Source organism: Ovis canadensis, chromosome 5, assembly GCF_042477335.2.
Source record: "Ovis canadensis isolate MfBH-ARS-UI-01 breed Bighorn chromosome 5, ARS-UI_OviCan_v2, whole genome shotgun sequence".
NCBI classification, from domain to species: domain Eukaryota; kingdom Metazoa; phylum Chordata; class Mammalia; order Artiodactyla; family Bovidae; genus Ovis; species Ovis canadensis.
Genome location: NC_091249.1, coordinates 33,484,318 through 33,596,326, shown reverse-complemented (window position 1 = coordinate 33,596,326; position 112,009 = coordinate 33,484,318). Strand labels below are relative to the sequence as shown.

The following is a 112,009-nucleotide window of genomic DNA, read 5'->3' as shown; positions in this document are numbered from 1 at the left end:
GTTCTTGAGAAGAGGAAGATGCATGAAGTCTGGAGCTGGAGTGAGGAAGCCATGGTTCTCAGCTCTTCTGTACCCTCAGGAGACAGAGCTGCAGGGCAGCCTGGTGGCCTGAGCTCCAGCACTGCTTTCTCACTTCTGGCTCTGCCTGTGTGGAACAGCCTGAGTCAGACACATGTTTGATGTTAGTTACCTGCTGGGCAGTAGTGTGGACTGTGCTCAGCAGTGTGGACAAGGCCCCTCATCGTGGGTCCTCTTTGGTTTTCAGGTTCACACAGTTCCCTGCATGTTCCTGTGGCTCTTTGGGGCCCATCAGGCCACTTCTTCAGGCTTCCGAAGATCCCTCAGTAATTTTCTCATATCATGTGGCCCTCTTCATGTCCAAGGATTCTCCTAATTACATGATTTCTGTGGGAAGCATCTTGTTCCTCTAACAGTGGATGTTTCCTACCTCTACCCATTGTAGATGTAATATGTCAGCCACAGATGTAGGAAACCTACTTCCCTAGTTGCATTATGAGAGGCTGTAATGACCCTGCATTTCTTGCTCCTCAATACTTCCAAGACTGAGATAAGCTCCTGTGAATATATGTAGCAGTTTGTGGTGTTTTCTCTTACAGGGGTCTGCTCTCTAAATGATTAGACTAGTATGTTTAATTAGCCCATTTTTATATGTGATTTCCCATTGCTTTGTATGTGGTCACCCAGGGTGTGATTTAAAACAATGTGCACTGAAAATTCAAGTTCAGGAACTTCTCTGGTGGGCCAGTGGCTGAGATTCTGAGCTCCCAGTGCAGGGGGCCTGGGTTCGATCCCTAGTCAGGAATCTAGATCCCACATGTCACAATTAAAGATCCTGTGTGCTGAACTAAGACTTGACACAGCCAAATAAATAATTTTTAAAAAAATAATCTGATTTAAAGTGTTAGAGGGGTACCTACTGAATGCTTATTTGGAGGCTGTTAATCTGTACCTGCTTGTTTGGAGGCTGTGAATCTGTACCTGTCTTGTGTGCTTTTAGGGGCTGGCCATGTGTGGCCACAAGAAGGGGATCCTGGAAGGCCCAGGAAAATCTTACTGTATTCAGGGCCTAGTGACATAATCACTGTGCAACAAGACAGGGGTGTCACTCGGGGAGCACCAAGACAGCTATCTCACTTGAGCCACAGAGGAGCAGAGCATACAAGGACCCAAGGGCAAACATCTGTATTCGTCAGGGGCGTAATTGTTTGTTTGAGCCTAAAGTGCATGGCATAGGAGGGATATTCAATATCTAGCATCAAATTATGATTGTGGGAAATAAAGGCTTAATTGGAGTCAGGACCGTTAGAAAATGGAAGAGAAAAAGGTGTTTGCTTTGAGGACTTGCTTGATTGACCTGCCTAGTGATCACAAGCTCCTCACTGGTTGCCCAACAAGCCCCTCTGCACTGGCCCGTCTGTGTGTGATGGCTCCAGACCCTGAGAGTAATTTGTTTCTTCACTCACTAGTACCTTCCAAACATCATACAAGTTAGGCTGTTGGTGAATTCTAGCCTGAAATCATAGAGACGGGGATTCTGAGAAATATACCTCCCAGTCACATGCACAATGAAAAAAACAATCCAGCACAAACATATCTACCTACCGGTTTCATTGACCTTTCACAATTGTACCAAGAAATGTAGCACAGTGATGGGGTGAGAGGACTTCCCTGGTGGCTCAGACAGTAAAGAATCTGCCTGCAATGCAGAGTTCGATCCCTGAGTCAGGAAGATCCCCTGGAGAAGGAAATGGCAACCCACTCCAGTATGCTTGTCTGGAGAATCCCATGGACAGAGGAACCTGGTGGGCTACAGTCTGTGGGGTCACAAAGAGTTGGACATGACTGAGCAACTCAGCATGCACTCATGAGGGGGTGAGAGGGATATGTAGAAGATTTCACTGATTCATTCATTCAATCTCTCCAGTGAATATTATAACAGAAGAGTAAACTATTTCAGCTAACACTGGCAGTTGATACCTAAATAGATTATTAAACTATATACAAGGACGTGTGTGTACTGTGGCCAGCACAGCTGGTAGGGATCAAAAGTGGTCGACACAGTTTGGAAAAAAGAAACTAGAGACAGAATTAGAGTTTTGAAGATGGGAGCGGTGGACTCGAGACCTCTAGGATCAAGAGCCTTGTTCCTCAGAGCCACATCCCTTTTATTTAGTGTTTGGCAAGCAGGAAATATCTGTTGTGCCATGGTAAAAATCAGCTTCCTGTGTCCCTGGTCACATCTCCCGTTTTATTGATTACTTTGAACTACCTTTGTTATTTTTTTGTATGAAGGGTATCACCCAGCTGGAGGTCATAGACCCACATATGCTTTGGGAAAGCATCTTGGTATGTGCACAAGCAGCGTTCTGAACTTGTGCTGACCCAGCATTCCAAGCTCCATACTGTTTTTCCTTAGCTTAGCAGGGCATGATGACTCCAAGTAATCAACCCGATGTACTTTTGTTTGGATTATACTTAATTGTTGTATCTTGCTTTTATTCTTTTCCCATAGTGATTTTCTCATGGCTTAGCCAGAGCAACAGTGGCTGACTATTAACCCCTGCATGTATGCATATATACTGAATTCAGTAATGTCTCCTCTCCCCCCTCATCACTACCAATTTCATGTCCACCTGGAATCTCTCATACAACCTGTGGATTTAAAAGATATTCACAACCTAAAAGTTGTGAGTTATGTTTTACCCAGAGGGAATTTTAGGGACTTAAGCCCTGGAGGCAGCATCTCAAGGAAGCCTGAGAGAACTGCTCCAAGGAAGTGGGAGGAGGAGCCAGGTTATATAGAAGTGTTGTAACAAAGGGCAGGTAGTCAGAACATCAAAAACTGGCTGTTAATTGAAGAAAATAAAATATCCCAAGTTAAGAAATTTAGCACTTTTCTATCTACGGGAATATGCAAAAGTCTGGGCTCACTGAAATCATTCCTTTGATATGCATGTCAGCTACCTGGTGCCAGTATCCTGTGTTTTCACATCCTGAGTTCCTCAGGGCTCACCGTGGGGAGTGGATGCAGTCTGATGGCTGATAGATGGCAGATACTCTTCTTCCTGATTTCCTTCAGGTTCAGTGGCTCTCATTGGTGGGCTGCAATCACTGATGACTGACACCCTTGTTTACTGATACGATAGGAAATATTCCTTTTCTCAAACCTGATTTGGAAATAAGATCTGTGCAGATGTAATCAGGGTGTGGCCATAATGGATTGGAGTACATCATAATCCAATGATGTGTATTGGGACACAGACACCTGCCCAGGAGACAGACATGTCTTAGCCATGTAAAATCAGAGCAGAGGTTGATGTGATCTTCCTTTTATTTATTTATTTATTTTTGGCAGCACTGGATCTTTGTTTCTTTTTGCACAGGCTTTCTCTAGTTGAGGTGAGCTGGGTCTGCTCTTCATTGTGGTGCTTGGGCTTCTCATTGCAGTGGCTTTTACTGTTCTGGAGAACACGCTTTAGGACCACAGGCTCTAGGTACATGGGCCTCAGTAGTTGCAGCACATGGTCTCGGTAGTTACAGCTCTCAGGCTGTAGAGCATGGGCTCAGTAGCTGTGGCACTCTGGCTTAGTTACTCCAAGCCATGTGGGATCTTCCCAGACCAAGGATCGAACCCATGTCCCCTGCATTGGCAGGTGGATTCTTATACACTGCACCACCAGGGAAGTCCCCGGTGTGATCTCTCTACAAGCCAAGGCATGCAAAGGATTGTTGGCAGTCTCCAGAAACCTGGAGATATGCCTGGAACAGGTTCCTCCTCAGAGCCTCCAGAAGATCCAGCCCTGCTGACAACTTCATTGGGTAGGTCCAGCCTCCCAAACCATGAGAAAATAAATTATTGTTGATTTCAGCCCTGCTGTTTTGGGCGGCCTAGGGAGACTAATGCAGTTCCTAAGGCGGGAGTGGGCCTTGGGTACTTGAGGGACAGGGAGATGCCAGTGTTTCTAGAGGAGAGTGAAGTGGAGGCAAGAACAGCAGAGGCAAGAAGAGAGCACTGTGTGTGGGCAGGCTCATGTCCTGATGCCTGGGACTGAAGGCACTAGCAACGCAAGACAAAATAGATAAATTGGACTCCATGAAAATTAAAATGTTTTGTGCATCAAAGGGCACTATCAAGAGAGTGAAAAGATACCCTACAGAATGAGATAACCCATTTTTGAATCATATATGTGACAAGGTTTTATTATCCAGAATACCTGAAACAGCTTTGTATAACAAAATGCCAGTGATTCAGTTAAAAAAAAAAAAAAAGGGAAAAGAACTTGAATGTACTTTTCTCCAAGGGTAAGTGAAAGTGAAAGTCGCTCAGTCATGTCTGACTCTTTGCAACCACATGGACTGTAGCCCACCAGGTTGCTCTGACCATGGGATTCTCCAGGCAAGAATACTGGAGTGGGTTGCCATGCCCTCCTCCAGAGGATCTTCCTGACCCAGGGATCAAACCTACGTCTCTCATGTCTCCTGCATTGGCAGGAGGGTTCTTTACCACTAGTGCCACCTGGGAAGTCCCCTAATCATTATACTACCAGGGAATTCCCAGACAATATATTTTAGTGGTGACCAGATGGTAGGATTGCCAAGGCTATACTGGTCTTATCATTTGTTTTTAAATGAATATACAATTCACATTCTGTAGCAGTTACCCTCTTAAGAGTGAAAGTCAGTGGCTTTTTGTACATGGCATAGCTGTACATCCATTGCTATACAGTCTTAGAAAGGTAATGGAGCTGTTCACATTTCAAAATTTGCAGACTGACTAAAAGCTGATATGATATGGATTTCCCTGCAGTATAACACGCATACCTGAGGATTGTGATATCTCAGTGACACAAGGTTGGTAACCTTACACTGGACATACAGCAATTAAAAGCCAAAATTATTAGCATGCAACATGCATCTTTAAGCTGTAACCCCAAACCAAAACCTTACAAGGTATAACTGATGGACTAAACGCACTGAATCCTTTGGACTGGATAAAAGGCATAGGTGGCGGGCTTATAGGCACTCATATCTTTTTGCTGCTTTTAAATAATCTTGTGTTTAGTCTTCAGATGCACAAGAAAAGCCCTCAGAAAATTAATGAAGAAAGAAGTGGCCCAGTCAGCCTACCTACTGTTACAAAAACAAAAAGGGGGAAATGTGGGAAACATCCAGATGTCTTTACAAATGAGAAAAAATAACAGGAAACAGCAACAAAAAATAACCAGAGTACATGCTCTGATTGGCTGGGGTCAGAGTGACCTGAGCAGATGGAGAGAGAGGAGTGCAGACTTAGCAATGCCCGGTCAGCACAAGTCAGAAAGCTGCTTGCACACGCACTGATTGTTTCTCTGATGTTCCTGCGGGGATCTTTGCTCCCAGCCATATGGTGCCCTTTGTACAGAAAATAACATCGAAGTTCAAAAGAAAAACATTAACTGGGGACATGACTGGGAACACGGGAAACATATTATCTTTAAAAAACAGATACTTTCTGCAAACCAGGAAGCTCGGTAAAAGTGATGCGGCACTGAATTTCGGGGCTCTTGATCCTCGAGGTCTTGAGTTCCCCAGTACCATCTTTCCTTCTAGTCTGTCTTTGTGTTTTCTTATGTTCTGTGGCACCCGTCTCTCGCCCTATGTTGCTAAGCTGAACTCAGCAATGATGACCTTAGTCCACGCTGTGTCCTGACATTGAAGGTCGCCAAATTGATGAAACAGATTTTCACCTATTGAGGTCTGGGGAAGTCATTCTGATGCATACCTGATTCAAATTGAAAGTGAAAGTGTTAATCACTCAGTCCTGTCCAACTCCCTGTGACCCCATGGACTATAGTCCACCAGGCTCCTGTCTCTGGAATTCTGGATTGGGTAGCCTTTCCCTGCTCCAGGGATCTTCCCAATCCAGGGATTGAACTCTGATCTCTGGCTTTGCAGGTGGATTCTTTACCATCTGAGCCACCAGGGAAGTCCGATTTAAGTCGAATTTTATGCTAAAACAATCTGTTTGTGGCCTATTGAACATGCATTGTCCATCTGCTTTAAATTATTAAAGCACCTACTGACCAAAAGTAAAATGTGTTTTAAAAATAAAGATTAGGGGCTTCCCTGGTGGTCCAGTGGTTAAGAATCTGCCTTGTAATGCAGAGGACACAGGTTCAGATCCCGCATGCCCAGGGGCAACTAAGCCCAGGGGCCACAATTAGTAAGCCGGGAGTGCCCTAGAATCCACGCTAAACAAGAGATGCCACTGCAATGAGAAGCCCTCGAACTGCAACTCGAGAGTAGACTCCACTTGCGGCAACTAGAGAAAACCCGCAAACTCCAAGGAAGACATAGCACAAAAATAAAAATACAACAATACTTTGGTTTTTTTTTCAATGAAGATTAGCTGCATCCCTTCCTGGGGCATCAGTGCTGGTCCTCCTTCAATGATAGGACTGTTTGCTTTTTGAAATCTTGGAAGAATGTTTCCCTGACTTGTTTGATGTACTATGTTCTGACAAGAGAGGAAACTGCTAAAAACCGTGCTTCTCCTGAGCAGTTCCTCTGAGTTATCTGAGAGGCTGTCTTAAGTGCTATGGTTTTCAGTTTGGCCTAAATAAATGTGTTTATTCGTTTAATTTTATTTCCATCATCAAAGCGCTAGGACCCGTATTTTCTCGTCCACATTCCGTGAACGGAGCAATCTGCAGGGAACCTGAGTCTGGACTTCCAGATGCAGGAGAAGGACACAGGGGAACCGCGGAGCGGACACCATGGAGTCCGCCGCCGCGCAGAACTGGCTGTGCGAGCAGCCCAAGTCCCAGGTGAGCAGATCAGCCAAGCCTGTCTCTGTGGCCTGTCACTCGGGGCAAGGGAGGGGTCTGGTTAAACTGTCCAATTAGCAGCGGCTGGGAGGAGTCCAGACAACCAGAATCGGGATAGGATGGGACCAGGAGAACAGTCGTCCATCAAGGCGGGGAGGAAGAATTAACGTCCAATCAGAGCGCGGGCCCCAGAAAGCCGTCCAATCAGGGCACGCTACGGGTGCGCTTCCAGCCCCGGGAAGTTTCTCTCATCCTCCGCGGCACTGGTGTGAACTAGTCCCGGCGTTATCTGGTGTCCTGTCCCAGTCGCTCTCACTAACCGAGGTCGCAGGGCACGCTTTGGAGAACCCGGAACGAGGAGAAGATGGTGAGTGCATGGGTCAGGGCCCTAAGAGAGAAAAGTTCCGGTTTGGACAGACCGGAACTTACCGAAGATGACGGCTGGCCAGGGTCTACCCGCGACCCACCCACGGGGTTCCAGCCCGAGTTCCCTCCTCGGCCGCGGGGTGGGGACCCAGAGTCCTGTCCCGGGGTCTCGACCCGAGTCTCCCGAGTCCTGACGTCCTGTTGCGCGTCCCGACACAAGTTCTCCCTCGGTTGCGGGGTGGGGACCCAGCATCTTGTCCCGGGGTCCCGCAAGGAAGGGACCCGACGTCCTGTTCTGGGTCCCGACCCATTTCCCCCCTCGAGGTGGGCGGCGGCGGGGACCCGGCGTCTTATCCCGGGGTCCCGACCAGAGTTCCCCATCTCGACCGTGGGATGGGGACATGGCGCTTTGTCCTGTTATTGCGCGCGGTCCAGGGCGTCAGGACACAGCCTGTGGTCCCGTGGGCGTCGGAGGGAGGACAGGACGGCTCCCAACGGGCCGTTAGGCTCAAAGGGAGGCGGGGGCGGGGGTGCTCCTCCCTGAACCTCACAGATAAGTCCGGACTAGTGGAGGAGACTGTATGATAAAGAAACACTGTTGCAATAGGGCAGAGGCTCCAACCACACCGCAAAGGACTTTCGTCTTCAATGAGAGGAGGGGGACCAGGAGGGAAGTTGGGCGAGTGAGGCGCACGGATTCCGAGACCAGCGTGGCTGTGTTGAGTCCAGCTCAGCAACGTAGAGCGAGAGACGGGTGCCCGCAGGGCATAAGGAAACACAGAATAGAAGGAAAGATGGGACCGGGGAACTCAAGACCTCGAGGATCAAGAGCCCCGACATTCAGTGCCGCATCACTTTTATTATTTTATTGAGCTTCTTGGTTTGCAGAAAGTATCTGTTTTTTAAGATAACATAAGTTTCCCATGTCCCCAGTTAATGTTTTTCTTTTGAACTTCGATGTTATTTTCTGTACAAAGGGCACCATATGGCTGGGAGCAAAGATCCCCGCAGGAACATCAGAGAAACAATCAGTGCGTGTGCAAGCAGCTTTCTGACTTGTGCTGACCGGGCATTGCTAAGTCTGCACTCCTCTCTCTCCATTTGCTCAAGCAGGTCACTCTGACCCCAGCCAATCAGCGCATGTACTCTGGTTATTTTTTGTTGCTGTTTCCTGTTATTTTTTCTCATGGTTTTGCAAAGACATCTGGAAAATGTTTTCCCACATGGCTGGACTGGATAGGGCTCCTGTTCTCTGAAGAAGCTGACTAGGGGTTTGTTCTGAACCTCAGTGTTGCTCAGACATGGGGGCGACCGAATTTTCAGGAAGGAACCTGTGGGGAAGAGTGTCCTAATGTGGGGTAAGAAATGGGACATAGAGAACTTGGTCAAGCCCAAATTTGTGGGACCACGGACTTCCTGGTGCCAAAGGTAAAATGTCAAAGTGGGGCTGGCCTCTACATACCTGCAGGGAGCATCACAGAGTATCTTGTACTTTAGGAACTGACCCACAGTGACTTTCCCCACAAGTTGATTTCTGCCTCAGGAGGTCCCAATGCCCTCCTGTCTCGTGTAGAACAGCAATCAGTATTGAGTCTGCAAAGAAAAAAGTTTTATTTGGGGTCTTAAGAATTGCAGTTCGGGGGGACATGCATTTGAGTTGATGGAATACTATTTATGTTTTTGAGGCATGACAAGAAAATGTAAGCATATTGGGCTCTTCTAGTGTTGATTTGTGTGGCTCCATTAACCAGCAGACCTTCTCAAAGGGAGGAGTGTCTGCTCCACAAGAAAGATTTTTAAAAAGTATTCCTCCTCCCACCAGCAGTGTAACTCCAAGATAATATTCCTTTCCTAATCCTGTCAAGGGTCATGCTCATCTCCTGCAGATTTAGACTGTGTATTTTTGGTGAACTTTATGAGAAATGTCATTGTGTCATTTTGATGTATGTTCCTTTGTCTCAGAAATGTATATGACTTAGTGTTCTTGCCTGGACAATCCCAGGGACGGGAGAGCCTGGTGGGCTGCCGTCTACGGGGTTGCACAGAGTTGGACACAACTGAAGTGACTTAGCAGCAGCAGTAGCAGTAGGCCTTCCTTGGAAGTCCAGTGGTTAATACTCCATCTTTTAATGCAGGGCATTCAGGTTCACCCCTGGTTTAGGGAACCTAAGATCCCACAAGCAGCAGAGAGCGACCAAAAAAAAAAAAAAGGTATATGACTGCCTTAGACTTCTAGTAAGTGGAACAGTCCTCAGAGTTTTATAAGAAACTATCTCCTGGGTTATAATCCTTAGGTTGGCTTAAATAAAATTCTCTTATCTTCACTATTCGATTCACTGTTAATTTTTCATCAACAGCGTAAAACTGAATATCAGGCTTATTAAAGGAAAAGCCATAGGGCTGTTAAAGTTGCCTGGAATGAATTATGGTAGACACTGACACAGGGAACCAAATATTTGTCCTTGAGAGAGAGGCTGTCGTGAGTTATTTAGGGGAAGGGTCCATTTAAGTATCTTGACTTTCTGAACCACTGGGCAAATGTTCTGGATGCCTGCATTAAGGCAGTAAGTAGTGAAAAGTTCAGATTCCTGCCTAAACCCCAGTTCTTCAGTGGCCTCCTGGCTCCAGTTTATAGCGCTCCCTTAGAAATACTGACTCCATTTTATTTTTCCTTTCACACCTGTCTCGTCCTGTCCTGGCTCCCGGACTTTGGGGGTAGCCCTGAACAGGGTGCACTGAAAGGAACTGAGTGGCACTTTTATGTTCGGGAAAGTGAAAGTGAAGTGAAGTCGCTCAGTCGTGTCCGACTCTTTGCGACCCCACGGACTGTAGCCTACCAGGCTCCTCTGTCCATGGGATTTTCCAGGCAAGAGTACTGGAGTGGATTGCCATTTCCTTCTCCAGGGGATCTTCCCGACCCAGGAATTGAACCGAGGTCTCCCGCATTGTAGACGGACGCTTTACCATCTGAGCCACCAGGGAAGTCAGAAAAAGGGGACTGCAACCTGTGAAGTGATGCTGTGTCCGGCTGGCCAAGGGTAGATTCGGCTCGGAGTTCACCGGCGCAGCCAAGTCTCCTGAAACATAATAAGCCAGGCAGTAAAGGGCTGAAGCCGACTACCCGTACTTCCGCCCTGCTTGGCCACGTGGCCTCCAGCCGGCCTGTCCCTCACAATCTAGTCCTTCACCAGTTGTCAATCAAGGCCCGGGAGGGGGTGCTTCCAGAGGCACATCCAATCAGGGACGGGGGTGGGCACGCTCGCCGACGTGATGACGTCGCTGTCCGCTGCCAGGGCGTCCCATCGCACCTACCTCGCGGGAAACTTGGTGTCCGCTTGCTGTCGCTCTGACCTGCCTGAGCCATTGGGCTGCAGGGCCACGGAGAGAGCCACCTGAATGCGCGGGGAGGGACTGAAATGGTGAGTGCATGGAGCTGGCGCTGAGACTGGCTGGGGCTGGTTCGAACTGGCCGGACGGTAGTCTCCACCGTCCACCTCGTTTCGCGTGCTGGCCTCCTATCCGGTCCTCGCGGGGCTCCCGGGTCCCAATTCGGGTCTCCGGCCCCCGACAGCGATGTGGGGTCTCGTGAGTTCCGACTGGGTCCTTGGCCTGTTGGATGTCTGGCTGAGGACGAGGCAACGTCCGGAGCGGGTGGTCGGGTTCTGGGGTCCTTCCCGGGACCTGACAGATGAACTCAAGTCCACAGTTGGTCGGAGAGACTCTATTGCAAATGCTGTTGCCAGAGCGCCGAGGCTCGGATCTCAGGGATGTGCCAGCCGCCAACCACACGGAAAAGTACTTTTCTGTGTGAGGAAGGCTCATTGACAGAATCAGAGGTCCTGTGGTCAGGGCATCCTCGGCCCAGTTCAAGGCGGGCTTGTTCTACCGCTCAGTGATCCTCAGTTTGGGAGTTGTAGGGGAAAGTGACCCAGAGTCAGGGGCATTTGGGAAGAGAAGCTTGGAGTAAAGTTTGGGATAAAAAAATAGAAGTTGATTTTTAAAATAACACTAGGAAAAATGGATTTATTGGGGAACAACAAAAAATTGCAATTAGGGACAGACGAGGTATAGCAAAAGCTATAAACAAGTCCAACAAACTTATGTATTGGGGAGAAAGGAGGGAATTGGGAGGGGTTGTATTGGTGTAATAAAATCCATGGAGAAAATGGAAAATTCAATTTTTCTCATTGGCTAGTTGCTGGGGTAGCCAGTGTCTTGAGAAGATGCAGTGTATGTACATGTTTTTCTGTTGGGTGCTGTAATTGATGATTCTTTCTTGTTTTCCATTTTTCTCTTCAAATCTGCAATCCACAGTTCTTCCTCCAATTGATGTCAAGTGGTACTGGGTGAGACTCTTCCTTCTGGCTCCACCCTTGATTTTTTTTAGGTAGTTTTCACTTTCTTAATTTTCACATGGGCCGTTGAGAACACTTGGTCAAGACTGTGGCACTGAAACAACCCAAACCTTTTAACAAGAGACTTTTATTCCAATGAGTTATTCCAGAGGGAGAAGGGTCTGTTCCACCAGACACAGGGGGCCCTCTGCAGGAGGGAGGACCTGTGACCCTAAGATCTGCAAGTGTCTCAAGAGCTGGGCAAGGAGAGTTTTCCTTTTACAGAGAGGAGTGACCAGAACCAGGAAGGGCCAGGTGTGGTGCTTGGATGGTAGATCCCTGAGGCCAGCCTGTCGTTAGGGGTCTGTGTGCTGGCTGGGATGAGCAGGCCAAAGTTCAGGGGGAAGTCAAGGGGCTGAACCAGTTTGGCCAACAAGCACTTGTTCTGCGTGGTCACTGGGGCAGGCAGGTCCCCTAATCACAATAAGGCGGAAGTGGGGCTTTGGGGTTGGGGGGCAGTATCTCGCCTTGCCCTAAATAAACAAAGGGTCTCCGTGTGAGTCTTTTCTGAATCAAGTGGGGCAGTTTCTTGCAGCTTCCCATTTTCCAGAACACCAAAGTGTGAGGGGTCCTTTCACCTTCCATACGTGTTTCCAGGAGCACAGAGCTCACAGAGGGTTCAGCGTTGTCCCCTGACATGGGGGAGCAGCCTCCTCTGGTCCAGCTCAGCATGAATAACTTCCCTTCCTCCAGCTTCCGGTTTCAGCAGGTATAAAATACTGGATTCTTCTTGCCTGGCTTCTCCTCAGTGAGGGTGGTAACATCTCAGGTCTCTGCTCTTTCCTGAAGGCTCGGGTTCTCCTGGGTTTTTGGGACTTAACCAGAGATGCCTCTGGGGAGAAGGGAATGTTCTGTCTTCCATTAGAATTGCCGGAAATGCAATGTGAAGTGGGTGGAGATGTGAGTGAAAAAAATTATTAGGAATCTTAGCAACTCTTCCATGAAGGGTGTCTGGTGCTGGTCCACTTCCTGTTATTAGTCAGTTAGCAGACACAGAAATTCTGGGAACAGTGACCTGTGCTATGGAGACTTGCTCACTTCTTTTTAGATGAGTCACAGCTTGTTGTTACGAGGAGTTAGTGAACTGATCCCTGTCTTCTCAAAGGGATGAGCAGTAACCAGTTTCTCGAACCAGAAACTTGCCCTAAAATTTCCCTCCCCTGCGTTATCCAGGAACACAGGAGGAAGCAGCAGTTTTGCAGATCCTCATTCACACACGGAGATGGGGCATCATGTCTCCTGTAAATGACCCAAAGCCAGTGCATCCCCTGGGGTTGGGGACAAGCTGAGCCTGGGAACGAGGGGAAGGTGCATGCCCTGGGGTCTTGCTGGTGCCCTTCCGCACATGGGTGGCCTCAGACCATAGAACCACCAGAGAAGGAGCTGTTAATGGCAGGAGGGTGGGGGGGGGGATCTACCTGCAGAAGTGCTGGGGGGTGATTTGTCCCCTAAGGCTGGCTGTTTCCTGACCTTTGCTTTGGGCCTCATCCAGGGAGTTGGTGGATTGTGAGGTGTGCGCCCTGAGTGAGTGTGAAGTGTGAGTGACATGGTGAAGTCTCCTTAGGTTCAACTGCTGCTGAGAGGGTGGATGAACTTGAGCGTTTCCTCCTGGTGAAAATTGAAGCTCAGAGGAGGGGCCTTTTTTTACCACCATGGGGAAGCTCAGTCCCTCCCCCTGCCCTGGGGCACCCCTTCGCCCCCAGTTCACACAGCTTTGACCTTCTGACTTGGGGTCTCCTGTGCACCATGGGCATGTGCATCAGGCTGCTGATCTGAGCGGCTCACGCTTGGCTGCTCTTCCCTTTTATTTCCTTGATGAGTCTGCCCTGTGTGTACAAGTGTGTAAGATATTTTTCTTCCATAACATGAAGGTGTAGGGTTTTGTTTTTTCAGATACACTTACTTATGTGTGTGTACAGTTTTCTAAAGAATTATTTACTTATTTTGGAGCTGTGCTGGGTCTTCATTGCTGACGTTTGGGCTTTCTCTAGTTGCAGTGAGCAGAGGCTTCTCTTGTGGTTCCCAGGCTCTAGAGTGCAGGCTCAGTTGTTGTGGCTCACAGGTGTAGTTGCCCCTCGGCTTGTGGGATCTTCCCAGACCAGGGATCAAACCCATGTCCCCTTCATTGGCAAGTGGATTCTTAACCTCTGGACCACCAAGGCAAGTCCTTTAAATCTATTGTTAATTTCCTATTGTGTCCTCTTTTTCTTTCTTTCTGGGACTCCAGTGATACTAATGTTTTGTGTTTGTCCCATGGGTCTCTTTATTTATTTTTTGTCTATTTTCTCTCTGTTGTTCAGATTGTTGTTGTTGTTCAGGCGCTCAGTCACGTCCGACTCTTTATGACCCCATGGACTGCAACACACCAGGGTTCCCTGTCCTTCACCATCTCCTGGAGTTTGCTCAAACTCATGACTATTGAGTAGGTGATGCCATCCAACCATCTCATCCTCTGTCATCCCCTTCTTCTCCTGCCTTCAATCTTTCCCAGCATCAGGGTCTTTTCCAGTGAGTCAACTCTTTGCATGAGGTGGCCAAAGTATTGGAATTTCAGCTTTAGCATCAGTCCTTCCAATGGATATTCAGATTTGATTTCCTTTAGGATTGACTGGTTTGATCTCCTTGCAGCCCAAGGGGACTCTCAGAAGCCTTCTCCAACGCCACAGTTCAAAAGCATCTGTTCTTTGGTGTTCAGCCTTCTTTATGGTCCAACTCACATCTGTACATGACTACTGGGAAAACCTTAGCTTTGACTAGAAGGACTTTTGTTGGCAAAGTAATGTCTCTGCTTTTTAATATGCTGTATAGGTTTGTTGTAGCTTTTCTTCCAAGGAGCAAGGGTCTTTTAATTTCGTGGTGCCAGTCACCACCTGCAGTGATTTTGGAGCCCAAGAAAATAAAGTCTGTCACTGTTTCCATTGTTTTCCCATCTATTTGCTATGAAGAGATGGGACCAGATGCCATGATCTTAGTTTTTTGAATATTAAGTTTTAGGTCAGCTTTTTCACTTTCCTCTTTCATCTTCATCAAGGGGCTCTTTAGTTCCTCTTCACTTCCTGCCGTAAGGGTGGTGTCATCTGCATATCTGAAGTTATTGATATTTCTCCCGGCAATCTTGATTCCAGCTTGTGCTTCATGCAGCCCGGCACTTGGTGTGATGTACTCTGTATGTAAGTTAAATAAAAGGGTGACAGTACACAGCTTTTGACATACTCCTTTCCCAATTTTGAACCAGTCTATTGTTCCATGTCTGGTTCTGTTGCTTCTTGACCTGTATACAGGTTTCTCAGGAGGCAGGTAAGGTGGTCTGGTATTCCCATCTCCTTAAGAATTTTCCAGTTTGTTGTGATCCACACAATCAAAGGCTTTGGTGTAGTCAGTGAAACAGAAGTAGATGTGTTTTTGGAACTCTCTTGTTTTTCTGTGATCCAGAGGATATTGGCAATTTGATCTCTGGTTCTTCTGCCTTTTTTCTAAATCCAGCTTATATATCTGGAGGTTCTTGGTTCACATACTGTTGAAGCCAGCCTAGCTTAAAGGATTTTGAGCATGACTTTGCTAGCTTGTGAAATGAGTACAACTGTGCAGTAGTTTGAGCATTCTTTGGCATTCCCTCCTTTGGGATTGGAATGAAAACTGACCTTCTCCAGTCCTGTGGCCCCTATTGAGTTTTCCAAATATGCTGGCATATTGAGTTCAGCACTTTAACAGCATTATCTTTTAGGGTTTGAAATAGCTCACTTGGAATACCATCACCTCCACTAGCTTTGTTTGTAGTGATGCTTTCTAAGGCCCACTTGACTTTGCATTCCAGGATGTCTGGCTCTAGGTGAGTAATCACACCATCGTGATTATCTGGGTCATTAGGATCTTTTTTGTATAGTTCTTCTGTGTATTCTTGGCTCCTCTTCTTAATATCTTCTGCTTCTGTTAGGTCTGTACCATTTCTGTCCTTAATGGTGCCCATCTTTGCATGAAATGTTCTTTGGTATCTCTGTTTTTCTTGAAGAGATCTCTAGTCTTTCCCATTCTTTTGTTTTCCTCTGTTTCTTTGCATTGTTCACTTAGGAAGACTTTCTCCTTGCTATTCTTTGGTACTCTGCATCAGATGGGTATATCTTTTCTTTTCTTTGCCTTTCGCTTCTCTTTTCTCAGCTATTTGTAAGGCCTCCTAAGACAACCATGCTGCCTCTTTGCCTTTCTTTTTCTTGGGGATGGCTTTGATCACTGCGTCCAGTACAGTGTTATCCATAGTTCTTCGGGCACTCTATCAGATTTAATCCCTTAAATCAGGTTGGTTAAATTCTGATGTCCTACCTTCAAGTTAATTGATTCTTTTCTCTATCATACTCATGCTGTATTTTAAACCATCCAGTTTTTTAGTTCAGTTACTATATTTCAGTTCTAAGTTTTCCATTTGGTTCTTCTTTGTAGCTTTTATTTCTTTGCTGAGACTTTCAATTTTTTATTTGTTTCAAGTGTGTTTGTAATTACTCATTGAAGTATTTTCTGTAACTTTAAAATCCTTGCCAGATAATTCCCTGTGTAATTTTGGTGTTGGTGTCTGTTGGTTGTCTTTGAGGTGTAGGTTTTTATTCATTGGTTGATTGATAGCACCTCCCAGCAGTCAGCCCCCTAGATGACGATTGTCCTGATCTTTTTTTATTCTTTGCAGCTTTGCAGTGTCCCTCATCACCAGCAGTGTTTTATTAGGTTTTGCTTCTGCTGCATTTGTAGTAAGTGAAGGTGACCAGTTCCACACCAGTAGCAGCATACAGAAGGCTTCTCTGTGGTTCTCAGTCCGTCTGTTTCAAACGTCATGTCAGAAGAAGGGCTCCCCCAGTTAACTCCTCCATCCAGTCCTCGTGGGGCTTGGGTTGTCTCACATTTAAAAAAAAATTTATTTGGCAGCTCATGGGGTCTTCAGTTGCAGCATGTGAACTCCCAGTTGCAGTATGTGGGACCTAGTTCCCTGACCAGGGATCAAACCCAGGTCCCCTGCATTGGGAGCATGGAGTCTTAGCCACTACACCACCAGGCAAGTCCCTCACATTTATTTTTTATTTGTCAGCAGTGCTGTTATTCTCCTTTTTGTCTCCCAACTCTAAGTGCAAGGTATAAATATTTTATATCTAAGAGAAAAATTGTGGGATTGTAGATTATGGATAAGTTAGAAATACTAGGAAGTGTAGAGGGGTGACTGGAATTGAGTGTTTATGCCATGCCATTTCTAGCACTTGGAGAATCCAGCTTAATTTTGTTCCTCTTTTGTGTCCATTTGTGTGAAATGGGGTCTGCTTGTGATTATAAATTGGTTTTTACTGATAACCATTGGTGGTGAGCGTTTCTTTCAATGGGTAATTCATCTTCTGTGAAATAGTTTCCTCACCTTGAACTCATTTGTATGTCTACTGATTTCTTATGTCTTATTTACATACTGTGGACATTCATCTTTTTTTCATTTCTAGGTATGGCAAATATGTTTTCCTAGATTGTGAGTTATCGTTTCTCTCAATTTTTTACTTTTTAAAATTCATTGTTGGGACTTCCCTGGTGGTCAAGTGGCTAAGACTCTGAGCTCCCAATGCAGGCGAGCCAAGTTCTATCCCTGGTCAGGGAACTAGACCCCACATGCCCCAGCCAAGACCCAACACAGCCAAATAAATAAATAAAAATAAATATTAAAAAAATAAATAAAATTCATTGTTAATTGGAGAATAATTGCTTTACAATGTTGTGTTGCTTTCTGCCTTACAAGAAAGTAAATCAGCCATAAATATACATATATTCCCTCCCTATTGAGCCTCCCTCCCACCCCCACCCCAATTCTGGGTAATTCTTAACTTTAATAGACTTGGATTGAATTTATCCATCTCTTCCTTTGTAGCTTACTCTTTTTTCCATATATAAGAAAACTCATCCTACACTCAAGTGTTTCCCTGTAGTGTCTCATAAAGTGTCCTGCTTTCTTCTTTCACAGTTAAGTCCACAGTGAATTGGTTATTGTACATGTAGTTATAAGAGAAAAGATTTCTTACTCCCCTGGAGATAGCCAGTGGCTGCTGCCCCATGTGTCAGTAGCCCCTCCCAGCAGCACGTGCCCTGGCATAGACCCTTCTGTGCATTGTGATTTTTTCCACGGGTGTATCTAGCCATCCTGTTAACGCCATCCTGTCATAATCACTGTAGTTTAAAACATTTCAATGTACATTAGGAAACATCCCACCACCTTACTCCATAGAAAATCCTGGTTGTTTTTAGAAATTCGTTTTTTATTTCAGTTTTTAGAAGTGGTTTTTAAGTCAAACAAAGCAGAACAAACCAACCCTAAAAGAAACCTTGTTGTGCACTGGAATGGTACTTTCATAATTCTTAAATGTTTGGGAGAAGGTGACATCATGGTCTCTTCTGTGGATATGGCTCACCTCTCCATTTCTTTCTTTTTACTATTGTCATTAAATGTTTTGGAATTTATCCACTAAAACATTTTTACAGACATAATTGAGAAAGAAAACTAGTATTAGTAACAATCAGTTTTTACTTTTAATTTAAAAAAAATGTTTTTTTACTGTGGCATGAGTCTAGCCCTGTTGTTTTGGTTATTACCCCAGTGCCCTTTTGACTGTCTCAAACCTTCTACCCATTACACTGCCAGTGGTAGCCCTGATGCAGTGCTGGGTGGAGTAAGGAGGGGACCAAATGAAACAGAGATGTGAGGAAGGCAAGGGTCTGGGCTGGGTGGCATTGAGAGAATGGGCTGGATGGCTCATGCTGGGACTCTCACTCATTTGGGGAGCTCATGGGGCAGTGGGGAGGGCTGCCTGGGATGGAGGAGCCAAGTAGGGCACATAGATGTGGGGGGAACACTTGGGCTGAGGGCCAGATGACAGCCTTCTGCTCCTGGGACACACACACACTCAGACACCACTCTCAGAAGAACACTTCGACACACATACCAATACGCTTCTTCACCTGCACCCTGCCCCCAGCTCCCTGTCTCTCACCCTGCTCTCCTTTTCTATCCCACTTATTCAGCATCTTTCAGGATTTGAAATAGCTCAACTGGAATTTCATCACCTCCACTAGCTTTGTTCGTAGTGATGCTTTCTAAGGCCCACTTGACTTCACATTTCAGGATGTCTGGCTCTAGATGAGTGATCACACCATCGTGATTATCTGGGTCGTGAAGATCTTTTTTGTACAGTTCTTCTGTGTATTCTTGCCACCTCTTAATATCTTCTGCTTCTGTTAGGTCCATACCATTTCTGTCCTTTATTGAGCCCATCTTTGCATGAAATGTTCCCTTGGTATGTCTAATTTTCTTGAAGAGATCTCTAGTCTTTCCCATTCTGTTGTTTTCCTCTATTTCTTTGCATTGATCACTGAAGAAAGCGATGGAATTCCAGTTGAGCTATTTCAAATCCTGAAAGATGATGCTGTGAAAGTGCTGCACTCAATATGCCAGCAAGTTTGGAAAACTCAGCAGTGGCCAAAGGACTGGAAAAGGTCAGTTTTCATTCCAATCCCAAAGAAAGGCAATGCCAAAGAATGCTCAAATTACTGCACAGTTGCACTCATCTCACATGCTAGTAAAGTAATGTTCAAAATTCTCCAAGCCAGGCTTTAGCAATACGTGAACCGAGAACTTCCTGATGTTCAAGCTGGTTTTAGAAAAGGCAGAGGAACTAGAGATCAAATTGCCGACATCTGCTGGATCATGGAAAAAGCAAGGGAGTTCCAGAAAAACATCTACTTCTGCCTTATTGACTATGCCAAAGCCTTTGACTGTGTGGATCACAATAAACTGTGGAAAATTCTTCAAGAGATGGGAATACCAGACCACCTGACCTGCCTCTTGAGAAATCTGTATGCAGGTCAGGAAGCAACAGTTAGAACTGGACATGGAACAACAGACTGGTTCCAGATAGAAAAAGGAGTACATCAAGGCTGTATATTGTCACCCTGCTTATTTAACTTCTATGCAGAGTACATCATGAGAAACGTTGGACTGGAAGAAACACAAGCTGGAATCAAGATTGCCGGGAGAAATATCAATAACCTCAGATAGGCAGATGACACCACCCTTATGGCAGAAAGTGAAGAGGAACTAAAAAGCCTCTTGATGAAAGTGAAAGAGGAGAGTGAAAAAGTTGGGTTAAAGCTCAACATTCAGAAAACGAAGATCATGGCATCTGGTCCCATCACTTCATGGGAAATAGATGGGGAAGCAGTGGAAACAGTGTCAGACTTTATTTTTTTCGGCTCCAAAATCACTGCAGATGGTGACTGCAGCCATGAAATTAAAAGATGCTTACTCCTTGGAAGGAAAGTTATGACCAACCTAGATAGCATAGTCAAAAGCAGACACATTACTTTGCCGACTAAGGTCCGTCTAGTCAAGGCTATGCTTTTTCCAGTAGTCATGTATGGATGTGAGAGTTGGACTGTGAAGAAGGCTGAGCGCTGAAGAATTGATGCTTTTGAACTGTGGTGTTGGAGAATACTCTTGAGAGACCCTTGGACTGCAAGGAGATCCAACCAGTCCATTCTGAAGGAGATCAGCCCTGGAATGTCTTTGGAAGGAATGATGTTAAAGCTGAAACTCCAGTACTTTGGCCACCTCATGCATTGACTCATTGGAAAAGACTCTGATTCTGGGAGGGATTGGGGCAGGAGAAGAAGGGGACGACAGAGGATGAGATGGCTGGATGGCATCACGGACTCGATGGACGTGAGTCTGAGTGAACTCCGGGAGTTGGTGATGGACAGGGAGGCCTGGCGTGCTGTGATTCACGGGGTCACAAAGAGTCGGACATGACTGAGCGACTGAACTATCCAGCATAGCCAGATAACATTTATAGTGTTGTTTATGGTCTATCTTCCTGCCGGAAGGCAAGCTCCAGGAAGGCAGGGTGGTTGGCCTGCCTTGTCCACTGCTATGTGTCCACCTCCTTAGGCTTAAGTGCTCAGTAGGTAAGAACCTGGTGGCTCAGGTGGTAAAGAATCTGTTTGCAATGCAGGAGAATTGGGTTTGATTCCTGGGTCAGGAAGATTCCTTGGAGAAAGGAATGGCAACCCGCTCCAGTATTCTTGCCTGGAGAATTCCATGGGCAGGGGAGTCTGGCGGGCTACAGTCCATGGAGTTGCAAAGAATGGAACACCACTGAGCACAGATGCACGCAGATAAGAACTGAGCGAACAAGTGATCCCTGCAAATCACAGTCAGGTGTGTGCCACCTGGTGCCTACGCAAACATGCCCAGTGGCCCACAATACTGCCACAGATGTTCTCAGACACTGATGTTCTCAGTCACATGCATGCAGGCGCTTGCTCACCCCCAGACCCACATATCCATGCAACACAGAGGTACACGGGACCTTGCTGCCACTCACAGGTTCTTTCAGATTCACGCCCAACTGTCCAGGTTCCAAGGCTTGTCCTCCTGCAGACACACACCAACATGTCCCTCCTCCCCACCCTCTCAGCTTTTAAAAGTTGATTATATTTTTAAAAGATCTGTTTAAACATTTACATTTCATCTGCTTGTTTTGCTTGATCAAAATACATTGAGATTTGTTTTTGTGAGTTTGCAGTCTGCAGTATGATACTGCCAGTGGGCATTTGTGAGTTCTGATAATGTTTTTAAAGTTCATTGATTATTTTTTGCTACCGATCAGTACTTCCTTCCTCTTGTTGCCAGTAATATTCCATTGTGAGGTTAGACTGAATTTGTTTCTGAGTTGTTCCCATGTTTTAGCTGTCACAACTCATGTGTGTGTGTGTGTCTGTGTGTATTCGTTTCTGTGTTGCTGTTTTACTTTCACCTCTCTTGGGTAGATAGCTAGCTAGAGTGGAATTGCTGTTATATGGTGCTGTGTTAATAATCTTCAGGATTTGCTGGACTGTTTTCCAAAGTGGCTTCACTATTTTACCTTCTCTCCAGCAGTGGTTGAGGGTTCCAAGTTCCTCACATCCTTGCCAACACTTGCTTGTCTGTCTTACAGCTCTCCTGGTGGGTATGAAGAAGTATCTGTGGTTTTCATTTGCATTTCCTTGATGACTATTGTCCCCCTTTTTTTGTTTCCTTTGGCCACACCTCACAGCTTGAGGGATCTTAGTTTCCTGACTAGGAAGCCAACTGAGCAATCAGGCAGTGAAAGCGCTGAGTCCTAACCCCAGGACCGCTAGCAAACTCCCTAATATTCCACATTTTCAGGAGTTTGATTAGCAAACCCCAGTTGCAGCCCAAGGTGAGGTAGCCTTGTCTTTGTAGCTGATATAGTAAAAATTTTATCATTTAGATTTCCAGAATATATCTTTGATTAAGATTCTAATTTATAAAAATGATCATTTGCTTTGTATTTCAGAGGTGTGGTGTCAGCCTATATTGTCCTAAAGATAATAATTAGGTGGGTTTGTTTTTCTCTCTGTTCAAGTTACCTTCGACTCTGTTGCCATCAGATCTTCTGCAGCTCTTCTTTGTGGGGCATCTTCCTTGTACTCTGGGCACTTGGTTATTTATCTGAGAGACCCTGCTGGCTCGACCAATCCCTCAGGAGCCAGGCCTCCTCTTAACCCGTCATTAACTCCATGGTTGTCCCAGGCCCTGGACCCTGACCTGTGTCTGTGCCCTTGGTGTCCACTTGATCTTGATAGAGAGTTGTGTGTATGTTTCTGTCAGATATGAGGGGACCAGACCAGGCTTTTATACGCTGTTTCAGTCAAAGTGAAAGTTGTTCAGATGCAGCAGTCCTGGAAAATCTGTGTCTACAACCTCCTGACAGTATGCTCCCATTCTTGGAGAATCAAGAAAATGATTTGCAAGCAGGCCACATATCCATTTCCAAGTCATCTGAATGATGATTTCATTTTCAGTACTTGTCCAGCCTTATGATCTGCTCTGTTTCATTAAAAACAGTTCTTTTTTATTATATGTTTATCAGTTATTGCTGTTACACTTTGCTTCAGTGTCCAGCACTCACCATCACTGAGGAACCTGCATTAGGTTTGCTGGCATGTGATCATTTCCTGCAAGAGTGTGAGCTCACGAGTCCTAGGAACTGAGTCCAGTTCCTGCCTGTTGGCCTCCCCATCCTTCCACACTCGGGGGTGAAGGAGGAGCCTTGCTGACACAGAACATGTGGCTGTTTCAGGACTCAGTGGTCTTTGAAGACGTGGCTGTGAACTTCACCCTGGAGGAGTGGGAACTGTTGGACCCTGCTCAGAGGAAGCTCTACAGAGACGTGATGCTGGAGACCTGCAGGAACCTGGCCACTGTGGGTGAGGACGGCTTCCTCCCTGCACTAAGTCTTTAGCGAACAGTTACTCCTTTCTTATGAGTGATGAGGATGGGAATATTTTGAAAAAAATGGCAAACATGGTCCCCACCTTTTTAGAACCTACCTAGAATAGATGGCTTTTCCATGACAGTGTTACTATACTGAATTGATTTTTATTACTCTTGATCAGAATCGTGAGGCTCCCTAATTTCACAACTGTGAGCACGGTCTCCATTGTCACCTTGGGGCAGTGAGAGCAGCATAATGGTTTTCACCCTGTGAAAGTTATCCTGTGATCAGTACACATTTGAGATGATCTCGCTGCAGTTAAACCTACACTTAACCTGTCCTCCACCCTCCCCATGAGGAGCATTCTCTAGGAGCATTTTGGCAGCTGCACTCTGTCCCACCTCCCTGGGGCAGCTGGGTCCATGGACTTCATCCAGGGCCTCTGTACCTGCGATCACCAGGGACCACACCTGCTCAGGAGGAGCATGTTCTGGGTCAGGGAGGGATATTTGGATGTACCCGTTAGGAGCACAACTCAGGTCTCTGAGAAGGTGATAGGTGTCATTAACTTGGCTTCCCTCTTGGAGTTTTCATCCATTCTTGTCCACTTGAAGTCTTTTTGGAGCTCCTCTGATAAAGGGATCATTTGGGAAAGTGCGTTTTGCCCAGTTCCTTTCTACTTTACTTCTGTGAGGTACTTATTAGTGAAGAGACTGCCATTTTGACTCATTTTCCCTATGATGGCCATCACTCTCTCCTTGGGTTCAGTGTATATATTAATATAGCTTACAGAACTCAGAGAAACATGCTTCTTACTAGATCACAGGTTCATTATTAAAGGATATAATTCAGGAATAGCTAGATGTAAGAAATGCATCTAGATTAGAAAAGGAGTTTCCGTGCTTCTCCACGTGCCAGTCTCACCACATCTCTATGTGTTCACCAACCCAGAAGCTCTCCAAACCTCTTTTTCATACCTTCATTACATAAGCATGGTTGATGAAGTCACCGGCCATTGCCAGTTGATTTGATCTCTAGCTGCTCCCCCACCCCTAGAGGTTTTGGAGGTGCTGGGGGATATGGGTGGGACTGAAAGTTTCAACCCTTTAATCACGTGGTTGTCTTTATTGGCAATTAGTCCTATATTTAAGTTCTTTGCAACAGTTTCTTTCATTAATATAAACTCAATTGGGATGGAAAAGGCTTGTTATGAATCATAGGAAACCTATTTCACCTTTCTGATCCTGAAGCATTTTCTGGAAATGAGCACAAGAGACTACATATTATTCTGTTGCTTTTATTGCTCAGGAAATTCCAAGGGTTTTGAGATCCCTGAGCAGGAAACTGTGGATAAGGACCCAGTTTGAGAAGTACATGTTGGTCATCTCAGTGACCAAATATGTGTGTGTGTGTGTGTGTGTGTGTGTGTGTGTGTGTGTCTGATAGATCACAATATCACACATCGCCTTTCTTCCTTTATAAAATTATTTTATGTTTTTGAATGAGTCTATGGAGAGAAATCTAGATATGATCTCTCTTTCCTTTCCCCCACCATTTCTTTCTCAATGATTTAATTGTGCTTCCAATTATTGCAGGTTCTTGCCCTCAAGTTAAGGTCAGTGTATCAAGTCCTCAGTGGGATATTTTGGAGACTGAACTATGCATTGAACGGGAAGTTGTAAGATTCACAAGAAATGATTCTAGATCTGATTTGGGAGAAAACTGGGCATTTCATAACCTACAAGATCAGCATCTAACTCAGGAGAGGCGTGTGAGGTGAGTGGCACTCCCACAGGGAGAAGGGGGATGAGGGATCTCAGCAGAGTGTTAGACTCATGTGATGGTAAAGAAAGGTGTAAACTTAGCTAAACAATTGTAAAGTTAGCTAATAAACAATTGTGTACTCAGAAATTTTACAAACAATACTTTTATAAGTGTGCTATAGATACTGAGCATCAGAAACTTAATTCAGTAGGAAACAATGATTAGAAAACCTCATGTAAAGAACACTGAAAGTTATGGCTCTCTTTGAGCCCTCAGCCAGAGCATTAACCTTTGTTGCACGTTGTCACATTGCAGAGTGCTGAAAACATGCCCATTCATTGAAAATCACAAATATATAGTCAGAATAATAATGAATAACCATATCATTAATCCCTAATAATTCACTTTCTGTTTTGACCAGAAATCATTTGGTGGAAAGTCTCTGTGAAGGTAAAGATCATCAATCTCTAAAAACGCCAAACAGGATTATAGATCTTACTGTGCATGGGAGTTATCAGACTAAAATTCAGCCTCATCAATGCATTACATGTGGAAAAGCCTTCACGGATCATTCTTTCAAGAAGAATCAGCAAAAGTCTCACATTGGGCCAAAACCTTATACATGTGAGGAATGTGGACAAACCTGCAACTGTGTTTTGTGCCTCAGCCCTGCTGGGGAAACAGACTTTATGGAGAAACCTGATAAATGTCAAGATGCTGGGAGAGCATCTAAGAGATGCATGAAGAGTCACAGTAGTAAACAATCTTTAGACTGTAAAAAATCTGGAAAAGCTCTCACTTTTCAGGGACATAAGAGAGGTCAGTATGGCCAGAAAATCTATGTGTGTGATGTGTGTGGGAAATCTTTCAGTTATTATTGCCAACTTAAACGGCACGTGAGAACTCACACTGGAGAGAAACCCTATAAGTGCAAAGAATGTGGGAAAGCTTTTACTGGCATCTCACACTTCCGAGAACATGTCCGAATGCACACTGGAGAGAAGCCCTATGAGTGTAAGCAGTGTGGCAAGGCTTTCAGCTGGTGCACTTATCTTCGGGAACACATGCGAACACACAGTGGAGAAAAGCCCTATGAATGTAAGCAGTGTGGGAAAGCTTTCCCTTATCTCAAATCCTTGCAAGGACATGTGAGGATACACACAGGAGAGAAGCCTTATGTGTGTAATGATTGTGGGAAATCCTACAGTTGTCCTAAGTACTTCAGAAAACACGTGAAAACACACAGTGGAGTAAAACCCTATGAATGTACAGAATGCAGGAAAGCATTCATCACTTCTTCATCCCTTCGAGAACACATGAAAACACACAGTGAAGAGAAGCCTTACCAGTGCCAGCAGTGTGGGAAAGCCTTCAGGTATCCGAGATCTTTGCAAGGACACATGATAACTCACAGTGAAGAGAAACCGTACGAATGTCAGCAGTGTGAAAAAGCCTACAGGTGTCTCATATCCCTGCAGAGACACATGAAGATGCACACTGGCGAAAAATTCTGAATACGAAGACTGGTGGGAAAGACTTCTCCCTTAAAACCTTATAAATGAAGCAGTCAAGGGGGAGAGACATTATGAATGGAAAGAATGCAGGGAAAGCCTTCAGCACTTCGTTTATTTTGTACTTGAAAACTCAGGGTAGGATGAATTTTTTTAATGGAAATAAATATAGTTTTTCCTTATAAGTGCCTCATCCTGAATAGGGATCCCAGTGTGTTAATTTCTAGTTCATGTTGCTGATCTGAACACTTAAGATAGTAATCATCGCTCTATGTTCCCATCATCTTTACTACTTGTGTTTTGTTACCTTGGACATTAAATAGACAATTATATACTACATGTCTCAGTGTCATTACAATGCCTTTTGAACCCAGAGTGAAAGTATGTGTGTGTGTGTGTGTTTCATGTGGTATCAGTTTAGATGAAAATATTTTTGATCTTTACTTTGCCAGATGTTCATAGTATGTGATCATAATATTGTTGAAAAGTCTTTTCTCATCCACTGTTATAGATACTGGAATTTCCTGACTCAGTATTTACCTTCCGCTGGAGTCTTTATACTGAAAGGCATATCTTCCATGTTTCTTTTTTGCTAGTAGATACTGTATCTGTGTTCCTCACAGTAGTCAGTAATTTTGGAAGTTCTTGAAAGACCTTCTGTCTTGCCTGGTAATGTTTGTAATTTGGCCTCTGCTCATTGTCCTTGACCTTAGTTAGAAATTGGACACAAAACACTGAGTTAAGAAGAATGACTTGTTGGCAGGGAGATGAAAGCTGCTCTCTAGATGATTCTACTGAACTGTGTTGTCATCTTGGGTAAGGTGGGAAACTGTATATCCAGAGTGCTTCTGTTAGTGATTGTGAGTTAAAGTTCTTGAGAAGAGGAAGATGCATGAAGTCTGGAGCTGGAGTGAGGAAGCCATGGTTCTCAGCTCTTCTGTACCCTCAGGAGACAGAGCTGCAGGGCAGCCTGGTGGCCTGAACTCCAGCACTGCTTTCTCACTTCTGGCTCTGCCTGTGTGGAACAGCCTGAGTCAGACACATGTTTGATGTTAGTTACCTGCTGGGCAGTAGTGTGGACTGTGCTCAGCAGTGTGGACAAGGCCCCTCATCGTGGGTCCTCTTTGGTTTTCAGGTTCACACAGTTCCCTGCATGTTCCTGTGGCTCTTTGGGGCCCATCAGGCCACTTCTTCAGGCTTCCGAAGATCCCTCAGTAATTTTCTCATATCATGTGGCCCTCTTCATGTCCAAGGATTCTTCTAATTACATGATTTCTGTGGGAAGAATCTTGTTCCTCTAATAGGGGATGTTTCCTTCCTCCACCATGGCAGATGTAATACAGCAGCCACAGATGTGGGAAACCTCTTCCCTGGCTGCATTGTTGAGAGGCTGTAATGACACTGCATTTGTTGTTTTGAATACTTCCATAATTGAGATAAGCACTTTTGCATATATTTAGCCCCTGTAAACATCTTCTCTTATAGCTGGCTGCTCTAAATTATAAACCTACTATGTTTAATAGTTTTACATTTTTATATGAACTCTGCTATTTTCTGTCGTCAGATGTTTTCTTCACGTGTATCCGGCTGAGAAACTGACTCACTAGTTTTAGCCATGTCTCAATTTGAAACAAATGAAAAGGGGAATTTATTCCCAATTATAGATTGAGACTGGTTTGACCTGGGCCCCTTTGCTGCAGTGCTTTCAGCTCAACAGACAGCTCCCTGGAACAACAGGATACAGAGAAACTATATGGGAAACTAAAAATAACTGCACATATGAGCAGTTGGGGCAAATTACCAACAAGATACAAAATGAACAAAAACCCAGCTGCCACTTCTGAGGTGTTGGGGTCAAAAGCAAGGTCCTATGCATGATCCCTCCCCAGCACCCACAGGGGGAGAGACCCACTGAGCCACTCTTAGGGCTGACCCCTAAGAGTGACCCACCCTGACCCCTTTTAAGGGACCAGCACACCACCCCTCCAAGATCCAGCAAGGGCACCTGTTACTTGTTTTCACTCCCTGCTTCTGCAGCTGGAGTGCCAGTAATTCAGTCTCTTGCCTGAATTCTTCATCTGGCCTAGCAACTTCTGTTGAAGAGTCCAAGGACCTGAATCAGTAACAAAAATAAAAACATTGAGAAAATTGAATAAAATATGGTCAGAAAGAAAATGGTTAAATATGGCACATACAAAGCAAATGTCAGCAACTAATTACATATTCAAGTATAAACTGGTTCTCCACCAGGAGTAATTCTGCCCCTGGGGGGATGGGGGGGACTTTGGTGGTGTCTATTGTCACCCTGCTTATTTAACTTATATGCAGAGTACATCATGAGAAATGCTGGACTGGAAGAAACAAGCTGGAATCAAGATTGCCGGGAGAAATATCAATAACCTCAGATAGGCAGATGACACCACCCTTACGGCAGAAACTGAAGAGGAACTAAAAAGCCTGTTGATGAAAGTGAAAGAGGAGAGTGAAAAAGTTGGCTTAAAGCTCAACATTCAGAAAACGAAGATCATGGCATCCAGTCCCATCACTTCATGGGAAATAGATGGGGAAACAGTGGAAACAGTGTCAGACTTTATTTTTTTCGGCTCCAAAATCACTGCAGATGATGACTGCAGCCATGAAATTAAAAGACGCTTACTCCTTGGAAGGAAAGTTATGACCAACCTAGATAGCATATTGAAAAGCAGAGACATTACTTTGCTGACTAAGGTCCATCTAGTCAAGGCTATGGTTTTTCCTGTGGTCATGTATGGATGTGAGAGTTGGACTGAAAAAGGCTGAATGCCGAAGAATTGATGCTTTTGAACTGTGGTGTTGGAGAAGACTCTTGAGTCCCTTGGACTGCAAGGAGATCCAACCAGTCCATTGTGAAGGAGATCAGTCCTGGGATTTCTTTGGAAGGAATGATGCTAAAGGTGAAACTCCAGTACTTTGGCCACCTCATGCGAAGAGTTGACTCATTGGAAAAGACTCTGATGCTGGGAGGGATTGGGGGCAGGAGGAGAAGGGGACGACAGAGGATGAGATGGCTGGATGGCATCACAGACTCGATGGACGTGAGTCTGAGTGAACTCCGGGAGTTGGTGATGGACAGGGAGGCCTGGCGTGCTGCGATTCATGGGGTCGCAGAGTCAGACACGACTGAGCGACTGAACTGAACTGAGAGTTTTGAACATCATGACTGACTGGGCAGGGGCTGCTACTGGAGCGTGCCTAGGGGCTGGGATTGCTGCTCCACACCCTACAGTGCACAGGACATTCCCACCAAAAAGCCATCTGGTACCAAATGTTGAATCTAAGAAACCCTGTTGTATAAAAACTGAATCTTAAAAATAACATTGCAGATACTTCCTTGGCAGTCCAGTGGTTAAGACTCCCCACTTACAGCACTTCCAGTGCAGGGGCATGGGTTTGATAACCTGGTCCAGGAACTAAGATCCCACATCCCCCATGTTGCAGATGAATTTAAAAAATAACATTGCAGGAAGAGTGGGGAAGGGGAAAGCTGGAAGTGAATATGCACAATAGGACTGTTAACAGTTTTTCAACACATTTAAAAAGAAATCCTATGTACACACAGACTACAAAACAACATGTCAAATTAGAAATGGCCACCTCTAGGCAGGGAGGAGGAGGAATTATCTGTACTGTTTTACAAATGCATATGACAAATATGGCTGAAAGATAAAATGTGTAATACTTCTCTACACTTCTTTGAGTTGTCTCATTAAAAAGCAAATATGTAAATGGTGATTCATTTAGATTAAAGAATTACTTTGGATCTGAAAGAAAATCATTTCTCTTTGAAAATTCACAATAATAAGAGGACTCTCCTGGCAGTCCAACTCCACCCTTCCACTGCAGGTGGCACAAGCTCGATCGCTGGTATGGGAAATAAGATCCCACGTGCTGTCGGGTGTGACCACAGGAGAAAATAATATGATACCTAATGAATATCTGGGGTTTTTCTAGCAGGTTAATGGTAAAGAATCCGCTTGCCAACACAGGAGATCTGGATTCCATCCCTGGCTTGGGAAGATGCCCTAGAGAAGGAAATGGCAACCCACTCCAGTAGTCTTGCCTGGAGTATCCCGTGGAGAGAGGAGTCTGGCGGGCTACAGTCCAAGAGGTCTCAAAGGAGAGGGACACGACTTACTGACCAAACAATGAATGTCTGCTCCACATCGTGCATTACTTAAACAGGGTTTCTTGGTATCTGCTGTATTAAGCACTGGGGATAATTCTGAGTGGTAAGTGCAGCCCCATTCAGTATAGGGTGTTAAGAAGCACCCCTGGCTTCCACCCACTAGATGCCAGTAACCCCACCCCCACCTGTCATGTGGGAGAAAATGTCTCCAGATAGTGTCAAGCCTGATGGGACAAAATTGCCCCAGGGATGAGAAGTCACTGATCTAGACCATTCATTTGATACTAGTCTTTTCTCTCAAATCCATGGTCAAAACTGCTGTCCTGCTACCTGCACTTAAGGGGGGGTCTAAGACTTTAGTGATATTTAACTTCTATGCAGAGTACATCATGAGAAATGCTGGGCTGGAAGAAACACAAGCTGGAATCAAGATTGCTGGAAGAAATATCAATAACCTCAGATATGCAGATGACACCACCCTTATGGCAGAAAGTGAAGAGGAACTAAAAAGCCTCTTGATGAGAGTGAAAGAGGGGAGTGAAAAAGTTGGCTTAAAGCTCAACATTCAGAAAATGAAGATCATGGCATCTGGTCCCATCACTTCATGGGAAATAGATGGGGAAACAGTGGAAACAGTGTCAAACTTCATTTTTTGGGCTCCAAAATCACTGCAGATGGTGACTGCAGCCATGAAATTAAAAGACGCTTACTCCTTGGAAGGAAAGTTATGACCAACCTAGATAGCATATTCAAAAGCAGAGACATGACTTTGCCAACAAAAATCCATCTAGTCAAGGCTATGGTTTTTCCAGTGGTCAGGTATGGATGTGAGAGATGGACTGTGAAGAAAGCTGAGCACCGAAGAATTGATGCTTTTGAACTGTGGTATTGGAGAAGACTCTTGAGAGTCCCTTGGACTGCAAGGAGATCCAACCAGTCCATTCTAAAAGAGATCAGCCCTGGGTGTTCCTTGGAAGGAATGATGCTAAAGCTGAAACGCCAGTACTTTGGCCACCTCATGCAGAGTTGACTCATTGGAAAAGACTCCTGATGCTGGGGGGGATTGGGGGCAGGAGGAGAAGGGGACGACAAAGGATGAGATGGCTGGATGGCATCACCGACTCGATGGACGTGAGTTTGAGTGAACTCGGAGAGATGGTGATGGGCAGGGAGGCGTGGCGTGCTGCGATTCATGAGGTCGCAAAGAGTCGGACACAATTGAGCAACTGAACTGAACTGAAGACTTTAGTATGAGGATGACCACCACGATGACGAACTGACCCTATATAACACTTTACTGAGTACTTCCTAAATGCTGGTACTGTTATGTACGCTCGACATATTCAAACTACAGGCATCTTATCTTTGTGGTTCCCAAGGAAATAGGACCTGAGTCCACGATGCCCTCCAGAGCCGAAGTTAACACATTTGCACGTGGCCTGCTTTGCTCTGAGCCAATGGAAACTACGCTGTATCTGCATCTCATCTACACGCACACCTCCGAAACCCTAAAGTGGGTCTGATCTGGGTCCTACAGAGGGTCAAACAGTCTCGCGCCCCCAACCAAAGCCACGGGAGTTCACTCCCGTGCCACCAGCCTCCAACTGACCGGCAATTCGAACTTCTAACAGTTCTGCCCTTTGAACTGTGTCCCGCCCTTTGATGCATTCCCGGCGCCGCCTGCCATTCCTCCAGACTCGGCCGGAGCAGACACAGGGCCAGCCTTGAGGTGGAGACAGGAAAATCCTCCCTCAGAGGAGGCAGCCTGGCGGGTGAAATTAAACGCAGTGCCGCCGCCGCCGACTCCCAGAACACCGCTCCTGCTTCCGGCTCCGGGGCTGCTGATAGCGGAAAAAAGGGCAGGCCCAGGGCTTGGGATTGGTGGAGCCTCAAGGATGGCCGGGCCAACCGTATCCTCCAATCGCCGAGCAGAGAAACTTGACTTGTGGGCAGTTCCTGACTGAGCTGTCATCTCAAATCACAGCTCACTGGGACGCGATAGGGCCCCGTGCCCGGCCTCGCCCCTCTCCGCCGCTGTGGGCGTGGTTATTACCGGAAAGGTGCCGGGCATCTGGCATTATCCCTGAGCGCACTGGTTACACTGATAAGCAATGGCCACTAACAAAAGCAATAACTGTGTATTTCTCCGAACACTTTCTTCATGCTAACACACCCCTATAGAAAACATTCCCACTGTTGGAATGTTTCTTCCCCGAAAATCTATTTCTTCCAGACATGGGGTCATATTTTATTTGTTTCTCTACGTTTTACTTTTGTTAATAACAACGTTGGTTGTAATAGGCCATCGTGGTCAGTGGATGGCAACCTAGCTCGTGTTTTCACATTTGTGGCTATTTTGTCTTTTGCACTGGGTGTACGCCGGAAAAAAATAAAGCGTGTGGATTCCTTAAAAAAAAAAAAAAAAGTGCTTGGAGAAGGAAATGGCAACCCACTCCAGTATTCTTGCCTGGAAAAGTCCATGGACAGAGGAGCCTGGAGGGCTGCAGTCCATGGGGTTATATGACTGAGTACACCGGCATGAGGGTGGAGGGAGATGGGCTGGTAGCAATAAACTGGTAGAACTAAAAAAAAAGTTTTTTTAAAATTGTTCATTAAGCATTTCTGTATTCCAATCTCTGTTCTCTGCATAAGGGAAGAAGAGTAAACAAAAAAAATCCTTGCCCTCATCCTTCTTAGATTCCAGTGGGGAGGGGCAAAAAAATTAACCATATTGCTAAACAGCATATATATAATAGATATATCTCAGTGTCGACAGGAGAGTGGCAGTGAGCACTTGTCTCTTCTGCCTCCCCAGACCCTGCACAGATCTTTGATTCTCATCACACACAAAGAAGCCTCTACTCTGCCCTAACCACCCCTTCTGAGGACCCAACCCTAGCCTTGTTCCATGTTCTAGGCAGAATGCTTCTGGTACTGGAGGGCTGCCAGAATGACTGAGGTGAGGCTGGGATAGGCCTGGGGACTCTATGGGTAGTTCCTAGCTGTAAGCTTGTCATCTCAGGCACTTAGAGAACCTCAGATGTGTGGTGAATGGTGGCCAGTACATGCTGTGGTTGGTTCAATTTACATTAAATTAACAGGCCCCCAAGTCTCCCTCCCACCACACAAAAAAAGTAAATTAACAAGCTCAATTTTGGAAGAATTGGAAATTCTTAAAGGTCTTCCTTTTAAGAGCATATCAGTCTATTCAGAAACAATAACTTCATCATAATATAGCATATACATGTCAGTTCAGAGTGAATCATGGACCTGAATGTAATAGACAAAACACTTAAACATCTAGAAATATAGGAGACATCTTTATGACTTTGGGTTAGGCAAATATTTCTTAGGTAGGATACAAAATGTGGCATACCTGCAAAACGGGAGACCTGGGTTCGATCCCTGGGTAGGGAAGATCCCCTGGAAAGGGGAATGGCAACCCATTCCAGTGTTCTTGCCGGGAGAATCCCGTCGATGGAGGAGCCTGGCAGGCTACAGTCCATGGGGTCGCAGAGTCAGAGACAGAGCAACTTCACTTTATACGAATATTTTCAATGGAGAAAAACTGTGACCACAAGAGGGCGCCCTTTCACTAGCAAAACCTCGAAGTACTTTAGGATGAAAGCCTGTTATCCAACCAAATTGGGTCTGCTCAGCTGCTGGCAGTAAAGCCAACTTACTGACCCAGGTTATAATAAAAGAAAGGGCATCATTTATTGCAGGCACCAAGCAAGGCATCCAGGCAACTAGTGCTGAAAGACCTGAACTCACTCCCCAACGATTTTCAGGGAAATATTTTCGGAGACAGGATGAGAGGGGATTTGTGGATATGTGTGATCATCTGGTGGACATTCTTCTGATTGGTTGGTGATGTAATCAGGAGTCAATATCATCAGCCTTCTGATTCCAGCCAATCTGGGTTCTACCCGCTTGTGAATAGAAGCAGTTAACTTCTTCCACCTGGTAGGGGTTTCAGTCTGAGCAAAACAACTCAAAGGACCTGCCTTAGAATAATAACTATAGCCTTTGAGGAACTTGACTTTTTTTAAGTCCTTGACTTTGTTTAATGACTAAATCGTTGTTATTTTGTCTTGCTTGACTGTTTTCCTTTCTTTCTGCATTCTCTCACTTCTCTGATTGAATTTATTCTTGGAATTCAAGGAAACCCTAGGAGGTTAAAGGTTTTTTGTTTTGTTTTTTAACAAGAGGCAGGTGGAGGACCTGGGTGGGGAGTGCAGTTGTCCTGGAAGGGTCCCCTCGGGTCCTGCTCTGTTCCAGAAGCACAGAATATACCTCCTGAGTTAAGGGGGGAAATATGCATAATTTTTATATATGTCTGTATATATACATAGGCTTCTGAGGTGGCGCTAGAGGTAAAGAACTTGCCTGCAATACAGGAGATCTGGGTTCGATCCTTGGATTGGGAAGATCCCCTGGAGAAGAGAATGGCAACCCCTTCCAGTATTTGTGCCTGGAGAATCCCATGGACAGAGGAGCCTAGCAGGCAACAGTCTGTGGGGTCCCAAGAGACAGACACGACTGAGCAACTAACACACACACATATATACACAGAGAAAATGATAAAGCAAAAGGGGCAAGCTATTAACATTGGGGAAAGTGGGTGAAGGGAATATTCAGAGTTCTTCATCTGATCCTGTAACTTTTTCATAAGCTTGAAATTATACCAAAATAAAAAGTTACCAAGTTATGCCCTAGTTCATACTAGAAAGCATAGATAGCCAACCAGTGATCAAAGAACATAAGTGATGAATTTTAATTGAGACCATTAGCTTTCATTCATTTTCCTGTATCTCTGGTTTGATTGCTGTGTTTTCCAAGAATACAACTGGTGATATAATCTCTTTAAGGAATTTTATTTTTTAAAGATTTATTTTATTTTTGGCTGTGCTGGGTCTTCGTTGCTGCTAGTACGCGGGCTTACTATAGTTGCAGGGGGCAGGGGCTACTCTCTAGTTGTGGTGCACAGGCTTCTCATTGCAGTGGTGTCTCCTGCTGCGGAGCACGGGCTCTAGGGGTTCAGGTTTCAGTAGTTGCGGCCCATTGGCTCAGTAGCTGTGGTTAGGGGGCTCTACAGCGCAGACTTAGTTGCTCTTAGTTGTGGTGCACAGGCTTAGTTGCTGTGGGATCCTCCTGCACCAGGGGTCAAACCACTGTTCCTGCATTACAAGACAGATTCTTAACCACAGGACCACCAGGGAAGCCCCCTTTAAGGAATTTTATAATAGCTTACTTGCGTTGAAAACAGTGGGTCCCAGATGAAGCTGCTACCCCAAGTCACGTGAAAGCTTTTTGTTTTTTTTCATCCCAAATTTTCTTCTAATGTTTATTTCCATAAAGGATAAATTGACACACAGATTGGGTCAGTGACAGGGGACATTCTCCATCATCACGTGGAATTGTCATGTCCCTCACTGCGAACTCCTGGAGAACACAGGCTCTTGCAATGGGATGACCAGACCAGCTGCATCAGCCCCACCCCCACCCCTGGTCTGGCTAGAAGTGCAGATTCTCCAGCTCTACACCAGAACTTCTCACCAGACTCTTCAATGCTGGAGGCCAGCCATCTGTGTTTTAACAACTCTCCCTGGTGAAAAAAGAGAATCACTGACTCAAAGATATGAAGGTAAGTACTCTAAGAAAAGAAAAATAACACAACAGATTCCAAGGAACCCCACTGAGGACCCAGTAGAAGATGTTCATTTGTCATTTGAGATCTTTGGGTTCTCTTTGTTTTGTTTTGTGTGTATATTTAATTGAAATCTGGTTGATTTACAATATTATATCAATGTCAGGTTACAGCATCATGTGTGATTTAGTGTTATTGCAGACAACACACCATTAAAAGTTATTACAGAAGAATGGATTTATTTCCTATTTAGAAGCAATGCATCAGCGTACTTCTTTGTGGAACTTTTTTTTTTTCAGTATCCTAGATGCTAAATAATAGAAAGATGGATAAACAAATGAACTGAAGGGTCAGGGGTCCACCCACCACAAGGACCCAGACCCATTTGACTCTGTGATTCTGGTGTCCAGCATCAGAAGATGGGCAGAAATGAGCTTCAACATCAAGGCTGGAGCTGGACAGCCTGGCGGCTGATGAGGACAAGCTGGCATCTGGCCACCAGGAGAATCTTTCTGAGAAGAACAAAATTCCTGCCACCAGGAATCCCCTAATGTAAGAGTTTTTCCCACTGTGAGGATGTGCAGCAACTGGGCCCTCAGGCTCTGCTGGTGGGGAAAGAAGATGGGGCACCCACCTTGGAAGGAGCCTGGTAGCTTCTGAAAAAGTTAAGCAGACACTGATCCTACCATTCCTAGATCATAGGCATCCCCCAGAGACAGATGAAAGCAAATTCCAACACACATACCTGCACACAGATGCTCATAACAGCTTTACTCATGATCACCCCAAACTGGAAACAATGTCCATCTGCAGGTGATTGAATAATCAAAGCAGTCCATTCATGCAGTAGAATAAATAGCATTAGGCCATAAAGAGGAATCAAGTATGGACCCATGCAAAAACATAGATGAACCTTAAAAAAACATGCTCAGGGAAAGAAGCCAGACACAAAAGATCACAACCTTATGACTACATTTAGATGATATTTCCAGAAAAGGAGATATCTACAGGGACAGAAAGCTATGGACGGGAGCGAAGGAGAGAGCAATTCAAGAGGGAGGACTTTTTGGTGGTGCAGTGGTTAAGGCGCTGCACTTCCAATGCAAGGGGCTCTGTTTTGATTCCTGGTCAGGAGACAAAGACCCCCACATTGCTGTACGGTGCAGCCAAAAAAAAATTTTTTTTAATTAAAAAAAAAAAAACGACAAGAGGGAAATTTCTGAGGTGACAGAAATTTTCTGAAATTGGGTCGTGGTGATGGTTGTCCAATTGGACCAATTTACTAAAAACCATCGTGGAACCCTATGCTGAAAAACTGGTCAACGCACGTTTTCTAAATTACACTTCAATGAAGTTGTAATAAAAAGTTTTGCCAGGAGAGGGTACCAGAGACCAAAAATTCAACTCAGAACCGGCCTGGGGAGGGGGGGTCTCCTTTACTGGCTGCCTTCTTTTACCACCTCATAGAGGGAGTGAGCTGGACTCCCGGGGAGATGTTCTGCAGCCTCTCCATGCTGTGGGGTCTCGCTGGAATAAAGTCACCCCCTGCCTTTAGATGACGCCGTGGCAATGAACAACTGACCCTCTGGGGGGTTGCCAGGAAGCCCTCAGCAGTCCACCAGCCTTGATCTGGATGAGCCCTAAATTACACCAGGTGGAAGGATGCCCAAGTCTCTTAAGCACGAGTTGGGGGAAGGAGGTGATGTTGAGACATCCCATGGATCACACCCCTTCACTAAGTCCCAGAGTTAGGGTCCTTACAGGACAAAATATGAATTGGAATGAACTGACACTCTCCTGTTGGCTTCCCTGGTGGCTCAGTGGTAAAGAACCTGCCTGCCCATGCAGGAGATGCTGGTTTGATCACTGGGTGGGGAAGATCCTCTGAAGGAAGAAATGGCAACCCACTCTAGTATTCTTCCCTGGAGAATCCCATGGACAGAGGAGCCTGGTGGGCTATAGTCCATGGGGTCACAAAGAGTTGGACACAACTGAGCATGCAGGCACTATGACAGATTTTAGTCATAACCTGCCCTCCCCCTACCCCCACCGTCCCACCACCACACACACAGACACACACACAGACACACACACACAGACACACACACACACATGGGAATGGGACTGTGTTTGGAAATAGCATCTTAGCAGATGAAGTTAGTTCAGATGAGGTCCTACTAGAGGGGGACACTAAATCCAGTGACTGGTGTCCTCATAAGAAGAGGGAAATTTGGGGACTTCCCTGGTGGCTGCTGCTGCTGCTAAGTCACTTCAGTCGTGTCCGACTCTGTGGCTAAGACTCCACATTCCCAGTGCAGGGGGCCCAGGTTCTATCCCTGGTCAGGGAACGAGATCCCACGCGCTACAATTAAGATTGAAGATCCTATGTGACGCAACTAAGACCTGATGCAGTGAAATAAATAAATACTTAAGAAGAAGAGTGAAATTTGCACACTGATGCTGTGTGAAGACAGAGGCAAAGCTCTAGGGGTGATGCTTCTACAAACCAAGGACACTGAGGAGGCCGGTAAAGCCAGAGGCTGGAGGAAGCAGGAAGGACCCTCTCCAGCAGCCTGCAGAAGGAGCAGGACCCCAGGCTGCCAAAGCCTTGATTTTGGACTTCCGGCCTCAAGAATGCAAGAGAATACATTTCTGTTGTTTTAAGCCACCCAGTTTGTGGTTATTGGTGACAGCAGCTCCAGGAAACAAATACAAACCTCCTTCCACCAGGTGGCACAAAGCAAACCTGTCAATTCTTAGTAATTTGATCAATTCACTTTTCCTGGGGCCAGGCTAAGATTAAGGGGATTCTTACAGCAGCTGAGAGTGGGGCCAGCTGGGCACATGGGGCTGTGAGCAGACCCTAGCCCAGCCAGTGACCCGGCCGTTCTGCTGTTCAGTCACTGTTCTGCTGCTTCTTGGTCCTTCGTCTGTTGCCTGGAGGCGAAGGCCGTCTACCTGCTCCGGTTGGTCACTTGGCCATTGTCTCTGGCCCACAGGGCCCTCTGGAAGGTTCTGGGGATAGCAGAGAGAACATTCGGGGACTGGGGGTTGAAACTTGTCACCACCTCCCTCTGGTCACTCCACCCTGGCCTCTCTCTAGAGACTTCTGTTGGGTCCGCACCCAACCCAGGTGACCCTGGGGCCTCTGGGCAGCCAGGTTGGAGATCTCCAAGGCGCAGGGAATTCCAAAGCTTTGGAAATGCAAACCCACTTTCTCTCAAATGTTCATCAGACCTTGGTTTTCCAAAGAAAATCATAGCAACTCAAGAGCCAAGAAGGAAATCTTTGCTTCCTTCCCTCCTCACTGCTGTGTCATCTGTCCCTTTCCTGAGGGCTCAAGGAGGTTGCGTGCCTGTCAGACAGGCTGGAGCAAGAGGGAACAGTAAAAGGAAGATGCAGAGGTGAGACCACACCAGCCAAAGGGCCCACCATGACCCCAGCCACGGGTGCAGGGGGCTTTCCATGGGTGAGAATAGAAGTGCTGCTATGAAATGCCTCCCATTTCTACATGGACCTAGGAACTTCTCTCTCTCTCTTTTAAAAAATATTTCTTGGGTTGCGCTGGGTCTTAGTTGTGGCACTCGGGATTTTATTAGTTGTGGCAGGCAATCTCTTAGTTGCAGCATGTAGGATCTAGTTCCCTGACCAGGGATCAGACCCGGGCCCTCTGCATCAGGAGTGTGGAGTCTTAACCAATGGACCACCAGAGAAGTCCCAGGAATTTCTCTTTTGTTTTTTTAAGAATTTCAGATCTATGAAACTAACACAAAATTTAGTAAATTAAATGTTTAGTAAGGAACTAAAGAGCCTCTTGATGAAAGTGAAAGAGGAGAGTGAAAAAGCTGGCTTAAAACTCAACATTCAGAAAACTAAGATCATGGCATCCGGTCCCATCACTTCATGGCAAATAGATGGGGAAACAATGGAAACAGTGACAGACTTTATTTTCTTGGGCTCCAAAATCACTGCAGATGGTGACTGCAGCCATGAAATTAAGACACTTGCTCCTTGGAAGAAAAACTTTGGCCAACCTAGACAGTATATTAAAAAACAAAGACATTACTTTGCCGACAAAGGTCCATCTATCTAGTCAAAGCTGTAGTCATGTATGGATGTGAGAGTTGTACCATGAAGAAAGCTGAGTGCTGAAGAATTAATACTTTTGAACTGTGGTGTTGGAGAAGACTCTTGAGAGTCCCCTGGACCTCAAGAGGATCAAACCAGTCAATCCTAAAGGAAATCAATCCTGACTATTCATTGGAAGGATTGATGCTGAAGCTGAAGCTCTAATACTTTGGCCACCTGATGCGAAGAACTGACTCATTGGAAAAGACCCTGATGCTGGGAAAGACTGAAGGCGGGAGAAGGGGATGACAGAGGATGAGATGGCTGGATGGCATCACCGACTCAATGGACATGGGTTTGAGTAAGCTCTGGGAGTTGGTGATGGACAGGGAAGCCTGGTGTGCTGCAGTCCATGGGGTCGCAAAGAGTCGGACACAACTGAGCAACTGAACTGAACACAACACTGTAAATCAGTATGTGCCTAGTCATTTAGTCACGACCAACTCTTTGCAACCCCATGGACTGTAGCCCACGAGGCTCCTCTGTCCGTAGGTTTTGCCAAGTAAGAATACTGGAGTGCATTGCCATTTCCTTCTCCAGAGGATCTTCCCCACCCAGGACTGAACTCATGTCTTCTGAATTGGCAGGCAGGTTCCTAAGCACTAGTGCCACCTGGCAAGCCCCAATACTGGAGATTTTCTATACTCCAATACAAAATCAAAATTAAAGAGAATCTCAGACCTGCACTAAAAAGTGGAACTTTCTAAGACGATGGGAATGTTATAGATCTGCAGAGCAGCCAGTCGTCCCCAGCCAGGTGCGGCTACTGAGCGGTTGACATTGATTCAGCCTGTGGCCCCAGAGGAACCGAGTTTGAAATTTTATCTTGTTTTAATTCATTTTCATTTAAATAACCGCAGGTAACCAGTGGATATCGTGGGAGACAAGACAGCCCCGGATAATAAACTGGTGTGTCCGGCTGACCCTCTACAACCGCGGAGAGGAGTGGAGCACGCAGAGGGAGGCAATTAGCAGGCTGGACCATAAATAAAATACATTTCAATTATGGGCCAGTGGAGGGATGGTGGGCAAAAACCTGTATTTGAGGCTTATACATGGCAGCTCTCACTTTGTCCTCCACAAACAAGCCACAGAACCCAATTTGTGTGTTTACATCTTAACCGCTGGGGGCTACACATCCTAGGATCCGAACCCTCAGTCACCCGTTTCCCTCCCACGTCTACCCCCTCTCCACGACAAAGCTCGGACTTTGGTGGGGAAGGAGATTTCTCTGGTTTGTGTGAATCCCAAGCCTGCCTACCCCCGCGCCCCTTCACCACCACTCCCCTGGACCCCCCCTTCCCCACCCCAGTGCCTGTGGCCAGGTGCAAACACATGGGAGAATCAGCATTGTGTGAGTTTTGAACACAGCAGGGTTTAGGGCTACGGAGATTACAAGATTAGCTTCAATATAAACCAGATTTGGAGAAAAAATAAGAACTGTGTCGGGGGGATGGATGCCTTCCTGAACTGGTGACCTCTGAGCTAGAGTTGAAGGTGAAGTATCCAGCGGGGGGAACAGCCCAGGAGGGAACAGCCAGGGCGAAGGTTCTGGGGAGGGTACAAATTTTACCTCTCACTCCCACACTCTGCACTGGCCACTTCCCATCTCAAGCAGGCCATTTCACACCAAAAACAGGACTCCTGAACCTCTCCACACACATCCCACCCTTATCTCTGAGGTCACCCTCAAACCTAGAGTAGAACTAGGCTTCCCTCCTTGGCCTTGAACCTGGAAAAGTGTACCAGTTCCAAGGCCTTCGCAGTTCCTGCCTTTGGTTCTCAGATTTCTCAGAGCCTCAGTCCCCGGGCTTGGAGGGCTGCTGGGAAATTTCGTTGATAAAATGCACAGCCCCAGGCTTGCCTCCTAGGAGGCTGGATAAAAGGGAGCCTTTGAATTTTCCCCAAGAAAGCGGACCGAAGCTTCGTTTGCATTACACGTTATTTAATACTGAGGAGAAGGTGTTTAGCCCGTATCTAAGGATCGAGTGAGAGTGCTTCCCTTCCCCGCCTCTCCCTCAGCCAGGAGCCGCTCCAGGGCAGGACGAAAAATTGACGTGGCTTCTCACAAAACAAGAATACACACCTCCCAGTCTCTCCTCAAGCTGCACCTTGTGACCCCAAGCCCCTTGCCTTAACTAAATATTCTCATCCCTGCCGGGACCCCAAATTGCTTACAACTCAGCACGCTGCCCTTCCCCACCTCGGGACCGCAAGGGTTAAGCGCAGGCGCCGGGCCCGCTGATTGACAGTCCTTCCGGCGGCTGAGGAGAGCCGACCAATCAGAGGCGGGAGTTGAGGCCCACGTGGGTAAGCGCCCTTACGATTGGTCAGCGCCGCCGGCGGCCGCCTGCGGAGCCCGATCCCACGTGCAGCTGCTGCTAGTTCATTGACCGGCTTCGTGGTGCAGGTGGCGGCGGGGTGGGGCCGGGGCGGGCAGGGGCGGGGGCGGGGCGGGGCGGGGCGGGGCGGGGCCGGTCCCGATGGGTCAATTGGCCTCCGGGGAGGGGGGGTGCTTCCTGTCCGCCTGAACTTGGCTGACCCTGGCGGCTTCCTTCTGGGCCACCATCCTAAAAGAGGTGGATAGGCCTTTAGATCTCTTGGCAGACCCCAGAGTCCCTGGGCTGGGGAGGAGGCGGGAAGGGTGCTGAGGGGCAGAAGTAAAGGAGTTTAGTGCCGCAGAACTGATTAGGTCTCTTTCTTCTGAGAAATTTCTAATTCACCTAGCCAACTCTTATTCATCCTTCAAAACCCCTTTCCAAATGATGTTCTCTGGTGCTTTAGGAAATTGTCTCAAAACTAAATTTGAGCTTTGATATCTTTCTCTGGGGTTCCTCCAGCCCTGGCTGCTCCTAGAAGGAAGTGTATATGTTTGGCACCATACCCTGCGCCCCACCTCATAGAGTGAAGTCCTAGGGGGCTCCCCACCAGGAATCAGCACATCTGGAAGCCCCAGAGAGAGGTGAATGAATGAACATCGGATGTAGAGAATGCAGTCGGGTGCTGGCAGTTAGGAGATTGGAGGCCCAGGACTCAGTCCTAGAGGGAAGATCAAGGTGGGCTAAGGGTGGGGTGGGGCTGGTTGTGTCTCTGTTCCTGATCAGCCTTCTGCGCTCAGGATCTGTCATCTCCTTGTTAATTTTAGAGTCCCTGGCTAAAGTCCTTGTTACTGCAGCCTGAAGAGTGACCTCTTGGGGTCATCTCAGCCCCCACGGGCACCCTCAAAACATGGTGAGGCATTACCCCTAGGGGAGGGGCGAGAAGGCAGCAGCTGGGCTCAAATCTCTCTCTCCTGCTCCTAAGGGAGAGACATGGGCTGGCTGGCCAGGCCTTTAAGCTGGGGATACTAAGCCATCATACTTTAAGGCACTTTCGTTTTAAAATTAAACATTTTATCACCCAGGTGATAAACACCTGGCTACATCATCTATTCAGTTAATATTTTACAAGTCCCTTCCCCTTTCCTGCCCCTGACCCCATTACTTCCCAGAGAAAACCACTTCTAACAGTTTAGGCCAGGGGCCGGCAAGCTTCCATAACAGGCCGGAAAGTAAATATTTTCAACTTTATGCCAAGAATCAAGATGGAAGATACTGTGTGGGTACTTAAGTAATAACAGAGAGAGAGCAAATGACCTTCAGGTCTCAGGAGGTCCCACCCTGCCCTCTCTGGGGCTGATGACCTGACAGCAAGTATGCTGGCAGTCTGTGGGTTTCATTCATCCCCCACTTTGACTTCTCCAGGCACATCCTGAGGCCAACCTTCCAGCCCGGAACTATCAGGACATCCTGGATCAGCTCAAGCAGCATTTCCCCAGGTGAGGACAATCCCCAGGGGCTAGAGGCACCACTGTGGCCTGAAGTCTCATAGAGGGAAAGAACCGAAGCTTTGTCTCCATGGCCCAAAATGCAGGACCAGTGTGGGCAGCGACCATGTTGGAGGGTGAAGCAGAAGGAAAGGAAAGCCAGTAATACCAATCCTGGCTTTCATTTCAGTTTTTGACTGTGTATGGTTCAGTGTGAATTTGCTCACATTCAATTATATTTTATAAAATACTGCATTATTCGTTCGTCTTGACACTGCCTTCAGTGTGGCACGTGGAAGGGACTAGCTCCCTTAATGGAACTGCCCTGCTGGGGGACTGAGGGCAGGGTTCATTCTGGGGAAGGGTCTTGAGGCCTCCACTTCCAGCAGGTCTGTCTTCCCCACCAGGTTCCCCACTCACTTGACGACGCAGGTGGACCTCGCTTACGGCTTGGTGAGCCCCGCCCCCACCTGTCAGCCCGTCTGGAGCCACCTGGAAAGGCTGTTGTGTTTAGTCTCATAATCCGGGTTAGGGGACACCGCCTCTACTTTGCTTGCTTTAGGCAATGCAAAGAACCCACTGAGCCCCATCTTCGTGTGTTTTTCTTCTTTTAAATGGAATTCAGTCATAGACACTTTTATTTTTTATTTTTGGCTATGCTGGGTCTTTGTTGCTGCTCTCAGGCTTTCTTTAGTTGTGGCCAGTGGGGGCTACTCTTTGCAGAGCACAGGACTCGGTAGTTGTGGCTTTCAGGCTCAGAGCTGTGGCACCTGGGCTCAGATGCTCTGAGGCATGTGGGATCTTCCCTGGCCAGGAACTGAACCCATGTCTCCTGCACTGAACCACCACTGAACCACAAGGGAAGCCCATGTGAGTTTTTCTTAATTAATAAAAACCTTGCTGTGAAAACAAGCAATTCCATATTTAAATTAAGGGGATGTTTCTTCAGGCCACAGTTGGTCAGTTCAGCAGTTTATGTTCCAGTGTGTGCTGTCTTCTGGAACTTTCCATGATGTTAGGAATGTTCTCTATCAACAGGGTCTAGTATGGCACCCACCAGCCCCACGTGGCTACTGTGCTCCTATAAGGAACTGAATTTTTATTGATTTAAAGTTAAAGAGTCTTATTTGACTGGTGGCATCCTCATTGGACAAAGCAGCTCTAGGGGGAGGAGGGAGACAATATGTAACTAGAGAAGCAAGATTTCACAAAAATGTAAGTGCTTAAAAGAAAATAGAAGGGGTGAAATGAGTCACTGTTTTGAGCCCAGGTAGTCAGGAAGGGCTTCTTGGAGGAAGTGACGTGCTCAGCGAGACATCAAAGATAAGGAGTTTCTGTCACCCTAGAGAGAACAGGGAAGGTTGTTTCAGGCAGCAAGCATAGCATGTGCAGAGGCCCTGGGGAAGGACTGTGCCTGGTGTTGGAGAAACAGTGAGGAGGCCCATGTGGCTAGAGCAGTGAGTGAGGGGGAAAGAGGGAGGCGGAGAGGGCAGGGAGGGGGCAGGGCAGGTCACAGCCCCCTTTGGCCTTCTCTTCACATCTAGAATGACAGTCAGTTGTTGTTCAGTCGCTCAGTCGTGTCCGACTCTTTGCGACACCATGGACTGCAGCATGCCAGGCTTCCCTTGTTTTCCACTATCTCTGGAGCTTGCTCAAACTCATGTCCACTAAGTGGTGATGCCATCCAACCATCTCATCCTCTGTTGCCCACTTCTCCTCCTGCCCTCGATCTTTCCTGGTATCAAAGTCTTTTCCAATGAGTTGGCTCGTCGCATCAGGTGGCCAAAGTATTGTAGCTTCCGTTTCAGCATCAGTCCTTCCAACGAATATTCAGGGTTGATTTCCTTTGGTGTTGATTGGTTTGATCTCCTTGCAGTCCAAGGGACTCTCAAGAGTCTTCTTCAGAACCACAGTTTGAAAGCATAACAGCCAGGGGTCTCCCTAATTACCTCCCACTCTGAGTATGCTTGGCCGTATCCCATTTGATGAGAGCAGAGACCAGAGAGGTATCACAACTTGTCCAGGGTCACACAGCTGGGGAGAGGGTCACACAGCTGGGGAGAGGGCCGCACAGCATTAAGTCTTGCACTCTTGCTCGTGTCCGTCGACTGCCTCCTCATATGATTGCTGGTGTTCTTTGCAGGTCCTGAAAATCCAGCAGGGGATCCAGGAGCATCTCAAACAGGTGAATGAGTGACGGGAGCTTGGGTGGCGAGGGAGGGCTGCCCTCCTTGCATGGCAGGAGAAAGGGGGAGAGAGGGAAGAGGAGAGGCCAGAGAGGGACATGGCAGGTGGTGCAGGCCCTAGCAGGCTGCAGGGGAAGACTTGGGCTTCCTCCTGCCCCCCGGGAGGTGGGAGGGCTGCAGATAGAGGGGGTGAGGCCTTAAGTGGAACCCCAGGATATGAGGTAGCCCCACATCTCAGGAGTGCATCTCCAGTCCTGTGCCTCTCCTTCTGGGCCTGCTCCCAATCCTCATGGGGCTGGAGAAGGCCAGGGGCCTGTCAGCACTTCGCAGGTCAGTTACTTCTGCTAGGAAGGGGCTGTTATGTGCCAGGTACGGCCGAATGCAATCTCCATGTATCTGAGGTTCTCAACGGCCTGGCTCACATTGGCAGGGGAGAGCAGGCCTGAACCAGGCCTCCCCTCCTCCCACATGGGGCGCCTTGCCCAGGCTGAAGCGCAGCTTCCACCCCGCCTGTCCTCCCGCCACCTGGCTCCTTTCTCCTGGGCACTGGCAGGACTTTTCCGCCTGTGCCACATGTGACTGGCGGAGGGCCAGGGCCATGTCTGCGACTTAGCAGAGCCTGGGGTGAGAAGCTCAGGGAACAGGGAAAGACAGATCCAGACTAGAGCAGAGTGGAGGAGGAGGGGCCAGGAAGCAAGCAGAACACGGTTATTCATTCAACAGATATTTATCCATCACCTCCTTGCCAAGTACGGTTGTAGGCGCCAGGGAAATAGCAAAAGAGAACACAGACAAACCGCTGCCCTTGGGGTGAGAGGAACTTGGTAAACAGAAGTGTCAGATGGTGAGGACTGGGCATGGTGGGAGGTGGAATTGAGCAGCCCCAAGGAGAAAGCAATGGCACCCCACTCCAGTACTCTTGCCTGGAAAATCCCATGGATGGAGGAGCCTGGTAGGCTGCAGTCCATGGGGTCGCTAAGAGTCGGACACGACTGAGAGACTTCACTTTCACTTTTCACTTTCATGCATTGGAGAAGGAAAAGGCAACCCACTCCAGTGTTCTTGCCTGGAGAATCCCAGGGACGGGGGAGCCTGGTGGGCTGCCGTCTGTGAGGTCACACAGAGTCAGACACGACTGAAATGACTTTAAAAAAAAAAGGGGGATGTGGAGGGAGGGGGGTACCAAGGTGGCAGTGGGTTACAATTCAGGGCGGTCAGGGAAGACTCTGTGGCATTTGTGCAAATTCTTGAAGGAGATCAGAGGAGGAGGGAGGATAGGTGTCTGAATGAGGAGGAGCCCTGGCAGAGGCACAGTCTGTGCAAAGGCCCTGCGGCAGGACTGTGCCTGGCCCTCGCGTGTTGGGGGAACAACCAGAAGGGCCCTGTGGCTGGAGCAGAGTGAGCCAGGGGGAAAGAGGAAGGAGAGGAGCGAGGGAGGGGATGGGGCAGGTCGTGCAGGCCCTTGTGGGCTCCAGGAGGACTTGGGTTTTTGCTCTCTGGAAGGTGGGAGCCCTGGAGGGCTATGGGCAGAGGAGGGGGCGGGCCCTGACTCAGATGCTCACCAGCACCCTCTAGTGCCTGCTGTGGGGAGGAGGGACAGGAGTTGGGGTCCAGTTAGGACTATCCAGGTGTGGGAAGCTGATCACTGGGAAGGTTTGGTGGTGAGAAACAGGCAGAGTGGGGATCTGTTTGGAGGAGGAAATTCATAGCAGGTGCTGAGCATTGAAGGGTCTGAGGAGGATCCCAGAGGGTCTCCACCAAGCACCTCTCCCCCCACAGAGAGCCCCAGGTAATGCTTACTCCTGGTTCTGCACAAACCACCGCCCCCTCCCCTGTTTTCAGTCCCTCCTCTACCAGCTTCCCTCAATGCACATTTAAAATCCGGAGCAGCAGCAGCAGCAGGGCCTCACGCTCCCCAGCCTGCCTGCACACAGCTCTCCCCAGGGAGGGCCAGCTCGCAGGCAGGGGGGAGCAGCACTTTTCATGCTGAGTGCATTAAAGTGCCAGTAAATTGCGCATTAACGAGCCAGGGCGAATTGGGGAAGGCTCCCCTGGGCCTTGTGCTGCTGGGAGGCCCAGCTGGGGAATCCATCTCTGGCTGCCCTAGGAAGCAGCCGCCTGGAGCTACGAGGGCTCAGGGAGGGGGTCCTCACCCCAGCCTCTCCCTCCCCTATCCTGTCCGCCCCAGTGACAGGCAGGAAATGGGACAAGGCTGCGAGTGGGGACAGGTAAACACAGCCCAGCCCCCGCATATCCTGACTTCGGAAAATTGACTTTGGGGCTCTGAGCCTCATTTTCTCATCTGCAGGATGGGAACCTCAGTGGTACCTATTCAACAGAACTGAGAGCCACGGTCAGCACTCACCCCACATTCCTTAGCAGTTATTTCTTTCTGTGAACTAGAACATTTCCCCAGGATTTCGGAATTCACCCTGAGCCAAAGGGTATCTTGGTATCCACCACGGAGAAGAGGCATATGCATTGGTAAAGCCCATGGGCACTGTCTCCAAAGCCACAGGCCAAAGACCAAACCCGTGTCCTCCTCTGCAGTAGACATGGGACACGTGTGGCTATTTACATTTTAGTTGGCAAGCAAGTGGCACCGTCCACATGTCAAGGACTCAACCTTAGCAGGCAGGTCTAGAACATTCTTAATATCACTATATTTAGTCTTCCTGGACTAAATATAGCAGCATATACGCACATTCTCACAGAGCCTTTTACCAGCCCAAGAAGGTGGGTCTCCACAGTGAATTCCTGGCAGTACTGTAGGGGGGCTTCCTGTCTTGGATGGTTTGTGTCCTCGGCTGGAGGCCAGGAACATTGTAGGAGCTGCTGCCCTTGGTTCTTTTTATTTTTTTGACTCTACCAAGTCTTAACTGAGGCATGGGGGATCTAGTTCCCCTGACCAGGGATCAAACCGAGGCCCCTTGCATTGAGAACTTGGAGTCTTAGCCACTGGTCCACCAGGAAAACCCCTGACCTTGGTTCTTGAGCCCTTGGATGCGGCCGGTGGGCCTCAGGGTTGCAATTTATTTTATTTTATTTTTTTGACCACGCCCTACTACATGTGCAGTCTTAGTTCCCTGACTAGGGATGGAACCTGTAACAGCTGGACCACCAGGGAAGTGCCCGCATTCTTAATTATACTTAACTTTATATTTAGCCACCTGCAGCCGGTCTGTGCAGGGCAGCACAGTCTCAAGGAAGGAGAGGTTAAAATCGATTCTAGTACTTGGGCCAGAAAAGCTTTGTGGAGGAAAGCAGTAGGACGCGCCATAGGAGGGAGCCTATCCTAAAGGAACAGATGGGCAACCTGCTGGGAGGGAGAAAGAAAATTTAGGGAGCCTTCCATGACCACAGAAACTGATGACTTAAACCTGGAATTGGTAGCAGTCACATTGCTTGACTTTTTTTTTTTTTAATATTTACTTGGCTGTACCAGGGTCTGTCTTACGGCATGTGGGATCTAGTTCCCTGACCAAGGATTGAACCCAGGCCCCCTGCATTGGGAGCACAGAGTCTTAGCCACTGGACCATCAGAGAAGCCTTAAAGAAAGAAAGTTAAGTCACTCAGTTATATCCAACTCTTTGTGACCCCGTGGACTGTAGCCTACCAGGCTCCTCCGTCCATGGGATTCTCCAGGCAAGAATACTGGAGTGGGTTGCCATTTCCTTCTCCAGGGGATCTTCCCTACCCAGGGATCAAACCCAGGTCTCCTGCATTGTAGGCAGGCGCTTTAACCTCTGAGCCACCAGGGAAGCCCCAGAGAAGGCTTGGCTCCACTTTAAATGTAAAATAAGTGACCAGCCAGGTTCCCTGGCTGCCCTGTCGCCAGCCCTGCTCCTGAAGAGGAAACCATCGATTTTTTAGGATCTTTGCAACATTTCAGCAAATTCAAATGTCAGTCCCCACACGGTGTGGGTAACAGGGCTTTGCTTCTTGAAGGCATTTTAAGTGGCAGTGGCATTCGGGCCCAAGAAAATGTGAGTTTGATGACTTGACCATCTTAGGGTGGTGACTAGTCGTTAGGGCTCAATTTTTGTCAACTGTGGCCACGGTTGCCTTCTGGGTACCAAGAGCTTGCTTTTTGCTGGGTAACCACAAATCCACCCAAAAACGTTCAAGGGAGGTGGTGTACCCCATATTGCCCACAAGGAGACTGGCTTGTTGGAATGGGTTTGTCCTTAAGGTTCGTTTTTTTTTTTTTTTCTCTTTTTAAATTATTTATTTGACTGCACTGGGTCCTAGTTGCAGTGCACGGGATTTTCAGTCTTGGTTGCGGCATTTGTTGTTGGTGTTCAGTGGCTCAGTCGTGTCTGACTCTGCGACCCCATGGACTGCAGCACACCAGGCTTCCCTGTCCTTCACTGTCTCCTGGAGTTTTTTCATACTCACATCCATTGAGATGGTGATGCCATCCAACCATCTCATCCTCTTTCGTCCCCTTCTCTTCCTGCCTTCAATCTTTCCCAGCATCATGTGTGGTCTTTTCCAGTGAGTCAGCTCTTGACATCAGGTGGCCAAACTATTAGAGCTTCATCTTCAGCATTAGTCCTTCCAATGAATATTCAGGTTGATTTCCTTTAAAGGGTTGACTGGTTGCAGCATGCTGGATCTTGAACTACAGCATTTGAACACTTAGTTGCAGCATGTGGGATCTAGTTCCCTGACCAAGGATCGAACCCAGGCCCCTTGCATTGGGAGTATGGACTCTTAGCCACTGGACCACCAGAGAGGTCCCCAGGGCTGTCCTTTAATGAAGCTTTAATGGGATGACCTTCTCCCCTCCAGGCAGAAAACTTCCTACAGATGATGGAGACCTGCAGCCAATCCCTAGGCTTCCAGCTGGGGGAGGTAGGTTCTTGGGTCCTCCAGGAGGGTGGGGATGGGCTCAGGGCAAAGGGTGCACCCTCGTGTCCCTCACCCACGACCCTGCGCTTCCAGAACCAGGGGAGCCAGGCCTCCCTCAGTGAGCAACCCAGCCAGGACCACCAGCACCCAGGGGCCACGCCCCCACAGACCTCCGGTCTCCAGGATCTAGACTTCGAAGATGTCCTGGACATGAGGTCATCTGACTGGTTCCAGCAGTCCCCCAGAGTGGACAGTGACACAGTCCGCCAGCGAGATACACAGCCGTGCTGGGACTCGGAGCCCCAGTTTCCACAGGATATTCTTACAGAGCAGCTCTGGGAGATTTTTGCTGGGACCCAGGACCAGGGAGAGCACCCAAGACACAGGAGTGAGTCTCCCTGGGGGTGAGAGGATAGGGGGGCTCAGGCCACGTGGAGAGGCAGCATCTGTTGAACTTGGTTGCCCTGCCTTCTCTCCCTTATCCCTTCCTGTCATCATAGCGACAGACCAGGTGCCAGGCCATGTAAGTAACTGGAATCCTCAGTACCCAGAGGAGTGGGCTTTGTCCTGACTGGGCCCCCTGGTAGGGACCTCTGGGTGCCTGTGGGGTTGGCCTGCCCACCCCCTTACCCCTTGGAGACCCTCAGAGAATACCTGCAGCTCGGCCTCAATGGAAGGATGGGACTCCTGGCAGCTAGAGCATCTTGTCTACACTACTTGGACCCTCCCACCGTGTTCCGCTTCTCAGACTAACCCTGGCACATCCTTTGGTCTGAACTGATTCCCCCAATTCCCATGGGCAGGAGAGCCAGGAGCCAGGACCACGATACTTGGGAGTGAAAATGCTTCCCAAGGACACTCTGGGTAATCCAGGGGGAGAAGGGCAGTCCGCCCTGGCGGGAAGGGGGCATGCTTGCCACTGATTCACTCTTGTCTCTGCCCAGTTTTCCTCCCACCCACGCCCTCTCCCAGCTCCTCTGAGGGCTCCCGAGAGGGAAGCCCAGGACTGGGTGCTGTAGGACAGGGATTGTTCTCCTACATGGCCCAGGTAAGACCTTGCACTCCACACAAAAGCTAGGGGGGAGGTGGTCAAGACATTAGGGGGATGTGGCTCAGGTGTGACCTCATCCACCCACAGGAGCTTACCAGGAAGACCTATCGATTTCTGAAGCCCATGTAAGTATGTCCCAACCTGTGGTCTGAGGCTAGGGGAGCTGAGATGTAGGGATGAGAAGACTTCCTGGAGGAAGGGGCAAAATGCTTAGGGTCTTGAAGGATGAATAGGAGTTTGGGATAGGACAAAGCATTCTGGGCGGAGGGGAGCAGTGTTCCATTACAGGAAACAGAATACTTGGAGGAATGTGTGTAGGACCTTGGGGGATGTAGAGTGTGCTGGAGAAGTGAGGCTTGAGAGAATCCATAAACCTGAAAAGGAAGGAAACCCTTTTGGGGCTTGCTGGGTGCTCTACTCTAGGCAGAGGCTCTCAGGCAGGTTGCTGATTCTGAGGCCTTCTCTTTCAAGATGCTGGGACCCTGAGGACTTTGAAAACACATGGAATAGGCCTAATGTCTTGCCCTGGCAGGCCAGGAAGCTGGCCGTTCCACATAGAGTGGAGAAGATGCGGAGACTAGAACATGGGGAGCCTGTGCTGGCCACGGCCATCAGCAGCTTCACCCGGCACGCCTTCACCTGCAGCAGGGGTGGCGTCAAGGTGTGGAGCCTGGTGGGCCAGGTGATGAAGGCCAGGTTTCCAGAAAGCTTCTTGAGAGTAGAGGTGAGGGCTCTGGGGCGGGGCTTGTGGGAACTGGGAGTGCCCGGCCCCCGGCAGGGGAGGAAGCTTACCTCAGACTCTGCCCACCCCAGGCACCGGGGGCCTACCTGCGCACCTGCCTGCTGTTCTCAAACAGCACAACCCTGCTCACGGGCGGCCACAACCTGGCTGGTGTGAGCCTGTGGGACCTGACGGCGCCTTCCCTGCACGTGAGAGCCGAACTGCCCTGCATGGGCCTCACCTGCCAGGCCCTGGCTGCCAGCCCAGAGGACAGCCTGGCTTTTGCTGGCTTCACCAACGGCAGCGTCAGGATCTGGGACCTGCGGGACTGGAGTGTGGTCAGGTGTGGCCCAGGGGAGAGCCTCTTCCTGTCTCGGCCCCTGAGCAGGAACCCAGCAGTTTCAAGGCCAAAGCCCCTTTCCTTTGGGAACTCTTACATTGGAGAGTTGAAGACCTGGGTTCATGTCATGGCCGGGCTGTTTGTTTGAAGCCCCATTGTGGGACTTCTTGTCTGCCTTGGTTTCCCCATCTGTCACCCTGATGTGATTGGGCAACATAATTTTTGGTTGGGGAGCTGTGCCAGGCCCTGTGGGGTGCTGAGCAGCATCCCAACCCCCACCCACTCAGTGCTAGGAGCACAGATATCCCCAGGCAGGGTCCCCTGGGGCTTAGGCTCACCCCTGGGGAGTGTGATTGGGTGTCTCCAGGGGTGCAGAGCTTAAAGTCTGAGCTCTGACCTCCTTCCCTATGCCTCTCCTGGGCCAGGGACCTGCCGGGACATCCAAACGGTGCCAAGAGCATTGCTGTTAAAGACCAGTACGTCTGGACGGGGGGTCTGGATGCCTGCCTGCGGTGCTGGGATCTGAGGGCCACTGGGGAGCCCCAAGAATACCAGTTTGAATCTCAGGTGTGCAGCTGGGATGGGGCCTGCTTGGTCAGTAGCAGCTGGGCCTGGGACTGAAGGAGGTTGATGCTGGGGGAAGGGCAGGGGGAGTGGTACCTCAAGTCTCCGTGATGCTGTGAAGAGAGGGTTGCTTAGCTACATCCCCCTCCATTGCCCAGATAACATTGGATGCTTTTGTACTCTGTATCAAGGGATCATATTCTGAGTCTCTGTGATAATCTGGTAAGGTAGAGAGGACCACACTCATTTTGCAGATGAGCCAACCTAGGCTGGAAATGTGAAGTTGCTTGTTGGTGCCTCCCAGCCAGGAAGCGGGCAGGCAGTCAGGCCCCCAGGGGTGGGTTCCTGGGCTCCTGTCACCTCTTGACCTGGCTGGGACTTGACCAATGTTTTCCTTGCTGTCTTCTCCCCAGATAATGAGCCTGTCACCCAGCCCCCATGAGGACTGGGTGCTGGTGGGCACGGCCAACGGCCAGCAGTGGCTACAGCCCAGCCTCGGGGGCCAGAAACGCATGGTGGGGTGTAAGGACGGCACCATCCTTGGACTCAAGTTCTCCCCTGTGGGTGAGTAGCCAGGAAGGGACTGGGGAGTCCCCCGTGGGCCCCAGCGATCCTCAGCCTCCCACAGGGTGCTGCCTTACTCAGACCCACTCCACCCAGCCCTTTCATCTTTTTGTTTACTAGTTATGTATTTGACTGCACTGGGTCTTAGTTGCGGCATGAAACATCTTTAGCTGCAGCATGTGGGATCTAGTTCCCTGGCCGGGGATTGAACCTGGGGCCCCTGCATTGGGAGCATGGAGTGTTAACCCCTGGACCACCAGGAAAGTCTCCTGCTCAGCCCTTTCTGACCCTTCCTGACCAACCTCCCTGACCATGCCCTTCATCAGCAGGAACTCCCCTGAGAGATGCTATCTGCAGGGGCTCACTCTGGGAGGTGTGAGGGGCTCCAGTTCCCAGATCCCCAGGGGAAGTCCTCAGCTGCCAGCTTTCTCTGTGACTGGGGCCCCCTCTGCCTCTTCCCAGGCCAGTGGTGGGTGAGTGTGGGAACAGACAACCTGGTTAGCATCTTCAGCATGCCCACGGGGACCATGGCAGTCCAGGTACCAGGGTAGGGCAGGAGGGTGGTGCGTGTGTGTCCTGGGTGCTGAGGGGCCAGGTCTAGGGGTCCAAATGCAGAGGCCCACCACCAAAAGGGACCACGTTTGAATGGATGGACAGATGTTAAGAACAAGAATGGGTGAGTCCCTCGCTCTGCCCCCCAACCCTCCCAGGTGCCCGAGAGATCCTCTGTCATGTGCTGTGATGTGTCCTCCAGCAACCACCTGATTGTCACAGGGTCCAGGGACCACGCCTCGGTGTACCAGCTCACATGCTGAGGGTTCACTGGGGTGGGTGGGCTCGCACGATGAGTGATCTTTGTCATGTGTAATAAAGCAATTGGAAAAAGCACTGGTCTGGTGCTGTGTCCTGTCCCCTGGCACCTCATGGAGGTTTGAAGGGACTTTGTCCAGCCCAGGTCTCTACATTTGAGTCCACCTCTCCTGAGAGGTCAGAGCCACTGACCTCTGCCATCAAGAGAACTGGACATGGAGCCCCCTGCCTTTTTTTTCTTCTGAGTGTGCGGCACAACTGGAGGAGGAAATGGCAACCCCCTCCAGTATTTTTGCCTGGAGGATCCCATGGACAGAGGAGCCTGGCAGGCTACAGTCCATGGGATTGCAAAAAGACTGAAGCGGCTTAGCACATGCAGCATGAGGGATCTTAGTTCCCCAACCAGGCATGGAACCCATGCCCCCTGCAGTGGAAACGTGGAGTCTTAACCTGTGGACTGCCAGGGAAGTCTCTGGAGCCCTTCTTCCTGCTCCAGTCTCTTCTGATCTCATAGAGAGATGCTCCCAAGCCTTGCCTGCACAGCCCCAGGAGTAGGTCCTCAGTCCTTCGCAAGATACTCGTGTCCCATTAGACTAGGGCTTCTACTCCCTAGGGGTGAGTCTAAGCCCCAGGGGACCATGTCTGGCGACATCTGTGCTCCTGGCATTGAGTGGGTGGGGGCTGGGATGCTGCTCAGCACCCCACAGGCCCTGGCACGGCTCCCCAACCGGGAATTATGCAGCCCCAGTGTCAGCTGTGCCAAGGAGGAGAGACTGGTTTACAGGGAGTGGCTCTTGCTGGCCAGCACTTTTCCATCCACTAAGTAAGGTTCTGAAATCACCATTTGCTCACCCTGTCCCTCCAGGATGAGCAGTGTCCCCAGTTCCCCAGCCCAAAACAAGAAGGCAGTTGTGATAAATACATTTATTTCCCCAAGGTCCTCCTGTGCATCTGGCCCCACATCCAGCAGGGGAGGACACGAGGGCTCAGCCAGAGCATGGATGAGATTTAGGGCTCGTGGTAGGACTAGAGGGGAGGTTCAGAATGACCCTCCCCTGGGAGTCAGGCCAGGGGTGCAGGAAGAAGGGGGTCTCAGTAGACCACCTCATACACGGTGGCCTTCTTGTCCCCAGAGCCTGTCACGATGTACTTGTTGTTCCCGGAGATGTCACAACTGAGCACAGAGGAGGACTCCTTGGACTGTGGACAGGAGGGGGCAGAGGAGGGGAGAGTGAGGCACAGCCAAGGCCAGCACAGTCTGGCTCATGCTCCTGACCACCTTCACATTCAGAGGAAAGACACAAGGCAACTGGGGCAGCACCTGTCCCCAAGGGTGAGCTATGGTCAAGGCCGGAGCTGAGACAGGACTTGGGGGCCCAACATGGGGAGCCTAGCCGTGAGGAGAGAAGGAGGGTAACAGTTCTTCCAGAGAAGAGTGATGATGCTCCTGGGAAGAGCCAGACCTCAGTTCCCTAGAACAGCAGAACCACCATCTTCTGGGAAGCTTAGAGAGGGTGTGTATCAGACATGAGGTCACACAGCACAGAAGAGAGCTAAGGCTTAAAAGTAGGATGACCTACACCAGCAAACTGTTTCTTTTTTTTGACCACGCAGCTTGAGGGATCTTAGTTCCCTGACCAGGGATTGAACCTAAGCTCTGGGCAGTGAGAGCACAGAGTCCTAAGCAATGGACTACCAGGGAATTCCCTCGGCAAACTACTGAAAGGGGCCCAATACAATTTCAGGCTTTGACCTGAAAGCTCATTTAAGTCCAGTAAGCTCTGGCCGGTAAGTGCAAGGACCAAATCAGTCAGTGTTACATCATCTACTATTTTTTCCCCCACAGTCCTTTAAAAAATGTAAAAACTGTTCCTCATCGAGCAGGATAGCTCTAAGAAAGATGCCAGAGTAAGTGTTGTGGAGGATGGAGAGAAATCGGAACCCTTCCATATTGCCAGTGGGAATAAGAAATTTGGGAAAGAGTCTGGCAGTTCCTTCAAAGATTAAACAACTCTCAGCAATTCCATTCCAAGATATCTGCCCAGGAGAAATGAAAACAGGCATGCACAGGAGAATGTACATGAATGTTCACAGCAGCGCAATTCACAGCAGCCCAGAAGTGGAGACAACCCTAGTACCCATCAACAGGTGATGGATGAACACAGTATGGTCCATCCACACAGTAGAATATTAGTCTCTATATTCCTTAAAATGGAAGGAGGTTCTGACACCTGCTACATCATGGATGGACCTTGGGGGATGTGATGCTCAGTGAGAGAAGAGACACAGAAGAATAAATTTTGTGTGATCGCACTCACATGAGTCATCAAATCCACAGAGACAGGAAGTAGACGGTGGGGCCAGGGGATGGGAAGTCAGTGTCTCATGGGGACAGAGTTTCAGTATGGGAAGATGAGAAAGTTCTGGAGATGATGGTAGGGATGGTTATAGGACAGTATGAATGTACTTAATGCCACTGAGCCCTGCATTTTAAAATGGTTAAGATGGTGAATTTTATATGGATTTATCACAACACTTCCCTGGTGGCTCAGACGGTAAAGTGTCTGCCTACAATGCAGGAGACCCAGGTTCAATCCGTGGGTTGGGAAGATCCCCTAGAGAAGGAAATGGCAACCCACTCCAGTATTCCTGCCTGGAAAATCCCATGGATGGAGGAGCCTGGTAGACTACAGTCCATGGGGTTGCAAAGAGTCGGACACGACTGAGCAACTTCACAACTAATAACACAGTTTGTGCACAGATGTGGCCTTCAGGCTGGTGAGGACGCTCCCCTGTTCAACCCCCACCCCTCTCTGGGTCCTGGGGCACCTGGTGTCCTGCAGTGGTGGTGGTGGGGTGGAGACTTCAGACATGCAGTACCTGGAAGATGCTGGCCCCGTACGGCGTCCTCCAGGCATTGAGCAGGTTGTCCTTCCCTGTGCTCACGAACCACCGCCCTGGGGGAAGAGGGTGAGTTCAGGAGGGTGGTGGACTGGAAGAAGCCAGGGCTAGGGGTGGCAGACAGAGACAGGGCAACCTGGTCTGGCCTCTCCCTTCCTTTCCTGCACCTCTGCCCTCTCCTGGCGGACAGGAAGCCCCTTTACTGAGGCTCCAGCCTTCCCGCCAAGTGCCAGATGGTAAACCCAAGGTCCCAAAGAGCTCTAACTGACCTTCAAGAAAGGGGAGCCCCAAGAGAGGGTGGTCAGATAAAAATAGGGTGCCCAGGGAGTTCCCTACTTGTCCAGTGGTTAGACTGTGCTTTCACTGCTGAGGGACCAGGTTTAATCCCTGCTTAGGGAACTAAAATCCCAAAAGCTATGTGGCGTGGCCAAAATTCGGGGAAAGAAGCAAAACAAAAAGAAAAACCAGGGTGCTCAGTTACATTTGAACCTAAGATCAACCATGAATCATTTTTAGTACAGGTGGGTCCCAAATAGTTCATTATCTATTTTTTAACAAATATGTATTTATTTGGCTGTGCCAGGACTTAGGGCATGTGGGATCCAGTTCCCTGACCAGGGATTAAACCCAGGCTCCCTGCATTGGCAGCCACTGGGCCAACAGGGAAGTCCCTCTGTTTGTTTTAAATATATGTAAGTTCCATGAACTACTTGGGATATATCAATACTGAAAACAACAAACAAAATTAGTGTAAGTATATCCCATGCAATATTTGAGATCTATGCACTAAAATAGTATAAATGATATCTCATGCATTTTGGGGACATACTTATGCTAATAAATTATATGCTGTTTAGTGTACAAGTATATCCCACAAGGTACTAACAAATTCTTTGTCCTTTAGAGCAGCGGTCCCCAACCTTTGTGGCACCAGGGACTGGTTTCATGGAGGACAATTTTTCCATGAGGAACAAGATAAGAGAGGGTGGCTTCAGGGTGATTCCAGTGCATGACATTTATTGCGCACTTTATTCCTATTATTATTACATCATCTCTACCTTAGATCATCAGGCAATAGATCCTGAGGTTTGGGACTTCTGGTTAGAGTATGTCCCATGCAATACTTGGGACGTACTTCTATTAAGGAGTGATGTGTTGTTTAAGATTCAAATGTAATCGGGCATCCTCTTTTTCTGTTGTGGGTTTTTGTTGTTGTTGTTGTGATTTGGCAACCCTGCCCCAGCGCCCCAGCTCCCAGAGGCCCCACCCAAGCCCCAGAGACGCACCGCAGGAGGCAAACTTGAGGGACAGCACGCAGCTCTCGTGGAGATGCAGCTGGTATTTCTCGGGCTTCCGGACATGTAGGAGCTCCACACTACTGCTCTCCATGCCAACGGCCAGCCAGTCCTGGTTAGGGCAGTGGCCCAGGGAAAAAATCTAGGGGTGAAGAGATGAAACAAAAAAACCCTTGGCATGTGGTGGGGGGATGCCCAGAGCTGCGGGGCCCGGGGAGGAGGGGAGCAGTCCAACATTCTCCCGCTGCAGCTCCTGCATGGAGAGGCAGCTGGCCCTGGGCCTGGAGCAGAGCGCAGCAGGCAACTGCGTGTCGAATCATTAATATTAATCAGAATTACACGGAGCCCCGGGGCCTCACATCCATTATCTTCTCTGAACGCACAACAGCTCTGGGAGGGAGGGAGGGAGAGAGGGAGGGAAGGGGTGAAGCCAGCGAGGACCGCAGCTCCCCTTGAGCAGATGGTGGAAGGGAAGCTGAGGCCATGTCCAGCTCAAGGTCACAGAGCAAGTCCGAGAAAGACCAGGCCTCCCAACACCCAGCCTGGAACGTTCCCTACTTGCCAACACCTCTTTTTACTTTGCTTTGAAAGGATGCAGTGCCCTCATTGGTCTGTGTGCCACGTCAAGCACAGCACAGAGAACAGTAAGGCCCTCTTCACTCCTAAGCCTTTCTAAGTCTTCCTGATAAATTAGACACATGTGGAAAGAACCATACATTCACAGCAGAGAGAAGAGTAGAAGGTTTTGTGTGTTCCTGGCCATTTAGAAGCGTCCCTGTATAAAGAAGAGGGTAGGCTGGGGGGATGGGAGATATTCACCATGGGATCACCAGATATGAAGTCACCCATCTAAGTGTTGGGGACAAGGGATGGACAACTGTATCCACTTGCTCTCCTGATGTCTCTATCAAAGGAAGCTTCAAGCTAAAGAGAAGGTAAAATGAGTTTGGAAGCTAGTTCTCAGCAGGCTTCAAGGAGGAGACAAATTGGAGATGGGTTTTGAAGGATGGGTAGGAGTTTACCAGTTGCAGGAAGGAAGGGAAAGGCATGTCAGTCAGAGGGAACAATAAGTGGGAAGATCTAGAGGGGTCATAGGGCATGGTGTGTAAGACTAGAGCACAGAGGCCTTAAAAAAACATGCCAAGGAGCTCACAACCTGCCCCCAAAGCAGCAGGAGACAGGATCTGGGTCCGAGGTACCTGAAGACCTGTCCTTGGCTCAGCCCCTGCAGGCTCAGCCCCGGGGAGCCCCATGATTCTGCCCAGCTCCTTTACTACATCCTTCAGTCTTGATTTTCAGAACACCCCTAACAGAGACCTCTCTGTGTCCAGCTCCTACATCAGCTTCTATCTATCCCCTGGGGTCAGCAGCTCCTCTGTGATGAGTCCTGGGGTGGGGGTAGGTCAGGAGCTCTCAGTAGGGTCAAGAGGTTGAAGGCTGGGAGGAGAAACCAGCTACACAGGAGAAGACAAAGGAACAGGGGAATGGCTTGGCAAGATCATCTGGGAAGATGATCTGAGGGTCTTAGTAGCCTCACAGCTTGATATGAATCATCTCCTTTGTGCTTCCCTGTGTCTGTCTTTGAAGGACTGATTAAAGAGGAATGACTGTGGATGTGTCTCAAGGACAAGAAAGATGGACACAGAGGGTAGGTGTTTGGTCCTGTCTGGCATCTGGGTGCCTCAGGGGGAGAGGAAGGAAGGCTGGATTCCTGGAGCTTGCGTCCCACTTCTGCCAGACCCTGTGTGGCACCTGGGAGCTGAAGTCATGCTGCTGCAGCTGGCGCCCCTCCCGCAGGTCCCAGCAGCGCACGGTGTTGTCCAGGCCCCCTGTCCAGAGCCGAGTGCCATAATCCGAAATGTCGATGCAGCTGGCCCCATCCGTGTGGCCCTGGAACTGCCTGGAGAAAGGAGGGCCCAGGTGTCAACCCTGGAGGCGGTGCTGCTTTAGCGTCTTCCCAGGCAGCACCAACAGAAGAGGGCAGGAGCTTGCCCGAGGTCACAGGGCACCAGCCACCCACCTGACCATGGTCTGGTTCTGCAGGTCCCAGACCACGATGTTGCCATCGCTGCAGCAGGAGAAGCAGACCTTGGCGTCAGGACTGACGGCCAGGGCATAGCAGGCGGGCGCCGAGGAGGTCAGCTCCGCCTTGATGCGAGGAGTGGGTGCCGCCAGGTCCCAGATGGACAAGGTGCTGGCTTCACCGCCCACAATCAGACTCCGGCCGTCTGGCAGCAACTTGCAGGAACGAATGTAGTTGTCCCGGTTCTGGGAGGGGAGAGAAGCGAGGACAGGAGGTGGGACCTCCAGCCAAGCCTGCAGGAACCCAGCTGAAGAAATCATCCCACTGGCCTATAAGCTATGCTCCTGGTTGGCCCTTGAATTCCACCCATTGGCCCATAAACCCCATCCCTGTTGGGCTATAAATCGTGTCCTGTGGCCTATAATCACCTGTCGGTGCCCTAAGAGCTCTGCCCCTAATTGGCCAAAAGCCCAACCCTGGTTGGCTTATAAACTCCAGTTTAATCAGTCCTTGACCTATAGCCCCACCCCTAGGTGGCCTATAAGCCCTGCCCCTCTGGCTGCAAGGTCCCCCTCCCTTGTCTGCAGGCCCCGCCCCATGTGTCTACAGGCCCTGCCTCTTGTATGTGCAGGCCCCGCCCCACCCTCACCAGGCAGTCCAGCTGGGCCACTGGCATCTTGGCGCCGGGCTGGCCCACGTCCCACACCTTCACACAGCCCTTGCCACCCGTGTACACGTGCTGTGTGGAGCCGCTGATGGTGACTGCACAGACCACCTCGCCGTGTGCCAGCGTGTGCAGCTGCCGCGCATGCCGTGGGATGCCTGCGCCTACCAGTGCATCGGAAGGGAAGGGCACCGGCTGCATCTGCCCGTCCGCAGACACGTGGAAGGAGTAGGCCCTGGACGGGAGGTGGGGCATGATGCACAAGGAGCCGGGACCCTCCTTACCCTCAACCCCCAGGGTAGGGAGGGGTCTTCCCCTGCCTGTGCCCCCATGTGTTTAGGGACAGGGCCCCAGGATCAAAGGTGACATGGCATGGCCAGCGCAATACAAAAGAGGAAGTGGTCCGGCTGTGGCCCGGTGCGTGGGAAGCAAGCACTTAGTAGGAGTTGGTGAAACAGAAGATCCAGGAAGATGCCTTGTGAGTTTCAGACGCAGTCCAATAGCAGCCACACAGGGCCAGTTAAATTTAAAGAAATGTAAAATTTCAGTTCCTCAGCTGCAGTGACCACATTTGAAGTGTTCAATAGCCACAGATGGCAGATGGCTCTCAGATCAGACAGCCCTAAGTATAGAATGTTCTCCTCATGGCAAAAAGTTCTACCAATCTTGGGGCCAGCTCATTCTCTGGGGTGGGAGGCATTATTGGGTAGGGAGCAACATCCTTGGGTCCCATGCTTCTAGAGGCTAGAAGCATTGGGGTGTGACATCCAAACATATCACCAGACTTCACCAAACATCCTGGGGGAGGGGCAGCACAAAATCTATGCCCTGCTGAGAACCCCTGGTCTAGATCTTGCTTGTTACATATCTCTTTATCCAGACAGCAACTCTGGGAGCCCAAATTATCTTACAGAAGAGTCTTTTGCGACAGGCAGAGGGAGAGCCCAACCCCCACCCCACTATATAAGCACCTCAGAGGAGGCAGGGAGCACCACCCTGGTACTCACGGCTTTCCCCCAGGGATGGTGGGCAGGGAGGAAGAGATGGATGACCCTCGGAGATGTGGGTGAGACTCAAACGCCATCTGCCAAAACACCAGTGGGGGTGTCACGGGGAGGGTGACTAAAACCCGTGTCTGCCTCTCCCGCGCCCACTTGCTACATCCCCCTCTGTTTATCAGAGGACCCCTCCCCACCAATTTGTTTATCAGCTCCTCCCAAGAAAGGGGAGGTGCCCTCTTCTCTACCTGTCCTACAGATGGGAAAGTAGAGGCTTTCACATGAGGGAACCCCAAAGTCTCTAGCGGGAGAATCCTAGCACCCCAGAGTTGGAGGGATCCTGATGAATCTCCTGTCCAATGCTCAGAACAGGGGTCAGCAAACCACGGCCCCCTGCTTGTATTTGTAAATAAAGTTTTATTGGCACACAGCCATACCCATTCCTGTATATATTGTCTAGGATGGTTTTGAGCTATGAAAGCAGAGTCAGGTAGTTGTGATAGGAACCAACTGGTCTGCCAAGCCAAAAATGCTCACCATCTGGCCCTTTACAGAAAACATTGCTGACCTCTGTTTTACAGTGTCACTTGCAAGTGCCCATCCAGCCTCTGGCCTGGGATAACTCCAGTGACAGACCTTTTATTCCCTCTGGAGGCATCTACACCCACTTCAGGATGGCTCACTCTAGCCAGCGTTCATCCCGGTACTGCGGTACTGGGGCCCACACGGACCTTGTCCCCTCGCCTTGCTGCAGCTCGGGGCTCTCATGCCTCCTTTAGCTCCTCCTCGTGGACATCACTTCTGTCCTCTCCCTGGGCTAGTCCTTTCTCTGCAATCTATCAGGATCATCGAAGTCCCTCCGAAATCGGGGCAAACTACTGTACACCATCTGCCGGAAGGCTGAAGGGGCCCCTCACATTCCATGTCTGGGCTTTTGTTTCTCTCAATGCAGCATGATCACAGGTGTCTTTTCCGTAGTCACAGGAGCTTATCTGTACTAAGCTTGTGGGGCTACTGAGACCGTCAAATCGTCTTCTCACCGGCACTCACCAAGCCAGGATGCCCCTCACTTTCCCCATTCCCTGGTCTTTCCACGTGCAACTGGTTTCTCCTCCCAGCCCCCAGCCCCTGGGTCCTGCTGACATCTGGCATTGCTCACCCTGAGGACTCACCATGGGAGAGCGTCCGTACACCACAGAGCCGCTGACCTGGGGGGACAGGTGGAGGCTGACATAGGAGCTGGGCACGGAGAGGTCCCCGTTAAGGGCGCTGTGGGAGCCCAGGCTGAAGGATGTGGTGAAGGGACTGGACAGGGTCAGGGGACTCCTCAGGGCTGAGTAAGAAGAGATAAAGACAGGTTTTCAGACACATCGGGTCCAGCTGCCTTAGGGGAGTTCCAAGGCTCTCATGTTCTAGCACAGCATCCAACATACCCTGTCCTATCTCTAAACGCTTAACAGATGCTGTTCACTCTGGCCAACAAGCCCTTCCCTTTCCTTTTTCAGTTATCAAACTCCTACTCATCCTTCAAAACCCAGACTCAATTGTCCAGCAACATCTCAGGAACACCCTCAAACCTCCCCCACTCTACCCCTAACCTCCAACCTTGCCCATCTTGAGTCCCTCCCTCTATCCCAACCCCCATAATAACGATGGGGAAAGTGAAGCTCAGAGAAGTCAGGTCACTTGCCCAAGGTCACACAGCTGGTAAGTGTCCAAAGCTGACCTCAAACCCAAGCATGTGTAACTCCAAAACTTGTCTTTCTAGGGTACTGGAGCCCCCAAGAAAGTTACTTCCCCTCTCTGGGCCTCAGCTGACCCCTGCCACCATCAAGCCAAGACAATGAAGAAGCAAGAGGCCCAGCATGAGGCAGTGTCTAGCTCAGTCATGGAAAGTGCAAGGTAATGCCAGGACTGTAAGCCAGACCTCCTGCCTCCCCACCCCCATTGTCAAGAGCTCCCCAGAAGGGAGCAGGGACTCACCAATACTGTCTGTGGAAGGCGCAGGCTTGGCTGCTAGCTGGCGGAGGTGACTGGCCGAGCTGGGCCCAGGGGTGGATGCGTCCTGGGGCGGGGAGGAGTCGCAGGATTTGGAGGCAGGAGTGCTGGCCGGAAGATCGTTCTGGGGGATAGGGCAGGACTGAACACCACCAGACACTTGGTGCCTTGCAGCCCAAGGATCTGGGCGGAAGGTGAGAGCAGGTACACCTGGGGCAGACCAGGGCTCATGGCAGGCATACACAGACACCTGGGGACAGGCCCCACAGGTGACCCCCTGAGCACGGGACCCATGTGAGCATCCGTGCACATCCGAACGCCAGATGGACATCTGAGCATCGACCCTCGGGGTGCACACACAGGAACCCACGCAGTCTTAGGAGAATCGCGCATGTGTGTGATAAGGCATACGATGTAGCCGCAGGGTAAAAAAGGCGGTGAACATTCACACACTTGGGGCAAGCTGGGCCCATGGGGATCATGAGAGAAGGCAGTACACAGACTTAGAAGGTGTCACATCCTTTAGGACAGAGGACCAAACTCTAGGATGGGCTCTCCAAGCAGGAGACCACAGCGTGTTCCCAAGGCAAGACCCTAGTACTGCTGGGCACCCACTTGCTCCCCATGAGGAGGGGATGTCCCCCACTGCTGTCCCTCCCCATGGGGACCCTGGAAGAGAGGGGAAGCTGAGCCTCCATGTGGGAACAAGCTCCGTCTCAGCTTTCTGTCATCGCTTTCTTTGCCTTTCAAGAAACTTCACATCCTCATCTTGTGTGGGCTGCACCCTATCTTTCTTTCCTTCACAGGATCACACGTTTTGTGACAACCACATTCACACACCCATGGCAGGGAGTAGTTGGGGCCAACATGGGGACGGGGGGCCTTCTGGGGGCGTCTCTGTTAAAATAGCACTGTCCCTCCCACTCTGCATCTCTTTGGCATGGGAGGAGGGCACAGGAGATACCATGGGAGCCCCAACCTTGGCAGTTGCCATAGCAACCAGCTGGGAGGGGAAGCCTAGAAACCGACACAGTCTCCCTGGTAAGTGCAGGGCAGGGGTCTGGGGAAGAGTTGGGGGCAGGGACAAATCGAGCTGAACTGAGAATGCCTGGAGGGGTTGGGAGGGTGGGGGAGTGCTTTCAGGTGGTCCCCTACACCTGGCATCAAACATGAGGAGAAGCAAGGAGAAAGTTTTTCTGGTATGAGTCATCTTTCCTTACAGCTGGGGCTGGTGTGTGTGTCCTCAAGGCCTTAACACTCCCAGGGCTGGAGTCAGCCTGGCCAGTTGCCAATTCTATAGCTTCACTCCCTATGTGTATTTTCACTGACTTCCTATCTATTGCTAGAGACACTTGTTTTCCACGTAAGATGGTGAGTTCCCTTTTAATATTATTTACAAAGTTGCCTTTTCAGATTTATTGAGATTCCACGGAATGAGTCCACTGAGGAAAAATTTCCGGGCTAATGCAGAGGTAGATTTTTAGGGACGTAATAATCAGGAAGGGAATGCTGGAGCACACCAGCCTGGCTCATTTCTCTCATCCCACATCTAACGCGGCAGCCTGTTTTCAGGTCCCTGGGATGAATAAAATGAGTTTCAAGCCCCCCCCCCAACCACTACTTACCAGGACGAGTTCCTTGGCTCTGGGGAGTGGTGAGCCAAGGCTGGAGGCCAAGGAGGCTGGACTGTCCACGAGGTCCCGACGAGCAGGGATGCAGGTAGATGCCTTTCCACATGGGGTGGTTGCTGGGCTGGGGGGCTCGGAGGGTTGGTCCTGGGTTTGAGGAGGTGACGATGAATGGGGGTGGCACTGAAGTGGCAGAGGAAGGAGAGCTCCTCTCTATACCCTACCCGTGTCCCACCCCGACCTCTAGAATGGACATCTAGGACCCACCTTGGGAGGATTATGAAACCTCCCTGTGCCTCAGTTGATTCATCTGTACAGTGGGCTTAAGGACATAAGCTACACAGAGCAACAACTCTATATGGGCTTGGTTTTCTTTCCCCTCATTGAATAGATGAGGAAAAGTGAGGCCAGGGAAGGGGTGTCACTGCCCCGAAGTCACGCAGAGAACCAGGGCATGAAGCCACTTCCATTGCCTGCCTCTGGGGTTCTCTGGGCCTCAGTTTCCCCACCTATGCTATGGACAGGTCAGCCTGGGATGTCCTGGTTTCCCCTACTCCCCTTGGCCCCATAGCATCCCCATCCCAGCCATTCCACAGAGAGGGGAACACAAGGCCCCCCAACTCTCCCAGATAACCCACTGCCTGCTCTGTGCCCAGACCAGACCTGAAGTCAGAGTGGGAAGAGCCTGGACCCTGACTCACCTCGTCCACCACCAGGTTGTAGTCGCTCTTGTCCTCGTCACTCTCCTGGGGGGACATGGGGGGAAGAGAGCTCACCGTGGCCCTACCCCTGCCTCCACACCCCCTTACATCTCCTTGGGAGGGTCTGATTGGGATTCTGGGGCTTAGTTCATTTGTTCAATACAAAGGAGACCAGTGGGGAAAATCTCTCAACGTAGAAGAATGGAGAAGATGAATCTGAGCACCCAAGAGGTGCTGTGTGGCCTCAGTTTACCCCTCTTTGCTGTGGGGGGAGAGCCGGAGGTCAGGAGCATCCTTACCTCCTTCCCAGCTCTTGACCCACAGAGGCGATCAACCTCTCAGGCTGGTTGGCCTCACCCACCCCCATCTGCCCACCCAAGTCCATGCGCGCCTCCCTCTCTACTCACATAAGGTCCTGACAGATCCTTCTCCTCGGCTCTCTGCTTTCCATTTCCACCCAGGCCGCTGGGCCGCTCCTCTTCCACCACACTCTCCGGGGGTGAGGGAGACACACTCTGCAGAGCCACAGGGGCCAGGTGGGAGAGAGTCAGAGCCCGGAGCCCAAGACTGGGTCCTGGCCCAGCCAGAACCGAGGATCCCCATCATTGTTATTAGGACCTGTGCCCCAAGCTTCTCATCTGGAAAAAAGGACCTTCCAAGGGCAGATTCAGTGGTGTTGTGACAATCATAAATGTCCCCAGATATCACCCAAGGGCCCCTGGGGGGCACCCGTGCAAACTGAAATAAGCTCTGAGTGCAAAATGCATTCAGAGCTTGGAGACAGTAAAGATCCCATTAAGACTGTTTTATGTTGTGAGTTTGGGTTCTGAGGGAGGCATGAGCCAACCTTGCAGGTCTCTTTGCATGGCCCTGCAATAAACCTTTCTCCGCTAAACTAAACAAAACAAAACAAAACAAAACAACCTTTTATGTTGATTACAGGTTGAAATATTGTAGATGCATTGTGTTAAATAAAATTTACTGTTGAAATTCATTTCACCTGCTTAACTTTTCTAATGTGGCTACCTGAAAATTCATAGTGATGTTTACAGAAAGTTAAATATGTGATTGAAAATGCATGGAAACACACGCACACTCGAGTGTGTGTAAAACCATGAAGTGGGAATAAGCCCTGTGGGGGGCACCCATGTCCATTTTCTGACTGTGACACTATTTTAGTTCTGAAAGATGTTATTACTGGGTGAGGGGTACAGGGGACCTCCTTGTACATTTCTTTGCAACCTCCCGCACATCTGTAATGATTTCAAAACTAAACAATTTTTAAAAACTACCTACAGGGCTCACATGATATTTCTGTTGGGCAGTGCTCTTGTAGATGATAAAAATGGAGAGGATGAGGGATAAATTAATGACAGAGGAATGGATGGAATGCTACCCAGGCATGCATTCATTTATTCTATTGCAAAAATCGCTTGAGATGGAAAATTTGAAATAAATAAAACTCTAGTCTTATGGGCAGGTCCCTACCCCCCCAAAATACAGGCTACACAGTGTGAAAGCGGGATGTGGTCTCCTTCTGAGGCCCCAACAGCTCAGAACAAGCAGCTTCAGCCACATGTGAATACAAAGCAAATGTTAGATAAGAGGGCAAGTCCCCCGAGCCCCTCAACTTACCCTGCTAGGGACTCTCTCCACTGGCGGGCGGGGGTGGGGTAAAGGGAGAGAAAGGAAAAGAAGCGGGGGGTTATATCCCACGGTGCTAGAGCGCTCAGCCGTCCACTGCACATAAAGCCCTCTTCCCAACTCAGAAACTCCCTCCTCCTTCTAACACCCTGGCAAGGAGTGGACTGTCCCTTCCCTGCACCATTCAGATAGATGCCCAGAGAGGTTTATAACTTGCCCAAAGACACATAGCCCACGGAGAACAGAATGGAACCTGCAACTCTGCAGCCCCCTCCGTTCCCTCACGTTTATTTTTAAGTTTTATTTATTATTTCTTTTAAGGCTGTGCTGGGTTTCCGCTGCTGTGTGGGTTACTCTCTAGTTGAGTTACGTGAGCTTCTCATCGCAATGGCCTCTTGCTGTGGTGCACGGGCTCTAAGGAGCGCAGGCTTCGGGAGTTGCGGCTCCTTGGCTCTAGAGCACAGGTTCAATTACTGTGGCGCACAGGCTTTGTGGGGTTGTCTTGGACCAGGGATTGAGCCCGTGTCTCCTGCATTAGCAGGCAGCTTCTTTACCACCAAGCCACCTGGGAAGTTCCATCCTTCTCATTTAGATGAGTTTAGTGGTCCTGCTACCCTCTCCCCACGCCCCCAGCCCCTGCCATCGGGGATGTCCACTCACCTCTGGACCCCTCCGCCTCCACGCCTGCCCGCTCCTCCTTGGTGACCGCGGCCAGCTGAGCCTGGGCGGCCAGGGCTCCCGACAGGGCCAGCAGCCCCGTAGCACTGCTGCCCACCAGCCCCGCTGGGCGAGGGGTGAGGGGCACAGGGGGGGCGTGGTGGGCCAGTGGCTGGAGCTGCTGCTGCTGGAGAGGAGGGGGGTGGGCCAGGGGCGGGCAGGGGCAGGCCCTGGGAGCCCCCGCTTCCCCTAGCTGAAGCCGGAGAGGCTGTGTCTGGGCAGACAGGGCCCGCCTTGGGGTCTCCAAGGCTACCGGAGCACTGGCCCACTAGCTGCCCACCCAACACCCCCAGCTTCACCACCGAGGGCAGGGCGGGCGCCAGACGACTCACCCCAATGAGGCTGTTCAGCTCCCCGACTGTCACCTGCTTGGCCCGCTCCACAGCCTGCAGGACCTGCTGTTGGTGCTGGAGGTGGGGGTGGGGTCAGGGGCGCTCAGGAGAGCGCCCTTATCTGATCAGAGACCTCACCTCTCAGACAACACCCTCTGGGACCCCCCCTTTTTTATCAGTCACACCCTGCAAGCATGTGGGATCTTAGTTCCTTGACCAGGAATCCAACCCGCGGCCCCTACGTTGGGAGTACTGGACCATCAGGAAAGCACCTGCCCCTCTTCTTCTCTCACTTGCTCTTTCTATTATATTTTCTTTCTCTCCTTTCAAAATCAGGAAACAAAGCACTGCAGTGCAGTTCAAACCAATACTTAGAAAGCGGAGTTTATACATCAGAGTCCCTGCCTTTGGCACCGCTGACGTCGTGGCTGGGCCACCGTGTATGGGGACCGTCCTGGGCACTGTGGCATGTGGAGCCCCATCCCTGCCCCCAACACTCACTGGATGCCAGAAACACCCCCAGTAGTCACAACCACAAAGGTCCCCACCATCACCCAGTGTCCCCTGAGGACAGAATCACCCCCAGTAAAGAACCACTGTACAAATAAGCAGCCATGGGCCAACCACCCAGGTCACAAAATACAAACTGGCAGTCTCTAAAGGTCCCCCATGCACCCCACCCTCATCCCGCCCTTGTTCCTTCCTTCCTCTCCCCCCTTTCACATGGTGATAAAACATCCTCAACTGCACTGTTGGATACAGAAGCCGTTTGCAGCCACTGAGCACTTGAAATGTGGCTGGTGCAATTGAGGAACGAGATGCCTCCTTTAATTAATTTGACAGAAATTTACATATTAATTTAATGTAATATATTATAAAAGAAATAAAAATTAATACAGATGTAAATGGCTACACATAGCTAGTGGCTCCTGTGTTCTCTCTAAGGCCACTTTTGCACCCAAACTACCCAGGATGGAGATTGGGGCTGTTCCATTAAGGAGGTGTCAGGATACCGTTGGGGTGTCCTGTATGGGGCACACCTGTAAGGGTGTGTCCAGGCCAGGGATTGGTATGTTTTGACTGCAAAGGGCCAGAGAGTCAATAATTTTGGTTTTGTAGGCCAGAGGGTCTCTATGGAAACTACTCAGCTCTGCCATTTTATGGGGAAAGCTGCCATAGACAACAAAAACATGAATGGGCATGGCTGTGTGCCAATAAAACTTTATTTACAAAACAAGTGAAAGGCCAGTGATTTAGCCCTCAGGTTGCTGTTTGCTGACTCCTGGTCTAGAAGCATGGAATTTGCTGGGGCACAAATGTGTGTCTTAATTCACTCCTTCCCAAAGTCCTTTTACCCCATTTCCTACTGTAGTTTGGCCTCTGTCATGCTGGGCCACCTTGTTCAGACACCATCTCTAAATCCGAGAGCAGACAGAATGAATCTCACTCCGTCTCAAGAGCCCAGAAACCTTGATGGGGTCCAAACCAAAAGGAGCATCTTTCCCCTTTCGTGGTCTCCAACACAGTGAGGGCCCCCTGTGTAGCTACCTTGTGTCAGAATCTGTCCTCTCATCTCTCTGGAGATAGAATGTTCCAGATGGAAGCAGGAATGGGGGTTCAAAAGTCCTGAAGAGCTTAGGGCATTTGCACAAGGGCTAACTTTATTTTTTAAATTTCAATGAAGTGCTCACACTCTCTTATCTGTCCCTTTCCACATTTTTGTATTATTGTGATTACAAGTACAGAAGAGTTACCCTTTAACCATGTTTAAGTGGTATGAAGCACGTTCACATTGTCCTGCAACCATTCCCACAATCATCTCCAGAGCTTTCTCATCCTCCCAAATGGAAACTCTGTCCCCATGAAATACTGACTCCCTGTTCCCTTCCCCAGCCCTTGGCCCCACCACCTACTTCCTGTCTCTGTGGATCTGACTCCTCCAGGGACCTCCTGTGAGTGGAATCACATAGTATATGTCCTTTTGTGACTGGCTGATTTCCATCAGCATAATGGAGGGACTAAGTACCAGGGACAGACTTTTATTTGGTGTACTAAACACCAGCATCATCCTCACCACCTTGTATGTAGCCGCTGTTCTAAATTTTATGACCGAGGCACAGAGAGGGCAATGTTCTAAATTTTATGATGGAGGCACAGAGAGGGCAAGCCACTAGCCCAAGGCCACATGGCCAGGATTTGGACCGAGGCAGCCTGGCTGCAGGCTTGAGCACCAACCCCCTTTCCTCTCAGCCAAAACCTGCCTCCATCCCGAAAGTCCCAGCCCAGCCAGTGCCTAGACTCCCAGGCCAAATCCTTCTTCCAGTTCCCCTCCCCCACCTCCACGAAGCCCACTCACCTCCTGAGTCAGGAAGGGGATAATCTGAGCACAGATCCCACTGAGACGCTTCACAATCTCGGCCTGGCAGGAAGCAACAGGGAGGAGGCTTGGAGGCCAGGCTGTCAATCCACAACCTCAACTCCAGGGCACAACAAGCCTTGCAAAGCTTGGGGTGAGGGGTCTGTCTCCCACAGGTGCAAATATGGGACACAGGCTGAGAGTCTGGCAGAGAGGCTGTCCACCTGATGTCCAGTGCAGCGTTGAGCTGAGAGACAGGATGGATATACCACCTGCCAGACCCACTCAACAGAGATTCCCAGAAAGCAGGTGCAGCCACCCAGTGCAGACTGGGACCTACCCCCGCTCCCCCAGGAGCTTTGAGTTCAGCATAAACAGAGGGAGTGGAGCCCCCGCCTGGAGTCCCAAGTTCAAGCCCTGGCTGGTCCCAGGTCTTTCCCAGGCATGGCCCCTCTCTCGGTTGCCCCTGTGCCCTGTGGCTGCAGTCAGCAGGCCATCCCAGTATACCACTCAGGAGTGTGATGCTATAAGAAATACACATTCTGGGGGAAAGAATTTGAAAAAGAATAGCTACATGTATATGTATAGCTGTCCCTTAACACAACATTGTTAATCAACTCTAACCCAATATAAAATAAAAAGTTAAAAAATTTATATATACATTTGCTCTTTGCCTTGTTCTTGGCACGGAGCTCCTACAACTCTAGGGATTTCAGAATAGTAGCGGCAAGAGGAGCATCTTTTGTCATTCACAATAAGTCCATGTCACCCACACTTGAGTGACACTTAGGGATGGAACTTCTCTCAGGCCTACCCCCAACCCCTGACCTCCAAGGAGGGGAGAGGGGCTGGGGGGTGGCAGAGAGCTTCCTGGTGGGTGGATGCGTGTTTGTGGAGGGAGACAGTGTCCAGAGAAGGCACAGAAGCTCCAGGCCCTTCTCCCTAACCTTGTCCTGTGTATCTCTTCCATCAGGCTGTTTCTAAGTCATATCTTTTATCATAAATGGGTAATGTAAGTAAGAGCTTTCCTTTCTGTGAGCCATTCTGGCAAAACATCAGACCAGGGAGTGGGTTATGGGAACTCTGATTTATAGCTGGCGGGTCAGAAGCCCAGGAGGCAGGGGCAGTCCTGTGGGGCCCTAATCCTAACCCTGAACCACTGGGGTTTGCACCGGGTAGGTGCGTTAGGGTTGAACTGAAGCATAGGGACACGCAGCTGGTGTCAGATTTCCAGAACTGTTCTGTGTAGCGAAAACACACACATTTCGTGTCAGAGAGTGGGTTAGAAATAGTGTGGTTTTACTTGTAGGTTTCATCTGGGACTGGGGCTGGGCAGGGAGTGCCCCATAGAGGCTGAACAGAGGGGAAACATGTGAGTGGGTGGGGAAGGGGGTTTTCTGTCAGTCTGTGCTTTGCCCCTGCCTGAGTTACAGAGCTGCTGGATGCACCTGGGTGAGGCTGTGTCTTCCATCTCTTACCAGGAGGGTGGAACCAGGCTCCCAGAGTTGGGACCCTACACCTTGCCCTCCACCCCATAAAGAGGTCTATTTCATGCACCCATAGGACCACACCATGCTGCAGGCAAACAAGCCCCCTCCTACCCACACCAGACCCAGGAGAACCCACAGAGACCCAGAAAAGCATGCCAAGGCAGGCTCCCTCAAGGCACTCCCAGCTCACCCTCACTTCTTCCCACCCACCAGAAAGACCCTAGGCTTTGCCGATTAATTCTAATATTCTGATGGACAGAACCCAAGATTCCATCAACCTTAGAATCTCCAGGTCCCTCTTGTCCTCTTAGAAAACATCTGGGTGCATGGGTGGTTCTGTGATAAAATTCTCACCTCCCCTTTAGAAACCATCAGAAAATCTTAAGGTCAGTCTCAGGATCTGGGGGTTAATCTCGGGCACATGGAGCCAATTTCAGAACCTTCAGGTATGACTCAGAACCCTGAGATCACTCTCAGACATAGAAGACAGTCTCAGAACCTTGGATCATTAGCATTAATCTTAGAACCTTCAAAACGGCATCAGAACCTAGGGGTTCCATCTCAGACCCTAAGGATCCATCTCCGGATGTCAGACACATTGGGCTGAAAGGGACCTCTAAGACTATCTGTTTGTCCCCTTCTTAGGACAGAAGTCCCTCCCCAGGCTCCGTGACCTGGCTGTTGGCCTCTACTACAAGGAAGCTGGCCCTTATCTGCTGCCCACATCTCTCCTGGACAAAATCTCCAGAAATTCATTTTCAAGGCTGAAATCTGGCCCCTAGTCCCAGAGATTTCAGGATAAGATGTCTGCTCCCTGGGCCTGTGACTGCTGGAGATCTGGATCCCTCTCACAGCTTCCAGATCCCCCTCCTCCCACTGGACACCCTTACCCTCAACACAGTTACCTGCTTATGCATTTCGATGTTGAGCCCGTAGGACATTTCATAGTACTGCAAAGGAAAGGCCGTCTGGCAGTGTCCATCATAGCCACGGATGTCCAGCTGCACTGGGTGACTGGGTCTTCCAACAGCCCCCAGACTCAGGGGATCACAGCAGGACCCAGAGCCTCCCAGATCCTTGGGGGCCCAGAAAGGGGGCCCAGAAAGGGAGCCCAGAAAGGGAGCCCAGAGGAGAAAGCAAGACTCTCCTCCCTCCATTCTCTCCAGGGGGGTGGGGTCACCTCAGCCCCTCAGAGATGCCCAGGAGGAGAGGAGGTATCCTTGATTTATTGTTCCAAGAGCTGGCAGACAGCCTGGAACCCCAAGCAGCCTATTTTACAGATGAGGGAAACTGAGGCCCACAGCCGGCTGGGGACATGTCCCAGAGCAGTACTGGAGTTGGGGTTCATGCCCATCATGTTTCAACTCACAGACAAGCCATCTTCCCCACTGCCTCCCACCCAGTATGACAACCCCCTCACCATGACATAATGTCGCTGCATTTCTGTCTTCTCACTGGCCAACTTCTCACACTCCAGCTTGAGGCTGGGAAGGGGACAGAACATTGGGATTCCATCCTCCTTGCCCCCCAGCAGAGACACCCACGGACCCCTTCTGGGCCAGCTTCCACAGTGATGAGATTGGCTCTCCCCACCTCCACACACCCACCCCCAACTCCCGCTCCCAGGCCGGCCCCATCCTTTCCCAGGCTCCAAGTGTCCCAGCACTGGACGGGCTGTCCTCCTCACCTTCGCTTCTACCTGGAAGCCCTCCTCTCGGCCCTGGGGTCCCTCCGTCCTCCCAGCACGCTGGTGACCCCGCCCCTCTGCCCCAGGCGAGCCCCTGGGGAGGGGCGCCCCGGTCCCCAAACCCTTACCTGTGGTACTGAGCCTGAAGAAACTGGAATTCTTCTTTGATGCGGTCGCAGATCTCCAAGATCGAGAACTTGAAGGGCTGGCCAGACTGAAGCGGGGTCTTGAGGGGGGACGCCCAGGTCTGAGTTCCAGGACGCCCGGCGCCCCCAACCTCCCCGCAGCCTGGGCCCCCACTCACCGGGTGCCTTCCCTGGGGGTACATCCTGCCGATCCGGGAGGCCCTCCGCCACGACTCCGGAGCTTGACGATCTGGGGGGGCCAGGAGAAGGCGGGGTGGGGGAGAGGCTGGGGTGGGGGGTCTGCCCGAGAAAGAAGGGGCAGCGGCGTGGGGCAGGGGACCCTGGAGTTCCCCCGCCCCCCGAGTGAGCGCGCGGTGTCGCGGGGACCAAGGGGCGCCGAGGCCCCCGCCGGGCGTGGGGCGCGCGACCGGCGCAGAAGGTCGGGCGAGCGGCGGCCGGTTTCGGAGGCGCGGGCGGCGGGCCCCGCGCGGAGCCGCCTCCCTCCGGCGGGGCTCGGCCGGGAGCCGCGGGCAGAGCCGCCTTAAGGTGGCGCCGCCGCCCCCGGCCCGCCCACCCGGCCCGCCTGCCCCTCGCGCCGCGGCCCCGGGACCACCCCCTCCCTTCCACCCGGGACCAGTAGGGAAACTGAGGCTACCGTCCAGCCCCGCAAACGTCGCCACTCCCCACTCTCCCGAGGACCCAAGAGAGAAAAACCAGTTAAACACCTAGTGACCCACTGTGAGGGTAGCTTGGGGCGGGGAAGACGAGGGGGCCTGAAATGGTCTTTCTGAGGAAATGGGCTTAGACTTAAGGATGGGGAAAACAGCCTGCCAAGCGCTGGCTGGAGAACCTGCCTGCAGGGACAGAGTCTAACCTGCAAAATCATCAGAGGAGGGTTGAGCTTGCGGGCAGAGCCAGGCCCCTCCACCCTCACTGGGCCTCGGTATTCGGTATTCCCACCTGTAAAATGGTCAAAGCAGGGGTTATTTTCCGACTACACACACAGGAACAGCCCTTAGCCTGCTCTGGAACGGAGTAAACTTCCAGAGATGGGAGTTGGGTTCCCATGGCCACACCAGTGGACCTGGCTGTCTCCGCTCTCAGACCATGAGCTCCTAGAAAACAGAGGTCCCACTGACGACAAATACGGATTTCTGCCATCAGACTGAGATCTCTCTCAAGGTGGGACTCCATCTCCCATTGCAGACTGCACATATCCAGTGAGGTGGGAGGTAGGACATTCTTATTCCCATTTTGCTCATGAGAAACTTCAGGGTCGTTTGTTAAGTCAATCAACAAACGTGTGGAGAGCCTAGTGTGGACCAGACACTGCTCCAGGCCCAGGAGTTCAACAGGGAACCAAACAGAGAAAACCCCTGGCCTTGTGTTAATATCTGCACCCGTGTCTGTAGATGAGCAAGCAGAAGCATACAAAAGCCCTGTTGAATTTATTGAGCACCTATGACATACCAGGCCTCCTTCTAGGCAGACGGAATACAGGATGGATGGAGAACAGATTTCTGGCCTTCTCTGAGATCAGTGGATAAAACAAGATTGTAGCTAGAAAATCATGAAAGTGTGTGTGTGTACAAAGAGGCTTTAGGGGGGCAATTATGGAGATTAGAGGGAATCTACTTATTTGGGGTGTCTGAGAGAAACCTCTTGGAGGAGGTTGACGCATGAAGGCTAAAGATGGGGAGTCATGGGAAGGAGGAAGGAAGATTCTAAAGATAAAGGATAAAGATACATGTGTGTGTTGTGAAAATGTTAGTCGCTCAGTCACGTCTGACTCTTTGCAACCCCATGGGCTGTAGCTCACTGACTCCTCTGTCCATGGAATTCTCCAGGCCAGAATATTGGAGTGGGTTGCCATCCCCTTCTCCAGGGGAATCTTCCTGACCCAGGATCGAACCCAGGTCTCCCGCACTGCAGGCAGATTCTTTACCGTCTGAGCCACCAGGGAAGCTGGAGTATAAGTATTCTATGGTTCCTTATTGCCATCAAGAAAAAAGCCAAACTCTTTCCTCTTCCCACAAGGCCCTGCACAAACCCTCTCCCCACCCTCCCTTCCCTGACCCCAACTCACATCACTTTCACCCTCTTACATTCCCCTCCAGCTACATGGGCTTCCCCTGCTGTTCTTCCCAGACACCCAGTACGATCCTGCCCCAGGGCCTTTGCACTTCCTGCTCCCTTTCACTGGAATGCTGTTCCCTTGCTTCTTATTATTCAGGTCTCAGCACCAAGGTCAATTCCTCAGAAAGGCCCTTCCTAGCCACCCACTTAAACAATATTCACCCACCCACTCCACCCTGTTATTCTCAAACACTGTATCTTGTACTCTCTCTTGCTCTCTTGGCCCTATCAGAGTTTATTTTGACATGATTGTGTTTCTTTGTGGGTTGTTCCACTCATTCTTCTCCCTCACTCAGCCATGTTGGGACAGAACCTGTCTGAGTGCCTGCAGAACCTGGCATACAGTAAGTACTCAATAAATGAACAGGCAGGGGCATGAGAAAAGAGTGGATCCAGCTAAAGGCAGATATCACTGACCGCACTCCTGCTGGGGAATTCTAAGAAACAGAGGGTGCCAGCATTCCATGACGCCAAAAGTTCATCATTCCAAGTTTTGGGACATCTGTGCAGTCCTAATTCCAAAACGTTTCCAGGAGGCAGCTTACCTCCCTGGGAAGACGAGAGCTCCCTACTCTGGGCCACTTCCTCATCCTCTACTGCTTCCACCTCCTGAAGTCCAACGGCTCCTTCTTGACCCTCACCTCGGACCTGTGCACAGAGTGGACTTTCCCCTCCCTGCCCTCATGCCCTCCCAACATGCTGGCCCTCATTCTTCTCTCAGGCTGGTCTCTTTCCTCCTAGCCTCGTCATCTGAATGTCACCTTCGCCCACACCTCTGGCTGCCCAGGCTCTGAGCCACCATGTTCTCTTAGAGGCTTCAGGCATCACCTTCATGAAGCTGGCTCTAAGCTCTGGCTCCACCCCTGGTCCCTACCCGGAGGCCCAGCCCTGTGAGTAGAGTCCCCACTAATGGATGTCCCCCAGGCCACTAGAGGCAGCAGCTTTCCCCAGACCTGTCCGTCACCTGGTCAGACCCCAATCACCTTGATCCTGCAAGATCCTAGAGCATCATCCTAGTCTCTTCTCACCTCTTCACCTGCCACGCACCCTTGCTTCCCATCCCCACCCCCCTTGCCTGCATCAGCCCTCCTTCTTCTCCCATCTAGACCTCAAGCCACCTTCTCACTCTGAGTACATTTCACTCTTGTCACTTTCTGAGTCTGGCCTGCCCTCACTTTACCCCATGGCTCCCTATTGCCCTTGGGACAAAGTCCCAGATCTTCAGGCTAGCATCAGATGCCCTGCACCACCTGGTCTAAGCCAGCTTTACCTCCCTCCATCAGTTGAAACACTCTGCTCAGGCCACACCAGCCAGATTACCTCATCTGTGTTCTTTTCTACCTCTGGGCCTTTGTTTTTGTTATTATCTCTTTCTGGAATCCCCTCCTACTCCTTTTCTGCCTGGAGAAAATCCATTCCTTCAAAGTTCAACCCAAAAGGCACCTCCTCCGGGCAGCTTCTCCAAAAGGCATCTCCCACTACACACATACTGAACATAGACTGTTTAAAATTGGCAGGTTCATATTTATTCTCTAACCACCTTCTCATGGGGAAGATGCTGGGGCCTTGGCGAGGGCCAGCCCCAGGCCTTGCTTGGGAGGCTCCAAGGGGTAGGGGGCATGAGACAGAGCTGAAGACACCCTGCAAGTCAACATGAGCAGTGCCAGGACAAAGGAGTACCCAGAGGAGGAACAGGAGCTTTGCCTGATGAGTTCAGAGAAGGCTTCCTGGAGGAAGGGACCTTTACCCATCAGTCTTCAGATGCCTCAGCCAGGCACACTCCACATGGGAGGGTAAATACAGATTTGTGGATTGCCTGAGAAGCCACAAAACCACACACACACACACACACACACACACACACACGTCAGTGTGTATAATTTGCCAGGAAGGAGGAGATGGTTTGTTCTGAGCAGAAGCAACCCCAGCTTTGGGAGCAGCAGCTTTGAGTTTGGGAAGGCTGAGCAAAGAGCAGTCTGTGACATGGGTGGAGATGATGGTGGGGGGGACCCCTAGGCGGCTGATTACTTGATAACTCGCTGAAATGCCACATCCGGCCAGACAGGGAAGCAGGGAAAGGACTGCCAGGCGTGAGTTACAGCCTGGGCAGTCTAGCACAACCTTCTCACTTCACTAGAAAGGCTTTCCCCAGCTAACTCATTTGCCATCCAGGGCTTCACGCCCCACCCCTCTGGGTCTCAGTTTCCCCGTCTACAAAACCCTGGGAGAAGGGCAACATTGGGGAAAGGGACTTAGCTTTTGACCTCTTCCCTCCCACTGCACAGAAAGACTCAGCCCCAGTTCCTGCCTGGGTTTTTATGATGTGGATGTGGAGTTTTTTTTTTTTAAAGGAAAAAGCTGAGAAGCAGCACTGGGACCCGGTATTGCTCAGACCACCTTAAATCAGCCTCGCCGCCTCAGCTACTGTGGAAATTCCTTTCTCTGCAGTGGTTGGCTGGGCGCGCCAGCCAATCCGCCTGCGGCGCTCCCACATGGGTCCGTGACGTCACAATGGGAAATGCCCAATGGGGATCAGGGATCTGGCAACCAATGGCAGAAAACGCTAGGATTGGCTGGGCCAATTGGAAGGCGGCAAGGCGCTCCCAGCAGGGTATGGAGAGTGTGGCTCCCCTCCCTGAGAGAAGCCTGAGATCCTCGTGGATGCCTGATTCTGCCCCGGTTTGGCTTTCGGGGGGGTACTCCAGCTCGGTTAGTATCCAAAAAGCGCGGGGAGAAGCGAGCCACCTCCTAAGCCTGGCTGGTCTTCCCTTAAAATGAAGAGTTCCGTAGTCCAACATACTACTTTGCAAAAAGCCTGGCCAGCTGGCTGGGCCGACTAGCGCTTTTCGCCCTATTTCACAGGTGGGTAAACTGAGGTAGAGACGTCAAGTCACTCCAGATGCCCAGGGAAGAACTGAGACTCTCACCCGAGCCCGGAGTCTCCCAGCACGTCTCAGTTTCTCCCATCAGGTCGGATGGGAAGGGATGGGCCCAGGTGTAGGCGAAGGGAGAGGGTTGCTGGTCCCCATGACTCAGTTTCCCCGGGCGCGAAAGGGAGAGGAAATGGGAGCAGGGATTCTCAGAAAGACTACGAGCCCCAGAAGCTCCCGCGCGGCGCCCGCCTGGGCTGTCAATCAAAGTAACGTGGGTCCCTCTCCGGCCCGCGCTCCCCCTCCCGCCGCCTCTCTCCTGCCAGCTCCTGCTCCCTCCCCGCCGGCTCCGGGCCCGGCGCGGTATAATTACAGCCCATTGATCCGACCCGGGCCGGGAAAGCGGCTCCCTCGGGGAGGCCAAGCCTTTGGCTTCCGACTTCGCCAACCTCTGCCTACCGCCCCCCTAGCCGAGCTGCTGGGCCACCAGCCAGGCCTGTCCCCTCCCGCTGGCCAGGGCTTTCGGGTGACCTCTGAGCCTCCGTTCCCGCCACGGTTGGCTGTGAGCCCCCCTCAGAAAAATTACGCATGTTTCCTTCCACCCATGAATACAGGGAGCCTTCCTGCCCTGTTCTAGCGCCCTGCCCTCTACCTCCTCATGTGACCTAGGGACATTTGAGCGCATCTCTCTGGGCCAGTTTTCTCACCTGTATAGTGAGACGGTTGCACAAGATTTATGCATGAAACCAGTGCTTTTTGCTGCTCCCAAGCTTGCAGCCAGGGCTAGGCCATGCAGGAGGGGTTCCCAAGTTTGGGGAAGTGGGAGGAGACCAAGCACCAGACTCAGCCCCCTGAGAGTGGTCTGGGCTGAGGAGAAGGGAGGACCTGGGGTGGAAATGGGGGTGAAGGCAGAGCCAGGAGTGAGGTGCCTATATGGAAAGTTGGAAAGGGATGCTAGGTGTCTGGTGGGGTGTTTAAGCTGAGGTTCTACAGGGTACATAGGAGTTGCCTCATTTGAACTGTGCCTTTATATAACCCTAACCCAATATGGAGGAGGAAAGATGGGGCAACTTTAAACCCTGCCCTGGGATTGAGGAGCCTTGAGGTCTGACCTCTTGCCTTACTGAGTGGGCCTCTGAACATTCTCTGGCTGTCAAGCTGAAGCAGGGAGTGAACACAGCATGACTGTAATATCACTCTGCCTACTTTCACAAGGGTCTGTAAAATCCCATTCGGCTCTTGTTAACGGGGGACAGGGGAGACAGCAGCCAGTGGCAGGAGGCTCTGGGATTGGCTGAGGGCTCCAAACTCCAGCCTTCCCCTGGGCAAGAACTGGACTGCAAAGGGGAAAAAAAGAAAGGTATTCTCATCTGGAAAAGGAGATTGATAACAGAATCTTCAAATAAGTTCAGGCCTATCAAGTACTTAAAATGCTTAATAGTAGGGACTTCTCTGGTGGTCCAGTGGCTAAGACTCCAGACTCCCAATGCAGGGGGCCTGGGTTTGATCCCCGTTCAAGGAACTAGATCCCATGTGCCTCAACTAACACCTGCCACAACCAAATAAATAAATAAATATATTTTTAAAATTCATAGTAAATGCTCTAAACAGGGTAGCCATTTACACTTCCTTTATGCCCCAAAGGGCCCTTCTCTACCCAGCCTCACTTCACACCCAACAGCTGGGCTATGCACTCACTTTTCAATTTTCCCACATCTTTGATCACCCATGAAAATGTGAATCCAATCTCACCCTTCCCTCTGCTCAGGAATCTTCCATAGCTCCCCGTCACCCACAGAATGAAATGCAAACTCTTCACCTCTGTCTACAAGATCTGACCACCCCCCCCCCCCCATCACTTTTCTCCTTCTCTCATCACTCACTCCCCTCAGGCCTCCTCCCTGTTCCTCCAACACTGCAGGCATGATGGTCCTGCCTCAGGGCCTTTGCACAAGCTGTTTCTTTTGCCTGGATCATGACTGGCTCATCTCTCAAGCTTAGATCAAACATCACCACTGAGAGAGGCCTGGCCTGGCCAGCCTGGCTCTAGCTGGCCCCAACCTCCCTACCCAGTCAGCTTCTTTCATTTTATTTCCTTTGGAAGCCTAGTCACTCTCTGAACATTTACAACTTCTTTAAAAAAAAAAGATTTAGCCATCGCTAGTGGCATGTGGGATCTCTGTTCCCCAGCCAGGGATTGAACCGATGCCCCTGCAGTGGAAGCGTGGAGTCTTAACCTCTGCACTACCAGAGAAGTCCTGAATGCTCACAGTTTATTTGTTTAATGTTTATGGTCTGTCCAGGCCCAACCGCACCTGTTCCACATGTGTTGGGAAGCTTAGGGGTAGAGCCTCTCCCAGGTCATTTGACATGTGGGGCAGAGTCCCAGAGCCCCTGCCAACCTATCCAGTGCTAACCCTGCCAGTAAGGCACCTCTGCAACCTGAAGGTCTGGGTTCAAATCCTACCTTGGCCACTGTGTTCCTGTGACTCTGTAAAATGGGGATAATGCCAGATATTTTCTCATCGATGTCACAGAATCAAAGTATGACAGATGAGACAGCTTCAGCTATTATGATGATGTCAGGATGTGCAACTGGGGCAAACAGAGTTGGAGCTCACACTCAAAAGGTACCCCCCTTTTTTTTGGCCAAACCTCAGGGCATGTGAAACTTCCCTGGCTAGGGACCAAACCCGTGGCCCCTGCAGTGGAAGTGGAGTCTTAACCATTAGACCATCAGGGAAGCCCGAGGCATCCCCTATTTTTAAAACCCAGGGGTTTCCTGGTCAATGTATCTATCCTAGACCCCACATCACCAAACTCACCCCCCCACCCCACCCCATGCCAAGCCTTGACCTCACCCTCTGGACTTTGCCACGTGGCATCTCTGTGAATTCTACTTCCATCTCTCCCCTGGGGAGGGCACTCCTTGCTGGACCTGAGACTCCCCTAGCCCCCCTGCACTGCACAGGTGTGAGTGGAACATTGCGACCAATATGAATCTCCCTCTCCAACTTCTGATGTGCAGCAAGTCGTTTAATCCACCCTGGGCCTCAGTTTGCTTATCTGGAAAAGGGGGCTGTCCTTGGTAATGGTTCTCAAGACATTGATTACTCTGAGCTAGCTGCTTTATTCACTTGACCTTGTGTCTGATGCTCACAGCTGCCCTGCAAAGTAAGGAATGAGACCCTGCAGTTGACCAGGCTGAACTGCCTCCAGGCTTCTGCCCTGGACTCCCTTTACCTGGAACACCTCCCCCCATCCCGTGTATGCAGACTCCTGTAGTTATCCAGGTCTCAGCTCAAATGTCACCTCCTTGGAGAGACCTCCCCCCATCTCCTGGCTTAAGTAGCCTCCTGTCATTTTCTGTCTCCTGCCCCTACTGGATTTTTCTTCCCAGCACCTGACTGTTCTCGGAAATTATCTTATTCACGGGTTTATTTGTTGTCTTCTCTACCCGCTGTGGGTTCCACTAGGGGCAAAGAGGGGTGCTGTCCTGAGTCCAGGGCAGCCACCGCAGAGTCTGGCACACAGCAGGCGCCCAGTAAATTCCGGTTGCCGGTGGCTGGTGGGTCTCGCTTGGGAGTGGGGGGTGGGGAGATGGAGGCAACCAGGCCCAGAGACGCCGAGGGACCTGGCTAAGGTCACACAGTAGGCGGCGCTCGGGGTGAGCGCTCGGTGGCTGTGGTCCTGGGCCCCCGGGGCCACCCCTCTTGCGTGCTGGGTGGCCACCCCCTCGTCCCCCCGCAGAGGAACCACGGGTAACCCCGCAGGCCTGGCCGACGCGTCACCCAAGTGGCCAGGTCAGGTCCAGCAGGGGACGCGGAGCGAGGGTACTGCCCCTCCCCCGCCAGGGAGGTGGAAGGCCCAGAGGGGAGGGGGAGGAGGAAATGGAGGGGACAAAGGGGGAGGAGGGGCGGGGGAAGAGGAGAGGGTGAAGGGGGCGGAGGAGGAAAGGGCGAAGGGGCGAAGGGGCGGAGGGGGAGGAGTGGGAGGAGGACGCGAAGAGGCGGGGGGTCAAGGGCGGGGAGAGGCGGGCTTCCTGGCCTGGCAGGCGCCCAGCAACTGGGCCCAGGGGCCCTGGGTGGGTGGGAGAGGTTTGTAGGGGGAGCTGGAGGCGGGGAGGACCAGCGAGGTCGACTGAGAGGAGGGGATGGCGGGGAGGGAGCATAGTAGGAGGGAGTGTTCGAGGGGGAGGAGAGAGAGGTCTAGAAAGACCTTGAAGGACCGAGGAAGAGAGAGACCGAGACCCGGAGGTACCCAGAGGCAGAGGAGGTGCAGAGACAGTCGGAGAAGGGCAGACCCCGCGAGAGCTATGCAGAGCAGAGTGCTTGGGCGTTTGGCAGGGCCTTGGGGTACAGGCAGCTCCCTCCTGCAGCCCCTAAAGTCAGAAAATACCTAAATTCTATGCAGACCTAGTCCTGGGGTCCTGCCTCTGTCTCCCCTCCAGACCGGCCCCACTGCGACCCCAGAAGATCCTACTCATCATGGGTGTGGCTGCACCCCTCCTCTGCTCCAGCACCTTCCGTAGCTCCCAGTGGCCTAGGCCCACCCATCTCGATGGCTCCTTTGCCATCTTCTCACTTTCTTCCTACATCTTCCCTGAACACCTGCTGTGCGCCAGGCAGGAGTCCAAGCCCTAGGGATTCAGGAGTGACCCAAACAGACCCAGTCCCTGTTGTTGAACTCATCTCCGGTGTGGGTGTGGGGAAAGGCAGAGGACAGTGAATATTTGTTGACCTAAGTTGTTCACAGCGATCGATGCTGTAAAGATAAAGCCAGTGAGCAGGAGAGAGGGGGTGGTGGTGATGGCCGGAGTGCAGTGGCTGTGGGGACAGTGTGTCCCACCATGCAAAGGGTTGCCCAGAGGTGGCACCATGCTCAGTCACCCTCAGACTGGAAAAGGATGCCGATTAGAATGAAGGCCCCGAGCAAGGGGAAGAGGCAGAGCTCTGCCCACCTGCGCTGGGTCCAGGCTAAGATGTGTGTCTTTCAGTATCCAGGTTCTCTGCTGTGTGCCCCTACTTGACGCCTCAGTAGGGGCGTCACTTGACGCCTCCGGCCTCAGTTTCTTTATCTGTAAAATGGTCCTTCCTTCACCAGGCATGTTCAAGAATTGTTTGAGAACTGCAGCTGAAGCCGTGAGCCAAGGTCAGAGCATAATAGGTGTTCAGTGGATGGCAGCCATCTATGATTTCTGTTATCCTTATGATCTGCATTGCTTTCCTAATTATTTCTGGTCCTGCCTAGTGGGGCCGAGAGCTCTGCAAACCAGCCAGCAAAGGGCAGGAGACTGGCTGTGGCCCTGTCTCGTCTTGTGACTTTTGACAACTTATCTTGCCCTTCCTTGGGGCTTCTCTGGTGGCTCAGACGGTAAAGCGTCTGCCTGCAATGCAGGAGACCCAGGTTCGTTTCCTGGCTCGGGAAGATCCCCTGGAGAAGGAAATGGCAATCCACTCCAGCACTCTTGCCTGGAAAATCCCATGGACAGAGGAGCCTGATAGACTACGGGTCCATGGGGTTGCAAAGAGTAAGACATGACTGAGCGACTTCACTTTCACTTTTTGCCCTTCCTCAGGCCTCAGTTTTCCTGTCTGTACAATGGGGTGAGCGTGTGGGGTGGTCATGCCAAGGTCCCTGATTCCACATCACTGCAGGTGCTTTTTGTTTCTCCTCCAAGTCTAATCTCAGTTCAAGATGCAAACTCCCAGACTCTGGAAGGAGGAAAGCTACATAAATATTTCAGGCAGCAGAGGTACCTGGCCAGCCTGGAATGTGAATGTTTAATGTCACATCCTCATTTACAGGATGCTTTTTTTCCCGGCTGGCTGGAAAATCTGTTAGCCCTTGACCCTTCCTCAGCCTGGGAGGCCAAATCAGGAGGAGGAGGTGAGCCTGGCTCTGGAGGACTGGGGTGCAGGAGGGTGCTGGGTCACACTCTTGCCACTGGGGCCTGTGGGAGGACATGATTGTATGCACAGGAACATCTTGGCTTAGAGAGAGTCAGGGACCTGCATACCCTGAAGCACAGGGATCCTCGCTGCTGGAAAGACCCTTAAAAAGGGGGAGAGGGTAGAAGAGGGACTCCCAGAAGGCCCTAGGGTCTGGGAGGAGGGTGGGGTAGTCAGAACAGTTGGGTTCACCAGGACCTGTGCCCCTGCAGCCCCCTCTGGGGTCCCTCTGCCCCTCCCCCTTGCCTCCCTCCCCCTCTTCTATTGCTCCTTCGCTCCCCGCCTTCCTCCCCTCCCCCACATCCCCCCTTCTTTCTTTCTCCCTCCTTTCCCTAACCCCCCTCCTTCCTCCTGCCTCTCCCTTCTCTCCCCTTACCCCCCTTCTCTTCATCCTCCCTCTCCCCCTCCTCCTCTCCCCCTTCCTTCCTCCCTCCTCTCCCCCTCCTCCCCTCCACCCTCCCCACCGCCCCCTCCTCCTCTTCCTCCCGCCTCATTAGGCGCGGCCGCGGCGCGGGGCCCATTAGCAGATCAATTAGCCGAGGTCGCCGGCGGCGTGGTCGTTAAGCGCGGGAGGCCGCGGCGGGGAGGGAGCCCTGAAGACCGCACTTCCGCCTGCCCCGGCTTCCCGGCTGCGATTGCTCCCACTCTCCCGCCCCAAGACCCTCTGGTCACGCGCCCCACAGCAGACTCCAGGGCCCTCGCTTTACCGTTCCCAGCCCTACGGGCCCCTTTTTCTTTGGAGCAGAGCCCCCCGCACCCGCCACGCCCTTCATCTGCCAGCTACATCAGTAATAGTACTAATAATATCAGCTGACTTCTCTTGAGCCCTTGCAGGCTTTCTGCTAATCCTCGGAACAATTTCTCAGAAACAGATCAGACAAGTGACTTCACTTTCCTTTCTGCCTCGGTTTCTATCCATACACCCACTGACCCATTTTGTATTTTCCCAACGCATGTGTCTATCTGGCCACAAGGGTGGGGACTTAAGTCTTTCCTTTTCCTTCCCTGCTGTCCCCAGGGCTCAGAGTAGGAGCTCAGTATGTTTTTGTTTTTTAAAGGAAGAATGAATGAATGCCGGGGTCCATGATAGGATCTTCATGACAACGGTGTGATTATACCCATTTCACAGATAGGGAAAACCAAGACCCAGAGCAGTGTGAAGCTGCTTGCTTGCTCGAATCACCTTGCTGTGAGAGGAAGAGTCAGGATTTAAGCCCAGGCTGGAGACTCTGTGTCCAGAACCATTATGAGATGTATTAGTAATAGCTGTTGTTCCCATCCCAGTTGAAATTTTCATAGTACCAGGGAAACTTGCTTTGTGAAGAAAGGTCAGAAAAATGATTTCTTGGGATTTGGGGGGATTAGAACCCAAGGGAGGGGGGGGAAGTCACTGTTCCAGAACAGCATGTGCAATGGTCTCTATTCAAGGAAAGGCAAAATGTTTCAACCTGGCTCTAGCCTGCTGAGGAGGAATAATTAGAATGGTGGGTAGCAGATCCTCAGGGTGTCCTGGTCCTAGAATTTATTCCTAGGGCCACAGAGTTCAGTTCAGTCGCTCAGTCGTGTCCGATTCTTTGCGACCCCATGAATCGCAGCACACCAGGCCTCCCTGTCCATCACCATCTCTCGCAGTTCACTCAGACTCACGTCCATTGAGTCCATGATGCCATCCAGCCATCTCATCCTCGGTTGTCCCCTTCTCCTCCTGCCCCCAATCCCTCCCAGCATCAGAGTCTTTTCCAATGAGTCAACTCTTCCCATGAGGTGGCCAAAGTACTGGAGTTTCAGCTTTAGCAATCATTCCTTCCAAAGAAATCCCAGGGCTGATCTCCTTCAGAATGGACTGGTTGGATCTCCTTGCAGTCCAAGGGACTCGCAAGAGTCTTCTCCAACACTACAGTTGAAAAGCACCAATTCTTCGGCACTCAGCCTTCTTCACAGTCCAACTCTCACATCCATACATGACCACAGGAAAAACCATACATAGCCTTGACTAGATGGACCTTCGTCGGCAAAGTAATGTCTCTGCTAGGGCCACAGAGGCCAAAGATAATCTAGTCTTTGAAACATTTTTTAAAATTTTGAGAAAAAAAAAAGATACCCCCCCTGCCGGGATTTACCTGGCAGTCCAGTGGTTAAGACTCCATACTCCTAATGCAGGGATTCGATCCCCCTGCCTGGGAACTAGATCCTGCCTGCCACATGGCAAAAAGATAAAAATTGTGAAGTAGAACACCCAGAAGAGTGCCCAGATTATCATTTGATCACTTATCACAAAATGAATACACTCACGTAATCAGCCCCCAAGCTTCCATCATGGGTAGAAGTCTGCTTGGGTAACCCCATGACATGTGAAACTATATAGGTCACTTGGACCTGTTGTTCTCTATATAAATGGAATCACACAGCATCTTCTCTTTTGTACTTGGCTCTTTCAGTGTTCTGTGTGTGTGCTGCAGGTGTTGAGTGAGGTGGTTTCTGGTTCTTTTTCTGACTGCATAGTATTCCATAGGCAGCTGGTATCACAGATTACCCTTCTGCCCTTTGATGGACAGCTGGTAGTTTCCAGTTTGGGGCAATAATGACTTGTTACAGCTGCTCTGAACACTCTGGTGGCATGCCTGTTGCATGGATCTAACATTGAAGTCCAGGGGCATTGCTGGGTGCCAAGCAGTCTTTTGGAGGCAGATGTTAACAGTTTATATTCCCCAAGTCACAGAGATGAGTTTTGGGGGTTTTTGCTATTGTTGTTGCAGCATGTGGGATCTAGCTTCCCGACCAAGGATTGAACCCTGGCCCCCTGCATTGGGAACACAGAGTCTTAACCACTGGATCACTGGGGAAGTACCTGCATTAACATATGAGGATACATGTTAACCAGGGAGTGGTCTCATTACATTGATTTTTGCATGTGATTTCTCTGTAGTGGGGGAGGCAGTGGGGTGCAGGAGGGTCCCCCTGTCCCCTCTACACCTTCTTTTTCTCTTGAGGGACAGAAGACATTTTCTCTGAAGTTGGCTGTCCATCACTACCCCTTGCCTCATTCCCTGTGCCCTTGGCCACCTGGAAAGCCACTGGATCAGGCAGATAGTTGAGAATTCCCTGGTCTCCTCATGCTCCTAGTCCCTTGAGAGTGAGAGTTCTATGCCAAGAAGCCCTGGCAAAGATCTTGCAAGATGGAAGATACTGCAAAGTCAAAATGACAGCTCCCACTCTCCAACCCGCTCCTTGCCCTCAGCCCTATATCCTGGGTGGGGAGACTGATGTTCTCTTGACTGAAGTGCCAGGTGCCCTAGGGAACCACCTTTCCTCCTGGCTCCCCCTCCCCAGGTGGTCCAGCTTGGATGCAGGGGCGTGAAGGCAGGCTCCAAGTGGTCCTTGGAGAGTTGAGGTCCAGCCAGGAATCAGTTCTCTGATCTGGAAGAAGCCATCTGTAATGCACGCACAGTGACTGCTCATGGTCTTAACATCTGTCTCTTAAGGGTAAAGAATTTCACTTAGGAACCATCTGGCCTGAGGCTCAGAAACCAGTCCCACCACTTATGCTCAGTGACCCCTTAGCTTTTCTGAGTCCTTTTGCCTACTTGTCAAAACAGCTGACCAGACCTCAAACACCTAGGCTTTACTGTGTGACCTCGAGCCTCCATCTGACCATCTCTGGGCTAGGGACTGCATTCAGGAGCTAAATTATATTTACAAGCTGGACTCAGGACTGTTCATATCCAGTCCCGTAACAGAGGAGGGGCCTGAGGCTTGAAGGAGGCCCCCCTCCTCCCCTGGGAAGGGAGTCACCGCGGGGCAGCCCACAACACAGAGGCAGAAACACAGCAACCAACCTTCTCACGTCTTTATTTGAAAGGCACAGCTAAGCCCACCCTCGATACAGCATTTTCACTTCTCTCCGTAGAGATCAAACGACTGAACACAACAAAAGCTGACAGTCTAAAAGGCTATATACAGACACAGGTGTGGGTGTTGCTTTTTTTTTTTTAACATTTTTGTCTTTTTCCTTTTTTTAATATCCCTTTTCTTAAAAGACAAGCTAGTATACTGGAAAAGGGGGGGGGAATAAAAACCAAGACAACTTGAGTACCCTCATCTTTATTCGGGAAGGGGAGAAAGGGAGTTCTGAGTTGCTGGCCCCACTGTTGCCCTGGGGCTAAGCTCGCTGTCGGTGGCCCCTCTTTCTTTTGTGGGTGCGGGCATCAGGAACTCATGGAGGGTGAGTGGGTGGGAGGGGGAGACGCGGGGTGCCCAGGGTGGGGAGGGGCAGCTAGCATTGTGTTTGCATGCAGTGCCAGAATGGGAGGCTGGGGTGGGGGCCCCCTCCTGGCGGGCAGACTGTCAGTTACATGTGTGTGAATCAGGGAAATGCAGGGGGTGTTGGACCTCTTGAGGTTTTGCTCCCTTAGGACCTGGCCTCCCCTATGTCTCCAGGCCTCAGCTTGCCTCATCTGTGGTATGAGTGGGTACTGACCCATTCAGTCTACAGGGGAGGAGGAGGCCAGGAATTAGGGGTAGGAGCCAAGCCAGGGTAGGGCACAGAAGCAGGGCGACAGCCCCAGCAGGCAGCTAACATAAATACTACCAGAGTTTGGCCAATCCCAAGCTATCACTGTGTCTCGCGTGCTGAACCTTCCTCTCTCTCAGTGTTTGTCTCCCCTCTGTCCCACCCCCCACCCTCCCCATCCCAGCCGCCCACTAATCCGACTTCTCGCCGTCGTCCTCCTGGTGGGTGTCACCGTCATGCCCGTTTTTGTCTTCCTTGGAGAGGTGGGCCTGGGAGCCCAGCGCTGACAGAGAGAGGAGGCCGGTGCCCGCGCTGACCGCCGGCAGAGAAGGGGGCTGCAGCCCCACAGGCAGGGGGGTCAGGGGCAGGGCCAGAGCCTGCAGCTGAGACAGCTGGTGGGCTTGGAGCTGCTGCTGCAGTACACAAACAGGGGAGCATTAGCCCCCTTGAGCCCACCTGTCCCTCCCCCATCCCCCCACAAGACCCCAGACGTACTCGGATGATGGAGTTCAGCTCAGGAGCAGTGACCTGCTTAGCCCTCTCGATGGCTCCCAAGACCTGCTGCTGGTGCTGGAAAGTGGGGGGTGGGGGATGGAGAGGTGACAGATGATTCACCCCGTCTTGTTGGGATTTGTGGCACAGAGCCCAGAAGTCCCACTCCCATCTGCACTGTTAGAGCCCTCCCTCTCCTCGATTTCCCATCTCTCCCCTCAGGAAACTCCCCTCTCTCCAGGTGATTCCTTTCACAAAGCCTCAGTCTCTTCATCTGGAAAATGGGATACATAGAGATGCACAGAAGGCCCAAAGGGCTTGGTACCAGAATCTTAGGAAACCGTGGACTATGACCAATGCCACATGCAAAGAAGTCAAAGCTTGTTAAGAGCTCAGACCAGGACTGCTAATGGAAGAGATCTGAGGTCTGCTAACCCAAGCTCCTCTTCCTCTGCAGCTGTGAAGGCCCAGTGAATTCTGGCACAGCTGGGGTACGAGTCGAGGTTCGGGGCAATCCCCAGCTTTCCCTGAAAATTTGTCTCTTTGGCTATCAGATGCTAAAATCTGCCAAGCTCCTTTTGTGCCTTGGCTACCAGGGAGCCCCTGCTATGAAAGGAAACCATAAAGCTAGATTTTCAGGGCCCTAAGAATCTCCTTCTCTGGGGCTTCCATGGTGTCCTCCTGGAATTGTCCCTGGGCATCATCCCCTGTGGGACCCTAAGGTACCAGCAGAGTTTAAAAAGGAAATGATGAATTATCAGCGGTAAATCTGGCAGAGAGCAGAGGGGTCTTACGTGACCCAGACGTGTGTGTGCGCGTACAGTGGGCTTCACACCGAGAATCCCAGGAAACAGAAGAGGAAGACTTGGGTGCATAGACCCTTTGCGTGTCCATGTGCTTGTGTGTCTATGTTTTGCATCTGTGCATTTGTCTATTGCATCTGTGTCTGTCTGTATGTCTGCCTCTGTGTGCAGAGTGCCTTCCTGTACACCCAGCGGCCAGCAGGACCAGGCAGACGAATCTCAGGAAGGTGAAAGGCAGAAACAAAATTCTTGGTGCAGTGTTCGGCAATGTAGCTGACGTTTTTACGGTGCAATGACTCACGCAGGCTGGGAATTCCACAGCAGGGTGAGGTCCTTCCCTTCACCCCTGGGGTTTCTCCTGCACAGACTGGCTGATGGCTGGGAGGTCCAGAGAAGGCAGTCGTGTGCCCTGGGGCACACAGATGCCTACAGAGGGGTGGGGCTGAGGGAAGTTCAGGGTCTATCTCCTCCCAGCAGACCCCCGGGGGCTCTGCTCACCTCTTGGGACAGGTAGGGCAGGACCTGGGCACATATCCCATTTAGCCTCTTGACGATTTCAGCCTGGAACAGACAGACACTTCAGCCCTGGGCAGCAGCCAGCCAGGGCAGGTGCAGACCAGCCCTGGAAAGCCCAGTGGTTCTGTCTAATCCAAGAGGAGGCCGGCAAGTCCCAGGATCATATCGACTCATCAGGCCCATGGGCACCCGATCAGCAGCAAAAGTGGCCCCGGGGGCTGAGTCTCTGAGGGTAGCTAAGAGCCCAGGACAGAGCAAAATCCAGGCCCAGTGGCTTGGGGTCTGGGTGGCCCTGGAAAGATGCCCGATGCCTCACAGGTAGTGAGCATTCCGTGAGAGGGAGGAAGAGGTCGGGGCAGCTGGCATCAGAATTCTCTAACACACCTGAGATAGGGTTTGGAGGGTGGGTTGGCAGGTCATATCACCCCCCTCCCCCAGGGCTGTCACAAAAGAGAGACAATGGAGTGAGGGTGGCAGGTCCTGGGAAAGCCTCTGCCCTCCCCCTCAGGGAGAGCAACCTCCCAGGGAGGCCTGAGAAAGAACAGAAGTGGGGGGGCTCCGGAGGTAACAGGATACCAAGGCAGTCTTGGTTCTCAGCCAAGGGGTGGCGGGTTCCTACCTGCCTGGGCGGGGCAGGGGGGGCGGAGGAGGGGGGAAGGGGGCATACCTGCTTGTGCATCTCGATGTTCAAGCCATAGGACATCTCGTAGTACTGTGTAGGGGGGAGACAGAAATGGGGGTGGGTGAAGGATGTGAGGTTCCAGAGACAAAAGACACAGGGGAAGTGACAGAGAGAGACAAAGAGGGGGAGAAAGAGAGAGGTAGGAGGAGGGGAGGGCAGGCGAGAGAGATGGAGTCGGAAGCGGGGAGACACCCACACCTGGAGCTGGGGCCCAGGTGCCTGGTGAGGATGCTAGGGACGCCAGTGGGGCCCTGAATGCCCCATTTCTGGAATAATGACCTCAACCCCTACACACACACACACACACACACACACACACACACACACACACACACATTCCAAGGCTCCTAATCTTTTATCTTTATGTGTCTTGTCTGCGGGTGGCCCCGGACTCCAGGGAAGTTTGTCTTCCTGGGTATAAATAATCGAGGATAAACAAATCCTGTTGGGTCTGCCTTTGGGGCCAGCGCCCCCCCTCCTCATGCCCCACATCTGACCCTGCACCTCCCCTGCTCTAAACCTTCCTATGACTCCCCATCACCCCCCAGGGAAGATAGGGGGAGAAAGCCAGGTTTGTGTGGTCTCCCCTTCTCTGCCCAGCTGGCTCCTATCCATTCATCAGGACCCCAGCTGCAGTGCCTCCTTCTCCATGCAGTCTTTCTCCAAACAGGAGCATACCCTTCTGGAGTGCCCCAGCCCCATCCCTCTGAATCCAGAGGTTCCTTGTCCAGCTCTGCCTCCCCCATGGCCTGGGGGAAGTGGGCTCTGGGCTGGGCTTAGGCAGGGGTTTTGATGCAGAAATCACCACCTGGTGCATATGAAGCGAAGCAAGTGATTCCAGCAGTGTGCAGGGGCAGGGTCTCCAATGTCAGGCCCAAGAAGGAAGTGCCACCCCCTCCCTCCCTTCCACCCACCCACCTCAAAAGAGTGTCAGCCTCCTGCCTGGGGAAGGGGGCCCTCCAGGAGTCCTCCTCCAAGCTTGGACTAGGAGGGGTTAAGCCTGGGATGCTTAGACAGTGGGGGTGGGGAGGGGAGGGATCAACAACCCCCCTCTAACCCCAGTTCCTGGCTTTCACAGCCACTGGCTCCTCCGCTGCCAAGGACAGCCAGGGACCTGGCAGGCCCAGGCCGCAACCCGGTGGCTTGGCACCTCGGCCACTGCCTGGGCCGGCAGCCAGGCCAACAAGATTAACTCAGCCCGGCCAGGGGCTGGCTGAGCGGAGAGCAGACCCTGACTTCTCGCACATCCCAGAGGAGATGGCCAGGGTTCAGACAGCAGCTGCCAGTGCTGGAGGGGGACCTGGGGTCCTCTGGCCCTGCCCACCAGACCCCCGGGCTGGCTTACCATCACGTAATGACGCTGCATTTCTGACTTCTCGCTGGCCAGCTTGTCACATTCGAGTTTCAGACTGAAGAAGAAGAGGGGGAGGGCCAGGGCTGGGATGATGTCCCCCTCATTGTGCAAGGGAGCCCCAAACTTTGGTGGGGGTCAGAGAGAAGAGGGGGGAAGGGGACCCAAAGGTGCCTTAGCTGGAAACTGGGGATGATGAAACCCACCTTGAAGATGTGGGGGTGGAGAAAGCAATGAAAATAATAAAAACAGAAGTCAGAGCAAATATCCTGACTGTAGGTCAGACAGGGATTCAAAGAAACTTTTTCCTATCGTGAAATCCAACGAGGTCAGGGCTGTTAACGTCAGTCTCCTTCATAAAAATGATGCAATGGATGCTCAGAGAGGTTGAGTGAACAGGCTCAAGGTCACACAGCCAGGAAGCTGGCTTCAAAGGCCATACTCCCACCCACTGGGCAAAACTCTCCAGCAAAGAAGGAATAAACAGACATTGCTGAGAGGTTACAAGGGCCCAGAGCCCACTGGCAGGGCTCTGGACTGAATTCAGTAAGGAATCTTCAAAGGCCCCCAGCCCATCTTGTGACCTCTGATTTCCATGGTTGGGGGAGGGGTATAAATTTCTATCACTGGATAATAGAGCTGGTGATCCCCCTCCTCTCTTGGGTTGCCCCAGCAAGGATGAGCTTTGGATATTTCTCAAAGGCCCCCAAGGGGGTGTCAGGGTGACAGGTAGAGAGCTGAGGCCACAAACTCAACTAGATAAACTGGGTCCAAAGTTCAGTCCCGCCACTCTGATGCTGTGTGACTCTGGGCAAACGCCTCTACCTCTCCGGGCCTTGGTCGCTGAGTCTGCTGAGCTCCAGCCTCCGGGGTGGGGTGGTGAGGACAAGAAGAATTAAGACCAGAAATGCTCTTCATGTTGGCATACAGTAAGTACCCAATAAATATTTCATTCATCTTGTGGTCACCCCAGGGGACTTAGAGTTTCGTTCTGCCAGACTGACCATGACTTGTATACCTGGGTTCACAGGTGAGCCACACTTAGTCTAATTCTCTTTAAAAATGTCCATGTGCAATTTCATTCCAAATTCGGCATTTCTGGCCTTTCCTGAGGGACTGGTAGATACTGGGACAGCCCCAACACAGTGGAAGCCCTCAGTGTACACCAGGAAGCCTAAGCCCAGCGAACAGAGACTGTGAAGTTCAGAGATGGGGTGTGACCTATCTGAGGTCACACAGCGCTCTGGCAACATCTCTAGAACTGGATCGGCTCCAGTGGTCACTGTGATGTGTGCATGGGCCAGGCAGGGAGAGGGGACCCGCTGGAGAGGCTCAGAGAGGCCAGATCTGTTGGGCAAAGCCCCTAAACCCTCCATATCACAGGATCAGAACCTTCAATCAACTACACCTCCGATTCCTGATCTTTGAAATGGGCACAATGATAGGACAGCAGGGAAGACGAAACAAAAGGAAGTATGTTCACTCTTCAGCAAATGGGGAGAATGGGCAGTACCCTCTAAAGAACAAATATATCACTCTTTCCAATTTCTTCTTGCAGAAATCCCAGGATCCTTCAAAAAATACTTCTGTGTGGGTAAATAGATCCAGGGAGGCCCCAAACCCCACTGGTATATAGACTCCCCATCTGATTCCCAGGCAAAGACCACTCTGCAGCACAGCCTTGAGGATCTGCTTCCTTCAGTCCAGAGATGGGATCTAAATCTTGCTACTTTCTTGCTGTGCAACCTCAAAAAATCTCTGGGCTTAAGTTTTTCCAAATGTAAAATGAAAAATAAATAGTTCCTTTCTCTTTAGATCAGGCACATGGCAAAACCCTTTAGCAATGTCAGATTCAATTCTGGAGGGAGAATCACCTTCCTGCTGGGTGGCAGGAACCCTTTCTCCAAAACCAGGCTACAGATTTGGGGCGGGGGTGGGGGGGGAGGGCTTTGGGGAGGTGGAGAATCAATCACCAATTCTAGATGCTGGGGGTCTTTTATCCATTGGTGTGGAGGTGGGGAGAGGGGCTCTAAAACCAGACAACTGAGTCTGGGCAAATTATTGACATTTTTGATGCCTCAGATTTCTCATCTACAAAAATGGGACTGTTTTAAAGACTAAATGAATGTCATATCCCTGAAGTGGTAAAGACAGCGCCTGCCACTAAGACCTTCAAGGCCTCTATTTTTTGGAGTCTGTATATAAAGCAGAGGCCACAATCTCCGCTCCAGGCCTCAGTCTGGAGCAAGGGCTCCACCTTCTTCCGAGTTGGGACCACCAGCCCCCAGCTCACCTGTGGTACTGAGCCTGCAGCAGTTGAAACTCATCTTTGATGCGATCGCAGGAGTCCGAAGTAGTGAATTTGAGTTGCTGGGGGAGGTGCGACGAGCCCTGTGGGGAGGGGGCGGCGGCCCGGGTCAGGACCCCACAGGGCAGACATCCACCTCTCCCCCGCCACAGAGGCCCCAAGGCGGCGGCAGGCGCAGCTGCAGCGCCCCCCCCCCACCCGCCCCACTTCCCGGGCCCGTGTTTACAGCTCCTGGCGCGGCCCCCGCCCTCGCTTCCTGCCCCCGCCTCTCCCAGCGAGTCGAGGGGGGTGGGTGCGCCCTCTCGTCCTCCGCCACCCCCAGGCTGTGGGGGTGCGTCTGAAGGCCCGCCCTTGGTGGGGGGCAGGGTGCGCCCTCTACCGCGCCTCCAAAGCGCCGGGAGGGGGTGCACTCTGAGCGCCCAGTTGCCTCTGGGGGCAGGAGAACGTGTCCTAGAGAGACCCCCCCCAAGTTGGGGGGGAATGAGGTTTCCTAGCCTGGTCCCCTTGGGGGAGGGGCATCTCTCACCGCCTGAAATTTCCGAGTGGGGGCACCCCTGATTCTGAGCACCCTTCCTCCAGGCCGCGCTCTTCCGGGAGGGGTGCGCCTTGGGTCTCCCCCCACTCCCGGACCCCGAAAGCACCCCCAGCCTTAGAGGTGCCTGGTGGGGCTTCCGGGGCGCCCTAGGCCTGAGGCCAAGGCCGCCGAGGCCCATCCTGGCTTGGGGGGGTTGGGGGCAGGGCCCGGGCTGGCGCGGGGTCGGGGGATCTAAGCTGGGAGCTGGAGGGGACCTGGCTTGGAACCTAGCGGGGTACTCTGGTCCCGGAAGCCGGGAGAGGGGCCGGGAGCTACGGGGGATGGGAGGGAGTCCGGGAGCTGGCGGCGGGGGTGGGGAGTAGCGCTGGGCCCAGAGCTAGAGGGGACTGGGCCCAGGAGTTGGGGGGGAGATGCCGAGCTGAGAGCTGGGGGGTGGGGGCGGCCCGGCTGGGATCTAGAGCTGGGGGCACAGGGCTTGGACCTGGAGAGGGGCGCTGAGTTTGGACCTGAGGGGGGGTGCAGGGCCCGAACCTGAGGGAGGGAATGGTTCGGCTGGGAACTGGGGGGGCCGGGCCGGGACCTGGGGGGACGCAGGGCCCAGAGCTTGGGGGATGGCCCAGCCAGGAACTGGGGGTTGCCGGGCCCGGATGGGGTGGGCGCCGGGCCGGCGGGCCCCGCTTACCGAATGCCTGCTTTGTGGAAACATCATGTCAGTCGCGGCGGGGGGCGCGGGCTGCGCCCCGGCTGTGCGCCCCGGCTCGGGCTGCTCGGGGCGCCGGCGGCCGCGCCTTTGTCCCGGCGCCGATCGGCAGCTCCCGGGCCGCCGCCGCCGCCTCCCGCGCCCGGCCTCGCCCGCTTCCTGCGCCCCCTCCCCGCGCGCCCGGCCCCGGCGCGCCCCGGGCCCCGCTTCCTGCGCGCCCGGCGCCCCTCCCCGCCCCTCCCCGCCGCCCGCCTCCCCGCACGCCCGGCCGCCGCTCCTATTGTCTAATGGCGGCGACGCCGGCAGTGGCCGCGGCCTCGGCTGCGCGGAGGCTCCGGCTCCACCTGCTGCTGCCGCCGCCGCCGCCGCTTCTGCTTCCCGGGCCCCGTGCGCGCCGCCGAGGGGGGGGCGCGCGCCCGGGGAGGCCCGCGGATCCCCACCCATCCGCCTCCCCCGGGCAGGCCGGCGCGGTGACCTTGGGCCCGGCGCGCCCCCGCCGCGCCGCGGCCCCTGCTGGCCTGGTGGCCCGCACGGCCGCGCCTGGGCCTTGGTTTCCTCATGTGTCAGAGCCGGGGGGCCCTGCTGCCCCCATCGAAACCTCCGGCGCAGTCATGGCGCGACCCGGACGCGTGCCATGGACATGCTCTGTAACCTTGGCTCACGGGATGTTTTCTGAGCCTTGATTTCCTCTTCTGTAGAAAGGAGGTGGTGATAACCACCGAGCTCCTGGGAGCCATGGCTTCCACACACATTTATGGAGCGCCTACTGTGTGCCAAGCCTCGCTCCGCTCCAGGATGTGGGGTGGGAGGGGATACAAAGTCCAGGCCCTGGTGGCCCTGGTGGAGATGTCATGAGACATAGAGACAAACCCATGAACCACATCCCTAGCAGGTCAGACAGTGGTAACACCTATGGGGAAAACAAACCAGGAGGGAGGGCCGGAAGGTGCGATTTTAAACAGAGGGAGGTCAGAGGGCCTCCTTGGCCTCTAAGAGGACCCAAAGGTGAGAGAAGGAGCTGGCAGGCTATGGGGGTAGTGGCTTAGTCAAGGAGGCAGAGTCAGCCAGCGCAAAGGCACTGAGGCAGCACTGCCTGGCACGGGGTGGGGGGTGGAGTGCTTGGGAGGAAATGAGGGCAGGGAGGCAGGGCCAGCAACTTCATGCATTCACATAGGGCCCCAGCTCCCAGAAGGGCTGTGCTCTGGTTAATGATCCGCCCTTGTGGTCTCTGGAAATTCCTAAATGATTTTTGAACAGGGTCCTCACAGTTTAGTTTTGTATTGAGCCCCGCAGCTTCTGTAGCTGGTGATAGGGAGGGACAGATGCTGCAGGGCCTGGTGGGCAGTGTGGAAGACGTGGGCTTTTACTCTGAAGAGTGGTGGGAGCCCTGGAGGGCTGTGGGCAGAGGAGGGGCCGGGCCTGACTCAGACCTGGAAGAAGCTATTGAAATAATGCACGGTGAACCCAGTGCAAGTGCTAAAATACACAGGCTTTTAATAGTCGCCATCACCGGCATCATCAACTGTGCACCTACCTCCTGGATGAGTTTGACCTCTTTGGGCCTTGAGTCTTCCTGTCTGTAAAATGGAGTTTGGACCCTTGTCACCTTTCCTGGGCAGATGAGGGGTTAGGACTAGGTGGAGATGAATAAGCAAAACTGAAGGCTCTTCTGCCCCTAAAGCACTTGAAGATAAAAGAGCACTTTAACACCATATTTTTTCAGTTTGGTTGCTCAGTTGTGTCCAGTTCTTTGCAACCCCATGGACTGCAGCACACCAGGCTTTCCTGTTCATCACCAGCTCCCGGAATTCGCTCAAACTCATGTCTATCGACTCGTTGATGCCATCCAACCATCTCATCCTCTGTTGTCCCCTTCTCCTGTCTTCAATCTTTCCCAGCATCATATTTTTAATTTCTTTCCTTAGTTTTCAATTCAATTCAGTCGCTCAGCCATGTCCGACTCTTTGCGACCCCATGGACTGCAGCACGCCAGGCTTCCGTGTGCATCACCAACCATTTTTAGTTAGTTCTTTTTGTTTTTTCCCTGGCTATACAATGGAGCTTGTGGGATCTCAGTTGTCTGACCAGGGATTGAACCTGGGCCACGTCAGTGAAAGCCCATAACACCATATTTTTTTAAATAAAAATTAATGCCAAAAAATTCACCATGAAAAAATATCAATATATTAAATAAGGTAGGATCCAATGGGACCAGAGATGAATTAGTAAAATGTGGGGTTTCCTTAAATCCATTGCTGGAAGAGGAAAGTCACAAATTTTTAGTAAGTTTACTGTTCCTGGACTAGTAACCCTGGCAGTCCAGTGGTTAGGACTCGTTGCTTCCACTGCTTTGGTTGAGGAACCAAGTGGCATGGTTGGGGAAGCGAGTGGCATGGATAAAAAAAAAAAAGTTATAGAAAGTTTTCTGTTCCTAACCGTCCTTGTCCTGGAATATGTGTACCCCACAAATTGTATTGGAATCCTAGATGGGAATGGGCTACAGAGTTTTACCGTCCTCATCCTGGAATATGTGTACCCCACAAATTGTATTGGAATCCTAGATGGGAATGGGCTACAGAGTTTTCATGGCTCTGGGCAAAATGAACACGCAGGGCCTCTGATTCAGAAAAGATCAGGAATTTCAGGATAGTGACAACAGAGCATCAAACTAAGTGCAAGTCCTTTCCTTTTTTTTTTTTTTAAAAAGGTTTACTTGGCTGCATTCATTGGGCTGGTCATGTGGGTGCCGCGAGGCATGTAGGAGCTTAGTTCCCCAATCAGGGATTGAACCGTAGTCCCCTGTATTACAAGGCAGATTCTTAACCACTGAACCACCAGGGAAGCCCTAGGCCTTTCTTTGAAGGCAGAGGCCTGTAGGGCTGCCTGAGTCACAGGCCCAAGAAACCAGCCTTGCTGCCAGTCCTCCCCACCCTCTGTGGGGACCAGATGCCCTTTCTCCTGGGAGACCACCTGCATCCAGGCAGGCAGTTCCCTGTATTCAGGTGTTTGGTGACCATTTTAGCAGACCAGACTTGGAGCTGGTCAGACACCTCAGTACAGTGGGGTAAGGGCTGGGCCTTTCAGTGTGTGGAAAAGCCCAGAATTGCAACCCAGACTATGAATAAACCAACCCACCTGTTTTAAGTTTTTACCAGTCTCTGTTTTAGCATTTTAACCCTGCCATTATACCCATTTTAAGAATGAAGAAATGAAGGCACCAAGAGGTTAAGAGACTTGGGCAAAATCACATAGATGGTGGGTGGCAGTGCCAGGAGGTCAACCCAGGTCCCTGGGCCCTTGATGTCTATGTGATCCTGACCCTCTGTTCATTGTTCAGTTGCTAAGTCATGTCAGACTCTTCATGACCCCATGGACTACAGCATGCCAGGCTTCCCTGTCCTCCACTATCTCCTGCAGTTTGCTCAAACTCATGTCCATTGAGTTGGTGATACCATCCAACCATCTCAACTTCTGTCACCCTCTTCTCCTCCTGCCCTCAGTCTTTCCCACATCAGGGTCTCTCTCTTCCAATGAGTCAGCTCTTCGCATCAGGTGGCCAAAATATTGGAGCTTCAGCTTTGGCATCATTCTTTCCAATGAGTGTTCAGGATTGATTTCCTTTAGGATTGACTAGTTTGATCTTGCTGTCCAAGGGACTCTCAAGAGTCTTCTCCAACAGTACAATTCGAAAGCATCAATTCTTTGGCACTCAGAAGAACCTCGTGGACAGTATGAAAAGGTTTTTTAGGTGGGGCATAAAGGCAAAGCATGGTAGGGAGACTAACTGGAGAGGGCCAGGACTCTAGATGATGAAGGACCCTGAGTTCTGATCTGAGGAGTTGTGGTAGTACCTGGAGGGCACTTGGGAGCCGTGGAAGACTTTAGAGCAGGGTTTGCCAGTTACCACTCTTAACATTCTCGCCTGGACCATTCTCTGGGGTTGGCTGTCCTGGGCACTGTAGGGTATGGAGCAGCATCCCTGGCCCCCATCTATTCAATGCCAGGAACCCCCAGCCCCAAATCCCTGGGGCAAAATCGCCCCCAGCCGAGGAGCACTGACATAAAGCAGCAGAGAGAGACCACCACAGCTGGTGGCAGAAGATGCTTGCTGGTAGTGGGAATGGATATAGGCAAGTTAGGAAGCCAGGAGACCAGAGGGGATACCTAAACTAAGGTTCAGGAGAGGCCCAGGCTGGCCCAGGCCCGCTGTCTGGAGGAGCTTTGGGGGTAGAAAGAACAAAATGCTAGGGACTTCCCTGGTGGTCCAAAGGCTAAGACTCCACATTTCCAATCCAGAGGGCCCAGGTTCAATCTAGTAGTGAGTCTTGACCTAGAGAAAGCAACTATGGGGGTTCATTGTCATCGTCTTACAACTTCTGTAGGCCTGAAATATTTTCAAAGTCAAAAGATGAGTGAATAAAATGTGGATTTCCTAACTTTATGGTCAGATGCTGGTCTCTAAATGTCAAGAAGAAGCAGGGGGACTTCCTTGGTGGCTCAATGGATAAGACTTTACGTTCCCAATGCAGGGGCCCCAGTTTCCATCCCTGATTAGCGACTAGATCCCTTGTGCCGCAGCTAAGACCCTGCGCAGCCAAATAAATAAATAGTTAAAGAAAAAAAAAGGACAGTATGCCAGTGGGTGGGGGAAAGACAGGGCAGAAGGGAACAGTCTTCATCATATAATTAATTTGGGGAGGGGGAGGAAACTGGGGCTTTTGAAGACCTTACTGTCAGAGTAGCTGTCATCCACACCCCTCAGCTCCTACCCATCCCCATCCTTTCCCCTCCCTTGGGTTCTCCGGCCACATCTGGGGCCAAGTTGGGGCGGGGATCTGTCTCGTGTATCCAACAGCCTGAGACCAGCCTCTCGGCCTGCTTACAAATGAGCACTGGGCCCCGAGGCCTCAGGGCAGAGCCAGGCGCTGGCTGGCCTTTGATGGATGGGGCTGTGGGGCCATTAATCAGAGGCGGGGAGGAAACAGGTGGCCGCTGGGCGGGCACGGGGGACCTCCCTGTGATAGGGCTGGTGGAGCAGGGGCCTCAGCTGTCCGGCCTAGGCTTGAGACCCTGGCTGCAGGAACCTGGCTAGGTGACCCTGGGACAGTATAACTTTACTGCTCTGTGCCCTAGTCCCCCCTCCCTAAATAGAGCTGTTATTCATTCATTCCCTCGGTCAACATTGATCACACCTCCTGTGTGCCTATCATGGTTGTGAGTGGAGGTTTACAGCAGTGATTATGGAGGACGAAAATCCTCTCCCTTGCAGAGCAGACGGGCTTTAAAAACTTGACTCAGGTCCCGCCCCTCCTCTGCTCACAGCCCTCCAGGGCTCCCACCTCCCTCGGGATAAAAGCCAAGACCTCTCTCCAGCCCACAAGGCCCCACTTGACCTGCCCAATCCCCTCCCTGCCCTGCCCTCCTCCCTCTCTCGTCCTTGCTCACTCTGCTCCAGACACACGGGCCTCCTCCTCCTCCTCAGTGTTCCTCCAACATGCCAGGCACGGTCCTGCCCAGGGCCTTTACACTGACTGTTTGCCCTATCTGAAAAGCTCATCCCCACATCCCACTTTGGCTAATTCCTTTGTCTCCTTCCAATCTTGACTTAAATGTCACCTTCTCAATGGGGCTGTGTTGTGACTTTTCTGTTTAATTCTGGTAGGGCTGGTGGAGGATGTGTAGGGAGACACTTTCTCCAGGCATAAAACTTAAGAGGGCACCAAATCTCAGTCAACAAGAGACTTACTATTTTAACGCAATAAGTACAATTTTAAAATTGTGGTAAAATACACATAAGATTAGGGCTTCCCAGGTGGCTCAGTGGTAAAGAATATGCCTGCAATGCAAGAGACCTGAGTTCGATCCCTGGGTTGGGAACATCCCCTGGAGAAGGGAATGGCAACCCACTCCAGTATTTTTGCCTTGTAAATCCCCTGGACAGAGGGCTACAGTCCACGGGGTGGCAAAGAGTCAGACCCGACTATGCATGAGCCACCATATGAAGGTATTATTTTATTTCCCTTGGGTGTATACCCAGAAATGGAATTGCTGAGTCAGAGGGTAAGCTTATGTTTAACTTTTGAGGAATCGCCAAACTATTTTCTACAGGGGCTGTACCATTTTACATTCCCAATTCCAATGTACAAGGATTCTAGTTTTTCCACATCTTTGCTAATAATTGTTATTGTCCTTTAAAATATATATAAATATATATTTTATACATATATATGTGTTTTATCCACCCATTCTAGGAGATGTGGTTATATCTCAATGTGGTTGCGATTTGCATAAGGCAATATTTGAACAAATCAAAAGTAAATGACAACATTTCCATGATGAACACAATTTCAAAATTTTAAATAAAAACAGGATGCAGGGACTTCCCTGGTGGTCCAGTGACTAAGAGTCTGTACTCCCAATGCAGGGGGCCTAGGCTCGATCCCTGGTCAGGGAACTAGATCCCACATGCCACCACTAAAGATCCCATGTGCTACAACCAAGACCTGGAGCAGACAAATAAATAAAATATTAACAAACAAACAGACTGTACCCAGCTCTGCACTTGCCTATCACCCACTTTACTTGATTCCCTCTTCCCAGTGGCAGCTGCTGCTTGCCCTTCATCCTCCCTAATCTAGTAATGAGGTTAATGTTCCCCCACCCCTCCCCATGCAGCATGCAAGATCTTAGTTCCCCAACCAGGGATCAAACCCATGTCCCCTGCAATGGAAGCTCGGAGTCCTAGACACTGGCCTGCCAGGGGAGTCCTGAGGTCAATGCTTTCTTTACTGCATATGACTCACCACCATCTGATATATGATGTCTTTATGTATTTATTTGTTGGTTTTCTCCAGCACTAGAATGTTAGTTTCAGAAGGGAGGGATTTTTAAAAAGTAATTATTGTAGTTGATTCCCAACATTGTGTTAATTTCTGTTGTGCCTGCCTGTTAAGTCACTTGAGTCGAGTCCGACTCTTTGAGACCCTATGGACTGTAGCCCACCAGACTCCTCTGTCCGTGGGATTCTCCAGGCAAGGATGCTAGAGTGGGTTATCATTTCCTTTTCCAGGGGATCTTTCCAGCCCAGAGATGGAACCTGTGTCTCCTCCATCTCCTGCATTGGCAGGTGGGTTCTTTACCACTAACGCCACCTGGGAAGCCCCAATTTCTATTGTACAGAAAAGTAAATGTTATACATACATATATTTTTTCATATTCTTTTTCATTATGGTTTATCACAGGATATGAATATAGTTCCCTGTGCTATGCAGTAAGACTTGTTGTTTATCCATCTAATATATAATAATTTGCATCTGCTTATACCAAACTTCCGATCTTTCTCTCAGAAAAAAGAAATTTTTGTCTGCCTCAGATATAGTTGTACCTTCAGCACATATAACAGTGACTGGCTCATTGTAAATACTGAATAAATGATGAAGGTGTGTGTTGTTAGGATCCACTGGGTTGTTGGGAAAATTAAATAAGATAGGTCCCAGAAAGCATTTAGCACTCATGGCTGATACATGACATCTGGGACTCAAGGTTTATGGCCTGATAGAATCCTCTGATTGGCCAGGCTTGGGTCACATGATTACCATAATTCAATATTTATTGTGTGAATAGGTGCTCTGATTGGCCAGATTTACTTCACATGACTTTTCCAAATCCATTAAAAGAGGAAATGAGTGATTATTATTACAAATTACCATTTTCCTTCTCCCACCTTCCTTTGTTTAACAAATATCTCCTATTAAAGCAGAGACGTTACTTTGCCGACTAAGGTCCGTCTAGTCAAGGCTATGGTTTTTCCTGTGGTCATGTATGGATGTGAGAGTTGGACTGTGAAGAAGGCTGAGCACCGAAGAATTAGTGCTTTTGAACTGTGGTGTTGGAGAAGACTCTTGCGAGTCCCTTGGACTGCAAGGAGATCCAACCAGTCCATTCTGAAGGAGATCAACCCTGGGATTTCTTTGGAAGGAATGATGCTAAAGCTGAAGCTCCAGTACTTTGGCCACCTCATGGGAAGAGTTGACTCATTGGAAAAGACTCTGATGCTGGGAGGGATTGGGGGCAGGAGGAGAAGGGGACAACCGAGGATGAGATGGCTGGATGGCATCACGGACTCGATGGACGTGAGTCTGAGTGAACTCCGGGAGATGGTGATGGACAGGGAGGCCTGGTGTGCTGCGATTCATGCGGTCGCGAAGAGTTGGACATGACTGAGCGACTGAACTGACTGAACTGCTGTGAGAAAAGGGTAGGGAATAAACTGACATTAATCAGGCCAACAACAACAAAGATGACTTTATTCTTTATTATATAGCTCCCATGGAACTTGACAGGGAAGGCCTCTCTGAGGAACGTCTGTTTAAGCTGACAAAAAGGATTGAGTCCATGGGAAGATCTCGGGAAGGGCATTCTAGGCAGAGGGGACAGCAAGTGCAAAGGCTCTGAGGTCAGACCGACCTTCCTTCCATGTTTATGTGCTTTGCACTGTAATGTTCATGCATGCGTGCGTGCTCGTGTCCGACTCTGTTACCCCATGGACTGTAACCCCCCCAGGCTCCTCTGTCCATGAAATTCTCCAGGCAAGAGTACTGGAGTCAGTTGCCATTTTCTCCTTCAGATTCTTCAGCTGTCAACATCATTTCCCTCAGGTCTGAGTGCAAGTGACCAAAAAAGAACAAGAAGTGAAATGGCTTATTTATTGATTTATTTTTGGCTGCACTGGGTCTTCTCTGTTGCATGTGGGCTTTCTCTAGTTGCAACGAGTTGTGGCTACTCTCTAGTTGCGGTGTCTGGCCTCTCATTGCAATGGCTTCTCTTGTAGTGGAGCACTGGCTCGAGAGTACTCGGGCTCAGAAGCTGGGGCACACGGACTTAGTCACCCCGTGGCACGTGGGCTCTTCCCAGACCAGGGATCGAACCTGTGTCCCCTGCATTGGCAGGCGGATTCTTAACCACTGGACCGGCAGGGAGGTCCCAAATGTGACTTTTGAAGGAGATAAATCCCTCACTCCTGTCTCCCAAGTCCAGCCCTGCAGACAGCATGTTCTGTCCACAACTCATAAAACCCAGGAAAGAAAAACAGACAACAGTATTGATGCTGTGGATGGCCCAGGCCTCCTGCAGGCTGGGAACCTATCTAAGTCTTCGCATGTTTGTTTACTAGTAACCCATTTTGCAAATGGGGACAAGAGAGGCTCAGTGAGAGCGCGGCTCACCTGGAGGTCACTCAGCCTGGCAGGGGCTGGGAATCCAGGCCTCTAGGCCTTGACACCGCACCCCCAGGGCCCAGCTTGACAATGAGTGTGTTTTGTTTCTGTGCTTTTCCTTCTCCCTGGAGCTTCTGATTGCACCCTTGGGAGCCTGGTGTTGGCAGGTGCGGGAGCGGCTGTTGGGGTGTTTAAAAACCTTTAAAAGGTCTTTCTCAGCCTTTCCCTGGGGCTGGGTAGTAATTAGGTGCTGAGATTAGGGGCTACCCCCAATGGGTGTGTCTCTGGGGGCACCTGGGGACATTTGGGGGTTATGGGGAGCAGGGAGGTGTGGCTGCCTACCTGGCCTGCCCTTCAGAAGGCCCCACAGCCTCTCCTGAGACACCTAATGGCCAAGTGCCAGCAGCTGCTTTGCAGCCGGTGGGCTGTGCGACTCTGGGCAACTCTCTATCCCTCTCTGGGCCTCTGCTTTCCCATCTATGTTGTGGTTGAGGGTATAGTGCAGACCCCACAGGACCTGTACTGCTGTACTCGCTCCCTGGTGCCTAGAGCCCTCCACCCTCCCCTTAACAAAATCAGTGGCCCCTTCATTGGAAGAGGCCAGGGTCTACCAAGCTCTTGCATAACCCCAGTGCTGTTCTGAGCACTTGAGGTGGGCAGGACGATCACTCCCACTTGACTGCTGAGGAAAGTGAGGCCCAGAGAATTTGAGAAACAGACCCAGGAGCACACAGCCTGTGAATGGAAGAGCCAGGATTTGAACCTCAGTCACCATCCTAGGCTTCTTTGGTGGCTCAGATAGTAAAGAATTTGCCTGCAATGCAAGAGACCCAGCTTCGATCCCTGGGTCGGGAAGACCCCCTGGAAAATGGAATGGCAACCCACTGGGAAATCCCGTGGACAGAGGAGCCTGGTAGGCTATAGTCCATGGGGTCGCACAGAGTCAGACATGACTGAGTGACTAACACTTTTGCTTCACCATTCTAAGACTGCTGCTGCTAAGTCACTTCGGTAGTGTCTGACTCTCTGCGACCCCATAGACGGCAGCCCACCAAGCTCCCCTGTCTCTGGGATTCTCCAGGCAAGAACACTGGAGTGGGTTGCTATTTCCTTCTCCAATGCATAAGAGTGAAAAGTGAAAGTGAAGTCGCTCAGTCGTGTTTGCCTCTTAGCGACCCCATGGACTGCAGCCTACCAGGCTCCTCCATCCATGGGATTTTCCAGGCAAGAGTACTGGAGTGGGGTGCCATTGCCTTCTCAGACTACCAGCAAATATTTCCCGACATGCTACTGAATGCGGGCAACACTTTTAGTGTTTTGCATGAGTGCTGTGGAATAAATGGTGTCCACCCACCCCCTGCCACATCACAGGCTTGCGATGAAGCACTGACCCTCAGTGGGAGAGTATTTGGAGGTGGGGTCTCTGGGAGGGGGTTCAGGTTAGATGAGGTCTTGAAGGTGGGGCCCTCGTGGTGGGATTAATGTCCTTCTAAGGAGAGGAGGAGGGGTGAATTCCCTGACAGTCCAGTGGTTAGGAGTCCGTGCTTTCATTCCTGAGGGCCCAGGTTCAATCTTTGGTTGGGGAACTAAGCCTCTCACAAACTGCTCCACCCTCCCCCCAAAAAAAGAGGAGAACAGAGCTTGCTGTCTCTCTGCTGTGAGAATACAACAAGAGGTGTCTATCTGCTGTCCAAGGAGAGACCTATCACCAGACTCTGACTGTACTGTCACCTTGATCTTAGACTTCTGGTCTCCAGAATGGTGAGAAACTAAATTTCAATTGTTTAAATCACTCAATCTATGCAATAGTACCCAAGCAGACTAAGGCAATGAGTTACATAATTTAATTCCCAGAATAATCCCAGGAGGAAATGGTTATAGCCAAGGAGACCCAGAGGCTCAGAGAGAGCAAGACACACCTCTAAGGTCACACAGCCAGGAATCCACTGACAGAGATGAGATTACTCTAGTCTGGCTAGTTTTCAGTCCCGCATATGTCTCCCTAAACTTTCCTGTTGTTGTTCAGTCAATAAGTCATGTCTGACTCTTTGCAGCCCCATCAGTTCAGTTCAGTTCAGTTGCTCAGTCGTGTCCGACTCTTTGTGACCCCATGAATTGCAGCACGCCAGGCCTCCCTGTCCATCACCAACTCCTGGAGTTCACTCAGACTCACGTCCATCGAGTCACTGATGCCATCCAGCCATCTCATCCTCTGTCGTCCCCTTCTCCTCCTGCCCTCAATTCCTCCCAGGATCAGAGTCTTTTCCAATGAGTCAACTCTTTGCATGAGGTAGCCAAAGTACTGGAGTTTCAGCTTTAGCATCATTCCTTCCAAAGAAATCCCAGGGCTGATCTCCTTCAGAATGGACTGGTTGGATCTCCTTGCAGTCCAAGGGACTCTCAACAGTCTTCTCCAACACCACAGTTCAAAAGCATCAATTCTTTGGTGCTCAGCCTTCTTCACAGTCCAACTCTCACATCCGTACATGACCACAGGAAAAACCATAGCCTTGACTAGACGGACCTTTGTTGCAAAAGTAATGTCTCTGCTTTTCAATATGCTATCTAGGTTGGTCATAACTTTTCTTCCAAGGAGTAAGCGTCTTTTAATTTCATGGCTGCAATCACCATCCACAGTGATTTTGGAGCCCCCAAAAATAAAGTCTGACACTGTTTCCACTATTTTCCCATCTATTTCCCATGAAGTGATGGGACCAGATGCCATGATCTTTGTTTTCTGAATGTCGAGCTTTAAGCCAATTTTTCACTCTCCTCTTTCACTTCCATCAAGAGGCTTTTTAGTTTCTCTTCACTTTCTGCCATAAGGGTGGTGTCATCTGAATATCTGAGGTTATTGATATTTCTCCTGGCAATCTTGATTCCAGCTTGTGCTTCCTCCAGCCCAGCGTTTCTCATGATGTACTCTGCATATAAGTTAAATAAGCAGGGTGACAATATACAGCCTTGACGTACTCTTTTTCCTACTTGGAACCAGTCTGTTGTTCCATGTCCAGTTCTAACTGTTGCTTCCTGACCTGCATATAGGTTTCTCAAGAGGCAGGTCAGGTTGTCTGGTATTCCCATCTCTTTCAGAATTTTCCACAGTTTATTAGACTACAGTATATGCCAAGCTTCTGGTTCCACTGAGCGCTTGATAGACAATAATTTTTTTCTTTGGTATGCAGTGGGTTTTCCTTGTGGCATGTGGGCTCCCTGTGTGGGTTTAGCTGTCTGGCAGCATGGGGGATCTTAGTTCCCCAACCAGGGATCAAACCCCATGCCCCTTGCATTGGAAGGTGGATTCTTAATCACTGGACCACTAGGGAAGTCCCAATAATTTCTTTTAAAAGTTCATAAATTCAAACACGTTCACCAGTTCACCAATGTGGAGACACACAACACGCACAGATACTCATACTCACACACACCAGGACCCCATCTGCTCATAAGTGGATAAGTAGCTCCTTTCTCTACCAACTGGACTGCCCACCTTGGTCAGCACAGAGCTCCCATCCCTTTTTGCATTAAATGTAAATTAATTGAAAGGAAATTTTAAAATTGAGTCCCTCAGTTGCACAGGCCACACCTCAGGTCCTCATCAGTCACTGGGGGCTGCTGGCCACCACACTGGAAAGTGCAGGTGGCTGTCATCAATCACCATGTTGGGACATTCTATGGAGAGCATTCAAAAGCAATGGTTTTCATCTGGGGGTGATTCTGTCCCTAGGGGACACTGGATGATGTCTGGGGACATTTGTGGTTGTCAAGAATTGAGGGGATCCTGGCATCGAGTGTGAGGGGAGCAGGGAGGCTGCTCCACACCCCACGTGACCCAGGACAGTCCCCAACAGGGAATGACCCAAACCCATGTCAGCAGTTCTAGGGGCACCCTGGGATAGGACAATGAATCTCAAACAGGTCCCCAGACCAGCATCCCCTGGGAGCTTGGAGGAAAGGCAAAATTCTCCAGCCCCATTCCCCAGCCAAGACTACTGCTCACACCCCGCAATGCACAGGACAGCTGCCATGGGCTAGACCTACTGTTGAGTGTTGTTCTCAGTCATGTCCGACTCTTTGCATCCCTGTGTACTATAGCCCACTAGGCTTCTCTGTCCATGGAATTTTCCAGGCAAAAATACTGGAATGGGTTGCAATTTCCTACTCCAGAGGACCTTCCCTACCCAGGGATGCAAACAGCGTCTCCTGTTATAAAGTGAAGTCACTCAGTCGTGTCCCATCCTTTGGGACCCCATGGACTGTAGCCTGCCAGGCTCCTCCATTCATGGGATTTCCCAGGCAACAATACTGGAGTGGGTTGCCATTTCCTTCTCCAAGGGATTTTCCTGACCCAGGGATCGAACCCAGGTCTCCTATATTGCAGGCGGATTCTTT

General features: G+C 50.7%; 4 protein-coding genes, 2 long non-coding RNA genes and 1 other non-coding gene across 18 annotated transcripts; 3 read left to right on the top strand and 4 right to left on the bottom strand.

The window, feature by feature from the left end:
* The first annotated feature begins 6,917 nt into the window (after positions 1–6,917).
* Positions 6,918–26,484, top strand: LOC138441095 (zinc finger protein 77-like). Its single transcript, XM_069591571.1, has 4 exons — positions 6,918–7,194; positions 22,741–22,867; positions 24,471–24,651; positions 25,061–26,484. The coding sequence occupies exons 1-4, from the start codon at positions 7,192–7,194 to the stop codon at positions 26,151–26,153; spliced, it is 1,404 nt and encodes a 467-aa protein (XP_069447672.1). The 5' UTR covers positions 6,918–7,191; the 3' UTR covers positions 26,154–26,484.
* LOC138441111 (uncharacterized) lies at positions 26,247–32,146 on the bottom strand. Its single transcript, XR_011257245.1, has 3 exons — positions 31,925–32,146; positions 28,156–28,263; positions 26,247–27,875 (listed from the first exon to the last, which is right to left on the bottom strand). It is a non-coding gene; the product is annotated as an uncharacterized lncRNA (long non-coding RNA).
* Positions 32,147–35,674: 3,528 nt separating this feature from the next.
* Positions 35,675–41,099, top strand: LOC138441076 (uncharacterized). Of its 2 annotated transcripts, none has more exons than XR_011257236.1 (2): positions 35,675–35,962; positions 40,954–41,099. It is a non-coding gene; the product is annotated as an uncharacterized lncRNA (long non-coding RNA). The 2 variants fall into 2 exon arrangements; XR_011257237.1 differs by lacking the exon at positions 35,675–35,962 and adding an exon at positions 36,437–36,517.
* A 2,140-nt stretch (positions 41,100–43,239) lies between these two features.
* TLE6 (TLE family member 6, subcortical maternal complex member) lies at positions 43,240–55,067 on the top strand. Of its 4 annotated transcripts, XM_069589489.1 has the most exons (16): positions 43,240–43,324; positions 43,837–43,910; positions 44,306–44,351; positions 46,042–46,083; positions 50,880–50,942; positions 51,033–51,327; positions 51,440–51,462; positions 51,743–51,803; positions 51,884–51,987; positions 52,078–52,115; positions 52,462–52,714; positions 52,804–53,054; positions 53,477–53,618; positions 54,029–54,179; positions 54,642–54,718; positions 54,890–55,067. In XM_069589489.1, exons 1-16 carry the CDS (start codon positions 43,322–43,324, stop codon positions 54,992–54,994), a joined length of 1,728 nt encoding a protein of 575 aa, XP_069445590.1. In that variant the 5' UTR covers positions 43,240–43,321; the 3' UTR covers positions 54,995–55,067. The 4 variants fall into 4 exon arrangements, with proteins under 4 accessions (XP_069445590.1, XP_069445591.1, XP_069445592.1 ...); XM_069589490.1 differs by lacking the exons at positions 51,440–51,462; positions 51,743–51,803; XM_069589491.1 differs by lacking the exons at positions 43,240–43,324; positions 44,306–44,351 and having other exon boundaries at positions 43,836–43,910.
* Positions 49,775–49,846, bottom strand: TRNAC-ACA (transfer RNA cysteine (anticodon ACA)). The gene has a single exon. It is a non-coding gene; the product is annotated as a tRNA-Cys (tRNA).
* An 831-nt stretch (positions 55,068–55,898) lies between the features above and the next one.
* TLE2 (TLE family member 2, transcriptional corepressor) lies at positions 55,899–76,110 on the bottom strand. 8 transcript variants are annotated; one of them, XM_069589485.1, is made up of 20 exons: positions 75,728–76,110; positions 75,552–75,649; positions 75,157–75,220; positions 74,642–74,686; positions 72,247–72,309; positions 69,891–69,965; positions 69,502–69,682; positions 68,833–68,852; positions 67,605–67,712; positions 67,198–67,242; positions 66,494–66,643; positions 64,854–64,992; positions 64,043–64,203; positions 62,880–62,956; positions 61,858–62,107; positions 61,206–61,453; positions 60,938–61,085; positions 59,177–59,327; positions 57,870–57,946; positions 55,899–56,189 (listed from the first exon to the last, which is right to left on the bottom strand). In XM_069589485.1, exons 1-20 carry the CDS (start codon positions 75,749–75,751, stop codon positions 56,082–56,084), a joined length of 2,232 nt encoding a protein of 743 aa, XP_069445586.1. In that variant the 5' UTR covers positions 75,752–76,110; the 3' UTR covers positions 55,899–56,081. The 8 variants fall into 8 exon arrangements, with proteins under 8 accessions (XP_069445586.1, XP_069445585.1, XP_069445587.1 ...); XM_069589484.1 differs by having other exon boundaries at positions 69,502–69,685; positions 75,728–76,070; XM_069589486.1 differs by having other exon boundaries at positions 64,854–65,010; positions 66,494–66,679; positions 69,502–69,685; positions 75,728–76,062.
* Positions 76,111–90,337: 14,227 nt separating this feature from the next.
* On the bottom strand, positions 90,338–99,552 carry TLE5 (TLE family member 5, transcriptional modulator). Its single transcript, XM_069589487.1, has 7 exons — positions 98,385–99,552; positions 97,153–97,250; positions 94,854–94,917; positions 93,494–93,538; positions 92,809–92,871; positions 91,511–91,585; positions 90,338–91,428 (listed from the first exon to the last, which is right to left on the bottom strand). The coding sequence occupies exons 1-7, from the start codon at positions 98,844–98,846 to the stop codon at positions 91,207–91,209; spliced, it is 1,029 nt and encodes a 342-aa protein (XP_069445588.1). The 5' UTR covers positions 98,847–99,552; the 3' UTR covers positions 90,338–91,206.
* Between the last annotated feature and the right edge of the window lie 12,457 nt (positions 99,553–112,009).

Excerpts from the sequence above, each read along its gene's own strand:
- LOC138441095 (XM_069591571.1), top strand. Across the intron at positions 22,868-24,470 it reads CAGGAACCTGGCCACTGTGG|GTTCTTGCCCTCAAGTTAAG; the intron begins GTGAGGACGGCT and ends CAATTATTGCAG. Across the intron at positions 24,652-25,060 it reads ACTCAGGAGAGGCGTGTGAG|AAATCATTTGGTGGAAAGTC; the intron begins GTGAGTGGCACT and ends TGTTTTGACCAG.
- TLE6 (XM_069589489.1), top strand. Across the intron at positions 51,463-51,742 it reads CAGACCAGGTGCCAGGCCAT|GAGAGCCAGGAGCCAGGACC; the intron begins GTAAGTAACTGG and ends TCCCATGGGCAG. Across the intron at positions 53,055-53,476 it reads CGGGACTGGAGTGTGGTCAG|GGACCTGCCGGGACATCCAA; the intron begins GTGTGGCCCAGG and ends CTCCTGGGCCAG.
- TLE2 (XM_069589486.1), bottom strand. The coding sequence starts at position 75,751 with ATGTACCCCCAGGGAAGGCACCCG. Across the intron at positions 74,687-75,156 it reads TGCAGCGACATTATGTCATG|TACTATGAAATGTCCTACGG; the intron begins GTGAGGGGGTTG and ends TTTCCTTTGCAG. Across the intron at positions 67,243-67,604 it reads AGGATCTGTCAGGACCTTAT|GAGAGTGACGAGGACAAGAG; the intron begins GTGAGTAGAGAG and ends ATGTCCCCCCAG.
- TLE5 (XM_069589487.1), bottom strand. The coding sequence starts at position 98,846 with ATGGGTGGGGATCCGCGGGCCTCCCCGGGCGCGCGCCCCCCCCTCGGC. Across the intron at positions 92,872-93,493 it reads ACATCGAGATGCACAAGCAG|GCTGAAATCGTCAAGAGGCT; the intron begins GTATGCCCCCTT and ends TGTCTGTTCCAG. Across the intron at positions 91,429-91,510 it reads AGCTGAACTCCATCATCCGA|CAGCAGCTCCAAGCCCACCA; the intron begins GTACGTCTGGGG and ends TGTGTACTGCAG.